The 144,179-nt window shown below is 38.4% G+C and overlaps 4 protein-coding genes across 28 annotated transcripts in view; 3 read left to right on the forward strand and 1 right to left on the reverse strand.

Moving 5' to 3' along the window:
• hpda (4-hydroxyphenylpyruvate dioxygenase a) overlaps positions 1-7,224 on the reverse strand; it is a 9,969-nt gene extending 2,745 nt beyond the window's left edge. The window contains exons 1-12 of the mRNA XM_083531224.1: positions 7,090-7,224; positions 6,865-6,891; positions 6,652-6,714; positions 4,525-4,629; positions 4,277-4,319; positions 4,080-4,162; positions 3,473-3,562; positions 3,276-3,382; positions 3,025-3,102; positions 2,546-2,708; positions 423-494; positions 16-138 (exon numbers count right to left, since the gene is read on the reverse strand). Coding sequence (XP_083387350.1) covers positions 16-138; positions 423-494; positions 2,546-2,708; positions 3,025-3,102; positions 3,276-3,382; positions 3,473-3,562; positions 4,080-4,162; positions 4,277-4,319; positions 4,525-4,629; positions 6,652-6,714; positions 6,865-6,891; positions 7,090-7,092 — 957 coding nt within the window. The 5' untranslated portion in view covers positions 7,093-7,224. The remainder of the gene's footprint in view (positions 1-15; positions 139-422; positions 495-2,545; positions 2,709-3,024; positions 3,103-3,275; positions 3,383-3,472; positions 3,563-4,079; positions 4,163-4,276; positions 4,320-4,524; positions 4,630-6,651; positions 6,715-6,864; positions 6,892-7,089) is intronic.
• Positions 7,225-14,912: 7,688 nt separating this feature from the next.
• Positions 14,913-83,377, forward strand: mtmr4 (myotubularin related protein 4). 24 transcript variants are annotated; one of them, XM_083531736.1, is made up of 22 exons: positions 15,062-15,323; positions 16,383-16,415; positions 23,851-24,010; positions 26,444-26,524; positions 54,776-54,865; positions 61,864-61,980; positions 66,383-66,412; positions 67,488-67,570; positions 69,404-69,570; positions 69,879-69,975; positions 71,925-72,038; positions 72,289-72,473; positions 74,510-74,638; positions 75,726-75,837; positions 76,847-77,042; positions 77,608-77,793; positions 78,141-78,311; positions 78,485-78,639; positions 78,948-80,049; positions 80,152-80,262; positions 81,074-81,162; positions 81,429-83,377. In XM_083531736.1, exons 4-22 carry the CDS (start codon positions 26,522-26,524, stop codon positions 81,604-81,606), a joined length of 3,315 nt encoding a protein of 1,104 aa, XP_083387862.1. In that variant the 5' UTR covers positions 15,062-15,323; positions 16,383-16,415; positions 23,851-24,010; positions 26,444-26,521; the 3' UTR covers positions 81,607-83,377. The 24 variants fall into 24 exon arrangements, with proteins under 24 accessions (XP_083387875.1, XP_083387881.1, XP_083387861.1 ...); XM_083531749.1 differs by lacking the exons at positions 16,383-16,415; positions 23,851-24,010 and adding an exon at positions 42,451-42,549 and having other exon boundaries at positions 14,913-15,064; XM_083531740.1 differs by lacking the exon at positions 23,851-24,010 and having other exon boundaries at positions 15,053-15,356.
• Positions 83,378-87,496: 4,119 nt separating this feature from the next.
• On the forward strand, positions 87,497-94,839 carry LOC310720649 (carbonic anhydrase 4-like; the record flags this gene model as incomplete). The annotated part of the gene is made up of 8 exons (XM_083531429.1): positions 87,497-87,535; positions 88,346-88,496; positions 90,289-90,470; positions 90,542-90,552; positions 90,778-90,853; positions 92,079-92,145; positions 94,080-94,240; positions 94,379-94,839. The coding sequence occupies 8 exons, from the start codon at positions 87,497-87,499 to the stop codon at positions 94,562-94,564; spliced, it is 873 nt and encodes a 290-aa protein (XP_083387555.1). The 3' UTR covers positions 94,565-94,839.
• A 3,185-nt stretch (positions 94,840-98,024) lies between these two features.
• On the forward strand, positions 98,025-113,621 carry LOC310720851 (carbonic anhydrase 4-like). 2 transcript variants are annotated; one of them, XR_014531831.1, is made up of 9 exons: positions 98,025-98,160; positions 102,634-102,681; positions 102,784-102,948; positions 105,020-105,165; positions 105,656-105,748; positions 109,177-109,243; positions 110,033-110,196; positions 110,415-112,354; positions 112,566-113,621. XR_014531831.1 is itself a non-coding variant. In XM_083531975.1 (8 exons), exons 1-8 carry the CDS (start codon positions 98,100-98,102, stop codon positions 110,592-110,594), a joined length of 924 nt encoding a protein of 307 aa, XP_083388101.1. In that variant the 5' UTR covers positions 98,025-98,099; the 3' UTR covers positions 110,595-113,621. The 2 variants fall into 2 exon arrangements, 1 of the variants encoding a protein (XP_083388101.1); XM_083531975.1 differs by having other exon boundaries at positions 110,415-113,621.
• Positions 113,622-144,179: the final 30,558 nt, after the last annotated feature.

Genomic DNA, 144,179 nt, shown 5'->3' on the forward strand with positions numbered 1-144,179 from the left:
TCTCTGTAGTCTCACCTGCAGGGTCTTCAGGTCCTCCTTCACTTTGATCTTGGCCATCTTGAGTTTCTCACGCAGCGTGTCGTAATAACTGTCTGGAGTGGACAGGAACTCCATGCCCCGGGCTTTCAGGTTCACAATCTGATTCCGAGTGAAAATAGAGAACACATTTATCATGGCTACATGACATAATATGAGCCGAGTGTCTGCCACATTGTTTGATATTATAAAAGGCCACACAAGCGTGTAGGGCCCTGTTATCGACTGTTTATTGGCTGTCTGCATGCAAACTGTGATTACAGTATGACAACAGTGTAACACACCCTGCTAGTGCTTGGGAATGAATTTGAGTTGATTATTATTGTATTATTGCAAACATTAAAGAAAATGTATCAACATGACTTGTTGACTTGTCCTGTGCTCACTGATTGGATGATGTTTGAAGTGTTAAGGGCAATATGCTGAACTCCAGGTCCTCCATTGTAATCCACATACTCCTGAACACACACAAACACACAGAAAGAACAAACCACAGTGAACACAGTGTGCATTTATCTATCTATCTATCTATCTATCTATCTATCTATCTATCTATCTATCTATCTATCTATCTATCTATCTATCTATCTATCTGTCTATCTATCTATCTATCTATCTACAGTGGGTACGGAAAGTATTCAGACCCCCTTAAATTTTTCACTCTTTGTTATATTGCAGCCATTTGCTAAAATCATTTAAGTTTATTTTTTTTCCTCATGAATGTACACATAGCACCCCATACTGACAGAAAAACACAGAATTGTTGACCTTTTTGCAGATTTATTAAAAAAGAAAAACTGAAATATCACATGGTCCTAAATATTCAGACCCTTTGCTGTGACACTCATATATTTAACTCAGGTGCTCTTCATTTCTTCTGATCATCCTTGAGATTGTTCTACACCTTCATTTGAGTCCAGAAATTTTTGATTATACTGATTGGACTTGATTAGGAAAGCCACACACCTGTTTATATAAGACCTTACAGATCACAATGCATGTCAGAGCAAATGAAAATCATTAAGGTCAAAGGAACTGCCTGAAGACCTCAGAGACAGAATTGTGGCAAGGCACAGATCTGGCCAAGGTTCCAAAAATTTTTTTGCTGCACTTAAGGTTCCTAAGAGCACAGTGGCCTCCATAATCCTCAAATGGAAGACGTTTGGGACGACCAGAACCATTCCTAGAGCTGGCCGACCGGCCAAACTGAGCTATCGGGGGAGAAGAGCCTTGGTGAGAGAGGTAAAGAAGAACCCAAAGATCACTGTGGCTGAGCTCCAGAGATGCAGTCGGGAGATGGGAGAAAGTTGTAGAAAGTCAACCATCACTGCAGCCCTTCACCAGTGGGGCTTTATAGCAGAGTGGCCCGACGGAAGCCTCTCCTCAGTGCAGGACACATGAAAACCCGCATGGAGTTCTCCAAGATGGTGAGAAATAAGATTCTCTGGTCTGATGAGACCAAGATAGAACTTTTTGGCCTTAATTCTAAGCGGTATGTGTGGAGAAAACCAGGCACTGCTCATCACCTGTCCAGTACAGTCTCAACAGTGAAGCATGGTGGTGGCAGCATCATGCTGTGGGGGTGTTTTTCAGCTGCAGGGACAGGACGACTGGTTGCAATCAAGGGAAAGATGAATGCGGCCAAGCACAGGGATATCCTGGACGAAAACCTTCTCCAGAGTGCTTTGGACCTCAGACTGGGCTGAAGGTTTACCTTCCAACAAGACAATGACCCTAAGCACACAGCTAGAATAACGATGGAGTGGCTTCACAACAACTCTGTGACTGTTCTTGAATGGCCCAGCCAGAGTAATGACTTAAACCCAATTGAGCATCTCTGGAGAGACCTAAAAATAGCTGTCCACCAACGTTTACCGTCCAACCTGACAGAAGTGGAGAGGATCTGCAAGGAGGAATGGCAGAGGATCCCTGAATCCAGATGTGAAAAACTTGTTGCATCCTTCCCAAAAAGACTCATGGCTGTATTAGATCAAAAGGGGGCTTCTACTAAATACTGAGTAAAGGGTCTAAATACTTAGGACCATGTGATATTTTAGTTTTTCTTTTTTAATAAATCTGCAACAGTGTCAACAATTCTGTGTTTTTCTGTCAATATAGGGTGCTATGTGTACATTCATGAGGAAAAGAAATGAACCTAAATGATTTTAGCAAATGGCTGCAAAATAAAAAAGAGTGAACAATTTAAGGGGGTCTGAATACTTTCCGTACCCACTGTATCTATCTATCTATCTATCTATCTATCTATCTATCTATCTATCTATCTATCTATCTATCTATCTATCCACTCATCTGTCGCTCTCTGTCTGCTTTCCTGCCTTTCTATTTATCAGTCTGTTTGTCCATCTGTCTCATATCTGTCTATATGTCTATTTGTTTCTCTGCCTGTCTCTATGCTTGTCTGTCTGTCTTCGTCTTGCAATGTGCAAATTTAAGCCAGTAAGCAATCATTCCAATTGAATTTTGGATGCATGCATTTCTATTTTCATACCTGGATCTGTGATTTCTTCTTCCCAGGTGCTGGCTCATTAATGGGCATTTTGATGGTTTCCTCATAGTTGGTGACGACAATAGACCTGAGAGAGCTGTATTGTGTATGGATCTGTTTATCATCTATGGACCAGAACCGGTGGAACATTAGACATTTCTGGTACCTGAGAGAGAGGAAAGGAGACATATATATATAAAATAAATGGGAGAAATGTTATACAAAGCAGATGCAAGGTTGCTTCATTGTGCTTCGTCCATTTATCATGCCATTACGAAAAAGAATTATGGAAGGTTATAATTATGGAGGTGAAAATCCTGTGCACAGGCCGGTCTGATTTCAAATGTGCATCCTGACAGAACTTGGCCTTCACTTAAAATCAACTTTGCACTTGCTGCCAGGTTATTTCTCTAAAAGAGTTATTATTGATTGCTTGTTCTGGGATTTTGCCAGCAGTACGTGAGCTATGTGCAGACTCGCACCAGTCTGAGATTGGCACCATTTGATCATCTGGCTGGTTTCCAACAATGTGGTCAATGAAGCTCAGGCCGCCTGAAGGCCTAAAAGTGAAATTAGAATAGAAAGAAAGTAGATAAATAACATGAATTGATGATGCATCCCTTTGTGTTTGAGTCATCTTGTTGGTATAAAAAGTTCACTCAGTATAAATATAACACAAAAATATTCCAAATTATTATTAAACTTTTTATGCCTGATCTACATTCACACTTACAGTTTGGGGAGCAGTGGGTCCCTAAAGAGAGGTTCATGGTATCCAGGGAGAAACAGGCCTTTGTAAGGAGTCAGATACTCCACAAACGTGTGCGTGGTATCTCCATACTGAGAGAAAAAGTCAGGCGGAGATCTTAGTGTGTTATTATTAACACATTAATTAAAGCACATACCAGGGTTTTGCTGTTTGTGAATTACCGTTTGTATCACTGCATATTTAATTTTTCCAAAGTTGTCCTGTTCGACCCATGGTTCTTTAACAATCACTGCTCCTCTCTCTTTGGCTTTCTGTTAACAAGCACAAGACACCCAAATTCAGGAAAATTCATCTATCAAACAATATCTTGATGCACATGTGATTCTGGCATTGATCACATGTGATAGACATGAAGTACATTAGAATAGACGACATCTTAATCTGAGATATTACTTATTTTAAGGTCTAAATGTTTACTACATTTTTTATTTGAATTTAATCTTCACTGTCCTCTGTTTCATGATCTTCTTTAGTCAGCATTTACTTTCCCCCTTTTTTGTTTGTTTAATGGGAGGCTGGAGTTCTATGGTGGGCTGGGAGATCTGTGTTTAAAGGTGGTGGTCTAATGGTTATTATAAAAAAAACCCGGTCTCAGGTTCTAGGTTTCTTAAATTCCTGCGATAACCAACACTGAATACAAGGAACTTTCCCTATTCAATTGCAGGAATTTTAAGACCAATCTCAAAACTGTCATCAACATCGATGTAGTTCTGCGTCACATATTTCTTTTGTTATCTGGACACCGTGGGATTTTTTTATAGCATTTACCTTGACTAAAAAGTCACAGTCTTCTACTTGGAATGCGATGTCCTTAACAGCATCTCCATGTTTTATGCAGTACTTGCCTATCTCTAGGAAGAGAGAGAAAAATATATTACACAAAAGTTGAATTACACACAAAAAAAAATTCACCGATTTTATAAAAGTGTAATGAAAATGTATGAAAACCAAAATGAATTGTATACCTTCATTTCCAGGATTCAGAGGAGACACAAATTCAAATAGAATCTGCAGGGAAACGTAATGAGTCAATATGCATTTCAATAAGAATTATCCTCATCTGTTTCTAAAAGTTGCTCAATCCTGCAGGTTACCATTTAATTTATATATTTGTGTTTTTTGTATCAGTGACTGATGCTATTGTCAGGTTTATTTGGAATATATATTTTTTTTGTCCAGTAAATTGTGTTTGTGTTTTTGTCCATACACATACCTTGTCCTGTTTGATGACATGGGACACCTCCTCTCTGTTTCCCGTCTCCAAGCCTTTATAGGCCAAAGGCTCGAAGCCCATCTTATCGCAGTAGAAGGCTGCCGCCTAGAGGAGCACCAAGATAAACCTGGATGTTTCTGCTATTACTGTTTTCATTCATTTTCTGTTCTACCAGTCCCTGATGTCAAATTTTTTAATCAAGCCTGGCCAAAAATTTTACTACAAAAGCTTAATATTTTAAGGGCACAAGCAAAGTTTCTCATGGACACCAATGATTATGCTGTGGGTCAAAAAAACCTGATCAGGTCATAAATTTAATATGTTGTGGGAAGTTAGACTTGTTAATTATTTTTTAGAAAAACTTCTAATCAATTTGATAACCAAATTAAAGCACAATTGGCTGAAGATATATCAAAATATCGGCAATTGTGTCTCCACTGCGTTTGAGTTATGTCCATGTTATGTTTATGTTTCAGTGTCCACATTGTTCAGTTTAAAAATATTTTTTTGGAGTTACACGTCATTGTAAAAAAAATACAAGGATTTAGGCTACAATTGCTCTGTAATATAAAAAATTGTAACCACACTATCAATTTATGGCCATGCTTGATTAAGGAAATAACCTCAGTGTCACCTCATACATTTTTTGGCATTCCGGTTATTATTTATTTATTTGTTTATTATTGTTTGATTAAAAAATTTACAAATATTATATGAATAAAAATTGACAATGTAAATTAATAGTACTTTGTAATTGGGACACTTTTCTAACCATATGTGATTCTTCCCCAAACTGGAGGCACACAATTGTATAGGATGTCTGTTGATATATTACATTTTTCCTTTACTTGAACTAGGAGACCCAAACCCCTGTGCCAGAGCAAGCTACATGAAGATATGCTTTACATGGGTTGAGCGACCTTCAATAGAGCTCTGACTCTAACCCTTTCATTAACTGCATCACTGACCCTGACACTCAGGCCACCTCATCTTACATTAGTTACTGACTTTATTAATGTACTTGTGGTTAAATGAACACAAATCTCCACTTGTCTAGTGGAAGATGTTCCCAGAAGTGTGGAGGTTATTATAACAGCAAATGTTGACTAAATGTGGGATGGTCGATGTTCAATGGATTGTGATATGTAGTTTTCAAAAGAACTAATTATTTAAAAGGTAAATAATCATGACTCTGTAGTACATTTTAATGCTTAAAAGCCCTAGAAGTTTTCTTTTTAGTTACTGTGGACCTGGAAGTCCAACCGGCATGCTGTTCACCAGATAAATTTACTGTGTACTTACTGTGAGTTTCGCAAGTTGCTCATCAATACTTATCTTATTGTAAAATAAAGTTTTCGTAAAGCTAAAATAACCTGGGAAAGTGTGGGGTTGTGGCACATTTAAGTTAGGATTAATGGGCCATAGCTGCATGTGCACAAGCAGGTCCAAACCTGTCAGCTTGTCACCCAGCAACTGTACAATTACAACGATGCCGTGATCCATTTCTTTGTCTAAATTAGCCATTGTGTACATTTTCGTCCAACAAAAAAGAAAAATGTAGCTCAGCTCATATTTTAGCTTACTGTTGTCAGTGCATTTAGCCATCGATTACTGTGTAAACACATGCAAAAAACATCTATCATGACATTTATTGGTAAAACTACTTTCACCCAAAATGGCAAACTGTTAAGCTTTAAATGGTCTCAACAAATACCTGTTCAGAAAATTAGCAAGAATTAGATTTCCCTGCTCTATCCAACCTGGTTCAATTTATGAGCTTGTTATCAGGCCAATGAAGAACTGCTTCAAGTCTAACTAATGACATATTTTAACAGAACTGATATACATCCCAGACATGTGTTGGATTTACATCATTTTAAATCAAACATTTTATTGGTCATCATAAATTGCCTTTCAAGAAATCTATAGATGCAGAGTTTCCCCATTTCTAGTTTTTTTTTTTCTTAGACCCCGAATAGTCCAAGAAAATGAGCAAATGGGGACACACGAGGGTTCAGGAGTGCTTTTTTTTGTTTTTCTGAACAATGAGTGATCATTAAAATAATTTTATTTTTTATTTTTTTGCTTGCACATATGCCACTGAAAGCATCTATATGATATACATACCTGTTTAGCATTGCCCACCCAGAATGTCAAATGGTGGAACCGGACAAATTTGCCTCTTTCTGGCTGTAACAAACACACACAAAAACATCCCGTTTTTTTATAGTTCCAACAGGTCTTTAATATATAACTATCCTTCTGCAATGCTGGATTTTTTTCCCCCAAAGTGTTTATATATAAAGAATCAATATGTGACAGTAAAACTTATTATATTACCTTTTCCCCTTTGTCATTGTAGCTTGTCTGGGAACAAAAACACTATGGTATTAATCATTTAGAATACTTTTCTTTATATTTCATATTTTTTTCTTTAATGACATAAATCTGACGTTGTGTTTCCTCTCATTTCATTTTGACTAAACATGAGTTTTTGAATTTATAATGGAAAATCCAAAATTATATCATATATCAGATGATCTGTTGATTTGGCTTCACACTCACCATGTTGCTGCTCTCGATGGGCACTGCTCACAAGGACGGTCAGTTGCAATTCTCGCAAAATTTCATCTACAGATAAGTACGTGACTGAAATGAAACAGTGATTGCCCTTCAGTTCAACACCCCTTCACCCTCCTCTCTAACCAGTCATGGTTTAAACACACACACACACACACACACACACACACACACACACACACACACACACACACACACACACACACACACACACACACACCTAATCGTTTTTGCTGACCTGGGACCAGGTCTATTCTGATTAATACAAATTATTATGTAACTGAACTGTTTTTCTAAACAAGCTCAAGGGTTGATTCCTTTTTTCATGTGCTATTTGCCCTTTGCCAACTTTCCAAGTCCATATTGATCCTCTGACTTTGATTGGTTGTTAGTCTCTTGAATAACGGCTGTTTATTTAGACTATTTTGTCTGTCCAAGGACAATCTAATGAAGGCATTTACTACAGAACATGTAAAGATAAATTAATGACCTAAAAATAAATCACATGACTAAAATCAATCAAATGGTAAAAATCACATAAAATAAAAAACAAATAATAATAATAATACAAAAATCACATGAAACAAATCACATGAAACTTGTTAGCTAGCTTGTTAAGGTGTGTGTTACATAAAGGCACAAACTGTTGAATCTCATTTGAGTATTCAAGATTTGATATTCTGCACTATTTACATTTGTTAGTTTGAACTTCATTTGACATAGAATCAGATTTTTCTTTAAGCATTATTATTAAAGCATGTATTCAGATGACATACTGAAGCCCAACAATCTCAGAGAATAAAGAAAATGGCTTCTTCCTCCAGGCAATTTGGACCCTCAGCCAGGAGAACATCTGTATTCATATTTTTGCACGTCACCGACCCTCTACCTCAACCTGCTTTTACTACACAACACTCTCTACCGCAACCTGCTCTTACTACACAACACCCTCTACCTCAACCTGCTTTTACTACACAACACCCTCTACCTCAACCTGCTTTTACTACACAACACCCTCTACCTCAACCTGCTTTTATCACACAACACCCTCTACCGCAACCTGCTTTTACTACACAACACTCTCTACCTCAACCTGCTTTTACTACACAACACCCTCTACCTCAACCTGCTTTTACTACACAACACCCTCTACCGCAACCTGCTTTTACTACACAACACCCTCTACCTCAACCTGCTTTTACTACACAACACCCTCTACCTCAACCTGCTTTTACTACACAACACCCTCTACCTCAATCTGCTTTTACTACACAACACCCTCTACCGCAATCTGCTTTTACTACACAACACCCTCTACCGCAACCTGCTTTTACTACACAACACCCTCTACCTCAACCTGCTTTTACTACACAACACCCTCTACCTCAACCTGCTTTTACTACACAACACTCTCTACCTCAACCTGCTTTTACTACACAACACCCTCTTCCTCAACCCGCTTTTACTACACAACACCCTCTACCGCAACCTGCTTTTACTACACAACACCCTCTACCTCAACCTGCTTTTTTCTAAACAACACCCACTACCTCAATCTGCTTTTACTACACAACACCCTCTACCTCAACCTGCTTTTACTACACAACACTCTCTACCTCAATCTGCTTTTACTACACAACACTCTCTACCTCAACCTGCTTTTACTACACAACACCCTCTACCGCAACCTGCTTTTACTACACAACACCTTCTACCTCAACCTGCTTTTTTCTAAACAACACCCACTACCTCAATCTGCTTTTACTACACAACACCCTCTACCTCAACCTGCTTTTACTACACAACACTCTCTACCTCAATCTGCTTTTACTACACAACACTCTCTACCTCAACCTGCTTTTACTACACAACACCCTCTACCGCAACCTGCTTTTTTCTTCACAACACCCACTACCACAACCTGCTTTAACTACACAAATCCCTCTACCTCAACTTGTATTTACTACACAACACCCTCTACCTCAACCTGCTTTCACTACACAACACCCTCTACCTCAACCTGCTTTTACTACACAACACCCTCTACCGCAACTTGCTTTTACCACACAACACCCTCTACCTCAATCTGCTTTTACTACACAACACCCTCTACCTCAACCTGCTTTTACTACACAACACCCTCTACCTCAACCTGCTTTTACTACACAACACCCTCTACCTCAGTCTGCTTTTACTACACAACACCCTCTTCCTCAACCTGCTTTTACTACACAACACCCTCTACCGCAACCTGCTTTTACTACACAACACCTTCTACCTCAACCTGCTTTTTTCTAAACAACACCCACTACCTCAATCTGCTTTTACTACACAACACCCTCTACCTCAACCTGCTTTTACTACACAACACTCTCTAACTCAATCTGCTTTTACTACACAACACTCTCTACCTCAACCTGCTTTTACTACACAACACCCTCTACCTCTACCTGCTTTTAGTACACAACACCCTCTACCTCAACCTGCTTTTACTACACAACACTCTCTACCTCAACCTGCTTTTACTACACAACACCCTCTACCTCAACCTGCTTTTACTGCTTGAATGTACACTGTGAATAAAGCAAAAACGTTAGTTTTCAAATACTATACCCTCTAAAATTAGGGTATAGTACAAAAACAATATTTTCCATTGCAAATATATATATATAAAGAAAGCAAAAAAAAATTTTTAGGTATGCTCTCAGACTGTTGGACCACTGTGTCTTTTGATATTTGAACATTAGAGGGAGCAATCTTACTAGTATTCATTTTAATAAAGTAGTGCCACGTTTGTATCTGAAAGCTTTTCCCTCCCTCTCTCTTTTTGCTAATTTGAAATTGTAATATTACATTTGTTAAAGATATTTCCAAACCATTGCCGCTCTAAAATCCAAAAACTTGTGAAAGCATTTTGTTAATTTCTGCTGAAAAAAAAATACAAAATTACAGCAGAAGTGAGAAAGGTTTCTTCACCCCCACATTCTATTGTTTCCTACTCAACTTTTTACCTTTCCATCTAATCTGTCTTCACTGAACCATATAAAAGCTTGGTGTGGCCATGGTTTTCAAGGTATGAACAGGTTCAACTGGAGGATTAGCTGAGAGCAGTGTCAACAGGTCCCACATAGTAGTACACCTGTCCTTAAAACATGTGGATGTAGTTCCTAGTATGAGCTAAATGCATGCTATTACAATGTCAGGTGAGAGTGAAAAACACACATGACAATAATGACTTTGTTTCTCAAGTCTCAAATGAATGTTTATAGCAGGGGTCACCAATCTTTTTGAAACTGAGAGCTACTTCTTGGGTACCGATTAATGTGAAGGGCTACGAGTTTGATATACACACAGTTGTCACTTTGATCAGAAATAACAAATTTGCTCAATTTACCTTTATTATATGTTATTAATAATAATTAATGATATTCATCTATGTGAAGACTGATCATGGAAATGATTTCTCACAATAATTATCAACAATGATTTAACAAAGTAGGAAACAGCTATTTTTTAGAAAAGGCTTGCGGGCTACTCATGTGGTCCTTGCGCCATGTTGATGACCCCTGGTTTATAGTATATACATACCAGATTAAATATGTTTGTGCTTTTAGCAAATTCTATTTTTTCTAATAATAATTAGCTCTATTTCAGGCCACTCAAGATCTCCCACTCCAAGTAATCTATATCTTCCTGTAGGTTCCTTTGTGCACAGGGGCATTTTCATGCTGGAACAGGGTTGGGTTTCCAATTTGAAGTAAAGAGAAAATCTACATCAACCGCATCCAAAGACATCCTATACAATTGAGTGCATCTAACTTTGTGGTTTATGGAAGAACCACAAATGACTGGAAGGGTCATGTCATGTCCCAATACTTGTACTTATACCGTTTATATACTATCTATTGAAAGATTTCTATTAAAAGATATGAGCAACAATCTTTGAACACCAAACAGATTTTTCATGCAAATGCAGGTGTGTGTGTGTGTGTGTGTGTGTGTGTGTCTAAGAAGGGAGCGAAAGAGACAGATGTGTAGTAATCTTCTACATAGAGGCAACACCCACTAACAACACATACGCACCACTTAATAACCTCTCTGTTTAAGACCATTTCTGTTTGTCTTACGTTAATAATTGCCAAGGATAGAGTTGTGTGGCAATCATGTTACGCCAGATTAAATATTGCAGGCTTGCATGTATCATGAAACAATTCAATTTCCTCAGCTGCTGCTTTGCTTTAATGAAGGACAATATAAAGCAGATAACCTGATAATTAACCTTTAATAGTGTTGTCTGAAAAGTCTTTTGAAGTGTTGGTTGGTGATGCATTCGATGCTTTTTAAATTAATAGCATGCATTCTGACCAAAAGTGGATGAATTAATATAAATGCCACTTAGGACCATGCTAAGTCATGATGAATATTAATGGTTAATGCATTCAACCAACATTTTCTATCACTGACAATGAAAAGGACTGTATAAATGTTTGATAAAATAATCACAGGTTATCTGACCATTGTTATAGCTTTATGACAAAATTACTAACTTCCTTCTAATTTCTAAAAATAATCATGAATGGTAAGAAATTTCCACTTTCCAACCTTTAACATGCACTATAGGACTAAGGTTTTTTTAGATCCCTGTCTATAAGATTGTGTATGTGCTTTTTGAAACTCCTATTCCACATGCTCTTATAATAACGTCGACTTTTCTGGGAAGATTTTCAACTAGATTTTGGAGTGTGCTTGGGGAAATTTGTGATCATTCAGCCATAAGCTTGTAAAGTCAGGTACTGATGTAGGGTGAGGAGGCCTGGGGTGCAGTCAGCTTTTTCAGTTCATCACAACGGTCTTCAAATAAGGTTGAGATCAGAGATCTACAGCAGGCCACTCAAAATCTTCGAATTCAACCATGTCATGTCATGTCAAGTCAAGTCAAGTTTATTTCTTTAGCACTTTTCACAACAGGCATTGTCTCAAAGCAGCTTTACAGAATTTAACAGTCAAGGTGAATGGTGTGTATTTATCCCTGATGAGCAGCCGTGGTGACTGTGGCAAGAAAAAGATGTTATGAGGAAGAAGCCTTGAGAGGAACCAGACTCAAAAGGGGAACCCATCCTCATTTAGGTGACATCAAGAGTGTGATTATAAATCTTTCAACAATTCAAACCACATATGGCTGGAAATGTCAGGTGTCCCCATACAATATTATTTCGGTTTAGATTTATTTTTTGAGATTTGAGAGAAAGCGCATTACAAACATTTCTGAAGCAGAGACAAATTCATAGTTTTCCTGCTGGAAGTTGTAATTATGTTTTAAAACTAATTAAATGACCTTGCAGCCTGCTAGACCATCAAGAACATTATTCACACATGCTTATAAAATAAGTGAAATTTTTCTCTGACAAAATAAAAAATGAGGAAGTGGCATGAGGAAGTTTCCATGAGATAAGATAATGAGTTTGTGAAAAGCTATGAGGCAAAATTTAACTAGTTGATGAACTTATCATATAATTCTCTCTTTTTATTTTTAATTTCTGTTGATTTTTTAAGTACATACATTCGGGTTGACGTAATTATTAATAGAGGAGGAACATCTTACTTGCTTCATATTTTTTAGATGCTTTCCTATTTGACCCAAAATCCACATTATATTGATCAAGAAAATTCAACATCATTATTCATGATGTTTAATTTCATCATCACGTTCACAGTATAAATGTAAGAATAAATCTAATCAAACCTAATTCAAGTAGCTGAAAGCAATAATAATAGTTATACAAAATTTGAAATAATATTTAGAATGTTTATTTTCATTGGGAGGAACGAGATTGGACAGGATTAGAAAAGAAGTTTGTTAGAAGGACAGCACATGTAGGACATTTTGGAGGCAAAGTTGAGATGGTTTGGACATGTGCAGAGGAGGGACCTGGGGGATATCGGTAGGAGAATGCTGAGGATGGAGCCACCAGGAAGGAGGAAAAGAGGAAGACCAAGGAGAAGGTTTATGGATGTGGTAAGGGACATGCAGGTAGTTTGTTTGAAAGTGGCAGATGTAGAGAACAGGGGGGTATGAAGACGGATGATCTGCTGTGACGACCCCTAATGGGATCAGCCAAAAAAAGAAGAAGTGAAAACAGTTTGTAACAGATGTAAAGAGTTATTTTGTTTATGTGTATGCTTTATAGCTTATAATATATGTTGATTGAAAAATGAGGTAAGCCATTAATAAAGAATTAAATATACTCCATCAAGACATTTTAGACTCATTTAAATGATCACTATACCATATAGATGCAATTCATATACATGAGACCTGATATGATTCACAAATAAGTTTCAGTATTAATAGTATGCAAATGTATTCTTTTATTATCACTAGCTCTAAAAAAAGAAGAAAAGAAGAAGTTGTACTTTCCATGAAATTAAATAGTCACAATAAAAATAAATGATCTTGTGTTTCTAGTAAGCTTTTTTATTCATTCTGTGACCATTTTTAATCCTCTACAAATGTTTTTGCACACTTTTGAATACTTCACACTGAACCCCACATCTCACATCCCACACACACAGAATGTGAACATTTCAGTGAATGGTATGATTGCTGCTGTTCTGGTGTTCTCGCCTGTTTACAACCAATATAAAAAGTTAGCATATCTTTGATACATGTTTTTTTATGTATAGAAAAAAGGAATACAAGATAAAATAGTTGCGAAATGGCAAACAACAATAGATAGATTTTTCAGAAAAAACAAACAGAACATTTACGAAAACAAAAGAAAAACATGTATTATAAAATGATCCCCCATAGGATGGTGTTGCCACCACCATGCTTCGTAGCGATAAATTTTTTAGCATTAAGTCCAAGTTTTTTTGTCTAGCCTAGCTTCTCAATAACCCAGACATGTGTAAGGTTATAAGAGATTATTGTTACATACAGAGATTTTGTCAGTATTTGTAACTTCTTCAATGTTGATGGTCCATTACTATTGGTTGCTTGGTAAGTCTTTCTGTCAGTTTTAGAGGGACTTCCTGTTCTTGGTAAAAGTGTTGCCCTATTTTCTCCACTCACGGACAATGGTGTTCCATGGTACATCAGGGTCATTCTGAAATTCCTTTGTAACACTCTTCTGATTAATGCGTTTTGACAATGAGATTCCATACATGCCTTTTGAGCTCTTTGTGAACAATGACTTTAGTAGGCAGATGAAACAAAAAAAGACTGCTGATTTTAATTTGGAGATAATCAGAATCACTTCATTTATGAAGTGTATGATACATTTTTTTAACATGGGTTTATAATTTTGAGCACAGTCATATTTTCCATTGGAAAAAGGCATGTGTACTTATGAAAACAGTTTTTTTTCTTTCTGTTCCCTACAACATGATTTTTTTTTATATCACATTATCTATCTATCTATCTATCTATCTATCTATCTATCTATCTATCTATCCATCCATCCATCCATCCATCCATCCATCCATCCATCCATCCATCCATCCATCCATCCATCCATCCATCCATCCATCCATCCATCCATCCATCCATCCATCCATCCATCCATCCATCCTAATCTACACCCTCTCCATAATATTTCGACTTGCTCAATGCCGTCGCTTTAAATAAACACGCGCCGGGACACGTGACCCGATAGTGCCGCGCTGTGATTTTCTATTGGTCGGTTTTGTGCCGCGGCAATTCGGCGTGATTGGTCGTTGTGTGGGTGTGTTCGCGCCTCAAACGCCGACATTAAGGCGACCGCTTCGCCCACAGTCGTAAACGCAGATTGGTTATGCAGCTCGAGCGGATTACGTCATGTGAGCCAGTCTTCCCCCTGCGATTGGTCGAGCGACCGCGTCAAGTCGACCACGATTGGCTGATGCGTGAGGTCATCGCGAGTGAATGCGGAAGTCGTGTGGGCTGTACTGAGTCACCGTTGGGTCAGCTGATTGTTTCTGAGTGAGTAACTCGTCTCGACCAAATCTTATTTCGTTAAATGCGCGTTTCAACCGTAAACTTTAAAGCATGCTGATGCCGAAACTCGATCTTATTGGGTCGAGCTTTAGAACTTTCCGCTTTCTCTGATTGTACGATTATGTATGAATCTAGCGGCTGGGTCCAAAAAGAATAGCATGCTATCCGAGCCAACTGCAAACACTGATCGGCGTGTTCTGTTGGGGAAAGCCCGAGTGTATGTTAGTCTAGCAGTGGAGCTCAGGTGACTGGAGTTGATCTAGCATCACAGGAACCGGTTTGTGTTTGTCAGAATGTGTACGAGTTGATTTGATCATCACCATAAGATGCTTGATTGTGTCCAGGGGCGTGGCCACAAGGGGTTACACGGGGTGGCCGACAGGCAACATTGTTACCCACCCTGGTTACCCTGGCTGACCTCTGATCTCTGACCAGTTCACTCATCTGAAAGGTCTATTATTACAGGCTCACATATGAAATAGTAATGAAAGTATTGTGGATCTTTACACTCATGTCATCATTCACTTTTCACTAAGGAGCAGAGATTCTGGCTAATTTCTGTACAATATTATGTGAAACCACCTCCTGTGTGTGGTTCTTCTTTATTATTATTCCTTCTCCTGTTCTACAAACCCTGGACACACTACTGATTTTTCAACTTTTGTACTTTAAAAAAAAAAATTTTATTTATCGCAAATAACATCAAAACTGGTGAGTGCAGGAAGTAATCAGGATTTCTTTGTAACCTCTGGTACAGAAGGTAGCAGGACATTCATTCGCAGCTTCTGCGGTTCAGGTCTAAGCTCTTGTTATATTTCCACATGCGGTTCTACCTCCGAAAATAGTGCCAAAATCATTACCCCTATACGTGAACGCATGCTTGTGTATGGATTTTTTGGTAATGGCCTTGCATCGTTTATCGTTCTCTGGATTAAAGGCTACTGATGATACATTTCTGATACAAGTTCCATGTCAAGGTCTGAAGTTTGAGGAAGAAAATCGAAATTGTTTAAATGTTCCTTTGGGGTTTTATTAGAAAGCCTGATTAAATGTAGATTTACTGTTTATAAACAAATAACATAAGTACATAATCATGGATGTATTATATTTAAATTTAAAGAGTTAATAATTTATAAGCTTCCAGTCAACCAATGTTGAGGATTAAAGCAGTTTAAACTGTACATTAATGGGGGAAAAACCCAACCAGGTTAGTGATGAGTTGTAATAGTAATATCTGTTTTTTCTCCAAATTTGGTGACTACGGTGTGCATGAAACGTCTCGTATTTGCTAATACTACACAAGGACCTGTTGGTACACTCTTGCTGGTTGTATTGTGTAAGTATATATTTCTCTCTCTCTCTCTTCTTGCACCCATTTGATTCCCTCGTTTACTCTGCCCCAGCAGCAAGAACCCGCAAAGCTCTACTGCCTGTCCTGAAATACCTAATTGATGTGCCTCGATCATGTTACAGGTCAGGGCTGCACCTTAAATAGCCACATGACTCGCTCTGAATTTGGGCTTGCATGCTCCATGAGGGTATGTTTGTATCTCTCCATAGTAATAACATGTGCTGTGTGCTGCTGTTGTTCTCTTCCCCACGTGTATGACCAATGGTTAGAGGGCTGGGATAAGAAGTGGCTCGTTGTTCAAAGCTTTGGCTGAGTTGCTCTTGGGGCCCTTGTTGAAAAGAATAAGTGCTTGCGACAAAAAGTTAACATTCTGTCTGGAACGCAATAGAAACCCATTAGTCAAAAGATGTTTACTAAGCAGCTGTAATGGGTCCTGTAGTGTGTCTGTGTAAGCGTGTCTGCAATCTCACACTTGGGAAGCAAAAGGTGTCATAACCCGAACATAACTGCCAGCGGTTACATTTGCGAGTTAAAGAGGACCGTGTGTATTAGCTTGCGTATTAGGTTCTCACACTGTTTTCCTTTCCACAGTGAAACGCACAACAATTTGGACCTATCGTTTGTGCGTACCATTCTGAACGATCGTGTGAACAAAGTGATTGGTTGGAGATCTCGTATCAGTCAGGCCAATCTTTAAAGAAAGTTTTGAGATGAAGTGGCAGAATGTTTGTAGACACCTAACTATAAAACTTTTTGAACTTCCCATTCCACATTTAGTCCCCATTTGCTGTTATACTGACCTCCACTCTTCTTGGTAGATATTCCACTAGATTTTGGAGCGTGATTGTGGAGGAGGCCTGGGATGCAGTCAGATTTCCAGTTCATTTCAACTCTTGTGTGAAACATATCTTCATTAAGTTGGCTTTGTGTCCAGGGGGAACATCATGCTGGAGCAAATCTGGGTTTATTAGTTGAAGTTAAGTGAAAATGTATTGTTAATGCATCCAAAGACCTCCTCTACTGTTGTGTGTCTCTATCTAACTTTGGACTTTTGATGGAAAAGTCAGGTGTTCCAAAACTTTTGTCAATATAAGGTTCCTAAGATAAGATGTTTTATATCACAATATATATTTGAAAGAGAAATTTTTTAATTTTTAAAAAAACAGTATGAACAGTACATGGTAGATGAAACGGAATGATATTGAGCTGCATTTTTTTAAATATTCTAAATCGTTGAAATATATACAAAACTATAAATACATGTTTAACTTGACCGATAGACAATTGATTTAACTGATCTTTAAACCATGTTAAGCTCATATTGTGTGGGTCAGATTGACCAACACACTGGTGAAAACAACCAAAAAAAGGTCTAAACATTGGTTAGCTAGATGTGTCATTAACTCAAATAGTGAATGTCAAGCTTTGATCATGTTGTTTTTATAGCGTCGTGTTAAACAGGTATGTCTAATCAATTACTAAAGTACTTCTAGCCTGGTTGTCAAAAATCTGCAATGGTTCTCTGTCATAGTCATCATTAAACGTTTAAATGCATTTTATTCACTCTTTTTCTTTTCCGTGTATATTTATGGTATCTGGCTGATGCCCGTATCCAAAAAGAGTTACTTCCTTATTTATACAACGGAGAAGTTGAGGGTTATGGCCTTTGCTCAGATTCCAAGGAGCAGCAGTTTGGTAGTGCTGGGGTTTAAACGTTTGGCTTTCCAATCGAAAGAAACCACTTTTCAAGTTTTAAAATGTTAAGATTATTATTGGAGTTAAGATACATGCATTTCTCTTATTGGTATTCCTGATGTTTGAACTTTGTAATAAATGAGCTTTTGCAAAAGCATTAAATGTGAGGTTCATATGAACTGGCTTGTATTATGATTTGAGTCTCAGATACTCAAAACAGTGATTAAGTTGTTTTGATGTTCTATTTATTTTGTTCTTCACATTACCACCATAAGCACGTGGTGGCACAGTTCAGAAATAGTGTTTGATTTGTGCAGAAGGAGAATTGTCTTCTAAGGAAGGAGAAACGAGTCGGCGCAAGCAGATTATATCTGTGGCCTAGAAAAACCTGGCAGCTCTCCTTGGAAATGCTATCCTGCACTAATGCACATCTTTGCATGCCAACTTTCGACACCTGATGTCAGAACTTGATGTAAAACCGTAAACGTGCATGGATGCAGGGTCCAGTCGTTCCTCAACCACAATTTTACTCTCAAACACACAGCCCTTGTGTGTTGTGTAATGGTGTTGTGCGCGTTTCAGTCCAGTGTTGTGGAGAATGTGAAGAGGTCTCCTCGTGCATCTCCCTTGAACGATATGCAACACTACTGCTTATGCAATCTTTGCACTTTAGCCTTTTATTGTGGCTCGAACTTTGAAACCCAACCTGTGCTATGCAGAGGGTAAAAATGGTTTGATAGTGAGATTAAGTATTTAAAATCATTGCATGAAGAAATCAGAATTAAAGCTTACTTCTTTTTTTTAGAAATTGAAAGTAGTGCCCAAATATGGTGACGTTTACAATCTGTTTCTACAAATCCTAAAGTTCATGATGTAATCGACTGCTGGGTGAATATAGTTTATATAACTCGGTGCAGTAGTAACATGGTGGGTGTGTATTGAGGCTGTTACACAGTGGCACCATTGAGCATGTTTTTTTTCCACGTAATTTCATTACACATATTAATTAACAAAGTCTTTAAATAAATGGACATGAACTGGTGTGTTTTTTTTTTTTTTTTTTAACATTTATTATTAATTCCTACTCCCAGGATTGTATGGTTGTGCCTGGGATATTAATTTTCTCTTTTATTTCCTTTTTTTTTTGTCTAGGAATTGTCTGGTGAATAAGTGGGCTCACTAAGCCGCAGATATTTGTCCTACCCAAAAATAATCTTTCCATATTTGTAATTATTTCTACCTCCTTTTCGACCTTTCTACCAAGTTATTTTTATTTCTTCCCTTACCATTGTTGCTTAATAAATTTTTTGGGGGAGATACGATTTTTTTTCATTTTTGCAGAATGCCTTCCCCATTTTCCGTTCACTATTCGACACCCAAAGTTTTGAAATAGGGAAAGAAAAGAACTTGATGTTACATGCCTTTTCCATTTATATATGAGTTCTGCTTTGATGCTTTTTTTTTTTTTTTTTTTGATGAGGATGGTGTCTAGAAATTGTGGCATGATCTAAGCGTCAGCGAGTATTTATGCATCAGGAGCTCATGTGGTCAATTTATTGTTGGTACAATACAATCACAAAGCTGCTGTTTATTGTTTTATCATGCGAGAACAAAAACGTAATTCCTGGAAAGTTTCCTGTGCAGTCTACGATGTCTTTTCTGATCAGGGAAGAATCACACGGCACGCAAAATGGCGCATGCGTTCTTCTTCAGTTAATGCACATAACAAAAAAGTGTAGACATTCCGTGTACCTTACATAATCACATCGTAAAGATCATATAGACACTGAACAGACAACATAGAAATGTGTGTTTAGAGAACTAGTGTGATGACCATCTTAACACTAACACCTGCTTTACACCAGAGAGGGTGTGAAAGAGGGAATGTGAATGCTGAGCCAGCATTAAAGGAACACACCTTGTAGAGAAACCTTTCATTAAAGATCCAAGCGTATGCCATGAAAGCATATCGCAGTTGGTGGTTGTGATGGTCCGGGGTTCTGCTCCTGCAAATCCCTCGGTTCATGAAATTCGAAACCCCACCCACTTTGCATTTGTCAAAAAAAAAAAGTACAAAAGTTTGTAAAGCTTTTAGAAAAAAAGTTGCATGAACAAAAATGTCGCACAATTACCCCAAAACTGAAACTCGATGTGGTTTACATTTACTAACTTGATTGGCGATTTCTCGCACAAAAAATGTACAAATTTGTCAAACCTGGTATGCTGAATCCTTGGACATTTTTTTAACTAAGAGTTACACCAAAGTGCATGCAAGTATTCCATGAAACGGGTGCTAAAGCATCCCAATAAAATTTTCTCATAAGATGGACATTGTTTTAAATATAAATTTAAGATTTAAGTAGAGAAAAGTTATTATTGGAGTAAACAAATCCATAACAATGACAAGCTTATTGTGATATTTTATGGGCTTATTTTTCTCTCTCAAAGTTGCTCGTTGAAGAAATGGACGATATTTGCTATAGACCTTCGAAAAACAAATTGCTTTTATTTGGTAAACAATATCCTCTTTTATTACATGTATTATTGCTTGCATGAATAACGTGACCTTTCGAGAATCAGGAACATGCAGGTATATGGAAAAACTGAGTAATATAAAGTACAGTGCTGAGCTGTCCTACAGCTCTCATGCTAGCACAATCTTTTATTTGTGATCTATAGAAAATCATGTGGGTTTTCTATATAGAGGCTACCATTGGCCATGGCTAACTGTTTTCATTGTCATAGAAAAATATTGACTATCAGAAAAAGGCATCTCTCAGAAGGGTGGTTCTGAAAGATTTTTTGGTTTTGAAGAAGATTGTATCTCTTGGGCTTTTCATTTAGTTTAGTTTGTGAAATTTAGTTTATGGTAACCAAAAATGAAACTTCTTGTTGGTAGGTGGAGGGATTAAAAGTTGTCTAAGGCTGGTGGATTAACACTTAATTCTGTGTTATGTTTTCTTATAAACTAACAAACTTGTGCTTGGACCCCAGAGTTGGTTGTATTTGTTGAGATGCTGTGTTATGTTTTTTTTTTTTTTCAAAATTTGTTTTTACTTTTCATATTTTCCTACCTAATGAACTTTAACGTTTTACATTTGGTATGACTGCAGGGGAGGGTGGGCGCAGTTTTTTGTTATCTTTAGCTTGAAAAAGTCTAGAATTGTTTAAAGCATTTGAAGCATGTTCCAATCTTCTGTCAAACAGTAGTGAGAGCAGTGCAGACATGGTGAGGGGCCGGTGGTGAGGAGCTGAAGGGTGGAAAAAGAAATAAACAATGAACAAGTGTGAGAGAGAGAGCGAGAGAGAGAGAGAGAGTGTGTGATTGTCAGTGGGAGTGGACAGGGGAGGAGTGAGTTCTGGCTGTTTGGAAGCCGAGTACTAGAGCAAGTGTATAGAGTTTGCGCAAACTATTCCTTTTGGTAGACTTTCCGGTTGAATTTGAACTCCAGAGACGATCCTTTTTTTTTTTTGTTTGTTTTTTGTTTTTTTTTTGTTTTTGGTTGAGCAGGTAGGAACCAACTCTCAGAGAATGTACTGAATTCGTTCACATTTTGTTTGTTGGTTGAAACAAGTATGGATGTAAAAAAAAAAAAGTAAAACATATTTTTGAACAGAGTAGAAGTTTGAGTGTGGTTGGAGGGGGGTGTGTCAGTGAGGTGGGTGTGTGTGTGTGTGTGTGTGTGTGTGTGTGTGTGTGTGTGCGCGTGTATGCGTGTTTCCTGAGCTCTACTACCGAAGTCAAGAAAATAACACCGACTTCTAGGCTCCTTCTACAGTTTATTATTGTGCATTCATATATTTGAGCATGCGTCTCCTTGTCAGGCCTGTGTATTTTTATATTCTAATATCTTTACCTTTAGGCTTTTGGCGTTTAATCGAGGTAAACCGTGTTTGTATATTGGGTGTAGAGTGATGACAGACTTTTGTCTAGCTGAGGAATCTGTAAGAAAGACGAATCAAATTAATTGACAAATTTGACATCTAAAAGCTCTTAATTTGTGAAGATGTTTTAAGTGAAATATTATCCTGAATGGCCTGGTCTGTAGCTGCTTGTTGATTTATTTGGGTGGTTAAATATTAAGAATCCATGCACTGCATTCCTTTGGTTAACTTGTAAGATTTTAAACTGACCATCTAAATATTTGGATATGTGACAATTTGGCTCTTATTGAGCACTAAGGAGTTAAAATAGCATATTTCACACACTGCATCAGGGGTTGTTAAGTAGGGGGTAAACTTGCAGACGTGGGGTTGGGGGAATTTTTGTTGTGGGGCAGATCAGGTTATGAAAAATATTCTGTGGTAAGCATGAACCTTAGCGGCTTCTGCAGCACATCTTCTACGGCTGTTTTCATTATTTAGCTGAAGGTACGTCATTAGACCAGAGACTAGCCACTGGGCAGGGTACATAATTTTAGAATTACTTCAGAACTGCAAGAGGTTTTATTTTTAGGTGGTGGAGGCGTTACGATTTCTGTGATCTATCAAAGATTATCGTTCGAAAAACGATCTCAAGAACATTCGAAGAACAACTGGTGGGATGTTGTTTTTTTAGGATTGTATAAGGAATGAATTAGATTAAGGAATGAATTTTTGGCTTAAGCATGTGGACAAAACATTTGACACTTTTTTCTCTCTTTTTTTTTTTTTTGTAAATAGACTTTCTACCCAAAATAGGTTTTAATGGTATTTTTTTTTTTTTAAAGCCGTCCAAATTGATGGTGGCGAAGGTTCCTCCATTCCTCCATGTAGCACAGTGTTGACTTCCACTTTTTCAATTTTGTTTTCCTGTCACATGGTTTGTTAAAAAAGAAAAAGAAAACTGATGATAACATCATACATTTGTCTGTATTTCAGTACAAAAATGGTTTGGATATAAAATGAAACGTTATTTAAAGTATTTCTGTTGCTTATCATTTTTTGTAAGGAAGGAAATTGTTAAATGTTTGTACAAAGTGAAGGAAACTGTTGTGTTCAGGGAAATGTGTTTTCATTTCCTTTTTGCATTGTTTTTTTTTTTTTTTTTTTTTTAAAGGTTACAAGCTTTCACAGGTTGTGAAAAGTTCCCCTTAAAAATGTAGCCGTATTCCTGTGTAAAATAGACCCAGGGAACCTATTGATTGGCAGAGTGGCAGGGAAGTTGTCGTTCAGTGGTTATGACTGTGGACTTTGGATTTGAAGGTCATGAGTTTAAAAATCCCAGCATTGTCAAGCTGCCACTGCTGGGCCCTTGAGCAAGGCCCTCAACTGTAAACTGCTTAGAGGTATAAATGGGGTAATTAAAGGTTGCTCTGGATGAGGGCGTCTACCAAATGCCATAAATATAATCTGAAGTAATCTATTTGGTCATGAATGAGATGATCACTGAGTCTCACCATTCTAACTGCATGCTTTTGTGAAATGGTGGGTGTGTGTGTGTGTGGGGAGGAAAGGGAGGGCTGCTGCCCATTGAACCCCATTGTTCCCTCTGAAGATCTCTTGATTTGAGCTGCACCCTGAGGCTGAACGCAGTACAGCGCGCGCGGGGGGACCGTCACGTACTTCACGCAGCCCAACCCCCTGTTTGTGGAAAGCCAAAACAACTCTTTTTAATTGTTTTTTCGACCCTTCTTTGACGGAGAAAATCATTAACGCTTTTCTGAAACACACCAAAAGACCGCCTAAATGATCGCAATTGGCGTTTTGACATTTCTATTAACGTTCTTGTATTTATTTTTAATAGACGGGCGACTCTTTTGGCTATCCACAAACAGTTTAATCGCGCACGTGCTACGCCGAGTACACATTCACACATACCTACATGCAGACGAGGGCGTGCGCTGAGTGGAAGCGCGAGGAATTAATTTTTTTTTTTTTTTTTTGGTCGATGTTTCCGGAAGCAGGTATTTTTTGTTTACATTTCAGTACATGTTTTTAATTGCATTCTTATTTTTGTGGCGTTCGCTTAACTAACAGTCTTAAATTCCTAAAACATACAGGTTAAATACATTAAGTTTAGAATCAAAATGTGAAAGAAGGGCAAATAAAATGTCTTCATATATTTATTTTTTTAGTCATGCCGTGTTTAAAAAGCCATTAACAAGGTTTTGTGTGTTTTGAGGAAGAGAGACTCTTTGGGGAAGTCCTCGCATTCTCTGCAATGATTTGCTCTTCCTCTTAGTCTCTAATGATTTTAGGTATGAAGCTGATTCCAGATCAGTTTTTATTTCTAGTTTAAGTCAGTAAGCAGAAGTGTACAACTTTTCTTATATAAGAAAAACCACCACCACAAGGACTGTAATTGTGTAAGTGTCTCTTGAGACCTGGGCTCTTGTGGAGTTTTCAGTTTCTCTTTCTTGTAAATTAGATCTCATCCCAATAATGTTGTTTAGAGACCAGTGGCATTGAGTAAAAGACAGGAAGTGGAGCTGGAGGCAGCAGAGCTGAAGATGTTGAGATTTTTGTTGGGAGTGACGACGATGGACAGGATTAGAAATGAGTTTATTAGAGGGACAGCGCATGTAGGTCGTTTTAGTGACAAGCTGAGGGAGGTGAGATTGAGACGGTTTGGACATGTGCAGAGGAGGGACATGAGTTATATATTGGTAGAAGAATGATGAGGATGGAGCCACCAGGAAAAAGGGAAAAGAGGAAAACCAAGGAGGAGGTTTATGGATGTGGTGAGGGAAGACATGCAGGTAGTTGGCGTGAAAGAGGCAGATGTAGAGGACAGGGGGGTATAGAGACGGATGATCCGCTGTGGCAAACCCTAATGGGAGCAGCCGAAAGAAAATGAAGATGAAGGTGGAGTTATGTGCAGGTACAGCAGGTGTAGGAAAGGATTCCCCTTCAGTTGTAGTTCCACGCTTCAACGCTAGAGGGAGATTCACAGTTCATGATTAGTGACCTCTGTGACATCACAGTGCATGTTCTCTTTATCAAGAGCATTAAATGCCAGAACATTGAGCATTTACGACATCATGCAACCCACCAGCAGTTAGCAGATTATAGCAAGAATCACATCACACCCAGTACAGTTTGAGTGTTCTGAATCCTGTAACGTTTTTACTGACACGCAGGGGCGAGTACAACCTCCTGATCAGTGCACACCAGATAGTGAAACTTTCCTTACGGTAGGTCCTTCGCACCAGATAGTAAACCTTCCTAACAAGCTGGTATTGCCAAGTGCATGTCTGATCCCATGAGGAACGCTCACACACGCTGACAATCAGCCAGTTCGCTCTAAATAGATTCTGCAAAGTAGAAAAATTGCGCATAGACTATATGGACAAAAAATGTACATTAGATTAAACTTTATTGTCATTGTGCAGGGTACATGTACAGAGCCAATGAAATGCAGTTAGCATCTAACCAGAAGTGCATAGACAGCTTATTTACAGTGGCAGTGTAATAAATAAGGTTATGAGGTTCTACAGAAGGTGTAGTAATATGTACATATAACTGAACATGTGCTGTAACCTCCACTCTTCTGTGAAGATGTTCCACTAGATTTTCGAGTGCGCTCCTCGAGCATTTTTGCGCTCATTCAGCCACAAAGGTGTTTGTAAAGTCAGATACTGATGGGCGAAGATGCCTGCGGTGCAGTCGGTGTGCCAGGTCATCCAAAAGGTGTTCAATAGGGTTGCTCTTTAGCAGGACACCCACAGCAAGATCTTCTACTCCGACCAAAGTTAAACGGTATCTTCGTGAAAGTTTGCTTGCACAGGGTATTGTCATGCTGAAGCAGGTTTGGGCCTGTTAGTTCAAGTGAAGGGAAAGTTTAATGTGTCCGCATCCATAGAAATCCTATACAACTGTGTGCTTCCAACTGCGTGTGGCTGTAAAGGGTCCGGCGTCACAATACTTTTGTCCATCTAATGTATTTTAATAAGCGCATAAAGCGAACAACGCCCAAAGATGTCGTATTCAGGAGGAAATTGAATTAAAATGGTTTTAATGTTCGAATGTAGTTTCAGACAATTTTGCATAACTTGTTTTATGACTTGTTTTTTCCCCTTGAATTGAAAGAATAACAAAATAGTGGATTCCGCCTGTTTATTCATTCGTTAATGTCTTGATGTTCAGGAGTCTGTCATCGGGGGGTTCAGGATTTGCCCGTCAAGTAACTTGGATTTGAAAATTGCAATGGAGACGGTATTCTGTAAATCATATGATTAGTGCTTTTGTTTGTCATCATCCCTAATCTTTTTGTTTGTTTGACTGTTTTGTGCGAACAAAAACATCTCAATGAACAAATCTGCTCAGGGGTGTGTGTGTGTGTGCGCGTGCAGGCGTGTGTGTCGTCTGCGACTGACTTGTGTTTGCTGTTTCAACAGGAGCAGACGTAGAACCACAGGAGGAGCAGGCAGGAGCACTGGAGGAGTCAAACCCCGCTTAACACCTCTGTCGAAAACATGGTAGGAGTATCTTTTGTTTATATGTATTGTGTGTGGGAGGTTTCAAGAAGTCCTGGAACAAGTATCGCATGTCCGTGGTGAAAGTGCGCTCGGGGAGATTGTTAATGTTTGGGTTCGTAACGAGATCGTCCCTGTACGAACGCGTCCACGCGCGCGCACTCGTAGAACACGTGTACACGTGAGGTGTTTTAATTAAGTTTTTTTTTTTTTATGGATATTCATTTAAATGATTGAGTTTTTTAACATTGTTATATTTTGTTAGTTAGATGTATATACAAACCTGCAGTGCAAATTAAACACACGTTCATATGCTTTATATGTGTGTGTGTGTGTGTGTGTGTGTGTGTGTGTGTGTGTGTGTGTGTGTGTGTGTGTGTGTGTGTGTGTGTGTGTGTGTGTGTGAGAGAGAGAATAAGCATTAAGGCACTTTGCATACGGACGCTGTTGCTTATGAGACATGCAGTTATATGTTACACAATACACTACACTACACCTCGAGATATCTCGTACCTGTCCTTTTGAATCCTGGTGTCTCTTTATCTCCAGGTCTATACTGACGCGTACTTTACTTTCTCTGCTTTGGTCCTAATAGCAGTTAGGAAATAATTTATATAGAAAAATAAATAGAAATCTAAGCGCTTTAGTTGCTTGCATAGTATCTGTATGGGGTGAATGCAGAAAGTAGCGATTTGAATGCTTGGTGTATCATGTGACCTGATCAGATTATCTCACTTGAATTACACAAGCAAACAAGCCTGCGATTTATTATTATTTTTCGGTGTGTGTTAAAAGATCTCTGCCCACACTTTTCTGGTCAAAGCACAAGTGAAACTGCAGCTTCTCGCTCATTTTGTTGAGATCATGTGAATGAGGGAGATTCCTGTGTTTTTCTTTTTTTCTAACTTCCCGTCATGTACTGTGACTAGATCTATGACCGAGTCAGTTAATGACACACACACACACACACACACACACACACACACACACACACACACACACACACACACACACAACGAGGTGTAGAAATCCAGTACTGCATTAAGACAATGGCAATTGGTATTTTGTTTAATAAAGGAAAACGCCCCCCCCCCCGGGCTGTTTAACTCTTGCTAGAGAACTTTGTAGTACACTTCCTGTACATTTCTCTTCTGTGTACCTACAAGATCTTTCCCCCTCCCAACAGCTCTTTATTACGATTGAGTAGAATGAAGTGCTACTGTATGACCTGACCTTGCTTCTTGTCAGTGTTGATGTTTTCTCGTGGTTCACTCGCTTTTTGGATGAATGTGATTGGCTCATAAGATCAGCCATAGGGTAGGGTTTTTTTTTTTGTTTTGTTTTGTTTTTTGAGCAAGTTTTGTTTTTAATGTTCGTGTGTGTACAATGAGAGGAAAAGCATTAAAGCAGCTCCACCTCCTTCCCCTTTATCTGGCCACCGCTGCGAAGAATTTAATTACTTTCATTTTCACTTGCATACTTATACACTATAGACATCCATTCAATTTACATACTCTCTGTATTCTGCTGTGGATTTGAATCTTGTAGATTTTAACCACGTTCTATTGTGTTAGTTATGTGCTACTTAAAAATCAAATGGCAGAGTTGGTTAAACACAGTAATGCTGTTTATTATTAGTTCTTCTTGTCTCATATCATGTGTGAAGTGGTCGCTCAGTGGCTAAGACATTGGACTTCTGAGCAGAAGTTCAAATCCCAGCAACACCAAGCTGCACTTTTGCACCTTTGAGCAAGACCCTTAACCCTTAGTTGCCCAGTTGCAGGTTGCTCTGGATAGGGGTGTGATTAACAATTATCCTTACTAATAACTATTAAGATATTTATTCTCTTTGCTCTTCTGGTTCACTTTTCTTGGCACGTGTCTAAGCGTAATGTAACGTTACCTGGACTGGAAGATGTAGATAAGTCCGGTAGATAAGACTGGTAGATAAGTCAGTTGGGTCATAAATGGAAGGTAAATTATAGAAAGATTTTATTTAGTGTATATATGGAAATTTATCTACTCTATCATTATATTTTAATAGTAAAATAATTGGCGTAATTAGTTCTGTACTTGAGTTATGAACCGATTAGAAGGAACAGTGTTGCCTCAATCCATTTTAATCAATATTAACCATTTGAAGTAAAAAACAATTTCTTTTAATCGATTTTATAATCAGAACAGCTGTTTAAAATTCTGTTGCCAAATTGCAACCTGTTATACCTCTGCGCCTCATGACGCATCTATACGCAAAGGTTAATGCCCTCCAGTGGTCTTCGGAAAAATATCTCTTGCTGAATATGTTTGTTTTTTCTAATCTGCCTGCCTGTAGTCTTAATTCCTAATAAGAAGTGTTGGTCTTTTATATATCCATATAAACAGATTCGTTGTGTTCTTTGAGTACTGGAGTCTCTCCTGGACTTGGTTTTATTATACACTTTTTTTATGAATTGCATAGTTTTTATAAATCTGTGTGAACCACTGGAATGATCATTAAACGTTTTGCACGTTCGGTAAACAAAGCAGCCACTGTGTCTCTACTGCATATCAGTGGGTCCTTTTTTTTAATCAAAGCTCAGCTCTAAAATGAACCGAGACGTACCGTGTAAGAGATTCTTGTGCACATCCTCTCAGAGTGCAGTGAGTGGGAGTTGGAATAGGTATGTTGACTCCTGGCTAGATTTCAATGCGAACTAAATAATTAGAGCAACGTTTACCGGGTGTGAACTTAAGAGAAGCTCAGTATGTTATATTGTAGCAGAGATGGACTAATTGGAAACTTGAGCAACCGAGAAAAGCGGATTGCAGAAATATGTATATATGCGTATATACATTTATATTCTGCTGGGAAAGTAGGCTTATACTTATACCAACTAATAAAATGGAAAAAAACCAAAAAACTGCTGTTTAACGAACTTGTTTTCATCAGTAGTTCCACATGCATGATTCTGAAGTTCGGCACCATATAACCGTTCACCTCATTGTGAAATCTGACTGTAATTCTGCAAACCAGATCGAATAATATCTTCAAGGACTTCAAATCATAGTTAAAACGTTTTTTAAGGTACTTAACTAGTGCACAAGCCAATGAACTGTGTAGATTTTAATTAATGTAATTAATATGTTTACATATTAAACAAAGCTGAAGATCTTTGACTATTATATAATGCCAGGATGAGATATGAGTTACGTGTCTTGTGTTTGCATCTTTAGCTTAATCTTTTTTTTTTTTTTTTTTTTTAAATTGTTACAATCTAGATTTACTAGAAAGAAGTAACATGAAAGAACCAGTCATACATACAGTTTTGCGCTGGTTTTGTGCCACTCATATCTTTGCTGATTTTCCGGACGTCTGATCTCAGATTTCTTGCTTAAGTACGAGTTGAGCTAAAGTGGCAGTACAACCTCTTCTTCTTTTCACCTCCTGGTGTATGTCCAAGTCTGTTTGACATTGTGGATGCTGGTCTGATGAGGCTTTGCTGAGGGCAGCTGTGGCAGAACAGAGTGTCCAAAGAGTAGGACTTTCATCATTGAATGAAGAATGGTGTAGAGTACATGGGCCAAGCCAAATACAAAGAGCTACTACAGATATCAGGTAACTGTAATCCATGTGGCTGCTAAAGTGATTCCTTTTGTGTCATTTAAAGAAAGTAAAGACATTACAGAACTTGTTTTCTACAAGCTCACAATTGTTGAATCTTAAACATAGATACTGGGATATTCGGCACTGTTTATATTCCCCGATTTTTATTTTATATTAATAATAATAACTTCATCACATTCATTATTTAACACGGAATTGATTTCTTTATTTTGCCCCTGAATAAATCTTATTAATGATCTTCCACGCCTGGCAGACACAGTAATTCCATTAAAGACATATTTGGTAGGATTAGTCAATAATGAATGATTTATGTAGAACAGGTTATTGTTTGTCAAATTGAATCTCTGCTCAAGGTGAATGTTGAACTTGGTTACACAGGGGGTTTCCATTCAATTCTGTTGATTTGAAATGCCAGCTTCTCGGACGTTGTCGTGCTTTTATACGCAGCAGGTAATTTTCCGCCGGAACTTTTTGGAGAAATTCTCAGTAATGTTAAATTCGTGCCTTAATTCTGATCACGTGTTTTCCAGGCAAAAATCCCAGAACGTATACTTTATTTTTTTTTCTTCGCTGTGCTTTTGGATTTCAATATTTCCAAACTTAAGCTGGAATTTTGAAAATAATTACTCTATATGGGCAAAGGTTCGCGGACACCTGACGTAAGACTGGTGTTTTTTTTTTTTTTTTTTTTTTTTTTTTAAATATATCTTTTATTCCACATTTAGTCCCCATTTGCTTCTTGTAATATTTGTTCTTATGCAGTTACAAGGGTATTAGCAAAGACAGGTACTGATATGTAGGGTGAGGAGGCCTGGTGCGTAGCAAGCGTTCAAGCATCCGAAAGGCGTTCAGTAGGATTGAGGTCCGAGCTCTATAGCAGACCACTCAAGACTTTCTACTCCAACTTGTTTAACCCATATCTTCCAGGAGTTTGCTTTGTGAGCATGGGCATTGTCAGTGTGGATCAGGTCTGGGGCTCCTAGTTTAAGCAAATTGACAATATAATCGTACCTGATCCAAAGACATACTATACAATTGTATAGGCACACATCTTCTTCTTCTTCTTCTTCTTCCGGCCCATTAGGGGTCGTCACAGCGGATCATCCATCTTCATACCGCCCTGTCCTCTACATCTGCCTCTTTCAACCCAACTAAGGAAACCTCCTCCTTGGTCTTTCTTTTTTTTCCTTCCTGGCGGCTCCATCCTCAGCATTCTCCTACCGATATAAAATGTATAGGCACACTAGTCAAGTCAATTCAAGTCAAGAGGCTTTTATTGTCATTTCTACTACACACAGTGGTACACAGTAAAAACATTCCTCCAGAACCCTGGTGCTACAGTAAACAACATAGAGCTACAACACATAACACAAAGCTAAAAAAAAGTGCATCAAGTGCAACCGAGTGCAAACAGTGCAGACATACAACAGTGCAGACATACAACAGTGCAGACATACAACAGTGCAGACATACAACAGTGCAGACATACAACAGTGCAGACAGACAGACAGACAACAGTACAGACAGACAACAGTACAGACAGACAACAGTACAGACAGACAACAGTACAGACAGACAACAGTACAGACAGTACAGACAGTACAGACAGACAACAGTACACAACAGTACAGACAGACAACAGTACACAACAGTACAGACAGACAACAGTACAGACAGACAGACAGACAACAGTACAGACAGACAGACAGACAACAGTACAGACAGACAACAGTACAGACAGACAACAGTACAGACAGACAACAGTACAGACAGACAACAGTACAGACAGACAACAGTACAGACAGACAACAGTACAGACAGACAACAGTACAGACAGACAAACAGTACAGACAGACAAACAGTACAGACAGACAGACAACAGTACGTACAGACAGACAGACAACAGTACGTACAGACAGACAGACAACAGTACGTACAGACAGACAGACAACAGTACGTACAGACAGACAGACAACAGTACGTACAGACAGACAGACAACAGTACAGACAGACAGACAGACAACAGTACAGACAGACAGACAGACAACAATACAGACAGACAACAGTACAGACAACAATACAGACAGACAACAGTACAGACAACAATACAGACAGACAACAGTACAGACAACAATACAGACAGACAACAGTACAGACAGACAGACAACAGTACAGACAGACAGACAACACAAGACAACAGTACAGACAGACAGACAACACAAGACAACCCAAAACAATGCACATAACACAAGATAGCGCCAACCAGTAAACCTATTGTATACTTTAAATATACAGCACTGTGCAAAGAGAACTATAAAAACTATAACCAAGAGTATATGTGAACAAACATTATGCAGTGCAAAAACAGCAGAAGCAGCAGTCAAGAGGTCCAAAAAAACAGCATGTAAACAGTAAAATATGGTTAAGTATAAATAATAATAAATAAATGATGGTGGAATGGATTGAGATGAGTAAGGAGTGTGTTAAGTTCAGGTTGTACAGACATCCTATACAATTATAAAGAACGTTTCCAATTTTGAGGAATTAAAATATGAATGATTATGTATGACTGTCAAATACAGTTAGTGTTGTGTAATAAAAAAAAAAGTATCAGCATCATGATGTAATAAGAGCACCAGCCTGGACAAGACTGGAGCAAACATCCCTCTTTCCATGTTTTCCAAACATCTGCTGTCTCTATTTTATATTGTTTTCACTCAGCCATCCATTTCCGCCCAATGGCACTCGGTGCTCAAGTTGCGACTACAAACATGCTCCTGGCTTGTAATCTCAACATTCTAACAAGATGTAAGCTGCTGTTGTTCTGCACTAAGGAATGAAGGAATGTTAAATCGGCTCAAGAATGAACTGAGAGCTCCACCCCTAAGCTGATGCTTTTTGTCACTGTCATGTGTGTTGTTGCAGTTGAGTTTTAAACACGGCTTTCACTAAGAACAGCTGTTCTACGGATGCGCAGTTGAATAGAAGTGTTTAATATGTATAACCCGGTCCACACATACTGAATGCAGCCAGGAAACTCTGTGTCTGGTGACGTTAATTTTTGACTGATTCCTGTTCATTTGGTTTTTGAGGTTTAAATACAGCTGCCAGGAAACTTCGAGGAACTATTATGATGTGGCCAGCATTGAATAATTGATGTCAGTTATGAAAGTGTGGATTTTTATATTTTGAATAGTCATTATTTACACTATATATCCTATAAACGTCTGTGCTGTATGGACAAAAATGTTTGTGCTTGTACAGTTCTGACTATCAAACCCATACAGTGTGTGTGTTTTTTTTTTAACATTTCATTCCAGATTTAGTCCTCCTTTTGTCGTTATAATAACAGGATACCGGAGCGTGGCTGTCGGGTTTTATCCTCACTCAACCACAAGTACATTATGAGTCAGGCAAGGAGCTCTGGTGCACAGTCAGCATTTTACTTCATTCCAAACATGTTCAGTGGAGTTGAGACAGTGCTCTGTGAGAGATATTTGTGTTCTTCGACAAAATATTGGCAAACTCTGCTGTAATTGAGCGTGCTTTGTGCACAGCATTTTCATGCTGGAGCAGGTTTGGGCCTCTTGGTTGAAGTGGAGGGAAATTGTAATATTACAGCATACAAGGACATTCTAAACGATAGTCTACTTCCAATTTTGTGACTGTTTGGGGAAGAACGATGTAAGGTGTGATGTTCAGGTGCAGGGCTGCAACTATCGAAATTGCAATCTCTGAAAACTAAACCCATTTAATTGCCAAATTTCATCAAAATAAAAATATGTAAATGAATTTTCAGATTATTGTTAAAAAGGTAAACGCACTGTATGGTGTTTTCTTTGTTTGAACATTTTCAAATGATCCCAAACTTTGAAAACTTTGTGTTCTTTGGTCTGAATCTTCTCCTCGCCCTCTCAGCGTTTTCTCTGTTCCCCCATTTTTCATTCTGTATTCTGTGTTTACCTGCCCAAAGGTCTCATTTATAAACATGGTGTACGCACAAAACGAGGCTGGAAACGCGTGTACAATAATCGGTCCAAAGTTAAGCAGGTGGTGCGTCAGTAATGATGGTCCACAGGGAAACGCAGTGCTGTATTCGAATTATTTGAGTTACTCGAGGAATCGTTTCAGCCATAGTCACGTTTCAACCTTTTTTTTAACTGTATATTGTAATGCCACAGCGAGGCCACTAGAGGCAGCAGCACTGACAATTCTGCACCACAGAGTGCTGTGTTTCTGACTCAAGGCTGAGGCAGTTTTAAAGATTGATGCCCCTTTCAACATACAGATGTGAAACAAAATAAACATTAAGTTAGTCATATAGGACAAGATCTGTAAATCAACAAAAATGTTTTGGTTTGCATTACATTAAAATTCCAAATGCAATATGTTAGGCATCGCATTTATGCAGAGTGGGTATTTATTCATTTATTGACTCTTTAAATACAAATTCTTTTGCACTCCTACTCGTTTTAAGCTTTGGGTGTGGTGTATTAGAGCCGTCTCGTGTCTCTTGCCATGTGAAGAAACGTGTTTGTGTTCACTGGAGTAGATTTCAGGGTGTCCTCCTTTCCTAAAATAACCACATACGTGAGTGTGTGAGTGTGTGTGTGTGTGTGAGAGAGAGAAAGAAAGTAACAGAGAGAGATGGAAAAAAACCCATTAACATTAAGTGCTAATTGTTGACATTGACATTTCCTTTGTGTGTAATGAAGCTCCATATACTGTCGCTTCTCCAAATCAATGGTTAAATTTTTCTTAAACGTAAATGTATTTATATTATAGTTTCAGTTATATTTAGCAGTTTGGCAAGTCCCTTTTTTGCAGCAGCAGACAGTGTCTGTGTGCCAACCGGGACTTTTTGCTACCGATGTTTTTGATATTCAGTAAATATAAAATTGTGTTTGTGAGAAGTAGCTTTAACCCATAGTGGGGAATTTCCTATGCATAATGTCCCGTCTAGAACCCATGGCCAAACGAATGCTTTTGTCATTGTTTTTTTTTCGCTGGTGTTCACACTTTTTACTGTGATTTAATGTAAGCGTTTTATACAAAATCCCGGTTCTGGTGTTTGCTCTACCCTGCATATTATCTTTTGTTTCTTGGGGTTAACACACCTGATCCTAACAGTAACTAGTCAGTGAACTGACTGTATTTTAGTGTGTGAATGCATGCGTGCGTGTGCTCCTCCTATTCGGGAACAAACACTTCAACACATGGAATCCTATAAGCAGAAGACGGGCATTTTGGCTTTGGAGTTGAATGTGTTGCTTTTAATTTACAGACCGATTTGAACCGAATTAGAATTGAAATGCCCTCTGCTGTTTCTAAAGCAAAATGCAACTAAAAACAGGGAATGTTTGGAATTCAGTTAATCACTTATTTGAATCGCTTTGGAACCTCGCTTGCAGAATCAGGACCTCGTTACTTCACGACTCGTATTTCCGGAGATTAAGATGTGACCCCTGGTTGATTTTCGAAGGAAAAATAGAAGCCGTGTGTGTGTGTGTGTGTGTAAGATTTATGTCACTGCGAGGATGGCTGCTGATGCGTAGGTACAGCGTTCCAGGTCACGATCAGCACGGGCAGATGCTTAGGGTTTATGGGGGGCATTTGACTGGTACAGCGTGTTCCCAGAGATGAACGTGAGTGGCAGCGCGTTCGAGCGCCGTAAACGCTGCAGAGTGCTGCTGAGAGAGAGAGAGGGAGAGAGAGATTGCTGTGTCATTGGTGCATTCTGCATGCTCATTGGCGCCCTCTTTCACTTCCGCTCCCTCGCCGCCTGTTTTCTTCTTGTTTCTCTACCTCTCTCGACCATCGTGACTATACGCTGATGCGTTGCCCCTCCTCCTTTAGCCATGCAGCATTGACAACTCTCCTCCAGTTTGTGTGTGTAAAGAGCAATTATGAAAGAGGATAATTAGTATTGTTAGTTGTTGTTGAAACTGAAAGTGAGCGTCACGCGTTTAAGCTGCGTTAAGTTTTGTGTTTAAGATAAAAGGGGGGTGGGGGTTGTGCGTGTGTGTGTGTGTGTGTGTGTGTGTGTGTGTGTGTGTGTGTGTGTGTGTGTGTGTGTGTGTGTGTGGCTGCTGTTGCTGAGGTAGCAGACTAGCGCAGATGAAATCTCGGTGAAGGGTGAACGGGGAGGGGGGGGTGAACGGGGAGGGGGGGGTGCACGCGAGTAAAGAGGATGCGATTGTCAAGAGGTGGAGCTTAGCATCAGGCAATACCCTGCTTCTTTCGCCTTCTGCCTCTCTGTCGCTCTCCATCTTCAGGGCACCTGCCGCCGCTTCTCTCCTCTCCACTCCGGCGCATGTACCGCTCCCAACCTTTGCCCGCTGACTGTGTTGTCAAATGTCTGAACAACAGTGTGGACAGGATTAAGGTGTGCGTGCGTGTGGTCGCATTTTCTTTCCTTTTCAACGTCACCATACCTACTAGCAGTGTGTGCGCGTGCGCGTGTGTGTGTGTGTAGAAAAAGCGAAGGGTGGCTGGGGTGTGTCTGCACTTCGTGTGTATGAAAGAGCGAGGAGAAAGGCACCAGAGCAGCGGGAGAAGGAAGGATGGTTTTACCGATAGCGCTGCTCCTGCGAATGTATTTTTCCGGGGTGACCGAGCCCTTCCCCCTCTCGCCATGAGCCGGGTCAACCGCGTCTCCTGCTCCATGCTCAACTGCTTCGTAAGTGCTCTCTGCACTCTCTTGCGTTTGTGTGTGTGTGTGTGTGTGTGTGTGTGTGTGTGTGTGTGTGTGTGTGTGTGTGTGTGTTTGTTATAGTGGTGTACACTAAAAGATGGCACGCCACGTGAACCTCAGAGACTCAGAATGAGACATGGGGAGACATGGATAGAGACACACTGGCGTGCGGATGTGATCATTTGATTTTATTGTGTTGGTGTTTGTGTATCCAGCAATGAGCACTGGGGACTGAAGGACTTGGACATCACAGATCCTTTTACAGAACCAGGAAAGTTCTGAGGATTTTTCTTTTTTTGTTTGTCAACTTTCAATTCTTTTTTTTTTTTTTCTTTTTTTTGTTTCCCTGTTCCTTTGTGTTTGCTTCTTTCTTTCATTGCTATCATTTTGTCTCTTTTTTTTCTGCCGTTCTCTCCGTCTCTTTTCTGTTTATTTGTAATTTTGTGTCTTCTGTGACTGTATATTCTTTCTTTCTTTTCCTTTCTCTCTCTGTGTTCGTCTGCACTTTCTCTTGCGTTCTGTTTTGCCTTTTTTTTTTTTCTGTCTCTTTTTCTTTTTTGTCATTTGGTCTCTCTTTCATTATTTATCTTCTTTTTTGCTTTTCTTTTTTAACATGGCTTCCAGTTTTGTTCCACCACACCAGATTCTTTTTTCTTTCCATCATTGCTACTAAGACCACTTTTTCAATAGTTTTTTCCCCTCCCATCAAAATACTTCATCTTCACTCCATCTGAGCATTTGAAGTCACTGTAGGTCTCATTATTCCTGTCTTGCTAGAGGATATAATGATGATTTAGGGGCTGGTAACTGGAGGAAAAAGCAGCTCTTGGATCCAGTGGCACAGTTGACCATTGACAGGTGATCTTTTGATCTATTGACACAACGTTTCAATGATTCTGATTGGCTTATCAGGTCTTGGAAGTGTATTAGACTCTGAGAATTAAAAGTGATCAGAGATGCAGTCTTAATGAAAGCAGCACGGCATGTGGAAGGTTTGAACTCCATCACTGGATGTGTGTAGACCTAAATTACGTGAGTAGTACCTTTTAGATTCTTGAAATAGTCACCATGTTGATAAAGAGAGTGAACTGAGGATGTTTAATAAATAATAAGGAACACTTCTGACTTTTGGAAATGGAGAGGTTTGTGTTCATTGCTGTCTGGGAGGAGATCAGGCTGTACCTTTTTTAGACTCGGTTGAGAAGGCTGCGAGTTTAGATTTATCCATGAAGAGCCTTTTAATCCAGTTTCTGTCTTTTGTCTGGGTGGATGGTGATGGATGTCTGAGATGCATTTGAAAGCGATCCAGATCAGAATAGCAATCAAATTTCATGAACAGAAACAAAAATAGTATAACCCTGGTGAAGTGCAAAAAAAAGAGGCTACAAATAAAGTGCTTACTCACTCTTTCGCTCTCTCTCTCTCTCTCTCTCTTTCTCTCTCTCTCATACAAACAAGAATCTTCCTTTCTAGTTTGTTTTTCCCACTTTCCTATTTATTAGCTTTCTTTTATATATATATATATATATATATATATATATATATATATATATATATATATATATATATATATATATATATATATATATATATATATATAATAAATATATATACACACACACATATACATACACATTATATATATATATATATATGTGTGTGTGTGTATATATATATATATATATATATATATATATATATATATATATATATATATATATACAGGTGTTCAAATAAGTATTTGAACACCTGTCTATCAGCTAGAAGTCTGACCCTCAAAGACCTGTTAGTCTGCCTTTAAAATGTCCACCTCCACTACATTTATTATCCTAAATTAGATGCACCTGTTTGAGGTCGATAGCTGCATAAAGACACCTGTCCACCCCATACAATCAGTAAGAATCCAACTACTAACATGGCCAAGACCAAAGAGCTGTCCAAAGACACTAGAGACAAAATTGTACACCTCCACAAGGCTGGAAAGGGCTACGGGGAAATTGCCAAGCAGCTTGGTGAAAAAAGGTCCACTGTTGGAGCAATCATTAGAAAATGGAAAAAGCTAAACATGACTGTCAATCTCCCTCAGACTAGGGCTCCATGCAAGATCTCACCTCGTGGGGTCTCAATGATCCTAAGGAAGGTGAGAAATCAGCCCAGAACTACACGGGAGGAGCTGGATAATGACCTGAAAAGAGCTGGGACCACCGCTTCCAAGGTTACTGTTGGTAATACACTAAGACGTCATGGTTTGAAATCATGGATGGCACGGAAGGTTCCCCTGCTTAAACCAGCACATGTCCAGGCACGTCTTAAGTTTGCCAATGACCATTTGGATGATCCAGAGGAGTCATGGGAGAAAGTCATGTGGTCAGATGAGACCAAAATAGAACTTTTGGGTCATAATTCCACTAAACTTGTTTGGAGGAAGAAGAATGATGAGTACCATCCCAAGAACACCATCACTACTGTGAAGCATGGGGGTGGTAGCATCATGCTTTGGGGGTGTTTTACTGCACATGGGACAGGGCAACTGCACTGTATTAAGGAGAGGATGACCGGGGCGATGTATTGTGACATTTTGGGAAACAACCTCCTTCCCTCAGTTAGATCATTGAAGATGGGTCGAGGCTGGGTCTTCCAACATGACAATGACCCGAAGCACACAGCCAGGATAACCAAGGAGTGGCTCTGTAAGAAGCATATCAAGGTTCTGGCGTGGCCTAGCCAGTCTTCAGACCTAAACCCAATAGAGAATCTTTGGAGGGAGCTCAAACTTCGTGTTTCTCAGCGACAGGCCAGAAACCTGACTGATCTAGAGAAGATCTGTGTGGAGGAGTGGGCCAAAATCCCTCCTGCAGTGTGTACAAACCTGGTGAAAAACTACAGGAAACGTTTGACCTCTGTTATTGCAAACAAAGGCTACTGTACCAAATATTAACATTGACTTTCTCACGTGTTCAAATACTTATTTGCAGCTGTATCATACAAATAAATAGTTTAAAAATCATACATTGTGATTTCTGGATTTTTTTTTTAGATTATGTCTCTCACAGTGGACATGCACCTACGATGACAATTTCAGACCCCTCCATGATTTCTAAGTGGGAGAACTTGCAAAATAGCAGGGTGTTCAAATACTTATTTTTCTCACTTTGTATATATATATATATATATATATATATATATATATATATATATGTATGTATATGTATGTATATATATATATATATATATGTATATATGTATGTGTGTGTGTGTGTGTGTGTGTATATATGTATTGAATCTCCAAGCCTTGTACATTGTTTCTTTACTGTCTGTGTTAACACCCCCCCCCCCCATACACACACACACACACCTCTCCTACCCATTAAAAAAAGAAAAGAAAACACGGCTAATAGGCATCTAACGATGAAGTGTTGCTGTTTTTAGATGATAAGTAATGAGTGTTAGATTCAGAGGGAGCACTAAATGGCTCTGATTGAACAACAAGCCTTTTTTTTCCATCTCCGATGCTCTTACACAGTTCAGCTAAACCAATCAGAGCAGCAACACCATCCTTATCCAGTATCTGCTTTCTTCCATATGCAGGATTGTGTGTGTGTGTGTGTGTGTGTGTGTGTGTGTGTGTGTGTGTGTGTGTGTGTGTGTGTGTGTGTGTGTGTGTGTGTGTGTGTGAGATAACTCCTATTGCGTTTCTTATGAGCTGGCACAGTGTCCAGCGCTGCCCATTGAGTAAGAATCACTAAACAGCAGACGGGTCTCTACGATGCTGCGACTCGTCGACACTACTGACGTTACTACTGCGTTTATACGAGATTATTAAAACGTATTTCTCCCAGAAAAAAATCACTGGATTTAGTTTCAGTGCTAAAAGTTTTTAACATTCAGCCAAAGATCTATATTGGTTCTTATTAAAGCAGGGAGGTTCTGGTTTCCTTAAACACCGTGATGTACGCCTTTTTATTTCACAATAGTGACGTGACTTTGAAGAGCAAAAGCGTGAATTAGTGCGGATTTTCTGAGGCACACGTGAAGGTGCGCCTTTTTTTTTTTTTTGCTATTTTTGTAACTCTCCATACACACCTTCGTTCACACCAAAAGGGAGATTTGGAGAAATTAAAACCCTCCATCTGCCTGTTACTGTGAAGAAACCTAGGGAAAACCAAGCAGACTCGATGAGAGCTCAGGATCAAGCCCAGGACTCTGGAGCTGTGAGCAGGGGCGTGTCTAAAGGGGGGGCACAAGGTGGTGGCACCGCCCTCCCAAAAAAATATGCTTTGCCCCACTTGTGGCCCCCCAACTTTATGGACTGATCAGAGTAGAACATTTATTTACAGTGCGGGTGCAAATTCGGATGCATTTAAAATCTCGTGCGCTGATGTCATAAGCTCATCGGCAGCGTAGCTCCGCCTTGAAGTAGAACACGCACTACTCACTGTCTGGTTTACTGCCAATGATTGAAATATTGAAATACGTTAATGTTGAAAGCTCTTTAGAGTTTGTGCTTAGTTGTGTTATTTAGCTGCGATGGTTATGGTACGTTTCTTCCTGTTTTAAACATTAAAGGCAAAATCACCAGGTGGGAAATACTTCGTTGTACTTAAATAGATTTTTCTGGTATCAGTACTTCATGTCATCAATTATATTTCGGGCAACTTTTCACAACTTTACAATTTATAATGAAATTTATGACACAAATCTGTACTTTCTACTTCTTACATTTTCAAAACAGGTTCGTTACTTTGTTTTAATTTCGCCTCTTTGATATTTCTTTTTTTTATTAAGGATAAAAATAAATATAAAAGAGGCGAAATCAAAACATTCAGTGCAACACGTTTATTCACGGCGTCCGTTCATTACTCACGTATTTAGAAAAAAGAAAAAAAAACGGATGAAAGTTAAGAGGTACAGTTTTTTTCCGGTCTCACCTCATTAACCTTCCGTGTGGAAACATGGCAAAAGTCCCGTTAGGTGTCCTGGTGATTTACTTCAATTCAAAATCATCATTAAAACATTTACAAGAATAGTTTGTCTTCATGCTCTATGTTGAGTTTGGTTTCGCAATGAATAAACATACATTTGCCTAAAGCATCCATATTTGTCCACGCTAATGTTGATTAGAGTATTAAAAACTTAAAGTATTAATTTAAGGTACATTTAGAACAGAGAAAAATGTGCAGGGAAATATTTTAACCGATGGACAACTTTTATTTTGAATTATTATTATTTAATTATTATGTGAGGTTCAGTTACCAGCGTGACACTAAAACAGGGAGTAGTAAAAGCTACTTTTTACTTAAGTTCATCTCAGAGCCCAAACATTTTTATTTTACTTGAGTAAAAAGTGTAGTCAGAACTTCAACTTTTACCAGAGTCTTTAAAACATGAGTATCTGCACTTCTACTGAGTAAAGGGGATGTACTTTTGCCATCTCCGGCCATCACGTTCCCAAATAGTCTGCAGTAACGTGGTAAACACTAAAATGTGGACTTATAATAATGTTAGCGTTCTGACACAATTTTAAGATGTAGAATAGTAAATGCCTGTTTGTATTGAATAAACTTAAAATTGAATAAAAAAATAAATAAATATGGCAATTAAATATACAGTTTATGTATGTTTATTTTTTAGACTGAATTTTGTGGGAAGAAAAAGGAAAGGAGACAAAGTTCGGCACAGCAGCAGCAATGCATTCAAGGTTTCTTAAAGAAGAAACCATGTCAGACACAGGTAGATGCAGTACAGTGTATTTGAGAACAATTTTTTTCATTATTATTATTTTATGGTTTTTATTTATGAAAAGAGGGATGCGTTGTCCAGACACTTGTGGAGTGCCATTTTTATGTCGTCCCACTTGTGTTGGGGCACATGACTTTAACCATGGGCCCCCCCTATGACTGGTTTTTGCCCCCCCCTGTTCCACCCCGTAAAAGAAAAAAACCTGAAATCGCCCCTGGCTGTGAGGTGGCAACACTACACACTGTGTTGTTCCTGCGTGTGGATTAACGTGTCACACAAGACATGTAGCATGTAGCAATGCCCCCCCCCCAAACCCTGGTCATTTGTTATGGAGCAGAAAAAATGCCCTCCTTTTCAAACATGACCATAATCCTGTGGTTTGATTGAGCTCAAGATTGATTGATTAAATACTCAGATGGTATTGCTGGTGAGTTAGAGCTCTGCCGTGACCACCCAAACCTATAACACGCAACTTTTTATGGGTCTGTATACTTAATTTTTTTTCTCATAGATGATTAATTGTTCATTTTGTTTTACGGAAAAGTCAATACACGTGTCTTCAATCAAGCATCGGCCTTATTTCACTGTCTGTCCGTGAAGGTCATGAGGCCTTTAATTGCATTTGCACTTCAGTCTACTTTTATCACCAGTCTTTCTCTCTCTCTCTCTCTCTCTCTCTCTCTCTCTCTGTCTCTCTCTCTCAGTCTCTCTCTCTCTCGCTCTTTTTTAAAACAAATATGGCACTCTATTCTCACACGTGTCTGTTTGATCAATTACATCTGCATGATCATATTTAGGTCAGAAGCTGAGCCGGTGCCTTTCGGCGATTCTCCGGGAAGAGCACATTTATCTTTTGTTTCTCATTTAAAGGCTACCTGTACTTTTAATATACAGACACAAAGAACTACAACACAAACCAGCGAAGACCCTTGAGGCGCTTAGCGACTGCAGTGCTTCTAAAAGTTTTGTTTTCGTCGGAATTCATGGTGAAGATCGATCCGGGAATGTGATCACTGAGACTGCGATCGACTCGTGCACTTGGAGTGAAAGGCATTGGTAGTTGTTCAGTTGATTAGGACAGATCGATAAATCAGCAGCTGCTTTGAGAAGGCGTTCTTTTTTTTTTTCTTTTTTTCTTTGCCCTTAAGATCGGACAGAACGTTCCCTGTGAGCTCATGCACGTCCTTCCGATTAAAAAAAAAAAAAAATCTACTCAGTAAAATTTTAATGTGTCAAAAAAAAAAATTTATATAAAAAAAAAAAAAAGGCGAGATGGCAGGGAGCACCAGTTTGTTATGGTGGCTCTTCTTTCTCTTTTACACATCACTTTTTTCCCCTCCTCTGACTAAAAGGGCTTTTCCCTGGGAGGGAAAAAAGAACACGTGGAAGTGATGAGCAGTTAAAAATTTTGATTTCATTTTATTAGAATGGCCTCCAAATATCTGAAGCTGTTTTCGAGTCTGGAAATGATATTGTTATTTTTCAATTATGGATTATTAAAATCGAATCAGTTTTCGTGAGCTTGGACCTAGTGGGTTAAATGAAGAGCGTCTGGACCAAGATGCAGCAAGATAATATAATGTGTGATTGTACAATAACGTGTGTGTGTGTGTGTGTGTGTGTGTGTGTGTGTGTGTGAAAGAGCGAAACATGGGCTGACTGTAACGTCCCAATCCATGAGAGATAATCTAATCCAAAGAAAAGCCTCTGATCAGATTAGGTTCCTCAGGCAGCTCCACGTGGCAGCGTGATGTTTATAGAGAAGGAAGCGACAGCAGACTGGAGTACATGTGAGGAGGCCGAGACGAGGGTGAAATCCAGTTCTGAAAGAAAAAGGGTCCGGGAAAACATGGGCCGTTGCCATGGAAACAGGGCTGCAGAGAGTGTGTGTGTCTGCACATGTCTGGTGGTCTGAACTCTCTACATTTCATATTTATTCATCTTTTATCATCTTGGTCATTCATTTTTTTCTATTTTAATCTCTCTCTCGGGTTCTCTCTCGACATGTACTCCATCACTTTCTCTGTCTTTCTCGCTTTCTCTCTCTTCCTTTCATCTTTTTTTTTTCTCGTCACTTGTTGTCTTTGTCACTTTGTGTCTATTTTTGTGCGTGTCTCTCTGTCGTACCCGTTCACTTCCTGTAGTAATTTGTAAAACTGGACATGTTTTTGGGTTTTAATGCATGAAAAACTCAGTGCTCTTGATGCATGCTCAGTTTTTAGATATTACCCTGTGCCTATAGTGTACTATATGCCTGTAGTATACGATATGCTCAGGAGAACAGCAATCGGGATTCATCCTTTGTCATGTTAAAGCGTGAAAAACATGGAACGTGCATCCACAGATGCCGACTGAAGCTATTTCCTATAGACTTATAAGAATAATGCTGTTCTGTACCATCGGGCTGTAAAGTACACTGAGAAGTGATCACTTCATAGCTTTTATTAAGACAGGACCTACTCGAGGGAATGGCTCTTTTGGAAACAGTGAGGGGAGGACGGAGAGGAGGAAAGTGACTGTGCAAAACAGCGTGGCCTCCATCTTTGTATCATGAGAGCAGCGTCTCCTCGGGAGTGGATGGAAAGAATAGAGGGGAAAGAAAGTGAAATTGAATGCAGAGCGAGGAAGGAGGAGAACTGTGTTGATCCTCTCGAAAGTGTAGACCTTATTTTTGTACGCCATGATTTTGTACTGATTTAAACAGCGAGAAATTGCAGCTTCCAGCTGAAGATTTGAATCGCTCCTTCAGGTTTCACTGTAGTAAAGTGATTTAGTATTTATTTAATCTATTTATTTAAAATAGTTGTCTAAAAACAGTGCAGTACGCAGTTAAAAGTTCCTTCCCTGTTTAGGTTTTCAAGCAGGTTTGCAGCCTGCTTTCACACGCGCGCACACTTTCACACGTTCAACAGAGGAAAATCTGCGAAACATCCAGCACGTGGGGAAAAAAAAAACGCCTGCGAAGTTTATTAAGAAAACGGAATGCGCGTTTTTCCCGTCTCTGCTCTGTTTACACGGTGGAAATTCCTGGTAAAGCTAATATCACTCCTACCTGGCTGCAGTTGTGCTCCATTACCATACCATCTAATGAACCACCAAGCCCTTTATTTCACTAAACAGGCTGTTTATGGTGCGAACAAGTAGAAACACTTTAGGTGTCTTATCATCACCTGCGACTTCACACAAGCTTTCATGTTCCTGAAAAATCTATGAAGATTCATATCTTCCCATAATAAAACTAGACCGTGGTTTTGGAGACAAGCTGAGGGAGGCGTGATTGAGATGGTTTGGACATGTGCAGGGGAGGGACATAGATTATATTGGTAGGAGGAAAAGAGGAATGGTTTATGGATATGGTGAGGAAAGACATGCAGGTAGTTGGTTTGAACGGGGCAGATGTGGGGGGTATGGTGATGGATGATCCACTGTGGCGACCCCTAATGGTAGAAGCCGGAAGAAGAAAAAGATTTTATTTTTATTTGTATGGCGGTTTTAAAAATGAACATTGTTTCAAAGCAGATTTACACAGATAATGCAGTGATAAAGAATAAATAAGATGTTCTGTATGTGTAAGTTTATCCCTGATTAGTGAGCCGGTAGTGACTGTGGCAAGGAAAAGCTCCCTGAGATGGCATAAGGAAGAAACCTTGAGAGGAACCAGAATCAAGAGGGAACCCATCCTCATCTGGGTGGCACAGAATGTCCATTTATGACAGCTAAACGATGTTGAGGTGTGCAGTGATGGTGATCAGATGCAAACTGTAGTCCTGAGTCAATGTAGCAGACTGTTGACATTAAGCACAGTCCAAATCCAAATCCTCAAAGCTAAAAATCTAGATGCAGTAAATAGAGTTAGTTTCTGCACAATGGTGTTTGTGATCTGAGAGAACGTCCTTTCGAGCGGAGTGAACAGATTATGACCCGAGAAATCTCGACAAGATTTGGCCACAAGGGTGTTCAGAAAGTTCGGTATTGACGTTTGGTGAGGAGGCCTGGGGTGCAGTCAGCATTCCAATTAATCCCAAAAGTGTTTAGTAGGGTTATAGCAGGCCTCTCAAGATCATCCAGTCCAAACCATGTAAACCCTATCTTTATAAGCTCACTTTATGTTCATCTTCATGTGCCTCCGATTTCGGGGTAATAGTTTGGGGGAAGAACCATATGGCTGGGAAAGTCAGGTGTCCCAATACTAACTGTCGTACTCTATAGGAATGGGTACACGACAAATAAAATTTCATTTGATTAGGATTTTGCGAATATTTCTGTCCACACGGTGAATCTAAACTGGTACAGGAGTGTGTCTGGATCAGTTTTAGACTTTTATACTGTCATTTTGTCTCCAGGCATAATTTGGTCCTTTCTTATTTAAAGTGAAAAATCACCTCTCATTTTGCTCTCATTTTGTCTCAGAGGTCATACATAATCACACAGAGCGGTTATAAACGAAACTTCGGTAATACGACACTTGCGCTTTCCCGAAACACGGCACGGTACACAGAGAACGCGTTTAGAACGCTCGATGGACGCATAGTGGGAGGACACAATGGTGATTGATGGCGTGTCTGACGGAGAAACATGCTGAATATCCATGGTGGACTTCCGAGAGGCTGGTTTTAAATCTCACACGCTCACACTTGGATATTTATTACTTCTGTCTGGGGCAAGAGAGTCTTCCAGAATACCAGATGAGAGCTGCAGGTGTTGTTTCCATCCTTCTTGTTGTTGTTTTTTTTCCCCCTTTATTCCCATCATGAGTCAGTAAGACACACTATAGCACCATAGTCATTTCAGCTGCACATGACTTGTTAAACATGTACCAATTTATGATTGCTCCATTTCATAATTTAAGGTAATTGGCTGCAGTTGATTTTTCTTCCTCTAACTTCACTGCTTGCTTGTTTGGTGCTCGTGCCAGATAACCCCCCCCCCCCCCCCTTTTTTCCCCTTCAAAGCACGGTTATCTCTCATTATTTGAGCAATGTCGTTGACGTAAACATTCGCATATCTACAAGCCCTGTATGTCCAACTACCGATATAGGTTTTATGCAGTCCAACGTCAAGTGGTCCAAACAAAAAAAGATCTATTTAATAGATCAATAGCTCATTGCCGTCTCTTTTTAATCGATCTAAAAAAGAACATTCTGTATCTTGACTATTATGATTGAGCATATTGCTTGTGAGATCGAGATTTTCGTTGGGAGTGATGAGAAAAGGACAGGATTCGAAACAAGTCTATTAGAGGGACTGTGAATGTAGGATGTTTTGGGGACAAAGTGAGAGAAGCCTGATTGAGATGGTTTGGACATGTGCAGAGGAGGGACATGGGGTATATCAGTGGGAGAATGCTGAAGATGGAGCTGCCAGGAAGGAGGAAAAGAGGAAGACCAAAGAGAAGGTTTATGGATGTGGTGAGGGAAGACATGCAGGTAGTTGGTTTGAAAGAGGCAGATGTAGAGGACAGGGGGTATGGAGACGGATGATCCGCTGTGGCGACCACTAATGGGAGAAGCCGAAAAAAGTATTTTTTGCTTGTGAGATGAACAGACTAAGGATTCTTACCAAAAAATTTCCAATAAGTATTTCTTTCCCTTTTAAACCTTTTCACATTCTGCAGTATTCCAGCTGGAAACTAAAGTGAACTTTATTTAATAACTTTAATTGACATGTCAAAATGTAATTCCAGTCCATGAGACCAGACCTTAACAGATTTAATCTAATTGGGTGAAGTAAGTGCTGAGTCAATCTGGTGTGAATGTCAGAGTGCATAAAATGACCAAATTGGCCTGAATTTCTGACTCAACATATTGCAGGTTCACTTAAATTTCAAATGCTGAATTAAACAGAGTGGAACAGAAAAAAACCAATTGGACGGAGGGACAGACAATTAAAAGGCACACATGCGAATTACGTGTGGGAGGTGGAACATGGTTGATAGATTTAATACATGCAGCCAGGTTTACACAATACTTTATCAGACAAAAATCATACAGTGTAAAGGAATTCTTTGTTAAAACTGAAATTGGTGGTATTAGAATACGCAATTTTGATGGCTGACATACGGTGTAGGAAAAGCTTGATTTTTTTTTTTTATTTGGTTTAAATGTTTAAACACCAACATTCAATGGAGAAATGTAAAGAAAAAACATGGTACAGCCAAGAAATAACTTTACTACACGAAGAACCCTTTAAAAGTGTCCCTCTTTTATATCTGTATCCAAATTATCCTACTTGACACCATAAGCAGAATGAAATTGTCTTTAATCACAGGTCTTCCTTGTATAATTGGACACGGAGAGCACGTTACGATGCTGATCTGACTTTGACTTCAGCCAGGGGATTATTGGGATTATCTACCGTTTTATTCATTATCTGATTCTGAACGATGTTTTATTTTGGAAAATTACCGGATTCCATCCTCCACATCTGTCTATGACTCACTCTTGGTGCATGTCATGATGCCTCGGCCTCATGTCTTACCTCCATCCACTACCTTCTTAAAGGGGCTGCTCCGGCCGCTAACACATAATACATTACCACTAAATTGAAACCCTCAAGCGAGCAAAATGAACACAGTAGATTCACGTTTATTATTATATTTAGAAAATACCATTTTTGTGACGGGCGTATCGTTTTATTTTGTTGCATTTATTCACCACACCTTAAAGGCCGGTCGTGAAAAGTAATTACCTTAAGATACTGCTCAGGTCCACTCAGGAGCACCACTCAGAAGCACACCGTTTTTAAAGAAACGTTTCCGTACGCGTGCGTGCGTAACGATCCATTTGCTAATTGAGCCCTTGAGTTTCTGCCATGTATCCCCCCCATGGCATCATGCCCAGTGAAAATGGAAAGATTGGAATTCCGTTTATCAGTGTAATTGATCCTTTTGGAAAGAGGTGCAGTGATTATCAAAGAGAGGAAGAGAGAGAGAAAGGGGAAGAAATGGAGGAAGCCCATGTTACGTCAGTACTGTGAGAAATGGAGAAAATGTCTGCCTTAAGGCTTTACAGCAGAAGACGTGAACCAAAATTGTCCCTCGTGTCGTCGGACTAATCGAGTCAATTTGGCATTTACGGGAATCTAACAGGGCTATTGGCCTCGTCTCAGAGCGTTAGTCTCGGGTGATTTAGTTTTTCCAGGTTGCTTCTGTTCTGTTAGTGTCTGATTCGAGTGCGTTTGGCAAGTGTAATTGGTCCTTCACTCTAAATTCGATTTTCTTTTCTTCTTCTCCATTTAACATGGAGTCTCCCTCAGAGTCTTCTTTCGAGGACCAGACTAATAAGGATTTATAGCGAACAATTAACACACCAATGGGCTCGTGCGGAGTGGCTAATCACGTTAGCCGCACACGCTAACTTGGAGTGCTTATTGATGCCCCTAAATGGCACCAGTGGTGTTTCCGTGTGGTTTCTTGAATCCGAAACCGAAGCTTGTGTTCAGCATTGTAATTGCCTCATGTTGACATCTTTTCTTCTTTATAATCATGAGCTAATTCACTAGTTCAGTCTACTTTCTACTTATTCCACACAATTGATGGTGTAGCAATAAATTATCCGGCATGCCAATGCACAAAGCCAGCTCTATGAAGATATGGTTTACATGGGACTTAAGATCTTGAGTAGACTGCAATAGAGCTCTAACCTCAACCTTACTGAGCACCTTTGGGATGAATTTGTTGAATAAACACAAATCTCCATGAGCGCACGCCAAAATGGAGTGGACCGTCTTCCCAGAAGAATGGAGGTTTTTATTACAATTAAATGGGAAAATATGTAGAAGGGATGTTCAGAAAGCACATACCAATATCTCTATATTGTTTGTCAAATGCTATCATGGGTTACAATTAACACAGTACAAAATAAACCTGCAGAATAAACCCATACATTTGAAATCAACAGTTTTTAGACGGTGTTTGTTTTTGGATGGTATTTTGAAAGTTAGGAATGTATGTGTAAGGACATTAGATTCTCTCATTAATCTAAGAGAGATGAATATAAAAGGCTTACTTTTATATATTTTTATTCGATTAACCTGTAGAAAAAAACACTGCAATCTGGAGACAATTATAACGATTACTCTTTGATGCCTTCACTGCTTACAGTGTTGTGCTGAAAGGCCAGTATTGATTCTAACTTCGAATGTGCAGTGTTGAGATTATGTGACCCTCAGAAGTAATGTCTGCTTGACTCCTACCAAGAGCTCAGCAGGTAATGTCTGGCTCGTCTGGCTACACAGAGGGCTGGGTATTGCCCTGCCATCTCCAGCCTGTCGGTACACTGGCGCTGATGGATGATGGGAGCTCAGGACCTGCTTTGGAGATGGTGTTAATGATGGCTAAGATTTGTGAGGGAATAAGGGAAGGAGACAATTTCGCATCTGGGTTAACTCATAGCTCGGCGATATAGACGTTATTTCTGGAAAAAGCGTGATTCCGTTCATAGCCAATCAGCAAGCCTCTGGTGGCAACAATTACAGTCATGCAGATACAAATGCAAGAAAAAAAACAAGCAACAATTGGAAATAGGAAAACAGTCTTATCTGCTTTAGGGTTCGGTGTATTTTGCTTTCTGAACTGTTTTGATGTGGTGAGCAGGAAAACATTTCAGAAAGCAAAATACACTGAACCCTAAAGCCTAAAGACTGTTTTCCTATTTCCAATTGTTGTTTTTTTTTTTTTTTTCTTGCTGGATGTGTTATTATTTTTTTGGCACAATTCGGCATGTTCTGAAATACTCAAATCGCCCCATCTGGGACAAAGTGTGAATGTCTAATTCACCCAGATAAATATAATCTCTCTGAAAGTTCGATGTAAACATCAATGGGAGCATTTCTCCTGCATATATTGGATTTTCAGCATTGCGCTACCGCCACATCCGTATAACGGATATGGTCACATTTCCCCCAGCAGCCACAGTTTCACTGTAGATTTTTTTTTTTCACATCTTCGGCGTCTAGGTTAACTCGGGCCACTGTGTTGATGAGGTGAGGACCTGCGTTTGGCAATGCAGGGAATGTTGAGTCATTGTTTGTCCTCATTTCGAATGGCAGAGTAGCCCTGGGTTGTTCTGCAGTATTACGCACTAAAGCAGCGGAAGTCATGAAAAGCAGTTTATTATTCAATAATCTTGAAAGAATAAGACCACAATATTGATGCTCCATACCTCATTTGCAGTGTAGCTAGAACTTAATGGAATGACTGGACTGGGAGAATTACACTGGGTTTAATTAGAGTTGTAGTTGTAGAGGTTATCAGAGGCCTCTGGATGGTCAATCTTTCCTCTACTCTCCCCTCGGCTTCAGTTTGTCCTCTGTCCTGCCATCTGGATTGTGCTCGCTGGCTCTCTCTCTTTCTCTCTGTCTGTCTTTGGTCAGTCTGTCACTCTTACATCTGTTGTTTGGGTGAGCTTGATGAAGAAGGGTGTGGATTGTGGTGGCTATATATACATCCTTAAGATGCTTCTAATGTTCTAGGATTGTTCATTTCCTGCCAGATGTGAAGTGATATAGAGCAGAAAATGTTTGGGAAATCATTGTCTCCACCTTTTTGTCTCCACCTTTTCTTGAACCAATGAATGCAAATGCATAAGTTGACTCAAAATCAGGAAGCGATTTTTTTTAGACATTATATCACGTAGGCAATTGTGTTTATTGAACTGCAGGATGTTGCAGGATGCTGGGCAACTACTGGCTTACTGGATTTTAACTCCAATATCCCTCATTAAATCTAAATTTTTTTCAAGCAATTTTTTATATACAGCAAAGAATCACAGTGGGAACTCCTCCTCTGGGGCTAGTCCCAAGAACAGCGATGAGCAACAGCCAGCGAGGGTCTGCGAGGGAGTCAAATTTATCTGCCGTTATTCCTGAATCCCGTTCTATTGTTCGTGTTTGTGTGAGAGGATAAAGGCTACATTTACACCCAATAATAACGTTTTTATGAGATCTGTAAGGAAGTGTAAAAGTAACACAAACGTGAAATTGTTCTGGTTCTTAGAGTAACTTTATGTTCGTCAACCAACAACTAGTGAATAAACTAGTGATTTTTTTTAACTTTTTTTTTTTTTTTTTTTGCATGAACTGTTCAACAGATAATTGTTTAACTTGTTCCTCGGTTGAGTGTCTCTGTTTTTCTGTTCCCAAAATGACCCATGCATCATTGCTCCTGCATATTAGCTTCTAAACACTTGCACATTCTGACCTTTAGGCGGTGCATGATGTGAACTCTGATCAGGTGCATACTCTGGGCACGTCTTGCCAGCAAGTCCAGACTAATGCTATGTATGTGTCAGAGTGCATCTTTAGGTTTGCAATGTAGAGGTTCTTATCACACCAGTATTTAGACTTTGGCATGTGTCTTCATTTATTCTTAGAAATGCTGGTTTAGCAAGTTGCATGGGAATACTTGCATGCCTGCACATAGCAAACTGGAACAGACGTGTTTAACACCATCGAGCTATTTTGTTTAGAATAAAATCATAATGACACTGGAGAGTGTTTTGGGGTGTAGTCGGTTACAGAGGCTTTTATTGGACCATTGCAAATTTAGTAGTCTGTCTTACTGATGCTAGACATCTGGCACATCTTTCAGTTGCTTCTCAGTGAGGAGATCACAAGGCTCCGAATACAAGTTCTTCAAACAAGCACATTATTTGTGTCTTAGAGAAAGTAAACTGGAAAGCACTGTCTGGGTTACAGCGGAGTTATTTCCAGTGCCCTGCTGAGGGCTTTCACCTCACCCTGCGATCACTCAAGGTCTTTCTCAGTCAATGTTTAATCCGCTACGTGATGGTTGAGACCTCGTTGGTTGCAAAATCACAGATTAAAACTTGGCTTGAAATGTCATTTTACATTAGGCCAGATTGAAACATTCTAGAAATCTGTAATCGTAAACTCCTGATTTTGAACGTGCATGAGTGTGCAAAGCACGCAACCTGCTGTTCAATTGTAAACAATTCTTTGTTTGCACTTGTCATGTCAACCTCCAGGGCAGAGATATTGCTCCGAAGCTACTGGGGCTTTAATTTGATGTGAGCACGATATGATCAAAAGTTAATATCGCCATCATGAAATATTAGTGTCTGCTTCTTAATAGTGAACTGGAGGTACAAGGGTTATGCATGAAACGGAATGAAAATGTACATTCTAGAACAGGGGGGTCAAACTCAATTGCACAGGGGGCCAATACTCAAAGCACATTTTAGGTCGTGGGCCGAACAGGAAAATCATTTATTGAACACACTAAAACTAGATGTGGTTTTTTTAAGCATAAATATGAAAAACAAGAGACAGGAATATTATTCCAGAATAAATCAATTAAAATTGAAATAACTTAAAAATATTTTGCTCTCCATAAAATTATCTCCTGTCAAAATTATATAAATTCAAAATACGAACATGCTGCAAAAAAAAAAAACCCAAACAAATATGGAAAATAAATATCATTTGTGCTTTTCAGCAAATTTTGCGCTGGTGAAAAACGGAAATCAGTCATTCTTCTTTAAATCTTCTACTTTCTGGATCTTCTGCTCTGCATTCAGGTTTTTCAGCTTCTCCTGATGTTTTGTCTCGTAGTGTGTCTTAGATTCAATTCCTTAATTACAGCCACATTCGTTTCACAAATAACACACACGTGGTTACCGGCAGTGTCAGTAAACATACTGTATACTCCGAATCCCATCGGTTTTGAAAGGCTCTGTTTTCAGAATCCACTTTTCTTTCCACCACTGTGGGGCGCTGCTTCGCAATAACTTTACAATAGGGTTAAAAACATCAACAGAAGCTCGACTTGATTGACGCTGGAATGTTCCCAGGTAGTCTAGAGATCTGCAAGGCAGCTGAAGCGCTGCATTATGGGATCTGTAGTGTGTGTGTGTGTGTGTGTGTGTGTGTGTTATCAGCGCTTCATATCAGTGGGTCATTAATAACAATAATAATAGATCTATATAAAAAGATCTCGCGGGCCGGATATAATTGTACATCGGGCCAGATGTGGCCAGCGGGCCTTGAGTTTGACACAAATGTTCTAAAATGATTATGCTCATAACTTTTAAGCAATTATCCAACCATAAACATTTTGCATGAAGAATGAAATGTTCAGTGAAACTGAGCTGTTTTGCTCACGTTTAAATTTTTAGGCACGTTTCTGACGCTCAGCTGTAGCATTCTGTGTATGCTTTTGCTTTCTGTAATACAGTTTGTGCTTATCGTTGTGTTGCAGGGTGAGGAGGGGCCTCCCAGTCTGGAGTACATCCAGGCCAAGGACCTGTTTCCCCAGAAAGAGCTGGTCAAAGAGGACGAAAGTCTGCAGGTTGGTTCTTTATGTTACAATTTAATGCACCAAAATTAAAATTTTTGATGCTCAGGTTACACTGGGCTGAAAACCGGAAACCAAAAAAAAGACCCTGATAGACATTGTGTTAGTGTTAGCAGGGACTTTATTGTTTCTGGATTCATTTTTTTTTTCCTGTTGAGTTTGTTGCCATGTTTTCAAGTGGTATTTTAGATCCTCAGTGGAGAGGTCCTTGGGTGTCTGTGCATGAACAGCGATTACTAATTACTTATCCCTTATAGAAAGCACGTCTTTGTACGCCTATGTCATAATCTTATCTGACAGAATTTTCACCTAATAAACGGGTCAAGCACCTGACTGTCAATAGTCCATAGATAAACATTCTTGCTTGTTCTAGGCGATGTGAAGGGACTGGCCATTGAGGATGCTTTAATTGAAAGAAGTTTAACCACTTGTACGGCATTTTCTCTTTTTCTTTCCTTCAGAGGCATGGCTTTAAGAGAACACTAAACTAGGGGTTGTATTTAGTCTCTCTTGCTTCCACCTAAATTGCCGAGTCTGCCTTTGATAGCATGGAAGAGAACCACTTAGTTTATTAGTCTCCACACAGTACCACAATATAGTAGTTTAGCCAGCATTCATGAACACACATTTCAGTGACTGCCACTTCACTATTAGCCCTCAGCCCCCACTGCTGAAGGTTTACTGCTACAGCTCAAGCAGTTACATGTCCCGGATTAGACATCCAGCCAGCCAGCCAGTCATCCAGAGGGAAAGAGGGAGAGAGAGATGCCGAATGGAAGTGGTTGATTGGACTGAGGCTAAAAAGAGTGTGTGTGTGTGTGTGTGTGTTGAGTAACAAAAAGAGCGAAAGATAAAGTGAGAGATAGAAAAACGTCATTAGAAAGAGAATCCTGGATTTTATCCAAATGGTGATCTCATGACTTAGCTGGGGAATTGCAGGACTTTACATTCCACAGCAGCTCCATGGAGAACAGCTCACATCTAATGACTTGCACTGATTTCATCAGGGCTGCAGCTATTGATTATTTTAGCAATCGAATATTCCCCCGATTATTAATTCGATTGAGCGAAAAGAGCAACACCAAATATACTATATTTATAAGTGAAAATAAGACGGGTCTCTTAGAACAAACAAGTCACTTGTTTCCTTTTTAGAAAAATTTACATTTTATTGCTAAAATTGCGTACAAGAATATCTGTGAAAACTTAATCCGTTTCAAATAAATATAAAAATCAATTTCAAATGACTTTAATAACAGGAACTGCACCGTACAGTGTTTTCTTTGTTTTCTTTCGAAATGATAGCAAACTTTTTCTCGTCTTCTTTCGCCTGAATCGTCTCCTCCTGTTTTCTCCCCGTTTCTTAGTTCTGCAGCATCTTCTGTGTTGTATGGAAGCCTGTTTCAGCCACATTAAATAACAATTTATTATGAATAATAATATTCTAATTATTATAAAAAAAAAAAAAAATTTCCAAGGCTGGTTTTTATGAATGGACTTGATAAAAACTGCAGTCTGCGATTCCTAGAGTAAACGACCTCTACGTACAGGACTGATATATTAATTAAAGCAAAGAAAAGGCTTAAAGCGGAGTGATTACAGTATGTCTCTGAAATGCTGAGGATTTTTGTCTAAAACGTTGAGAGCGGCTTCACCTGAATTACTGATCCGTCACCAGCAAAAGTACAGCATGAATTATTGAACCTGATCGGTAAAGTGCTGTACCCATCAGGCCGTGTGACGATTTCATGCTCTTTTAAAATTTGTCTTTTTGTAAAATCAAAGCGGCCCAAAGTGAATCAATATTTCTGGCTCGAGTATTTGGTTCAGATGTCAAAGCGCGCATGCGGAAATATCTTTCATATTAGTTCCACTCTCTCCGGCTGTGTTGATGAGAGCTGTAAAGCTCTGGGATGTCTGAATCAGCAAATTATATAAATTGCCAGTTTAAAAATCGTGCATTTTGTCTAGAATGTGGCTCTGACTTTTGATTTGTGCTTCATGGCTCACTTTAGAAGCTTGCATAGTTGAGACTTGAAAATACTTAAAAATTCAAAGTTTATTCGCATTTGGTTTGTTTTGGTCAGCATTCGCGTGTGATTACACCAGGATTCCGTTCACTAGGCTTAAGCCCATTTTTACATGTATCGACCCCGGACACTGTGTGTGGTATTCGAGGGAAGGATGAGAAATGCAGTTTCACAGAGGATATCAGTACAAATACGGTTTTAGTTTGGTCCCGGAACTGGTTGTACGTGTGGCAGATGCTTTCATTATTTTTGACTTTTTTTCCTACCAAATAGCATCATCTCTGTCACACTGCCAGTGTTAGGAGCAGTAGGAGCTTTCTTACCCTGTGTACTCTTATCCAAGCTTCCCTGCCCATTTTTACTCAGCAGTAGCCGTCTGTCTATCAGGCTTATCGTCTCTCCTGCTGTCTAATTAGACACTACTAGTCTTTGATGCTTGCAGCGATGAGGAGCCAGTAGCTACAGGGGAAACCTGAATAAAAGCGTAAGGTTTATTCCGAATCTAATTAAGATTTATGCCTTTATCATTGTTCCTCTGGTGCGTTCTCGATTCCGAATGTTCAACAGAGCATTAAATAGTACTTTGAAAATAGGTTTTATTCTTGCAAATTTTTCGAAATTCAGCCAGATGTTTTTGAGCACTTTGATGGACACGTCGATCTTCTGCGGCATGCGTGTCTCCAAAGCCATATTTCTGCCTCTGGGTCTCACCCGATCGCTTTTCTGCTTTTCGAGGCTTGTTCCCTGCCCCGGCTGCAGCTCCATGAAAAATGAATGCGCTTTTCCGCAGATCGCTCAGGCCGTCAGGGACGGCGCAGCAGCTCCGTAAACATGATGACAGAAGAGATGCGAACGTCATCTCCGTTCTCATTTTGCTTTATAAGAAGACCTTGAGAGAATTTTCCTAATACTTCCTTGTCGTTCTTATGAGGTGGAACAAGGTTGCTCCAGCTTTTGTTTACACCTGTGTGCCTGCTAGATTTATTATTATTTTTATTATTATTTTTTTGTGCACTAACAATTTGTGGTGTAAAACGAGCCATGAAATTCCTGTTCAGAGCATAAATCTCTGCAGTTCAGCTCTCACAGTTCCGCTCAGGAGGCTATTCGTGAGACTTCGGTTTTCCCATTAAGCCGCGTACGTGGGTCCATTTTCAGATTTAATTCTTCTGATAAATTGGCCAGTAATTGCATTGTTGTTGTTGATCATTCTGGTCTATTAAAACAGAACATCGTTCTACTTCTTCATAGAAAATGACACTTGAATATTTTGCGCATTTTCTGACAATAAATGTCCTGACAATAAATGTGTGACCGTTGTTCAGGACAGAAATGTTACTTTGTGGTGTTTTCACTCTCGCTTGGTTTGTGTATGTGTGTCCTGAGTATGTGAGTTTGTCCTTGTGTGAGCCTTGTGTCCTTGTTCATCTCAGTGTGTGTGTGTGTGTGTGTGTGTGTGTGTGTGTGTGTGTGTCTTTGTTGCCGTCTATCCCTATAAGTGTTCAAGTGATTGAGTGTACGTCTTTCCTTGTATCTGTCTGGCTATTTCTGTATGTCTTTCTTGTTGTGCCTCTCTCTCGCTCTCTCGCCCTGTCCATCCTCATGTTTCTATGCAACTATGCGTGTGTGTGTGTGTGTGAGAGAGAGAGAGAGAGAGAGAGAGAGAGAGAGAGAGACCTTATCAGCTTGATGAATATGCTGAATCTTTATGGCGATTAGTCATAATTTGTTCCTCTCGAATATTAAGGTTGTGCTCATCCAGTGCCTTTTTTTTGGCATCTTTGCATCCATCTGTCTCTTACAGCCGCACACACACTTTAGGGCAGGTGTTTAGGGAGGGAGTTGAACATGGAGGAGCTGATGAATAACAGATGGGGTAGAGGAGCTGCTTTTGGCTGTGTGGCACTAAAGCCTGAGTCACTGATGGAAATCTTTCTGTTTTTATTTTCAGTAGTCACAATTATCAAATAATCACTGACTTCGCCATCACCCACTTCCTTCGACCAACATAGTCATTGTGCATACGGTCCGTCAACTTCTTTTTATGTCGTCGTCTTGTCTGTGTTTTTCTCATTGGCAGTGAGGCGCACGTAGAAGCGTGGAAATCGTTTAGCATGTAGGGACGGCTCAATATCATAATTTTGACTTCAGTCCGATACCAGAATGTTTTGGTTTTAAATCGATACCATAAGTGACAAATAACCAACCTCAAAATATAAGTGAAAATATATTTAAATCTTTTCAAATATCTATTTAAATTTCTTTGGTGCAAACAAAATGTGACAAAACAACTACCAGGAAGACAGAATACATTTTGACTTTGAAAGAATTTAAAGAGATAAAAATGCAACTGAATGAACACAAATAATGCATGTCCATATCTTTGTAGTCTTTTAACAGTTTTGCAGCAATTTGGGAAGCACTGCCACCTACAGCTGGATTTTGGAACAGCAGTGTATGAAATACGGAATTCGGCAAAATTATATCGTACCATTTGAAATATAATATATACCGGTATTTTTTCCAGTACTGGTATACCACGCATCCCTATAACCACGGTTGCCAGATCTTACACTTTTTTTTCCATTTCATAATCCTTTGCCAATGAATCTTTGCAAAATATCGCACAACATAAACGTTTCTGTACATCCTTCACACTGTCAGCACTTATATTTGCCCTTTGCTTGCAGATTGTTTTCTGAACCAGATTGCAATGCGCCCAAATCGATTTTAAAACCTTGTCATTCACAGTCCCGTCTGCTGAAACTTATAAGGGTTTTGTGTATTCTGAGTTATTTTATTCTCTAAACACTGACTCATCCTAAAGCTATTTTGGGTTTAAAGTAAAGAAAAGGAGTGAAATCATGTTTTTTCAATGTACAGACTTTCCTGGTTTTCTCTCAATTTAAATGGCTTTTGCTTCGAGCATCTACGTGTGTGTGTGTGTGTGTGTGTGTGTGTGTGTGTGTGTGTGTGTGTGTGTGTGTGTGTGTGTGTGTGTGTGTGTGTGTGTGTGTGTGTGAGAAAAACTGAGTTAGTGTTTCCTTTTTGTGTCTAAAGTAAAACACAGCCTACAATTGCTAAAATCTTGGCATAGTCACAGTTTGGCTGTTATGTTAGAAAATCTCCTGGGCATTTTTGTTGCTGTCCAATTAGAAGGTGAGTAAAATGAACGTCACTGAACAGCAATGACATCGTTGGCAAACATTTTCCCATCGTTATATTTAAAATTGCGTTTAGGGATAATAATAATTAAAAAAAATGTAGACCTCAAATACACAGACTGCCTGAGGGTTTGCCCCATTTTGTTTTTCTTTCTTTAGTAAAATATAACACATCTAATAGCTATTGGAGCATTCTGGGGAAAAAAATCATTGTACACAATAAGAGCAACAGAAGAATTCTACCTCAAGGTTTCATGCTGAGTGAATCATAAATACGTTTGGGAGGCTGGATGACATTTTGTAGAGGTTGAGATGAAGCAGATTTTGTGATGCAGCACCATAGGGGTGGAGATGGAAGTATTATAGATTGGAGAAACATAAACCTTTTGTACCCAAACATATTGTGCAGAATCACATTTCCACAGCATGAAAAACCCTGAAAGTTGTCTTTGGTTGGCTTCTGCACACAAAGCTTGTTGTTGGAACGTATCACAGCTACTTGACTGGGTGGCCAACTTGAGTGTGGACCACAATATCAGTGGCGGTCTTGTCAATTCTGAGCACAATTTGCTCGAACGTAGAGCGAAAATGAACACACTGAAGGAAGGAAGGACACGTGCTCATGTTTTCTTCAGGAAACTCAAAACAAGGTTTCTACCACTACAGGTATTGCTGCATCGTTTAGTATGAACTAATTGAAAAGTTCTTTCGGAAAGCTGGAGGGTCGTGTACAGCACTTTCCACTCGCGTTGCATGTTTCCACTGTTGTGCGGCTTCACGTTAAATCTGTCAGGAGGTGGTTAAAATAAATTAATTTAAATCGATCCAAACCGAATGTTTCGCAGACTCAATAAGCTCTGTCGCAAACGCCCAGAAGCCCCTGTTTACGGAGCCAGACGCCCCACACAAGCGCGTCTTTGTTCGGTCCGCCTTCTGCTTCTGAGGTAACCCGTTCTGCACACACAGTTCTGAAGCACTCCACTGTTCAGGGGGGTTTAAAAGCAGGCCTGGTTTCTTAAGACCATGCCAACAGGCCCCCATGGGCAAAGCTTTGGGATCCTGTTACTCACAGTCTGTGGATTGACCATGCCATCGGGGCACCAGCCTCATAAACCGCTGACGGTAAGGATGACATCGGGTCGCGACGGGTAATGAAGCACCAGATTCACTAGACTGAAAGAGAAATGTGTCCAAACAGCAAGGATGTAAATGTTTGCTTTGTAGTGTGTATGGAATGTGTTTTGATGAGTTTCGCAACTTGGGCTTGTTGGCTATTAAAAGTTGTTTTTGTCCCTTCGAAACTGGCTGTTGAGCCTCTTTTTTTTTTTTTTTTTACTCAGGTTGTCGGATTTGTGTTCGAATTCGTGTTTTTTTGTGGAAATGCAGTAGGCGTTCTTTTCCTGAAACGCACCCTTTTTCTTCGTGATTTATAAATGTGAAAATCTGGCAGGGTTCTGCATGGTGTACAGTGCAAGAGTGACTTCAACCACACACTTGTGTAGGCTTTTTAGGTTTAAGGATGAATAAGTGATTTGTCATATTTCTTTTGAGACTTTTCCACTTAGGAAAGCAGATGTACTACACTGCATTGTAGTGAGTACAACTCTAGTTTCTTATATAGTTTCTATTTTGAAGCCATTTGAAGCAGCTCTTCAGTCCCTTTTATTAAAGAAAAAAAGAAACTTGAAGGCCTGTGTTATTTAAAGACAAGAGGTTTGGTTGGACATTCAAACCGAATTGCATTTAACACTGAAACGTTACAGACTGCCAATTAAATTTTTGTGTATGTGTTTTGCAGGTGCCTTTCCCGGCTCTTCAAGGTGAAGGGGTGGAGTTTCTCGGTCATGCTGATGATGCCATCATTGCCATTTCTAACTACAGACTGCACATTAAGTTCAAAGACTCCATTATCAGTGTAAGAGCTTCCTACTTACACACACATACACACACACACACACACACACACACGCATACAAACATCAAACAAAATTATAGATTGTTCCTCTGATGTATTTGCTACTTGTGGAGCAGATCGGAGCTTTTCGTTTGAGAAGAGAAAAAGAAAGGTTTTTGTACATTTAAACACGACACACACTGACCTATGAACATACATTTTCAACTTTGAAGTGAAATTTCACTGTTAAGAACATTTCATTATGTAGTTACAGGTCTCAGTTCATATACATTCATATACATTATACAAAATGCTAGTGTATGTATGTATGTATGTGTATGTATATATATATATATATATATACACATACACAGTACAGACCAAACGTTTGGTAACACAAGGTGTGATTCACAATATATGATTTTTAAACTATTTATTTGTATGATACAGCTGCAAATAAGTATTTGAACACCTGTTTATCAGCTAGAATTCTGACCCTCAAAGACCTGTTAGTCTGCCTTTAAAATGTCCACCTCCACTACATTTATTATCCTAAATTAGATTTGATTATGTTTGAGGTCATTAGCTGCATAAAGACACCTGTCCACCCCATACAATCAGTAAGAATCCAACTACTAACATGGCCAAGACCAAAGAGCTGTCCAAAGACACTAGAGACAAAATTGTACACCTCCACAAGGCTGGAAAGGGCTACGGGGAAATTGCCAAGCAGCTTGGTGAAAAAAGGTCCACTGTTGGAGCAATCATTAAAAAATGGAAAAAGCTAAACATGACTGTCAATCTCCCTCGGACTGGGGGCTCCATGCAAGATCTCACCTCGTGGGGTCCCAATGATCCTAAGGAAGGTGAGAAATCAGCCCAGAACTACACGGGAGGAGCTGGTCAATGACCTGAAAAGAGCTGGGACCACCGTTTCCAAGGTTACTGTTGGTAATACACTAAGACGTCATGGTTTGAAATCATGCATGGCATGGAAGGTTCCCCTGCTTAAACCAGCACATGTCCAGGCACGTCTTAAGTTTGCCAATGACCATTTGGATGATCCAGAGGAGTCATGGGAGAAAGTCATGTGGTCAGATGAGACCAAAGTAGAACTTTTGGGTCATAATTTCCACTAAACGTGTTTGGAGGAAGAAGAATGATGAGTACCATCCCAAGAACACCATCCCTACTGTGAAGCATGGGGGTGGTAGCATCATGCTTTGGGGGGTGTTTTTCTGCACATGGGACAGGGCAACTGCACTGTATTAAGGAGAGGATGACCGGGGCCATGTATTGCGAGATTTTGGGGAACAACCTCCTTCCCTCAGTTAGAGCATTGAAGATGGGTCGAGGCTGGGTCTTCCAACATGACAATGACCCGAAGCACACAGCCAGGATAACCAAGGAGTGGCTCTGTAAGAAGCATATCAAGGTTCTGGCGTGGCCTAGCCAGTCTCCAGACCTAAACCCAATAGAGAATCTTTGGAGGGAGCTCAAACTCTGTGTTTCTCAGCGACAGGCCAGAAACCTGACTGATCTAGAGAAGATCTGTGTGGAGGAGTGGGCCAAAATCCCCCCTGCAGTGTGTGCAAACCTGGTGAAAAACTACAGGAAACGTTTGACCTTTGTAATTGCAAACAAACAAATATTAACATTGACTTTCTCAGGTGTTCAAATACTTATTTGCAGCTGTATCATACAAATAAATAATAAAAAAAAATCATACATTGTGATTTCTGGATTTTTTTTTTTAGATTATGTCTCTCACAGTGGACATGCACCTACGATGACAATTTCAGACCCCTGCATGATTTTTAAGTGGGAGAACTTGCAAAATAGCAGGGTGTTCAAATACTTATTTTCCTCACTGTATATATATATATATATATATATATAAATTCTTTTTTTTTTTTTTTTTTTTTTTTACTTAAGTACTTGAATTCTAAACCCCAATTGTTATTATCAGATACCAAGTTCTCTCTGTTTTCCTGCAAAAACAATAGCCATAATTGACTAAATTGGCTTAGGGAGAGCTCTGCTCTTTTTGCCTCATTAAAAATGACAGGATCCATGAATATACTTGGAATTTGGAAACTGTTTGCACTTAGATTGGTAGGTGGCTGGTTAACTGCTGGCAAGCATCAATTATTGAGGCAAGAAGGATTTCAGTATCAGAGGTTTGGTTTGCATCATATATTCAACCTCTAAAAAACAGGACAACCGAATCTATTGTAAATAATGCGCTGTTATGTCACAGTTTAGTTAGCTAGCTTAAAAAAAAAAACCCACGAAGAAATGTCTTCAAGCAGATGTTGAATTAATTCATTACCATTTTCTACTGTACACAAACATTAAAATAGGGACTTACATTTAAGAAGTAATAATAATATATGTAATTAATAAGTTATTTTTTTTTATGTTATTCAAAATATTACACCTCACTTAAAGATACCTGTAGACACTTTCATCTAAAGCAGCGTCGATCGCATTCTAGCGGTCGATCGCAAAGGTAGTGTGGATAGATCGCACGACATAAAAAAAATAGATATTTATTTCTGCATTTGTTTATAGTCGGTAGATCATTTTATAAGTAGCTGAAGATGTGTGTGTGTGTGTACCCCTGATCTAAAGGCAGTTAAAGGGAAGAATTTTACCGATTTTGCTTCGCCTTAGATCTTAAAGTTTGTTTATGGCTCTCCAGAGGGTAAATGAGGTCATGCTGAGCTCACCAGCTCCGAAACGAATAAACAATCCAATTTATCAAGTTGCTGATGGAAATGGCTATGCAGACCATACTTGTTGCTTCGTGACTATTTTGACATGACACACAAGCATATTTATCATTTTGATATGTGACGTATTACCATCACCCAGACTGTTCTAGACATAGCAGGTTTCTCAAATGTGCTTGTTTTTTTTCTTCCTTTTTTCCTGCTCATCACTGTGACTTCCGGGGGCTGACAGTCAGTTCGATAATCATTAAGTGGCACCAGACCAGTCTGTTCAATGTCAACCTAGACAGCACCCCCCGCTTTTATTTATTTATTTTTTTAGACATTTTAAAAACCAGAGTCCGCTTGGCCTAAAATGATCCTGCAGGCAGGTTCTGTCTGATAGACCTCCTCTGTGTGACAGCATCCTGTTTTGACCCAGTTAGCATCACTGGACTCTGGGTGCGTTTGGCATTGTGTATACTATTCCATCGTCCTGTCACGTCTATACACTTTTGCCTTTCGACGCCTGTAATGCCGAGGGAACAAAAGAAGTAGGCATGGCCAGATGGACCTAGTTCATGCCACATACGTTGTTCCGAAATGCTTTTTAAAAATGAATCAATAAATAAACAAGCCGTTAACAAGGTCGGGACTTTAAATAAACACGTTATTACCTGCAACTAATTATGTACGTAATAAAAAAAAACTATACAAACTGTGCATGTAGACTGTGTTGAACAGCAGCAGGGACACTAATTGCATTCTTGTACAGTGAAGGAGCCCTGATAAACACCAAACACACTCATTTACTCATTCAGTCACCTAAACAAGATTGGGAAAGGTGACCATCGTAACACTGCCGACACCAGAGCACGCGAATCAGTTTGATAGTGATGGTGCGTTTTCAGACATTATCATCAATCATACCACAATCTCCTGGGTGCACAATTTACTGAATGACCGCATAGATCAGGTCTTACCTAAGTAATTAGTCAATTGTTTGATTAAACAAGACAGGACGTTCCGTTGTAGGGAAATTAGCACTGAAAGGGTGGGGAGTGAAAGGGTGTGTGCGGCCTGACTCAAAGCAGTGTCACAATAAACACCACAAAGGTGATCATTTTCTTCGAATAGCATGTACAGTGTTTCATTAATCTTGAAAGCAAACAATTCAGTTTTGTTTTTTATATAATTGTTGTTGGTCTAAAGGGGAACTTAATGCATTATTTTCCTCCCATCCTGGAAAACGTAAAGAAACAGCATCGCTTCTGCCTGTTGCAAAACACTGACAGTGGAGTGTTTTACTAAATACTAGGCAAAATAAACATCTCCAAGAAATGCCCTCTTCACACTAGCCAGTTCTTCTATTAGTAATACGTGGTCCATCTTCTAATTAAACTCCAATTGCTGTTCTTGTGAGGTTCTGTTGTTCTAGAAAATGACTTGACATCTGAGTTTTGAGGGAACCACAGGAGTGGAATAAACTCTTCTCTCTTAGTTCTTTGTTCATACTGGTTTTATACTCATTCACACCACTGCATGGGTTTTTTTTTTTTTCCCTTGGCTTAGCCATTTCTTTATTTTTCCCTCTTTTTTTTTTATCAACTCTTGTCTTCCATTTTTCTTTTATTTTCTCACCTGCCTTCTTTCTTTTTCTTCCTCCCTTTTTCCCTCCCTCTCTTTGTCTGTGTCCTGCTGTGTGGTAGATCTACCCAGGCGTGGACACTGAGATCTCTGTGAGTACTTTGCGCTCATCTCCCCATTTTCATTTATTCTTTCGTTCCAATTCTGTCCATCTTCTCTCCCACTTTTTTTTTTTTTTTATTCAGAGGCTGTATGAAATAAGAGGCAGCGTGCTGATTTTGTATTTTTTTTTTTTCATAGCCTTGTTTATTAGTTTTAAAAAGTGTAGCCTCTTCCTAGATTAGCACATTCTGTTCACCACCATTTGTTTACGTGTTGACAAGAAGATAATATTCTTGTAATTATAATCGTTTGTTCTCAAAGTTCTTTTGGTGTTAAACGCCAAGGTTCTGTTTGTGTGAAATCGATCAGAACCCCCACATTCTTGTTGGAGTAAAATTAGTGGGAACCTTAATTTTAGTCTGTAGTAGTAAATGTAGTAACTGTCTAGAACTCGCAGGTTTTTGTTTGTGTGTGTTGACTGAATTTGGTTTAGTGTGCAGGCAGATACACTTTTGAAGTTTAGTGTGTGGGGAAAAAAACAAATTCTCGCACATTTTATCGCACATTTGAAGAACACAGGTATTTATTGAACGGCTGTACATAAAATTCATTTGATACAGCATTGAAATCAATTAAATTGAATCTATAAATGAATAATTCACAACCTTTTGCTTTGAAAATAAGATTTTAAGGGTTTTGTTTTTATTTATTTATTTATTTAAACTTTGCTATTTGCCCCATATCTAACAATATATTCCACATTGATGTCTGGATCCAGTGTAATTTCAGCAGGAAGCTAAGTGGACCGAGGCTGCTTGGTGCCATTTAGGCTTTCACTGACCACAGGAAATCCCAGCTCATAACTCTTTCTACATTAATCACTTGATTTTGAAACGCACTCAAAAACAACCAAAATAGAAGACTTTCAGTAGTTCAGTGGACCAGTGTTTCTAGCTGATGTCTGGAAACCAAGGCCAGGACACAGGACAGGATTTGATCAACATCTTTCTTTCATTCAAAAGCAGCCTCTGTACATTTCCTCTAAAAGTTGTTGTTATAGAAAGTTTTTTTTTTTTCTCGCCCTGTCTGCTTATTTCATTAACATTCTGCTTTGTTTTGTTGTAGGTGCCTCTCAGGCTGATTGAAGGTGTGGAAAGCAGAGATATGTTCCAGCTGCATATCATCTGTAAGGACTCCAAAGTAGTGAGGTATGCACCCACACACACACACACACACACACACACACACACACACACACACACACACACACACACACACACACACACACACACAGAGTTTTGTGTTTGAAATCTCATTTATGCAGAATTCTGTTTAAACTCATGTGTACCACACACGCAACCAAATATAAGCACAAATCTCCAAACTTAAAATGTACTAAAACCATGTCAGTTATAGGTTTTGAAGTTTCTCACATAACTAGCCGCATGCTGCACTTCCTGTACACTGCTTACGTAGGAATTACAAATCATTGGTTTAGAGATGGGTGTGACTTTGCATACGTTTGCAAAGTTGCAGTCAGGATCATTGTGCACATTAAAACTCTCTTCACTGTTAAGTTGAAAAATAGATTTTACATTACTTTAACATTTAACATCATTTGGTAGACACCCTCATCCAGCGCAACTTACATTTATCTAATTCATACAACTGAGCAGCTATGGGGTCATGCCCAATCTTTGGTTTTTCAAGTCCAATGCCAATTCTATACTATGTTTGTTTATCCGTTTTTTTGTTTGTTTTTTTGTTTTTTTTAAACATGGGGACGTGGTAGCTCAGTGTTTAAAGCTCTGGCTTACTGATCGGAAGGTCAGGGGTTTTATCTTGGGTTCTTGAACAATGCCGTAAACCCTCTGTGCTCCAGGGGGCGCTGTATGATGGCTGACTCCAGCTTCCTAACATGGCTGGGATATGCGAAGGAAAAATTTCACTGTGTTTTAATGTACATGTGACAAGTAAAAAGCCCCTTTAACCTTTAAATGCAGTTTTCACGTGTCAAACCTAGCGCTCAAACCAGGAGTAGATATTTAAAGGTATTATGTGGTTTTTTTTTTTTGGTTTTTTTTTATCTATCTATCTAGCAGTGCACACTTGGCAACAAGTAATACCAGTCAGTCACATGATATAGTCGTTTATGATCATTGGAAAATCTTTAAACAAAAGGTGCCAAGTTATTTACAACATCTGATTTTTCACTTTCAGGAAATGAAAGTCTTATGTTTTTGGAGGTTGACCTTTGCCAAGAAGGTACATTGAGAAAACATGTGGTGTGGCTGTCCTACAGCCGCACAACCTCTGGTAGCTGTTTTGTAAACTATTTTGTAGCGAAACATATGACTTGTCTAAAATAAGCAGTCTGAGATGCAGCTGTAGTTTGTTGTGTCTGATTCTAATATCACGTCACATCTTCCTACACGGCTCCTACTCTTTATATTAGAATTACCAAACAACTGCAGGACACGTGGCAGCCATTTTGTCCGATAATCTTAGATCATTAGGATTTATAATGAATCCAAGGGTTTCAGAACACGATTTGTTTGTCGAAATATTTATAACTGTGCAGTATGAAAGCAGGCACTGGATAAAAGAGAACAGGGGGGAAAAACTACCTCTAATCAACCGTAGTGTTCACATTCTGTATCTTAACTAAGCCTTAATCCAAATCCTAACTCATGTTCTAGATTAGAGCACTGTATCCTCTGCTGTGCTGTTCAGTTATTACACATCACTTGAAACAAAATCGTACAAAACGAAATATGTAGATTATTATTTATATATTAGAGATGATTAGAGTAATTGAACTACTTAAGGGAATTCGAATTTCTGATTCTCCTGAATGAGATTTATCCAGGCGGTTTTGGACTATGTAATGTATTAAGTTTAGATTGTTTGTTTGTTTGTTTGTTTGTTTGTTTGTTTGTGTGTGTGTGTGTGTGTGTGTGTGTGTGTGTGTGTGTGTGTGTGTGTGTGTGTGTGTGTGTGTGTGTGTGTGTGTGTGTGTGTGTGTGTGTGTGTTTTGTCAGGTGTCACTTCTCCACGTTTAAACAGTGTCAAGAGTGGCTGAAGAGGCTAAATCGAGCTATAGCTCACCCATCTCGCCTGGAGGATCTGTTTGCTCTGGCCTACCACGCATGGAGCCTTGGGGGTTGTGCCGATGATGAAGACCAGCACTTAAGTCTCTGCAGACCAGGTACACACACACACACACACACACACACAAAACGTTCACACAATATATAGCCCATCCCTTAATTCTACATGTGATTAGACTATAGACAAATTCATGGTTGAACTGCTTTACATTCATTTTTTTCTTTCATTTTGTCTATTATTCTTGCTCATATTATTTTTGTCTTTATTTTGCTTTTTTTGCTTTTCTTTTATGCCTTACTTTTTCCTGACTGTATATTTCCTTCCTTTCTTGTGTTTTCTCTTCTTTTTTTTTTTTTTTTCCTTTTTCTTTGCGTCCATCTTTACTTTTGTCTTTTTTCGTGTCAGGTGATCATGTCCGTCACAGGATGGAGATGGAGGTGAGGAGAATGGACTTTGACACGCAGAACGCCTGGAGAATTTCCGAAATCAACAGCAACTACAAGTAAGATCCGCCGGCTTCAGTCGGGGGGCACAGCATGACGACAGAAAATGTCGATATTGCGATAATGTATCTCACGATACACGATTCTGAAATATCACGGATAATTTTTACTTTGATTTTTAAATTGCTGGAAGTGAATTCAATTACATTTTTTGAACTTAAAAAAAGAAAACTCTGGATTGTGGTAAATGAGTGAACGAGCTTATATATTGTAAAATCCACCTCAACCCATAAGGCAATGTTTCCTCCTTTTTCCTTTTTTCCTCCTCTTTTTTTCCTTTTAATCTGTCAGTGTCTGTGAACATATTGGCTTTCAGTCGAGAGTAAACTGGAGATGCGCGCGCGCGCTCGTGTGTGTGTGTGTGTGTGTCATAATAAGATAATTGTGCTTGGAATACATTTTCTGACTCTTTCAGGCATTTGAAGGACACACTCCTATTATGCAAAAGTATACACAAACAGTATGGAGGAGAGCCACACGGAGCCTAGACTTCTAGCAGCTCACGTGGTGTGTGTGTGTGTGTGTGTGTGTGTGTGTGTGTGTGTGTATCAGCTGGGGGTGTGTGTGTGTGTGTGTGTATCAGCTGGGGGTGCATATAGCGAAGGCGTGAAATAAAAGATAATCATTCAGAATGGAATGAACAGTCAGGGTGTGTGTGGTGTGTGTGTGTGTGTGTGTGTGTGTGTGTGTGTGTGTGTGTGTGTGTGTGTGTGTGTGTGTGTGTGTGTGTGTGTGTGTGTGTGTGTGTGTGTGTGTGTGTGTGTGTGTGTGTGTGTGTGTGTGTGTGTGTGTGTGTGATTTCTGTAGTGAAGCACCATAGCGATGGATAATTAAAGCAGGCCAGGACCTGCTGAGATCAGTGAGTCAGCAGCACACCACAACCAGAGGAGACTGCGTGTGGGTGTGTTTGTGTGCACTGTGGGTGTTGTTTTTCTCAGATGTTAACCTCTTCCATGTCTGGGAAGATGTGTGTGCATTTCTACGTTTTTGAACCCCCTTGTGGGAATTAGCAAATCAACCTGATCGTAGACCGAATACTTTTCTGTTAGTTTTGGAGAGTGAAGTAACTGTTGGCATCAATCTAAATGAATTGAATTGGTGCTGTTCCTGTAAACTCTCCAGCACTTTGTACCACAAGCCCAACCTACGTCAGCGAGAGCGAACACACAACCACAAGTTTCTCTCTGTCAGTGGTCAAGTACAGAATTTGACATTCACCCAGAAACGTTGTATTTGAGTTTTCATGTGATGTTCTGAAAGGAAACATTGTGGCCTTTAGCAGTTGCTCATAAGCTACATGTAAAGGAAGGAGATGCTCGAATACTGCCAGTAATATACAACACATAATAAATCTAAATCAGTATGATTTCGGGGCTCTTGAGTGCCACTGCAGAAAAAACCCTGTATTTAAACCTCAATAAAGCCACAGCCATCCTTATCCAAGAACAAAGTGAAATTGGTTTTGCTTTCTGAATAGATGTCATATTCTCTCTCATTCTCTCCTGTCAGTTTATATTGTAAAGCTCATGCATGCGGCTGTGTGATGCAGCAGTTATAAATGATGTGGAGGTTTGGCTCTTATAAGAGGAAGCACATCTTACAGGCACCAATCACGTTTATGATGTGCATCTTATGATGATCAGCTTGTTGTATTCCTCGACTGTAAATCACTTCGGTCAAAAGCGTCACAAATAAATAAATGAAAATATAAATCGTTGTTTTGCTCTCAACATCTGATATGTGCAGGGGTAGAGGTAGAATTGGACAAATAGAGGAAAAAAAATAAAAATTATATATATATATATATATATATATATATATATATATATATATATATATATATATATATATATATATATATATATGAGGGCTATGAATATGTGATTGCTTCAGGATTTTCCTTCTCAAATATCTCCTTATTTCTCGTTTCCTTTCTTGACCCATTCAGACTGTGCTCCAGTTATCCTCAGAAGCTACTCGTGCCAGTGTGGATCACAGATAAAGAACTGGAAAGTGTGGCCTCTTTCAGGTCCTGGAAGAGAATTCCTGTAGTGGTGTACCGGTGAGACACATGGCAATAGTATACATTGTGCCATTAGCGCATCATTATAATGAACCTATTCTTTTTCTGACCTATTTGTTTTTAATACATTAAATTAATAATAGTCCAGTTAAATAAATAACACATATTTTGTACCACTTGCTTTGGAGAAAATAGTGCTTCCTGTAGTCTCTTTTACGTAAAGCTTGGAGACGATTGTTGGTAAATTTGGTGTCATTTCTAAACTTAATTCTGGCTGTTTCTTTCTCAGGCACCAGAAGAATGGTGCAGTTATAGCACGCTGCAGTCAGCCTGAGATCAGCTGGTGGGGATGGAGGAACACTGAGGACGAATACCTGGTCACATCCATCGCCAAAGCATGCGGGTTGGATTCAGGACCCAGAGCATCCTGCAGGACACGGGTGGACGGGGCGGACTCTTCTGACTGTGACTTCGGTAGCGCGTTCCTCTACTCACATCAGGAATAATTTGATACATGTATCCCTACAGACATTATGTAGTCTAAGCAGGGTGCAATTTCCCTACATAGAGAGGCATTTGTGTTCATTAGAACAAGCAAATGACGTGGTTTCTTTGAAATATTTCCGACTTTCACGTTTGGTTTGTTTTAGAAATGTCGGGTTTTTCTTGTTTGTCGGTGTAACTTTAAATAGAAATGAGTCAAATCTTTTTTATGATTGAGGAAAACATTGTATGAAGCACAAATTGGCCATCAATCAAACATTATAAAGCCAAAAAAAAAAATCCTGGTGTATAAAAAATTTATTGATAATCACATTGTGGCACCTGGAATAGAAATTTTACTAAATTGATTACCTGGAGTTGCCTTGAGATTCGTATCCATAAAGTACCATGCATTATCCATTATCCTTGTCTCAAAAATAACAGGCAGGTCTGGGTCAATATAAGTTACTGTGAGGTGAGCCAGAATTTGATTATATTATAGACCTTGGGTCTTCAACCGCGGGTTTGCGACCCCTAGGGGCTCCAGGGCGGTACTGCAGGGTTCCGCTAAGTAATGTCGAATCACAATTTATTATTTTTTCTTTTTTACATTGGTAAAAACATCAAAAATAAAAAAAATTAATTTATAAAGTATTAAAATTATTAAAATTAAAAAGTTCTATTAAAATTAAAGTTGAAGTTCATGTAAATGTATAATTGTCCACCTAATAGTAAAAGGAAAATGTTTGAAACTGCAAATCTATTAAAAAGAAAGACAGCTGTGAACAGCTTAATAAATAATAAGTTATTAATAACTTAAGTTGATAAATAACGCATAAATCATTTTGAAAGATGGGAAAATATATGAAAATGTACAGACATGATGCACGTTCAATAACAACACGGTTCTAATCATCTTACCATAATATAACCAGCATAATTATGATTGGTTCTTATGAATTTCAGTGGTTAAATTTGACACGTTTTTTTATTTTTTTTTTATTAGGGGGTCCCTGCCCCATGTGTCTTTTACTAAAAAACGTTGAAGACCATTGCTATGGACCTTTTGTGATTATTCTATAGATAAAATACTACAGTTGCTCCCTTCATTCAACCCCCCATTTCAGATGGAAATTTTCCACATTTAAATAAATGTGTTCTGTCATTTTTTTTGTTCATTGTTCTTTCACTGATTGTAAATTAATTGGTGATGAAAGCCAAGGATCATTTTTTTTTTTTTTAAAGTGCAACCAATTCTGCATTTGAACTGCAATTAAACTGCAGCGCCCGTGCCAATTAATTTATTTAATGGTTCCAGTTCCCTCAGATAACGATAGAATATAGATTATTCAGGAAAGAATAGCTGTTTGGTGAGGAGCCATTTGTAATTAGTTACACAAGAATGCACACACAAGGTTTTTATTGGGGGAACTGAAGACAAATGAGTTCCAGTTGGAGCGGATGCTAGTGAGCGAAATTTAAACGGCTCTTTTGTTTCTGACCCTGTTGAGAAAGTGGTGGCCGGGAAATTTGGGGAGTCTCATTGGAAGGGTCATCTTTGTTGTTTTTGACACACAAACACACACACACACACACTAGAGTTTCTTTCCTCTTCCACACTTAGACTTCATTAAATAAAAGCGTATCGGTATTCCTTTCCAATTAATTTTTTATTAAAATATTTAATATTCGGCTACTTATAGACCTTAAGGTTATGTAATTTTTCAATCAATCCTTAGTGCGTGTTTATTTAATAACAAACTCCTTGTTATAAAATGATGCCTTAAAACATGAATATCTTAGTCCTTAGTGGTTGTAAAGCTCTTTCTCTTTTTTTATTATTAATTTTTTTTATTATGTGTGCAGACCAGCTGCAGACTCTGGTTTGCTAGTTGATGTGACTACCCGAGGCTTTTCCAGAGTCTCTTACTATACATTAAAATGTTTTATCACCCAGTGAGGTCACAGCACAAATCAGGTCTTCTGCAGCAGCTCACTTATTTCTTTCCTGTGTCTGTGTCTTTCAGACTCCTCCCTGGCGGTGGGTTCAGGTCCTGATTCTAGCACTGCACCACAGAAGCTGCTGATCCTGGATGCGCGATCTTACACTGCCGCAGTGGCCAATCGTGCCAAGGGGGGTGGCTGTGAGTGTGAAGGTAAGCAGAAGTCTACACACACACACACAAAATCACGCACACACACACACGTGTGTGAAGTCCACACAGGGGACACCTCCTGGGTGGAGACATGTTGGTGCACAGCTGTGCTGTGAGTTATTAGCGGTCATGCTGTGAAAACATGGTATATGACAAATCCAGTTATTTTTTTTAGCTTGACTAATTTTAGCACAAGAAGAACATGTCAGGCAGGTCGCTTCGAAAGTTTAGTCTAAAGATACTACAAGAGTGGCTACCAATTGTTTTTTTGCTCTGCCTCTCTCAGCATTACCATAGGGAAACATTTGGGCTACTGAATTACTGAGTTAAACCTGCCGCCTCACCACCTACTGCTGCTCTGCCCCATGTTGCTTCACCTGTTCATCTGCTTCCCATTAAATATAAATGTAGAAATATAAATAATCTCTTATTGAAAAGCCCTAAATTCAAGTCCTCTCTGCCGAGTTTCAGCTGACTTGCATTTCTAGCTCAACTGCCTCAAACATCTACTGATCGGAAACGGAGTGCGATTTCACTGATTACTGATTGGGGCAGTAATTGTTCAGTCCTGACACCAGAGATTGGGTTGTTGTGTCTCTGCTCACTACCACAACCAGAACATACATTCATTTTCTCCCGCTTATCCGTAATTCGGGTCGCGGGGGCAGCAGTCTAAGCAGGCCCCCGCCTTCGACTGCTGCCCAATCCTCACAGCACCGTCCCTTACGGTCCCTCCTGCAGGTGGTGAGCCCACAGGAAGGCAGCCCCACGTCACTCGATGTCACGGACCTTGATATTTCCCTCGTAAGGGACCCCCGGAGCATAATGGGTTAAGGGCCTTGCTCAAGGGCCCAAGAGTGGCAGCTTGGCGATACCGGGGCTTGAACCCCAGACCGTCCGATCGGAAACCCAGCGCCTTAACCGCTGGAGCCACCACTCCCCCAACAACCAGAACATTTTATCATTTGTACATGAAGTGATTTACAAATCGAAATTGTTTTCAGAAAGGTGTTTAGTCAAATGTTTTCTCCCCATTCAAGCAATTTGTTTCCTCATGTCTATTTAAATGTTGTGTGTGTGTCTGTAGAGTACTACCCAAACTGTGAGGTGATGTTTATGGGCATGGCTAATATCCACTCCATCAGGAACAGTTTCCAGTCTCTGAGAGCTGTGTGCAGTCAAATCCCTGATCCTGGCAAGTGAGTACACAGTGCTGATCATACTAGCTTTCCTTTCACCACTTACCGGTATGTTAAAAATCGAAACTTTCCATCACAGCCAATAGATTATTTTCTTAGATTTTTCTAATGGTTGGCAAATGAGACAAATATTAAAGAATTCAACCTTAAGCTGTTTGTACACCATATTTATCTTTATTGCGGTTTTCTAATAAACATTTGACACAAAGGAAACCCATAAACATTTAGGCACAGATGTATTTTGATCTCCTTTCTGTGTATTATGACTAAAATTACAGTTTCCATGTCCTTTTTAAACAGTATTGATAGACTGAAAACATGGTATCTGTGGTTCAGAGCAAATAAGAAGATATTATATTCTTAACAGGCAATATTTAGATTTGATTCCAGCTTTTGTTCAGTGTGTTTTCCATCAGTGGAATGGTTCAGATTAAATGGGTCAAGTCTAAATTGAGAGATGCTGATGCGCTCATATTAGACAGCAAACTCATGCAGCATATTCTGCAGCTAGTAACATTTTAACAAAAGGTTACAGTTCGGTCACATATTTCTATTTCTATCATATTCGCTCAAATAATATGCATATTATTAGATACAGGATTATGATACAAGATTTTTCTTTTATTTATTTATAGAAGACTCAACAGTAAGAAGAATAACAACACACAGTTCAATGTAATCATTTATTTTAGTTTCCGACGGTGGCCATTTAGAGATGAACATTTATTAAATAATACACATGCACATTCATAATAATAAAAATATACAATCATGTATTGCACTCACTGACTGGTCTTGAATTGACTAGTTTAGATTTTCTGGATATTCACATTCATTTGCATCCGAATTTCAGTAATAGGAACTGGTCCCAATCAGTTGTTCATAATGTTTATTGCTTTTCTGAATTCAGTAAGAACTGGATAGATTGACTGTTTGCGCACTCATACATTTGACCCCTGTTTTAATATGAACGAATGCTAATGATCGGTGTGCTACTTCCTGTCCCCAGTTGGCTCTCTGCCCTAGAGAGCACACGCTGGTTGCAGCACCTGTCCGTCATGCTGAAGGCAGCTACTCTGGTGAGTTCTGCCGTGGAAAGGGATGGACGTCCAGTGCTGGTACACTGCTCTGACGGCTGGGACCGCACACCTCAAATTGTGGCTCTTGCCAAGGTTCTGCTTGACCCCTACTACAGAACCATTGAGGTATGAAATAATGTTATATATTTAAATACCGAGGAATAAGAACCTGAGTGCAGGATACTTCCTAAAGCACTTAAATCGCAAATTCGACGAGGATAAAAACGAGTGCAGCACAATACAGTAAACTATATAATATGCGCTAAGCTCACAGTACATGAGGATAAACAAAAATGTTTTCAAATGAAGATATGCAATGCTGCCTTCAAATTTGGACGAAATCAGGCACCCGAGAAGAGACTTTCTTTTACTCTCCTCTCTTATGTTGCCTTCCAGTGGTTGAGACGGCATGTTGTGGATAAACATGATGAGAAATCTTAGAGAAAATTAGTTTAAAGTCTCAAATCTATATATAAAGTTTAACGATTCAAAATACAATGTTCTAACACAAGTTTAAAACAGGAATGAACAATGTTCTATTTTTTCTCTCTTAGAGAATGCAAATTCGAGATATTTCTGGTCACCGTGTTTCTGCGTTTTTGTCCTTTTCGCCGCATGGTTCAATAACAGTAATGCTATTAAGGAATAAAATAAATATTATTAAATGACCGTGTTTCTCTAATCTTGACAGGGTTTCCAGGTGCTGGTGGAAACCGAGTGGCTAGATTTCGGCCATAAGTTTGCAGACCGCTGCGGTCATGGCGAGAACGCCGAGGATGTGAACGAGCAGTGCCCGGTCTTCCTGCAGTGGCTTGACTGTGTCCATCAGCTCTTAAAACAGTTTCCCTGCCTGTTTGAGTTCACAGAGGCCTTTCTGGTGCGTGTTCCGTGCAGCCATGCAATCATTTTAGCCATTTTGTTCCCTCACTGTATTCCAATCGATCCTTGGCTGCTTTTTATGCTTTTTATACCAAAAGGTATGCGCTGGCCATTTATTTACATGTTAGTTATTTTTCCCCATCCCTAATCCTAGTATTTTATTATTTACCCATCTGTTTTTTTTTTAGTTTTCTTCCTTTTTCTTCCATTCACCAAATGAAAATCAGATCACATTAATATCACTGTGTTGTGCAAATGATGATCTCAACCGATCAAACGAAAAAATGTTTCGATGCAAAAAGTGAAACCCTTAACCAGGATTAATGATGTTTTTGTGCATTTCAGGTCAAGCTGGTGCAGCACACGTACTCGTGTCTATATGGAACATTCCTGTGCAATAACGCCCGAGAACGAGAATCGCGAAACGTCTACAAACGGACGTGCTCTGTCTGGTCGCTGCTCCGTGCCGGCAACAAGAACTTTCAAAACTTCCTCTACATCCCCTGCCATGATATGGTAATCATGAAAGAAGCATTTAACAAGAACATTCAGTGTTGTGTTGATTTATTGGCCACTTTTTTTTTTTTTTTTTTTTTTTATCAAGCATGTGTGGGTCTGGACATGTCTGCAAAAAAACGTCTCTGGGCTATAGATTAATCTTTTTTTCATACCTCTTACCGCTACACCAGGTCTTGCAGCCAGTGTGCCACACGCGGGCATTGCAGTTATGGACTGCTGTGTACCTGCCCACCTCGTCCCCATGCACTGCCGCTGAGGACACTATGGAAATCTTCCTGAGCCCCTCGTCCCAGGGCGAGGAGCTCACCTCGCGCTCACTCGACAGGTCAGTAGAACAGTCACTCGTGGTGTTTTATGCTGATCAATGAGCTGAAACAGAATACAGATTTTGAGATGATGATGCCCTCTTCTGGAAAGCTAGGGTAGCATAGCAAAAGAAATTGTCACGAGCTAGGCAAGTAAAACAGAATGTGCATTTTTGTTAAAGTAAACCTTAAATTACTTGATAATTATTTGATTGATTAAATTCACGATTGTAAATATAATACGCCGGATAAGGATCGATTGAACACAGTGTTTTTACGTTACATCAGCACTTCACATTCGGTTTAACTTAATGCTATTTTAATACAGGCTTCCTAAGACACGTTCCATGGACAACCTGATGTGCCCTTTCGAAAACGGCGTCGCTCTCACGCGCACCTCCAGCGATCCCAACCTCAACAAGCACTGCCAAGAGGGACGGCCTCCTTTGGAGCCAATGATTGGCCAAGGTGGCAGTTTCACCGAAAACCTAGAGTTTGCCTCTGAAACCAAATTGTGTAGTGCAGATGAGGAAGTAGGTACATGTGAAGAGACACCTTCCTCACCCTCTCCAAAGTCTGATCAGGACAGCTGTGTAAATATCATGCCAGAACCCTGTCTCACTACACAGCCTTTGCCATCCTTGAACCATCCCTTAACCTTGGATTCAGTTTCACCCCTGTCACAAGGCGCACCCATTTTGCACCAAACTTTGCATCAAATTGCCAGCCCTACCCTCCCACCATTACCACAGGAAGTGCAGGCTAGGACTGTTAATGCTACCTGCACACTCACTACTACTGAAGATCCTCCTAATGCTCCGCTTTCAAATGGCACAGAGAAGGAAGAGAGCACCACTGAGACACTTGGCTTCCCTTCACCTTCTGCTGCAGAGCTTTTAGAGATCAAAAAACTCACTACTCTTGTCCAGTTGGAGGAGTCTACAGAAACCATTAAGGATGAGTATGGCACCACGGCCGAGTTGCATTCTGTTCAGAAGGTCAACAATGGAAAAGTCTCAGTCCTGGCCACAAGTGATGAAAAGTGGGCTCAGAGTGTTAAGAAACTTCTTCGTGTCGGGTCTGGTTGCACAGGCGGAGGGTACAGAGAGACTCCGCGAAATCTGAGCAGTCCAGTCCAACCCGGCTGGATGTCAGCAGTGAAAAACACCACACTCTGCACTTCTTCGGCCTTTTCCTCAGCTCTGGGGCCATCGTTACGGCAGATTCCGGCAGCGGCACACTGCGTTGACGACGACGGCCTGCCGGTGCCGCTGGATGCCGTGCAACAACGTCTGCGCCAGATCGAGGCAAGCTACAAGCAGGAGGTGGAGGTGCTGCGGCGGCAGGTTAAGCAGCTGCAGATGAAACTGGAGAGCAGACCACACAGCTCGCCACCATCCGAGCCAGACATCTACTATGAGGATGATATTGTGAGTGTGATTGCCCCAGTGACTTGCGAGAAGAAGGAATTTCGCTAATGATGTTTAAATCACTAATGCGCTAACGTCTCCCATCTTCTTGTTTCATTGCAGACATGTCTCCGAGAGTCAGATGATGGCGATGAAGAGGACTCTCTATCGGCCCACAGCGAGGACCGCCTCAGTGAAGGCAGCTGGGATCGTGTAGAGAGAAAAGATACAGAGGTGAAAATATATGGGGGGAAGGGGGGAAATAACAATCACTGATATTTCCTAATACCAGTTTATTCGGTGACTGGCGGTGCATGTTCTCTAGCATTGGGCAGAGCACACATTTTGGGAGGAATCGGAATGTGATTAGTGCTTGGAAATGGTGGAAAAGAAGCAAAGAAACAAATCTTATGATCGCAGAGCATTAGTGAGATCAAGAAAGAATACGAGGTGGTATCAACGAGTTTCGAGACTATCCCTGTTTACAAGACAGTACTTCAATTATCTACATTTACGCACTATCACCTAAAAAAAAAGTCCCATTGCACAGCAATACAGTGTTCCTGCCACTTCTGGAATATGTCCCGAAGCGTGTCAAGCCGGATCTTCATGTTCGAATCTGGCTGGGTGCGGAAATGAGATTGTGTTGTTTTCGTCGAGAAACTCACGTGCGAGGGGAGCTCAGCGACAGGGTGGGCACGTGCTCAGAATTGCACCAGTTGCACAGCTTCCTATTTACACAGGACGATGAGTTTTAGCACGCTGAATTATGAAGGTCGATGCTTCCTGTGACAATGCGTGCAGCCTTGTGTTGCCACCTGTTGGTGTGTTACAAAACTAGTCTCAAAACTTTATGATACCAACTCATAGGGTAAAAGGTTGTTCATGAAAATGATGGATAATGGCTGTGTTGTATGGGCACATATGTCAGATTCAAAGAGTGTCATTTTAGTTATACAAACCTGTTATTGCGCACGTTCAGCAGTTCAAATATTTTATTAGGATGTGAAATCTGAGCCCCAATCTCTTCCTAAACCTTACACAGGTTACTAGATGGGTTCCTGACCATATGGCCTCACATTGCTTCAACTGTGATAGCGAGTTCTGGATAGCTAAGAGACGCCATCACTGCAGGTATGAACGTCTAAACCGAAATGCACCACGCCGTTTTTAATTGACGTGCGACAGTGGAACAGCATGAGAATAATGGTGATAATTACATCTTAAATACACACCTAAAGTTTGGACACACCTAAATAAACCTTGGAATGGAGAGGGGGAAAAAAAGGGTTGTGATTTTGGTGTACAGCATCGTTTTATTATATATTTTTGAGGACTTTTAGTTGATTGTAATAAAGGTAAAGTTTAAATTAACAGTAACTGTGCATCTGTTTCCTCAGAAACTGTGGAAACGTGTTCTGTAAAGACTGCTGCCACCTGAAGCTGCCCATCCCCGATCAGCAGCTTTACGATCCAGAGCTGGTGTGTAACTCGTGCTACGACCTGCTGCTGGAGAGCCGAACGCGGGAATTGCGCTCACAGCAGCTGAAAAAGCCCATCGCCACAGCCTCGAGCTGAGCGCGCTAATCAGTTTCCCACCCCGTGGGCTTCCCAGGCCCCCTTATGTAGGTGCCATGAGAGTCACCTGCTGTTTTTGGCAGAGATGCAACACCCACGCTGGTTAGTGAGGATTCAAGGGTTGGTGTGAGCTGAAGCGCTTCGTTCGCAAGCAAAAACTGGACTGGAGTCAGGGAACGAATTGATGACTGAATAAAGCTTGAATGAGATTAAGAGTTGGAAGTTTTTCTTCTTATCACACCGAGGAGTCGGAACTAATTTATCTCCTTTCTAGTCGAGGGAGAAAAGCTGATGGCTACCACCAGGGGACACTGTGGCTAAAGTGACCCTAATGTGAAAAACCGTTTTTTTTTTTTTTCATCTCAAAAAGAATTCACATTATATCCATAACTGTAGAAATGTGTGACATGGTATGGACGCACAGATTTAACCCTCTTGAACTCCATAACAAATACATCCACAAATATAAACGTACATTAGAGGACAATCTCCCGTCTGCCCTTGAAGCCAGTTACTCCAAAGTTTTTGTGCTAAACACAGAGGCTCGCCGTTTAAATGATGATGCTGCTGCTACAGTATTTAAAAGAAAATCTTATTTTGGATCATTATTTTGTGCACTCTAAGCTGTTGTAAATCTGAGGGAAATCCAAGACCAAACCGAGGGTGAAAGGGAGAAAAGATGCGGTTTGTTTACTCTGTGGTTTGAACTTGAATGTAGTGTTTGTCTTTTTTCTTTTTTCTTTATCTTTTTATTTTGTGTGTGTATTTCTGAGGGAAGTTACTGAAGAGATGTTGCTGGATGTTGCCATTTGAATATGATACGAGGCCAGTTATAAATGCGTGAATGAGCTTCTCTACTGAAGAGGGAGACAAATGAACACGATCCATGCGACGGGTCATGTGCTCGCTTGTTTCTGCTTTTTAATGGAGGAACAGTCTGGATGCTAAAGGATGCTGTAGCAATGTTGTACTTTTTCTCTCGTTGCAATACTGTTCTCAACATGCTCCTGGCCATGTGAGGGGAATCCAGATTTCAATTGCAATTTGATATAAAACAATTTAATGTAATAAATTAATTTGAGTTTGCAGTCTGTAAGCCCTCTGCATTGTTGCCTGTGGCGTGAATTACAATTCTGTTGAAACTACCTATAACCTTACACCTTAAAAACAGTGTTGAACGCAGGGAGAGAATGATTTTGGGGTGTTAAGAAGGATTCGAGCGAATATCCAAACCTGTGAATTGTTCAGACCCGAGTACAGTTTCATTTTATGTATAAATTGGAACGTGCAGATTAACATTACATAAACCCTCAAATGAAAAAAAAAAAAAAAAGCAAACCTTTTTTTTTTTCTTTTTCATTTTTCTATCAGAAATGGTTCCTAGCTGTACATATTGTTTTATTGTGTTCCTTGAAATACTAGTGCCATTTATTTTCATTTGGGTTTTTTTTTTTTTTCTGTTCCTTCTCTCTTGGAATGCACCATGTCACTTATCAGTAACGACTAAACACGTGTAATAGTACGAACACTTAGCAAGTGAGTATTTTCTAAGGTTCTGCTAAGCCTAACGATTTAGGTCTTTTCTTTCAAATGGCAAGATGATGAAGGAACACTGTTGATTTAGATAAAAAAAAAAGAAAAAAACCAAACCCACTGTAATATATATAGTTATCCGTACTAGTGGCTGAAAATCGTCACTTAGTAAATGTTGTAAAGAATTGCACTGTACAAGTCAAATCCCATTGGACAAATAAAAAGAATGTCTTTGGGATCAGCTGACTCTTTCTTTTTCCTGGATGAAAAACAAGGTAAAGTGTTTATATATAGTGTTTGAATTGCAGTATGTGTCTATAAAATGTTTATTTATTTATTTTTCATTCACCACAGTGATGTGTATAATGCTAATTTAGATTTTTTTTTTAAATTTGATTAATTTTAGATACTTTTAGATATAGCTACATTGTTGAACAATATTAGCTGTGAACAATCGTTCCTTTTTTTTTTCATTCATTTTCTCCCGCTTATCCGTAATTCGGGTCGCGGGGGCAGCAGTCTAAGCAGGCCCCCGCCTTCGACTGCTGCCCAATCCTCACAGCACCGTCCCTTACGGTCCCTCCTGCAGGTGGTGAGCCCACGGGAAGGCGGCCCTACGTCACTCCGACGTCACGGACCTTGATATTTCCCTCGTAAGGGACCCCCGGAGCATAGAGGGTTAAGGGCCTTGCTCAAGGGCCCAAGAGTGGCAGCTTGGCGATACCGGGGCTTGAACCCCAGACCTTCCGATCGGCAACCCAGCGCCTTAACCGCTGGAGCCACCACTCCCCCCTGAACAACACTCCCCCCCGAACAACACTCCCCCCTGAACAACATTTCTGAACAATCATTCCAATAGTTATTATTTTTTGTGTGTAAAAGGAGTAAAGCCTGGCACATCTTGAAATATTTGACAGACTGACAGAAAACTGAGAACCCCAGCCACTCTTAGTGCCATTCCCAAGCCCGGATAAATGGGAAGGGTTGCGTTGGGAAGGGTTGCGTTAGGAAGGGCATCCGGCGTAAAAAACATGCCAAATTAAACATGTGGATGATCCGCTGTGGCGACCCCTAATGGGGGAAGCCGAAAGAAAGTTACTTCAGTTATATTATTTCATTATCCCAAATAACATTTTAAGAAAAAATTAAGTATACACATATTTACATGCATCAATATGCACAATATTTACTGTGTTTAATGTGGAACATTTATAAAACAAGTTCCTGTTTTTATTTATACTGTAACAGCTATAAACAGTTCCCTCACAATGGCTCATTTTTAATCCCTCATTCTGGAAGTCAAAAGGAGACAAAAATGCCTGCAACCAAGAAATCACAGTGCACATAATAAATTAACATCATCTCAGAAAACATCACTGCATCTGCACTTACATGTTTGTTTATTTTAATTAAGAGTGGCAGCCGTTTAAGTTGATGAAAAAACTGTCCTGGTTCCTGTCCTGGTGTCTCAAAGGTTGTATTACCCAGTTGCTTGTAAGTTTACTCAACGGATTTAATGTAGAAGGTTGTAAGGGTTGCTGCTGATGAAAAAGCAAATAAGCAGAAGTATGAGCAGTTAATGGATTACTAACCTCAACCTGAGAGACTCTTATTGTTGGCACCCCTCAGAGTATGGGTGTGTGTGTGTATATATATATATATATTTATATATGTATGTATGTGTATGTATATATATATATATATATATGTGTGTGTGTGTGTGTATATATATAAATATACAATATAAATCTAAATATCAAATATAATTTCCAGCCTATGTGGTTCTTCCCCAAACTGTTACCACAAAGTTGAAGGCACCCAGGTGTATGTGGGAGCATTTAAATTGTATTTAACCTAAATTTGAAGACCTAACCCTGTGCCAGCATGACAATGTTCCTGTACACAAATCGAGCTCCATGATTAGGTTGGAGTGGAAGAGCTTGAGTGGCCTGCTATAGAGCTCTCACCTCATCTCTATTTAACCGCTTTGGGATAAATTGGGATGCTGACTGCACCCCAGGCCTCCTCACCTATTTGTGTGTGTGTTTGTGCATGTTTTATTATATATTATTTATACAGTATCACAAAAGTCGGTAGTGCTAAATAATAATGGTGCTCAGACAAAATATTGACACTTTGGGCACAGTTTTGATATGTTCAATTAGTGTACTCACTTTTGTTGCCAGCTATTTAGAAAATAATGGCTGTATGTTTCGTTATCTTCATAGGACAGTGTATATATGTACACATGTCCTATGGGGGACATGTGTATGTATATGGTCATGGTCATTTCTTTTCAGATATTAAAAAAAACTCCATGAAAAATTATTTTTAAACATTTGTTTTACTGATGCGTTTCAATCATGTTTAAGTCTCAAATCAAGCACCCAAATTTGCCATGATGCTCACATCCGGCATTTAAAACCGTCCATCCTTGTGAAAACACTATAGTTACTTTTTAAACATTTACAAGAATATTTTGTCCTCATGCTATATGTTGCGTATGGTTTTACTAAAATAAACATGCATTTGTATAAGGCATCCATAAGTTGTCCATGACAATCATGAGATTATTCACGATTAAATATTTTAATCGTTTGACAGCCCTAATATATAAATATATTATATAGGTTTTTTTTCCAATTATTATTTTGTATAACTGATAAGCAGCAATAATAAAATACCAGACCAAACTGTTGTACAGAATGTTATTTACAATTCGAAGAGTTTAGAGGAGGATAAAATGATTATTGAACACACAACAATAACAATGCCTTTAAATAAATTACATATTAGTCAGAAAAACGAAGCTGTTGATCACAGTCTGTGATAGAGGGATGAGAGATTCAGTGAGTCATATAATCTGATTCAGCTAACCAATAAGATCCGACTCATTCACAGAAATACATGTTTTTCCATTTTCCTGGCTAAACTATGAGTAAAATCGATTCATAAATCATCTTTCGCAACATTTTGACATTATAATTGAAAAATGTTTTAAAAGAAATCGAGGAAACAGCAAAACCTCTCAAACGACTCATTTAAGAGTCGGGTCTCTTAACGAGCCGACACACTGTAAAGAGTTACTTTAAAACACTGCTGATCTGCCGGTTGCTGATCCGTGTGTTATAGCTGTAATGTGCCAAATTTTGGATATTATCCAACATGACTCGTCTGTTTTTGTATTATTTTCTGGCATTAGTATTAAAGTGCTGCGTTTCTGAGGGTGAGTGAATGAAAAGTGTGCAATCTGCATTTTGTTCTTGACTAGCTCCATTAGTTCACCCATTCACCGAGTGTTAGCTAATTCTAAATATTCAAAACTACACCGTAGCACAATAAAATTGAATTGTGGAGTTAAATATTATAGATAGTTAAATATTATAGATATTTAGAATATTTTCGTATATTCTGGTATTAACTCTGGTGCTTGAACCCGAGCCTGAGGTAAATTAGCATTTCTAGGCTAATTTACCTCAGGCTCGGGTTCAAGCACCAGAGTTAATACCAGAATATACTTACTCTTTTAGGACTAAAAAGTATTTTCCCTTAGTTTTGGATTAAATATTATGTTTCATTTAAAATTAGGACTTAAGCTTATTTTTCACTTATTTAAAATGAAGACAATATTATTTTCACCTAGTTAAATATAGGACTAAATATAATTTATTTTACTTAGTTAAAATTAGGACTAAAGCTTATTTTTCACTTATTTATAATTAATACGATATTATTTTCACCTAGTTAAATATAGGACTAAGTATGATTTTGAAATTTTTCACTCAGTTTTAATTAAAATATTGCAGCCGGTTACGGAGCATTGAGTCGGATCATTTGACTCAGCTCACAATAAGAGTCGACTCTTTTGGCTGCAGATTTGAGAGATCAATGTTTTTGCCAGGAAATGTTTTCATGGTTTCAATGTTTTGTTTTTTTTTCTTTTTTTTTTTTCTTTTCTTTTTTTTTTCTTTTTTTTTATGACTGTTAGAATAAAATCCTACAATAAACCCCTACAAAATAATAAACAGGGAATTCAAAGAATTGATATTGATCTTTTTTCCTAGTTTCAAATATTATATTTTAGTATAAACACCGAATGAATGTTTGCCGATCCAACAGAAATCACTTCCGTTGAAAGAAATTGGAAAGCACTAATTGACTCTTGGACAACATTTGAATAGATTTTTATAGGCCATCAAAACTGGACTGCTTGTTTATACTTGAATTCGGAGTTTGTTTAATGTACGTTGGGTAGGGATCACTTTTGTGCCCTTCAGAATTTCAAAGCACAATTGATGTATAAACAGCCAATAGGAGAGTTGACTGTGGACCAAAGAACAAACTCTCAATGTGGTTAATGATATGCCAACTTATATCACCCATCAGGGACGACAAGGTTCACCGCATAGGGGTGTACGTTCCACATGAGTGCCCTTTATGTACACAAAAGAGTATATCTTTCAAGTGCCATTGAAAAAAATTTGTATTGCCACTATAGGCACACAGTCAGTTTTGTAAACATATGACTGAGAAGGTTTATTAGAGCTCAGCAAGCATTGAAATACAAAAGAGTTTCATGCATGTTTGTATATTTAAGCTGAAAAAAAAGAGGGTTCAATATCGGGTAAAAGAGTCGCACTTGTGTGAAAATTAGTATGTTTTTACATAGTATCTCTGACTTGCCCTAAATTATCGTGCCATCTCACAAATGACCTGAACAAGTGAGGGCCATTGCTCTCTTAAATATACTATTGTACCACCTGTGCACTTTTTATATCTAATGATGTGCACATATATAAACATTTGATTTTCTAAATGTAAGTAAGACACCTGCCTCAATCATGAATACATGGATTTATGTGCAGAATTTAAAACGTGACCTGTGGTGGGTTTTAGAAGTTTAGCAGCCCTTTTCGAAATATTTTCAAAATAATGTACACAGTGTGAAACCAATGGCAACTTAAATATGAAATTCTTAATTATTGTTATAACAATTAAAATATTTTAGCAAATCAAAATCTGCCTGTTGATACTGACATTTTGTTTATGCAGATTGGTGTTATCAGTCCCAGATGTCTTGTGATCAACCGTGCAAAGGTAATAATTTACATATAATAGGTTTATTTTAACCCTCTTAAAAGTCATACAAATTAAAGGTGCATCTAATCCTGTAAAATCTCTGTTGTGTGCAGGTCCAGTAGTATAGAACGAGGTGAATGAGTCATGTGGTGGTAACAGACAATCTCCAATCAACATAGTGTCCAAGAAAACAACGCAGTCATCAAGTCTCACTGAATTCAGATTCACTGGTTACAACGAGATCTTTACCAGCAGGCTGAAGAATACCGGGCAAACTGGTAATCTTGGACATTCTGTATACTTCATGTACTTTAGACCAGTGGTCCCCAACCCCCGGGCCGCGAACCGGCACCGGTCCGTTTGTCAATTGGTACCGGGCCGCACGGAAGAATACATAACTTACATTATTTCTGTTTTATTTATTATTTGGAAAAAATTTTATATGGAAAATTACCGAATTCTTTCTGCCACATCTGTCCATGACTCACTCTTGAGGCATGTCAAGATATTTCCTATATTTAGAAAATACCAGTTTTTATGGTTGTATCATTTTATTTTGTTGCATTTATCCGCCACACTTTGAAAGCGGGTCCGTGAAAATATTGTCTGACATTAATCCGGTCCATGGCGCAAAAAAGGTTGGGGACCGTTGCTTTAGAGTGATTAAAGTGGAAATAGTGACCCTATGGAAAGCCAGTGTGCTCTCTTGTGATTGAGAGGTGTGTTGGAACACCTGAAAGGGAATCCGAGTGGGCCGTGTCACGTCTTCTGTACATCTGCATGTTTTTTTTTCTTTCTAAGATCTTTATTTTCTCCATTTCAAGTGGTACACTATATACACAAAAGTAATATGACTTTGGATTTTTTTTCAGCCATATGTGGTTCTACCCCAAACTGAAGGCACACAATTGTATATAAAGTTTTTGGAATAAGTTTTCCCTACTCTTAATGTAGGAGAATCAAACCTGTTCCTGCATTACAATGCCCCTGTGCACAAAGCCGGCTCTATTAAGATATTGTTTACCTGGATAGGAGTAGAACATTTTGAGAAGAGTTTGACCGATTATAACCGATTAATTAGCCGATAGTTTTAAAAAATGAAAAAACACTTCATGTCAAATAGTACAGAACATTATTACAAGCATAAAAAAGGTGCTGAATACTGAAAATGCGCTAAATAAAATAAATATGAATAAACAAATTAATAAATACAATTATATAACGAATCAATTAAAAATTAAAATAAAATATAGCGCTCTTCGTGCAGCGTGTTGTCTCATGTGCAAAAAACAAACAGCATGTGGTGTCAGTGATTCACCTCTAGGGTGAATTTCGTAATGACAGCGAACCGGAAGCAAGAAAAACTATCGATATGGATTTTTTCAGATAGCTGATAACTCCAGCAATCAATTATCGACGCCGATTGATCGTTTTTGACGACATCTAATTTTATGTGGCTAACTATATTGAACCTCAAACAGATTTGGGTTGAAACAGTGCATTTAATCAGCAGTCCTTCATCAGTTCTGTGAGCAAATTGCCTGCAGGGGTTTTGTTACATTGCACTCTTTTAGGACACATACTGTACATTTGCCTAGCAGTCTATAATTGTGTATTCTTAAAGTTCAGTTAGGGTGCTATGTCTTCTGGAGCAAACAGAACAACAAAACTCCTTGTAAACCAGCAAGCTTCTGGACAACAAGGCATTTTTTTCTCACAAGTGAGATACCAGGCTTGTCTAGTCTCTTTCATGTTAAAATAAACTTATGAATATGCAGCATAATTCAATAAAAATAAGGTATATGTATATTTTATAGTTCAAAATCTGTTTATCTTTTCTTTTATCTGATCATATCTCAGTGCTACATGAGCAATCATGGATGTCTCACATAAAAAAAGCCTGGTTTTATTCCTGTATAGTTTTTCCAGTTTTCTTTCTGTCCCCTTTTTACTGTCACAACTCTTTAGAAAATATTTGCATAATGCTTCTTTTTAGCACATTTCATAGACAGCAGTTCCTAGACAGAAAATGCATGTCTGGTTTTAAAACCTTTATTTCTTCCCAGTCAGTTTCTCTGGACATACCTCTTGGGGCCAGTGTGTCTGGGGGAAATCTCTCACAGACCTATAATGCTGTCCAACTGCAGTTCCACTGGGGCAACAGTGGCAGTCCTGGGTCCGAACACACCATTGATGGAGAGCAATATCCCATGGAGGTACAGATGATTCTCAGTAGTCCAATGATTATCAATGTTTTTTTTAAACAAATAAAAGGTTTATTGAGTAAGAGGAAAACCACATATACTGTGTATTTTCACTTCAGGGAAAAATATTGTAGGTTTGATAGTTGAAGGATGATCTACGATAATATATCTGAAATTTGTCATTATATCTGGTGTCACTCACATTTGCTTTATTGGTGAACATACACAATAACACCAATATAGGCATATGCTAGTATAATTATATTCTTATTTATCTAATCATTAAGTAGTTTTATGCACCCTCTCTCTGTCTCTCTCTCTTTCTCCCTTTAAGTTGCACATTGTACGTATAAAGGACACATACATACATTTCTGTGGAAGATGCACTGAGTGACCCAAAGGGCCAAGCGAGTTTGGGATTCTTCTTCGAGGTTTGCTTTTCACTGTCTACTGTAATTTCAAGTCAGTTTACTGGAATGATTTATTTGTCATTGATATGTCTTTATAGTCATCAGTTAAACCATAATACAGATGGGTGACAATGGAATAAACAACACAACTTGTTCTATAAATATTCAGTGCTCCCATTCTACAAACCTCTTAAACTGCACTGAAGGAATAGGAACTATTTTTTTGTGAAGATGTTCCCCCAATCTATGTTTTAATGACGGTTTGATAGACCGTGTGATTTAGGATGATGCTCCAAAATATATCATAGCTGTTCAGCTTGGTTGAGGTCTGGTGATTGTGATGATTGTAGATAATTATTTTAATCATTTTCATACTCAAAATGTTTATCAAGGCTTGTGGATGGTGGCATACTGGAATCGTGCTACGTGCCTGCCAACACGAGGTTGCAGCTATCGATTATTTTAGTAAACACTTATTCTAAGGATTATTTAATCAATTAATCGAGGAATAGAATGAAAAGTACTTTTCTTCATTAAAGAGAAATACTAAATATACAAGAGAAAATAAAATGGGCATCTTAAAATAAAAAAGTAATTTGTTTTTCTTTTAACATTTTGTTGCTAAAATTGCATAAAAGAATATCTGTGAAAACTCAATATATTTAGTGCATTTAATTGCCATATTACATCAAAATGCAAATACAAATATATTAATAAAAGAAATGATAAATAAATGTATGGGGTTTTCTTTATGTTTTTGTTTGAAATTATCCAAAACTTTGCCATTTTCTTTGGCCTGAATCTTCTCCTCACCCCTCGATTTCTTTCTCCCTGTCCAGAGAGCTCCAGAGTTTAGTGGCCGGTGCATCAGTAATAATGGTCGGTGGTGAAACACAGTGCTCCATGTTTTGTTAAATGGTCTAAACAAAGCAAATAATTTGGCTTGATGCTTTTCTGTATTCAAATTACTTGAGTTACTCAAGGAATCGTTTCAGCCCTAATCACAATCATTTAACTCTTGCAGTGTGAGCACTTGCATTATGAGGTATCATACACTGTGACATATCTCCTGCATCAACATATTGCTTGGTTCAGTGTGAGCTGTTCTGAGATGGCAAAATTCATTTAGTGGCCTGGCTTAATTGGACATTTAGGCCTAAAAGCCCCCATGTCATAGCCACTCATCTATATTTCCCTTTTTGTTTTCATATTCATAAATGTTCATTATTGGAATTTTTTGTGGCAGGAGTCAAAAACTGAAAACAAGGACTATCATGCTTTCATTGAAGCTCTGGCTCAGGTGCAAGATGCAGGTAGGCACTTTTCAATATGATATGTTTTTTTAAACTTACAGAATACTTGTCTATATGCACTTTCTTTGTTGTAAATAATATCAGAGTTATAATGACACGATATAGCTATTTTATCTGGCCAAGAGTATGAGGTAGCTTTATTATCTACAAATTGATTACCTAACAAAAAAGTCATTGTCAAACTGATATATGACCGTAAGCACATATACACCAACCAGTGGGTATATTGTACTCCTGTTTATTCCTGCATTCATTCAATCAGCCAATCATGTGACTGCTGCACCATGCAATGACAGTTCTGGGGTTAGAAATGACTTATTTCTGAGAGAGATCAGAGAAGAATGGACAGATTGGTTTAAGCTGACAGGAAGTCTGCAGTCATTCAAATAATCACTCTTTACATTTGTGGCATTTAGCGGACGCCCTTGTCCAGAGCGACGTAAAAAATTGCTTTGAGTCTTTAGTAATGACAAGATCTAAACTGGTACCCTAGATTACAAACTTAAGATAAATCAGCCTACAACTGTGTTGAGAGGATTTTTATATATATATATATATAAACAAAGCAAACCTGGAAAGTGTTAGTTAAAGTGTTTCAGGAAGAAGAAGGTCTTCACCTGTCACTTGAAGATAGCCAGGGACATTTAGGGGTAGTTTATTTCACAACCTTGGTGTCAGAACAGAGAAGAGCCTTGAAGTATACTTACCTCTTCCCCTGAGAGAAGGTGCTGGAGGATCTCAGGCAGCATGGTGCAGTGAGTGTTGAGGTCTCTGGGGTAAGAAGGTGCTAGTCCATTTTTAGCAAACATCAGTGTTTTGAATCTGATGCCTGCAGCTACTGGAAGCCAGTGGAGGGAAAGCAGCAGTGGGGTGGTGTGAAAGAAATTGGGCAGGTTGAACACAAGTCGCACAGCTACGTTTTGGATAATTTGCAGTGGACGAATTGCGTTCAGAGGTGGACGTGCCAGCAGAGAGTTACAGTAGTCCAGTCTCGAAATGACAAGAGACTGAACAAGCACCTGAGCAGCCTGTGTGGACAGATATGGTCGAATCTTTCGGATGTTGTAGAGAAGGAACAGACAAGAACGAGCGACATTAGCAACATGTGAGCAGAAGGACAGTTGATTGTCGATAGTTGCCCCAAGGTTGCGAGCAGTGCTTAAGGGGAGAGTACAGAGTTATGAAGAGTTATTCTGAGATCCTGACTTGGAGATGAATCACCTGGGATGACCAGCAGTTCGGTTTTGCTGGGGTTTAATTTTTAGTTAATGAGCACACAACCAGGACGATACCTCCTCCGCCAAGCGTACCGAGATCCAGAGATCTGCTCAAGGAGAAGCTATTTAGAAGAGTCAGAAGGCAGGATGACTGAAGTTTGTCCGATGGGAGGTTGGACTCATGGTTAGATGAGACAAAGCAAGAGGTGTTAAACACACAATTCTGTGGCAACAGTAAACCCGTACTACCACATCTACCTGTTTCTCTTGGTGAGTGAGGTAAAACTCTAGAATCAACTGAATTAAGTAGATATACAAAAGTCAGAATCCTACTTTTCCAGAAGAGAATAGATTCAAAATAGAGCTAAAGCACACAGGCTTTACAGTCATAGTAGGCAGAAAAGCATAAAGCATCTAAGAAAAGCATAACATGAAACTGGAATCTGAGGGTACAGTGAAGATAAAGATGGAAAAAATACCAGGTGGTTGGCCAACAAGCATGCCACTGTAAGAGTCAGTGAGATTAGAATTTTTATATAATTAATGCTTTGCACTGCTGCCACATGATTGGTTAATTGGATAATTTCATGTACAGTGGTTCTGGTCAGAAGATCATTCGATTTGATTTCATTGGCTGAAAGGATTGAAACTTGAATTGGATAAAATGTAACTTCATGTGCAAGTAAATGTATTATTATTATTTTTTTCATTGTGTAGAAAGCCAGGCAGATGTACTCATCTCCCTGAACAACCTGATCCTGCAACAGAGTAAGCTGAGGGCCTACTATCATTATGAAGGCTCTCAGACCACACCAGGCTGCTCTGAGTCCGTGATCTGGACTGTATTTATGCAGCCTATTGCACTTAGCAAAGATCAGGTGACACTGGTTTTTGACATAACACCACATTTTAAAAAGTAAACCTCAATGCTTGTAGGAGTGATGGTGTGTCTGAAGGCATTGGGTGAAGTTGGGAAATATCCATATGCATTTCTCTATTTCTGTGTTCTTGTACAGCTTGCAGTCTTCTCCAGCCTGAAATTTAAAGACGGCAACCCCATGGTGGACAATTTCAGACCAGTGCAGCCTCGTAAAGGGCGGGTAGTGTATCGTTCTAACGCTGGTACAACTGTTGCAGTGATCAACTTTACTCTCGTCTGGCTGTGTGTGAGTACAGCTCTGAGCTCTTACCAGCTCTACTAGAGCCAGACATTACCACACAAATGAGTTCTCATTTCATTCAAACAAATTAGCCTAAATGTCAAAATATGAGAATATGTTTTAATGTCTTTGTTCTTATGACTGAAACCAGTTGGTTTGTGTTTTCTGTCTTTGTGTACAATTAATTCTGTTCCTGTTATTAATCTTTGCTTCTTTTTTGTTTGTTTGTTTGCTGAGAGAGCTTAGGTTTGAAGCTTTTTGGAAATCAAATGTTATACACATATTAGTAATTGTTACATTAAATGATAATTATATTTATCTAAAATTTTATCATTCATTCATTCATCCTCATTCATTCATTTTCTCCCGCTTATCCGTAATTCGGGTCGCGGGGGCAGCAGCCTAAGCAGGCCCCCGCCTTCGACTGCTGCCCAATCCTCACAGCACCGTCCCTCACGGTCCCTCATGCAGGTGGTGAGCCCATGGGAAGGCGGCCCCACGTCACTCCGACGTCACGGACCTTGATATTTCCCTCGTAAGGGACCCCCGGAGCATAGAGGGTTAAGGGCCTTGCTCAAGGGCCCAAGAGTGGCAGCCTGGCGATACCGGGGCTCTAAAATTTTATTTATATATAATTATTCCAATACTTCCAGGTGAATAAACATGCATCAACATTGGAGCATACATTTACAAGCGCTTTAGCAAGATTTAGATTCGATTCCTATAAAGAAGTGTGCAGTTCTTCAGTGGTGTGGTTGAGTTTAAAAGCAAAACCTGAAAAGTCTTTAGAAAACATGGTCATTAGATTGCAGACTGCAGTTTTGCAGCTTTTGAATAAGTTTGAGGTTCTGAGAATTACAGGTCACATGGGCAGACAATAGTGGAACTAGGCATTGACTGATCAGCACTAAGTTTCCTTATAATTGGTTATAATTTGTGATTTGTGTAAGTTTATATGTGTAAACAATTATTAAACCAAAATGCAAAATCAAAAGGCTTTTTGTGTTGTTAATGCACTTAAATAACTAATTCGCTCATGCTTGATTGCGTAGCTACAGTTGTTTACTGGGCAGCACACTAATTTATGTGCAGTTGTTTATGTTGATTTCTTTTATAGTGCTATTATTTGTACACCGACTACTTATTAGGTTTTTTTTTTGTTCTAACACATCAGTCTCAGCCAGGGTTATTTTGAATGATTAGCTCATGAGTTAGGTTGAATTCTAAAGCCTGTAAACGCAGTAACTTTCCTGTAGATGTCAGTAAAACTGCGCTAAACATTCTCCTGAGCTGTGATTTGTATGCCGCTGCGTGACAGCTGCCACAGGATCACAACGTCAATTAACCTTTCAAACCATCTTCAACAGACACTTATAAATACTACAAGCTGTAGTAGAGAGGAATCCTACACACAGAAACATTGTGTAGTGATACTTTATGCTAGAGAATGTTTCAGTGTAACATTAAAGCCTTAAAGCATAGTTTAAAACCATTATTATATATTTTTTAATCTAAAGATTTTTGTAACTTTAATACAAATAAGCATTTTGTTAAATAGTGTTTAAGAATGAACACTATACATATGGCACAGGGAGATCTTTCCTTGTGTTTTAAAAGAACGAAAGAGCGAAGCTGTGAGACAAACAACTTTGGACTTTATTGTATTTTATTAGTTTATTTATTGTTGACTGCATTTATTCTAGACAGTAAAATCAATACTGCTCATAAAAACCACACTAGTGATAAATTGAGAGTTATTAAATTTGTTATAAAATATGAAATTTGAGAGTTAATTAAAGATTCCAGTCTCAGGAAGCATTTAAAAGGGATGACAGTAATGACATTCGATACTGGGTGTGTTGAATGTACTCTGATTCTTTAGTAATATAAACAAAAAGATTAGAACAATTTCCTTTTGCAACAGCTCAAAACAGTATTTACCCTATATAGCAACGTTTCAGTTGAACCAACAGTTCAAGAAACAGGTTAGGATGAATACACACAGTGTACACAGCGGATTTCTCTGTTATAACATCTCACAGGATTGCCATGGATCTGGACTGATTGGCACACATGAGGCCCCACCTGAGTTTTGTCTATGTACTGATTATGGGGAATGGCATGGGATTTCCTTTTATGAAAGTTTTTGTTCATTTTTCTCATGCAATCATTTAGAAATCTATCTCTTTTAGTCTCATTTAGTCTTTGTGCACTTTATAATATTTGATAGTGATGAGTGGTGTTATTTTGAAATCAGTGTGAAAGTATTGGTCTACTAAAGGCACCACAGTCAGTAGTGGGACAATACTAGTATTCTATTGCACCAAAACCTCTACAATAAAATATATGCTTATGGAATTATGGGAATTAGTAGTCTGAATTGTGCTTGTCTAAAAGGTTTTGAATCTTAAATATGGGAAAAAATATGAAAGTGCACTGAGCCGCACAGATAGAGCTTTAAGGGACAGTTATTCTTAGGTAAACAGTAGCTGAGGGAAGAGACTCAGACAGGCGGAAATTGCATTGTCTATTAATTTCCTTATAGCTTATTCAATTTGCATTATTAAAAATGTTATTTAACATGAGAAATTTAAATGCACAGCGCTTTTTCCCCTCAGAGGTTATTAAAGTACACGGCTCTGTGTCTGTAAATATGTTTTTCCCTCTGTTCCCTCCAGCGTGCTCTCTAAAATAATGTAGTGCATTCTTTGTATATCCTCAACTGTGCTTTTAAACATGACTACAGATCTGTTTGCACTATAAAGTGAATAGGGTGTATTTTCACAATCAGGTCATATTATTATTACAAAAATCAGAATACAGTGCTAACACTTTTTTTTTTTTTGCATTGCTACAGGTGAAAGCGGAGCATTTTTTTTTTTATATCTGTGTGCATCAGAATGGTGTTCCACATTTCCACAGTTTTTTTCAGTAAGAAGCTTAGAAAACTAGTGGAACATCTCAGTGTGTAGTTCTGGTTTTTGGTTAGTTTTCTAGGTTAACAAAATAATAGTTTCTGTCAGAAAAACAGAAACACACACGCAGTGCTGCAGAGACTAGCTGAAAATGATTAGATATTTCATGCACTTTAACATTTGGGCAGTGTAATCGGAGCGCGCGAGAAAAGTGTGCGTGTGCGCGCGTATCGCTTGACGCGCTCCACTGAAGCGTCACGCTGTGCAGGTGCGCATTCCCACACAGGTCGTGCGCGCGCGCGTCTCCGTTGACCCTATAGGTATAACTTACCTGTAAGGGCCCGTTAGCCGAAACCACCTTCATTTTTATTCTTCACCTTCATTCCACCCCTCTCCATCACGGAGCGCACGCACACACAATGTGAGGAACGTGCGTGACACGAGCGCATCGATCAGCAGCCATGTTCTTCGCCCGCGTGTTTATTAAAAGGGAGGCGCCACGGGAAACGCGCTAACAGCTCATAAATAAAAGCGACGCTCCTGAAAGCTGATCGCCATCAAATAGTAAAGAGAGAGAAAAAAAAACGCACACACACACACACAAGAACAATTTTTTCCCCACAGGTCCTGTTGTGTGTCGGTGCGGCTGCTGAAGGTCCACAATGCGCGCGCACGTTACGCGTCTTCTCCTCGTATCGGTTTGGATCGTGTGCACCGGTGCAGGTGAGTGTGTTCATGAATCCACGATATATTCAGTGTTCAAAGGGTTTTTTTAAGAGCAGAAGTTGCACTTTAGGATACCGCTCACATTGTAGTCAGATGACCTGGGGACAGGTAGATCTACAAATATTTGATGATGATGATGATGATGATGCCATCGGTGCTATTATTATTTTGATGATTATTATTGTTATATATATTTTTGCCTTGTATTATGCTGAAGATAATAATCAAATAATTCATTATTACCTTTATTAAATTATTATTATTAATATAATAACAAATTATTATTTTCATGCAGATGTAGCGCGGGTTGTTGCCCCTTACTGATGTGATTATTGTGTACTGAAAATATAAGATCCATAATTACAGGTTATTAAATCTAACTGCAGTCACACAGGTTTAACTCTAAAGCTCTCCTTGACTCTTGAACCTGTTCCCGCTTCATAGCGTTATTACGCTCTTATGAGCGCGCATAAAGGATCAGACACATGGTACCGTCCAGCAAGAAACATCTTCCGTTAATCAGACGAACTCCTCACACACACACACACACACACACACACACACACACACACACACACACACACACACACACACACGGCGGGTAACGGATTTACGCTCAAACCGAAAAATCTCTTAAATATGTAACGCACGGTCTTACAGCATCCAGCGACTACACTGCTCGCGCTTCTCCAGACTCAGTGGAAAGCCAAGAAGCCCATATTTTTTCATTTATACAAGACTAAAGGTAGTGGTGCATTTCAGTTTGATACAATTTATTGATCAGCTCAATTCATAATAATTTCAAACGCTATTGCGTGTTTTAAGGACGTCGTACCGATTGCGCAATTCGCATCTCTGCTTAAGACATGCGCATAATCCATTTGAGTTTTGTGGAGCGTTTGGCTTTCTATAAAGCGAGCTTCATGTTGGCCAGGGCGTGTCTGCACACCCGTTAATTGCTCATCTAATTAATTTTTTATTTTATTTTTTTGCAATCAGCGACGGTCTGTGTCCTCATAATGTAACTGAGCTCATATCCGAGTCATTCTAAGCTGGCATGTTAAAGAAACAGGTGACGTGGTGATGATCCAGAAGCACCTGTCCTATACCTCTATACAGCTGTTAAGTTTATTTCTATTTAGCTTTTCACAACAGACATTGTCTTAAAGCAGCTTTACAGAATTTAACAGTTAAGGTGAATGGTGTGCATTTATCCCTGATAAACAGCCGTGGCGACTGTGGCAAGGAAAAACTCCCTTAGATGTTATGAGGAAGAAACCTTGAGAGGAACCAGACTCAAAAGAGGGGGAACCCATCCTCATTTGGGTGACATCAAGAGTGTGATAAAATCATAAATCTTTAAACAATACTGGAGAGTGGAGAGTGAGTGGAGAGTGAGAACTAACATGAGCACTGGAATGTAAGATTGTTCTTTCTACAGTCTTAAATAGCTTATTCAGCTGTGCAATGACTTCTAGAAGGTTCACTGATGTGAGGTCATCCAAGAAACAAAATGTAACCAAGGAAGTAAGGAGACAAAGAGTGATCAAACTGTACCATTTACAGAAATCAAAGACCACCTTCACCATAGCCACTAAAAGTTTAGGGACACCTGACTTTTCCAACCAAATGTAATTCCTCCTCAACCAGCATATTTGGAGGCACACAATTGTATAAGATGCCTTTGGATGTGGTAGCATTGCATTTTCCCTTCACTAGAATTAGGAGATGCAAAACTGTTCCAGCATGAGAAAGCCCCTGTGTGTGTGTACACCGCCGGCACCATGAAGATATCGGTTACATGGGTTGGAGTGGAAGATCATGAGAAGCCTGCTGTACAGTTCTTAACCCAATGAAACACCTTTGGGATGAATTGGAATACTGACTCCCCCAAAAGCCTCCTCATCCTACATCAGGACCTGACTTTACTAAAGCCCTTGTGGCAGAATAAACACAAATCTCCACAAGCACACTCCAAAATCTTACCAGAATAGTGGAGGTTATTACACCAGCAAATGGGGAATAAATGTGGAATGGGATGTTCAAAATGCACATGGTCAGGGGTCCACAAACATTTGTCTAGAGTGTAGTTTAATAATGTATTAGGAATTAATATTGGTGTTTGGTCCCCAGAGGAGGAACATATTCTGTAAATACGCAATTGTTTTTGCAGTTGAGTTGAGAAGTTCAAGTTCAAGTTTATCTGAATTATAATCGTATGACAGCGTCTAATGAAGAAACCTGCGTAGGACGATAAGAATATTTGTGCAGTACAGTGTAGCAGTATTGCAACATGAGATGTACAGCTGTGTGGAAACCAGGTTCTATAAGTAATGAGAGTTTACTGACAATGAGGTCATTTATTTTAATATTTAGGTGCCATGGATGTACTTTTAAAGCTTCACTAGAAAAGCTGATTAAAGAGAACACAACATACATCTTTCTAAAAAAAAAAAAAAAAAAAAAAAAAAAAGTACATGTAATAACCAAACTGATTGTATTTTCAGTAAGAAGTCATGTACAAAACCAGGATTTGAATTCGTGGTTCAGGTGTACTGACAATTTAGAATTAAGATGCTAATGTATTTTTTTTTATTATCAGGGGAAAACACTAGCTATTTGTATTGTGCCCCAAAAGAATGCTAGTAATTTCTAGAGTGCGGCACAGACAGCATGAACGGTCGACGTGCAGAACGTCGCATAGTTTTTAGATCTTTGGAATTTGGTTTATTTACCCAGACAGCAGGGATTTGGCTAAGCGGTCGGCTGTATTGTTGGCCTTCTCTTTTGTTCTGAAAGACTCAAAAGATCAAAATGATCATGGGGCTTTGCACGAACTCAATACCGAATGTCTGCTTATTAACACATCAGTGCATTTGTCTGGAACAGACTTTGGATGATTTATAAGATAACATAAACCTATAATAAATATTAAACAATAATTAAAAAAAAATGAATTTCATAGGCAGGGATTGCTTTAACTTAAAAAACAAAAATTCTGCAGAGCTCTTAGTAGAGGTTTGTTTAATTAACGTTATATAAATCAACGAAATAATATTTTGTGTAATTATTAGGACGACAGAACGTTATTTTCTTCAAATTACCACACTAGGTCCAAGCTTACATGATTTAAAGGCTAATTTGTTTTCTTAGTTATTGGGGAATGTCAGTTGTATCAAAATTATAAAACCATTGAACCTCTACCTCTGCTTCACACAATCCACCTGTGTAATGAGGTAATCAGAGTAACAAGGCAAAACATCATAGCTGTTGTGGTTGCTGTTTTATTACATCTTATGCTGAAATATTTCACATGCTTAGCGGCTTAAGAGTTATCCATAGATTTTAAAGCTATTTATATGATATAGGGGTAATAAATCTTCGAAGAGCATGACCGACACATGGGCTACTAACTGAGCAAAGTGTAGTTACAGCAAAACAGAAAAAGGGGTTTAGCTACTTATCAGCACTGCCTGTCATGTATGTTGAAGTTTGTGACAAAAATGTTTGAGAGCTTTCTGTTGTTAGTTGTTCTGGGTTCATTGCAAGAGAGATTAGAAATTAGGATGAACCTGTTAGCAAAGTAAGCTAGTTAAACACACATGATTGTGAGGAATTGTGTGAACAGGACACTGAGACTGGAACACTGCATGTCTAAATATATTCATATCATACACAGCCAGATCTGTAACTCTTACATAGAAAGTACATTTCTGCACAAATATATATCGCATGTCCTCAATTCTTTTCTAAAGGTGACGTCCGAAATAAAGAATGAAACTTCAGAGATGTTTGTTTTTTTGTATAACATCCAGTTCTGTGGCACATGAATAAACATTACATGAGAAACTTCTTAAATCTTAAATATTCATAAAATATATATTTTAAAAAATTGGATAGCTACAAGATGAACTGATAGATTGCATATTAATTTTATGGCTAATAAGTGCAATATGAAACACTGAGAATTTGACAGAAACATGTTATTGCTGTGTATGCATTCATATGCTACTAAAACAGTCCATCAGATAAAATCCATGAACATTATAGATATAACTGATGCCTGCTGGGGGAAAAAAGCTATAATTCTGGTGCTGAATATTAAAAAAGTCTCACTTGACCACATAATTTACGTTCTTGTTGACTTTTTAGTGTTCCCAAATAAAATATATATATATATTTTTAATTATTATTATTGTATCCAAGTAAAAAAAAAGACTGATGTTAACAAAAAATATTTTATTATTCAGTATACAGTATAATGTGTATAATATGTGCATGAAGAATGGATCTAAAGCATATATTATTAGTACCATGAGAAGAATGAATATACAACTATACATCTAAACAACTAGATTGTCTAAAACAGTTGTTTATAAACTGTACTTTTATGCAAATTATTTCCATGACAATCGTCAATCATCCATCTCGATTCAAAGTGCCAATCAGAGTTGTGTCTTTCTTTTGCAGCTGAGTGGTGCTATCAGACCCAGGTGACCTGTGATTCACAATGCAAAGGTAAAATGATGTACCTTACGCATAACTAAACTTTGAGTTTATATAAGCTATTATTTGGACAACACTAATGTTGATAATATCTTATATCCTTTGTGTCCACAGGACCAGATTCCTGGCACGAGTTGAATGGAGACTGCAAGAAAAACAGACAGTCGCCCATTAACATAGTGACCAGGAAAACCATTCTGGACGACAAGCTCACGCCGTTCATTTTCAATGGCTACCAAGAGGCTTTCAGTAGCACCATGAAAAACAATGGACACACTGGTAAGGGTTTCAGTCCAGCACATGGCTGGAATTTGTGCAAATTATTGCATAGGATTCTGAGAAATACAGAACAGCAAAGATGGCTGCTATACACTGTATAAGCTTTGTGGGGGTAAACCTGTCTTTTTCCCCAAAAAATACCTTTGAAAGGGAAAGCTAAAAATAAAAGACTAAGCATACGTCAAATCAGCCTTTTTTTTTTTTTCTTTTCATGTCTTTAGTCTTACACTAACACACTGTTTTTTGTGACCTTATGGTCCCTGGTTGTCTAGTGGTTAGGATGCGGCGCTCTCACTGCTGTGGCCCAGGTTCGATCCCCGGTCAGGGAACCAACCCCAGCCACTCTCAGTGCCGGTCCCAAGCCCAGATAAATGGGGAGGGTTGCGTTAGGAAGGGCATCCAGCGTAAAAACATGCCAAATCAAACATGGGGATGATCCGCTGTGGCGACCCCTAACGGGAGAAGCCGAAAGAAAGTTTTTAATGATGTGATGCATTGGACATAAAATTCTAATATTCTTAATTTTTCTATTGACATATTTGCAAGAGGAAAGCTATTTTTGATATTCCTTGTACATCTGTTTGGAAAACACAAAGTGTATTAGATGTTGTAGAAGGTTGTCCTCATCAGGCTTATCAGGCCCTCTTGGTTGTCCTTAATAACTTCACCATGTGCTGTTCACTTTAAACAGACTTGTAGGGGGGTGTTTTGATTTGAAGGGCCATGTTGGTTGGAAAAAGATTATGTAAGATCTACAGTTTACTCCAAAGCTCTGAGTTAGTTCATAATAAATGGAGGATTTAAAATGGGCAGATTTAAAACAGCCTCGTCGGGTTTATTAAAAAAGTGTTCTCATGAGTTATGGCGTGTTCTGTTTAAAGGCTTGATTAGATTAGATGAGATAAGATTGGATTAGATTCAACTTTATTGTCATTGTGCAAGGTACATGTACAGAGCATGTGGGAGTGAATAATGTACAGGAGCTGCAGTAGGTAACAATATATGGTATATATAGTAATATAATGTATAACTGTGAAAAGATTGTGGATAGACATGTCAGAAGATATCCTCAAATAACATGATATGGACATGTACATGTATGAATGTATGCATGATACAGTATATACAGAATTAATATGGGTTGAATATACAGCAATGCATCAGAAAGCACCCTTATAAATAAACTGTGCATCTGCTAAAAAGATAGGCTGGCAGCTGTCCAGAAAAAAGGTCAAACCATGTGCAAAGTGACACCGAGTTGAGGCTTGCTGCTGTGGTATGTGTTAAGCTCTTCTTCCTGACCGCTCTCCTACCCCCTCACATCTTCTTCACACAATCAACCCAGGAATAAAAACACCTTTTGCTGATGCCCCATGGCTTTCAGATTAGTGAGAATAACATGGTGCTTATTTTCTCTACTTTCTCTCAAATCCTCAAGACCAGTTAGGTTTCATTTGATGACTGAAACGAGGACTCAGATCATCTTGATTAGCCTCGTTTGTAACACATTTTGTTGCACATTGCTGAGACACAGGGATGCATCTGTGAGGTTGTTGTGCAGAGGAATGCTCCCGATAGACAAAAGCCCTTACAGAAATCTCAATGAATGAAGCACACAGTAGTTTACAGCTATTAAATCATTAAATTAAATTTTTACCTGTTAAAACAGGTTATTTAGGAACAGCTATACATTATTTAGTAATTGCAGTAAAACTAATACTTCAGGAGGTACAATTAAAAAACCCTGACTTGAATCTGCAAACTTTGAAAGACATATTACGGTTTTTCCAAAGTTATTTCCTCTGATATGTGAATAAAATGCCATAGCATTCAATATGCAGGTCACAGCACACAGCAGGCTTTATGGGCTGTCTAGCTGTAGCACACTGAGGTCGATTTGTCCTTTAACTTAACTGATGACTGCGGCTGATGCATAATTCAATTCCCAAAAAAGCTTTAGTAACATTATTCAACACCATCCACATTAGCTGCATTGGATCTCTGAATGAAAGAACTAAGAGACAGTGATCAGAGACGGATGCTGTTTCAGTTTTACCCTTTTCTTCTTTAGTGACTGCAACTGTGCCACAATCACTCACTGTGAGGGGTGGAAATCTCGAAAGCACCTACAAAGCTGTGCAGTTTCACTTCCACTGGGGAGAAAATGGAAGTGCTGGGTCTGAACACACTATCGATGGAGAGCAGTACCCCATGGAGGTAAAATCCTCTTATATGCACACTAATTAAGAGGCATAAAAAATACACTTCAAATGCATTGTGTTAAAAAGCACAGTTTACACGTTTTTGTAATTTTTACATAGCTTACGTGTATACAAGGGGTGTTAACATAAATACCAGAAGTCCTATGATTCCTATCATTGTAACAAGCAGTGAGTGTTATTTCAGTAAAAAAAAAAAAAAGACGTCACCTGTTGTGTGGTAAAAAAAAAAAAATACGTAGATGACCATGAAAATAGGATTTTAAAGAAAAAGTTTGAATACACAGTTTGCTTACATGTTGGTATGTATAAATTTAATACACACATAATACTTAATATCTACATATAAATTTTGTATGATGTATAATTTATTAAAAAAAAAACATATGTACATAAAATTACTAAATCATTAAAAAACCATAATGCTCTCATTTTTCTCTCTCTCTCTCTCTCTCTCTCTCTCTCGCTCTCTCTCTCTCTCTCATTAGATTCATATAGTTCACATGAAAGAAGAGTTTGACTCTTTAAAAAATGCTCTAATGGTCAAACATGGAGTGGCAGTGCTCGGATTCTTTTATGAGGTAACATTGTTTAACAAACCAAGAAAAACATTTATAGGTTACGTATGTAACCCTGGTTCCCTGAGGGAACAAGGCGGTTCATCAACAACGCTTTGGGAATGCTTCCACATGTCCACACTTGTCATTGGGCAATTACCTGGTTCTAGGTGGTGACCTACACACCATGTATTGAACAGGCGCCACTTTGCGGCATACGACCTCCTCATGGAGGGAGCTCTGGATTGGAGAATGGTCTCTACAGTGTCAGCCGAAATACCAGTAGCTAAGAGCTGTGCCCCCTTAGGGGTCACAGCCACAGCCTCCACAGCTCGGTGCAGAGGTCAAGCAAAGCCTCCCCTGCCTGAGAGAGAAGTTCCCAGAGAGAGTGTTTAAGAAGGTGTCAGCAAACCATGGCATGGGCCTACCAGGAGGAGACAGACTCCATCCCGGCGGAGCAGCGCTACAGGGGAAAAAACATGTAAAAAAAAAAAAAAAAAAAAAAAAAAAAGTTATGTAAAATCTTGATGTAAGAGACCACCGATGTGTTGTCCATATGGACCAGCACACGATGGTCCCTTAGGTCTGAGAAGAAATGGTTCAACTCTAGAGGCATGGCCAGCATCTTCAGGCTGTAAAAGTGCCACAAGAGATTGGGTCCTTTCTATAGACCAACCCTTGCGGGAGGCGTCTGTTGTTAACATTGCGCGACGGCACGAAGTCCCCAACACGGAGCTCTGTAACAGGAACCCAGGATCTCGCCACATGTCTAAGGCCTGTAAGGCTTGCCACGTGACCTTGATTGTGTGGATTGGGTTGCCCTTTTGAGAGAACCCTCTGTCCCTGAGCCACCACTGTAGGGGTCACATGTGTAGCAGGCCAAAGGGCATCACATTGGATGCAGCTGCCATCAGACCCAGCAGTCTTTGAAACTGCTTCACAGTGAGTAGATAGCCTTATCTCACTCTATCAACGGCAATTAGGATAGACTTGACTCGTGCAGCTGCGCCCACATAATGGTTAAATCCCACACTACGCCAAGATAGGTGGTACTCTTTACCAGCGAAAGTACACTTCCCTTGGCGTTCAGTCTTAACACCAATTCCTGAATGACATCTCGATGCCAGGTCGCCAGGTGCTCTGAACGAGCTAATATCAACCAGTCGTCAATATAGTTCAGAGTCTTCACTTTGTGAAGGTGAGAGTGACCCAATTTTGGTAAGCTTCGGCCCTGAAAGGAAATGATAGATAATTTCATGACAAACCAGTCCTCAAACCTGATTTTGGACTCAATCTGTTTTAGGGTTATTTTGATAATAAATGTTTAATAAATTATTTTGACCACTTAATAAAGAACTGTTTGAGGGCTGATGGGACTTAGCCCCCCATCCTTCTTGGTTGATGGGACCACCTCGATTGCCTTCATCCCTAAGAGAGTGTTCCATGACCAGAGCCTTCTTGGGTCCCCACCAGAGTGGGACATGCCCCGTTGAACAAGGGAGGATGAGACTCAGCCTGAATCAAGTAACCTCTTTTTACAGTGCGCAGGACCCATTGAGATATGTCCTGCAGGTGTTTTCAGGCTGCCAGATAATTCCTTGAGAGGGGACCAGTCTCTCAAGACTCCTCTCTGGTACGCCTAGCGCCGCTAGAGAGGTGCCCTGTGCCTGCCCTATGGGCCATCTGAGAGGCAACGAGTCCCCCAATCCAAAATGTTTCCGGGTGGAAATTGAGGGAGGCACTCGCTGGAGATCTCTGTGCCCTGGAACACCACATGTGGCAGGGTTAACAAACAATGTACTGATGTGCATGCCCAGCTCCCATAGCAAGTTAGCCTGATAAGACTGCAGCACTGCCATGGTGTGCATGGCACACTCATCTGGCCAAGCAATATCTAGCTTGGGGACAGCAGGAGTAACTACCTCCAGGGGCCCCCTGAAAAGGACTGACTGAGAAGGGGTGTCAGCAGATTTACCAACATCCATCCCCTTCCACTCCTCGGAGGAAGAGAGGTGGAGCGCGGCGCTCTCTTCACAGGGGGAAGAAACCACCAAAAGGCCGTGGGAGAGAGCACTGGATCAACTGCATGCCTGATGGCCTCAGTCAGAACCCAGAACCACGAGGAGAGCGGGGCGTCCGCATGGGCATGTGGCAGCAATAAGAGCAGAGGGCTCCCTCGAGAGATGACTGAGCATGCTCCGCTCCCAATGCAAGTGACACACAAACTGTGCATATCTCCCCCCGTCATAAAGCAGTCAGTTCTGGGTTTTGACTAAAGTCATCGGGCTCGCAGTTGATCCACAGCCGGAAGCATTGTTTGCTGTCCACCTTTAAAAAAGTTTACCGCACCTTATCTTTCATAGAACAGACACACACAGAGCGCTTCCTGAACAAACATGAGTTTTTCTAGCTTCCTGGCCGTGCCGTTTTGTTGGACAGATTGCACATGTGATTTAGAGTGTGGTCAATGCGAAAGCGCTTCGAAAGCGTTGTTGATGCAGCTCGACTTCCTGAAAGGGAACATATTTTATTTGTTAAGTTGCTTGAAGTTGATGTGTTGCAGACATTATTTTCATCAAGTCATCTGGGAAACATATACCGTAATTTATATAACGCGCACCCATATATAAACCGCACCCACTGAATTTTACAAATATTTTTATTTTTAACATAAATAAGCCGCACCTGTCTATAAGCCGCAGTGTCTACACTAATGTACTTTACACATTCTTCCGGTATTACTGCGTGTGTGTAAGACTGAGGATTATGTGTTTATTATTTTCTGATGCTCACAAGTTTCTTTGACTAACCCGTAATGCTGTTGCCAAGAAAAAAAAAAAAAAAGCACAAGTTTTGGAAAGCTGTCTGTGCTTATATGATTTCTGTTGCAACTGCCGTTAGCGAGCTCTCCCTTCACCCAGACTCAACGCGTTACAACGGCTTGTATCTAAACAGTAGCCTACCAAGAAAGTCATTGTTCACTGTCTTCCTCCTTCCTTTTACAACTATTTCTCTCGGGAGTTTATCTTTTGGCATTGTCGTGCGTTTATAAATCACCCGCTGGAAGTTTTTTCTCCCGATGCCGTGCAGCTCAGAACACAGGTGAGGTGCGTTTTTTCGTTTCCGTTCGGAAGTTTTATTGGTCTAATGTTATAGGGGTTAAGCTTGTGAAACCGGGAAAAACCCAGGAAAAATCCATAAATTAGCCGCTTCGTTGTTTAAGCTGCGGGGTTCAAAACCTGGGAAAAAAGTAGCGGCTTATAATCCGAAAAATACGGTAGTACTGAAACTGATTTGGATTTTTTATTTTTTTATTTTAATTTTTTTATATTTTGCCTTTTTGGTAAATATAAAGTATTTCACAATTATGTGTCTATCATTGTACAATTTTTTATTTAATTGTGCAGCCTTGTGAAAATATATACTGTACAGTATATATTTTTCTCTTACAGAAATCAAATAGTGCGAACAGCAAATATGGCAAACTCATAGAAGCCTTGACAAAATTGGAAAGTACTGGTGAGTAATGTATACTTATATATATTCTGGGAATTTATGCATGTCAGTGTGAGTATGCATATATAATATTGTACAAATTATACAATGAAGTATTATATCATATATCTCTGCTATGTAGTCATAAACCGTCTATACTAAATACAAACATATATAATAAACATTACATTTAGAAATGGCATTCAGAATAAGTGTCTATTATATAATATCAAATATCAATCAAGAAAATTATAATATGCATATATTCTTAATTTGTTTGCGATGTTTATTGGTAATAATGCAAATCAGGATATTTAAACGACTAAAATAAGTTGTCAAGACTTAATTTTACATTTAATTTTAGATTTTAAAAAGTAATTTTTAGTTGATCATTATTAAAGGCTATTTATACATTGCTGCAATGCTGTTAATAAAGAGAATTTGCTACATTAATTCCTGATGTGCTAAAAATGGTTTGTCTGGACTCTAGCTTGTCACATTTGAGCAAAAAAAGAGGGACAAAAACGTTTCTATGAATGCCTTTGTTTTGCTAGAAAGAACTGCCCATCTAGCATTTCTTATCACTAGTTTATTAATTTCTTTTTACAGAACAGTGAACTGTGTTTATTATTACTATTAAAAATTGAAAGTAGTAATTTATTATATGCTGAGTAAACTACATGACTGAGTAATTCTAATCACAGTAAGGTGGGGGTGCATTTACTTTTTTTCTTCACTTCAGAATAGCACATAATTCAGAAAAATCTTGTATTTTTATATAAATATAAGAGCTGACACTTTTTCTCATCCTAGACGCAACCACAACGCTCAGTGGTCTCTCCCTGAGCAATCTCCTACCCAGTGAGGAGAACATGACCAATTATTATCGTTATGAAGGCTCTCTGACCACCCCAAACTGCACCGAGGGGGTGGTATGGACTGTGTTTGAACACCCCATTCCGCTGAGCAATGAGCAGGTGGGACGCTTAGAATTAAAGTACACACTAGTTAGAGCTGAAAAAAAGGTTATGCAGTATATGCAGTGCATAGGGGCACCACTTGAGGGGGGGTCACCAACCATGATCTTGCATACCTCTAAGCAATTGTGCCATTACCTTCCTTTCACTAACAGTAATGAAATATCCAACTTCATAGTGATTTTAACATGCCATGTATGTATTTTCTCACTGCACAGCTCGTTGCATTCACGTCCCTGAAGTTCAAGGATGGTAAGCCCATGATCAAAACCTTCAGACCAGTGCAGCCAAACCATGGCTATGCAGTGTACCGCTCCGGCTGCACTGTCATTCTGCTCAGCTACACTGTCCTCCTGGCATGTGCATGTTCAGCTCTGGGCCTTTCCCGGCTTTACTAGAGGACGAACCGAGCCCCAGTCCAGCAGCACCATGCACAGATTTAAAAGCCAAATGGATTAACAGACCAATGTCTGTGTGTGCACATCACAATCTACCGGTACTGTGGATAGCTTATCTCGAAAACAGAACTGTGTTCATTGCTATCAATAGAAACCTGCTAAGTACTCTAGAGAGTGACAGAGAGGTTATGAATGCCTGACCTTTATCTGACGGAGGCACAGCCAAACTAGAACGTCATGCACATACAAACACATACAACCCACACATACATGCACGAGCAGTCAGCATGGCCATTTGTCTGTCAGCATAGTGTAATTATATTTATTAACATAGTGTAATTTATATTTATCATTATATTTATTTACAGGTAAGATTTGTTCACACAAACACACACACATACACACACACACAATCACACACATATACACACAGATGCACACACGCAAAAGAAAAATGAACATTTTAGCAAGATGTTCTAGTTAGTTAGTTTTATTTCTAAACCAAGCAACAGGAATACAGCTCACAGGTCAAATCTGAGCTCAATCTGCTCGTCCCCTCTCTTCTGAAATTACATTATAGCAGTGAAGGTGAAAGCTGCTACAGTCATGTAGGCATGCTATAAATAGACAAGCGTGATAATTTAAAGTGCACTGTTGCTTATTTTAAACTGCATGTTCATTATTTTTTTTTGTGCAAGACTTCCACCTGCCTTTGTTCGTGAACGTAGAAATGCAAGGTTTAATTAGTATTCTGACAAAAACAAATCTTGTGGTGGCACTTACAGTCTTAAAAGATGTTTTATGTGAAGCGTGGTTTCTTTAGCATATCATATTTTAGTATTTTCAGGATGGTGAACGACAGCAAACCCTCCTAAACTGTAGAATCTAAAACACAAGACATTTGCTTTCTTATAGACACTGCACCAGCTAGCAGAGAAACTCTGGACTCAACTGTTTTTTTATAAAACCTCTATGTGTTGTAACTAAATCAGCTCAGTAACCTCAGATTATGTAGTCAGCAAATATATTTAACTTTTATAGCACGCTAGTTGGCTACCAGTCTTGTTGGATAATAGTTACATAATAAACCTACAAACACTTTGAAATATTACAAGTACAACCTCAACTCACATTTACTAACACCATCACAGACCCTAATTCAAATCTAATGATCTAATGTTTTTCTAATGTTTTTAGCAAATAAATTGATATTGATTCAGTCCAGTCCTAACAAATAATCAGTGGCTTTTTATATATATATATATATATATATATATATATATATATATATATATATATATATATATATATATATATATATATATATATATATATTAGGGCCGTCAACTGATTCTAATATTTAATCACAATTATTTGCATGATGGTTAACTCGTGATTAATCGCAACTTAATTACACATTTCTATTTGTTTTCTAAAATTCATACAAGTTCAACATTGGCATGGACAAATATGGATGCTTTATGCAAATGTATGTTTATTATTAGTAAAACCAAACTTTGAAGTAATTATGGTGTTTTAATCTACGTAAATCATCAGGACACCAAAAATAACTTTTTCTCTGTTTCCACACGGACGGTTTTAATTGCCGGATGTGTGCATCATTGCTGATTTCAGTGCTGAATTTAAAACTTGGCACATCAGTAAAACAAATGTTTAGTGATTAAAAAAATACAATTTTGGAGAAGTAAATTTTTTTTCATATCTGAGTAATGAAAGGACGTCATAAATAAATGTGTTGCGTTGAAGGTTTTAATTTCGCCGCTTTTATATTTATTTTTATATTTATAATAAAAATGGTCAAACAAAAATGCACACTGATTTGAATTTTTTTAATTTTGACAGCCCTAATATATAAATATATATTTATATATCAAAAATGTTTGTCAAAAATGTCACAGTTGGTGTTAAATTTTTATAGATGGTGTTAGTTTCTTATTTTCAGCAGGTCAGCTAAAAAGAACCTAAAGCGGTGGAAATCTTACAGCAAAAAAAGCTGGTGTGTAACTTATAAAGATTATATGGAAAGAGACTGGATTTTTTTTTTTTTTATAATAATACAAATTACAACATGTGTAACCATGCTTATTAGTTTATTGTCTTTTTTTTTTTTTTTTTTTTTTTACTTTTTAGAAGCATCAACATAAATTGAGATCATTCTTTCGTGACTCCTAACAGGTAGAAATGTTTTGAGTATTACTGTGTAATGTTTTGAGCATCACCCACTGTGCCAGGTAAAGATAACTGTTTAGCACTGATCTGATTCAAGCACCAACTTTCTGAATCTGTACACATTTATCCACATTACTGATCTCATCACCTATTAATACACACTGCACTAATCTCTCTAATAGAATGAAGTGGCTTATATATTAGTTTTTTTCCTCACATGACTACATGAAAGTATCACATGAGCAGTATTTATGTTAAAGTTCAGTTTTCTGTAAGTCTCAGAAGATCTGACTGTGAATCTTTTTAAAAAAGATTTAACTGCAGGATTTTGCATAGAAGAACACAGATGAACAAAGCAGGAATAAGAAAAGAGGCACATCAAGAAAAAACCTCTATTGTGTTATTTGTACACATTTGATGTATTTATTTTGGTGTTTGTAAATATGTAGAGCACTGTTCTAATTGGTGATGTTGTTTGTACTAATGTCTGAGCGTTTTGGATGAAGTTTATATAATATATATAATATATAATGTTGATTATATATGATGCTGATTGCTAGGGAGATAAATCTAAAAGTGATTGCAAATGATATAAAGATTCTAATTCAATAATTAACTATAGAATTGCCTTTTATGCATTAATATATTTTTTACAGAAGCATATCCAGATCCTTTAGATGTTATTTTTTGTTTATTCAAATTGCACGGCCTTTTATAAATTATACATTAACATTGAATGGATTGTTTATGTGTAGGAATACCAAAAACATTAAATGTCGTGCTGTGAAATGAAAAAAAAAATCAACAAAAAATGAATAAAAAATACAATATTCTGGATGTACATAATTCATGCAGTTATTGTTGTCGCACGGTGCAGCTGATTTCCAAGGTTAAATAAAACAGTGTTTTTTTTAATATGTTTTTTAGAACAATGTTGTTTTAATTGATTTACTTTGGGATTTTGCTTTGAAAGTTTGAAACAGAATCAGATATATTCCACACTTAAATGGTTCTTTTAGTATATTTTTTGCCACAATCACAAAGGATTTTAAAGACAACTTTGAAATAACTATCTATTAATGTGGACCTGTGCATTAAGGTGGTATTTGGCCATATGCTAAAATATACAACAAAATACTTTGCAATTTGTAGTAGAATATTTTATTACAAAGGTCCATGACAATCTATCATATATACAGTGCATTCAGTAATGGTCTGAATAACTGAAAATGTAAAAAGTTTGGAACAACCAGGACAACACTTCCAATATATCACCTTCTATATCCCACACCTTAACAGCCATTGTTAATGTCATGGCTGATTATTATGAAGCTTGGCTTAAATCTGTTCATTATTTTTCTTAACCATATTTCCTCAAAACTAATATTCTCACAAGGATCACATCTGTTTTTCTGCTTGTTCATTGTTTTATCAGGTGCCTTGGGGGAGAAATGACGAATTCTAAGTGTTATATTCCAGTCTAAACAGCAGGGAAATGGGAGATTAGAGCGGACTTCATATATTATAATTTCATTAAACAGAAAAGACAACTTTTTTACTTATTTGCACTAATAAAAACAGGGTTGCAATTTGATCATATGTCATTATTGGTTAGTTCTTTTATCATTTTCTATTCTATTGTGTCACACATGACTCATTCACCCATTCTGTGCAACACAATATCCTCCTGAGGCACTCTGCACTGCACTTGTCTTTTTATGGCTCCAAAGGCTCTGACCTTTTCCAGATCCCTTTCTGAAGCATCTAGAACCTTCTTCCACTTTGGGATTACCTTATAAGAAGCAGGTCACAGTCTCTCCAGGGAACATTTTTATCTACCCCCCCTCCTCAAGCAGAAGTTATGCAGGTCTCTAAAGTATTTTTGTGGTTGGAGAGCAGCAAAAGCAGGTGATAAATATGACACCTTTTTTCCCTTTCCCCTTTTTCTCTAGGATTGTAGCATTATCACATTTTCAACACATAAAATTCAGATAACAGATGTAGGGGAGACGTGTAAAAGGCCTAGGTCATTATCTTAAGGATTTCCTCGTAACCTCTTAGTCGTCAGGGTATCCCATTGTTCTCTTAATATTATATATAAAAAATATATATAAATTCAATTCAGGAATTTTTTTTTTTTTAAGTAATATCAACTTTGAATAATGGACAGTAAAGCTCAAAGTGTCTTTAAAAAAAAATAAAAATTGTAACTGTGTATGTAGCACATTTTTATCAGGAACGGTTCACATTTAAAGTTAGGTAGGGCATTTTCAGCTGTGAGTCCCAAAATCTGTGCCGAAGCCTAACAGTTTAAAGACTGTCTAAAAGTCTATCTCTGGGGCTTTATCCACAATAAAAGAAGTGGTGTGGGTGGTTTATGGCAGCTCTAAGAAGGTCAACTTAATAAATGGACTACAGACTTCTATTATCTCTACTTTTATGGCGCATCAAAATGTGTCTGTTGATACGAATACAGTTGGTGTATTATTACAAGAATGTATTGTATGCAGAGTTCAGGGGATTGGCCTCTAACCAGTGAAGTGAAATAACCTGGAACCCGAAACTCAACTTGTCTGTAAATGTCTGTTATGACATTAAACTGTGGCGAATGAGCTAATAGTCGAAGCAATAGCAGAGAAGATTACTGTAGCAAATCATAACTACTAACAGTGTCCAGTAAACTATTAATGTTATACCATCTACTACTAGTATTGCTACTAATATTACTACTGCAAATGCTCCTACAAATACTTTTACAAATATTCCTCTTCCTCCTCCTCCTGGTTCTACCACAGCTGCTACTGTTGCTGCTTTTCTCTGTGCAACTTCTTCGCATCCTAATACTACTAACATTACAGCTCCTCTTCTTATTCCTCTTCCTCCTACCACTAATACTACTACTACAGCTGCTACTGCTCCTTCTCCTCCTTCCCTCTTTCTTCTCCTCATAGTACTACTACAGCTGCTCCTATCCTGCTTCTCTTCCTCCTTGTCTTCCTTCCACTACTAAAACAGCTGCTGCCAATTCTGCTCTTTTACTACCAACACCTCAAATAATGCACATACAGGAAATTAAAAAACTATTTTAAAAAATGTCACAAGAACGAGTGCATGAGGAAGAGATACTGTTGTATCAGTATGAACTAACCTGGCAAATATTACGTAGCAAAAAAAGGCTACGTATTTTATTATGTGCATTAGCTGTTTTTCTTTTCCTGTAATTCTTTCTCTCCAAAGCAGCATCCACAATTATGGGCTGCAAGAGAAACCTTTTTTGATTTTTGTTTCTTGGTTCTAATTAGTTCTTTCTCTTTGTTTATTCTGACTTGTCATCATTTAATGTTCTGAAAGTTTTTTTTCCATTAAGGTTTTAAAAGTCTTGGGATTTTTTTCTGCACTTCAGCCCGTTTTCACAGAAGTTCAGCGATTCATGAAACATTGTCTTGATCTTGATTATGACTTAAATACACACATTTAGGTTAAATTATTTGGATCAGACTCTGTGTTTAGTTTCATATCTGAAATCGGCCCAGACTGGCTTTAAAGAGGCCTGGTTTAGTTCCCCGCTCCACAGGGAGATGAATCTAAACTTCAGACAGAAAAGAATCTAGTGCACATTCCATAATTATACGGAAAACATTGTTTCATAGCCATATTGTGACCTGAGATAAGAGCAGGGTATTTGGGAATGTGTGAAAAAAGAGCAAGTGAGTCACCAGCAGTATGAAAACCAAGTAAGGAAAACCATCAAAAAGAAGCCTTGGAAAGAAAGCACATGTTCTTGTGCCATTTCTGGGGAGAAAAGAAGATGGAATACCAGCAGGGGTCAGTAATGGAAGTAAGCTGAAGCACCGGGAGCGTCATAGCTAGGTCAGCACTCCGAAACAATTCACACTATTTCCCACCCGGCTCGTATCAAATGCATCACCTCTTCAAAGTAATCGCTGTCAGCACCACACTGGTACACACAAGCGCACACACTGCTGATACGCAGAAGGTGACTTGAAACACAGATAATGTCTCCTATGACCGAGTTAAACTTGGTATAAATAAGTCAGAATGCAGCGGAAAGCAAACAGAGATCAGAAGCTGACTTTGTACCATTATAGCATTTGTTGAAGAAAAGATGGTCCAAATCTGGCAAGGACTGTAAACCTGGATACCGCTTAAGGAATCCCGAGTCCACAAACAACACCACAAGCATAACAGGATGCTGCCAGTCTCTGGGGCTGAACGAGGGAGACACACAAGGCCATTCACCATACATGTGCTATTTAAGGCGATATCTCTATTGTCTAGGGGAGGTGAAGGGTTGTCTGTATTTATTGGGGCCAAAAAATTGATAAGTCCATCTGCTCCATTATCTGTAGTACAGTTAATAAAGAAAAGGAGGTCATATATTAAGTTTCAGAAGTTTAAATGGATTGAACAGTGTAGAAAAAAATAAACAATTAATGCTGAAGTTCAAGGTTAACCTGGATTATGTAGGACAACACTAAACCTAGGGTATTTCTGTCTCGCAGCCGATGTTCATGTCTCTCAATCCATGCACTTCACACATTTATACCACAATTATTGTGAATCCTTGTGTAATGGTAGAGCACTTGTGCTTTTAAAAAGGAACAGTTAACCAGGTTAGACATGACAATTAAGTATATAAAATTTATATAAAATATATTTGAGTAACTTTCATAGTAAAATACAAGCTTTTCAGATAATATCTTACTATTAATATTTTAACATACACAGAATTACACAGAACCTCAGTGAGAGCCATTATTACATTACACATGGCAAAAACATGGAACAGTGGAGAACCTTCCCAGGAGTGGCAGTTTTCACATTTTTTGTGTTTAAATCTTCGTATACCAAAGCATGTAGCAACAAATAAATTGTTTAGATTTTACAAAATAAATTTACGGTTATGTTTAATACGGACTCACGTATTAACAGCTAGAAATGTGTTCTCCAACTAGCCACTTCTCTCTTAACAAAACTGCCACACTTCTCCCCACCACACATGCAAAGTGTGTGCCATGAAATTTCCAGTGTCATTTGTTAAATAAATTCAATTCAGTTTTACTGAATTTCTACAGCACTTTTAACAATAGACATTGTCTATAAAGCAGATTTACAGAACATAAGAATGAATCCAAGGTGTAATGTAGGTGTAGACATATACTTCAAGTCCAAATATTTGTGTGTTGTCCCAGGATATTAGCTTCTTCTTTGTTATAATAACATGCTTCTGAGTAAGCTTTCCAATTATATTGGCCCTCAGCCACGATCATCTGCTCAGGAAGGCAGCAGTTTCTCAAGTGTGTACACTTTGATGGAAACTGAAGCTTCCTTCCCTGAGTCTGACCTGGTGAATTGAATGCATGGATCTCGTGTTCCTTATTCCTCCCTTCAGTGTAGGATGTTGCTGTAATGCATTAATGAGTCAGCCGATCATTTTAGACAACACGTGAAAATAACAATGTGATGCCAGTATAGTATTTGCATACACATGCAGGTTTACTAATTAAATAAATCTACAGTGATTAATACAATCAAAACACAACCATACCCTATAAATATACACATTCTTAATTTTTTTTTTTTAAATTAGCATTTGATGGAAAACAGCCGTTTCATTAGAAGTCAAGTCAAGTCAAGTCAAGTTTATTTGTATAGCGCTTTTCACAACAGACATTGTCTCAAAGCAGCTTTACAGAAAACAACAGTGAAGGTGAATGGTGTGTGTTTGTCCCTGATGAGCAAGCCAGTGGCAAGTAAAAACTCCCTTAGATGATATGAGGAAGAAACCTTGAGAGGAACCAGACTCAAAGGGGAACCCATCCTCATATGGGTGACATCAAGAGTTTGATCATAAATCTTTCAACAATACAGAACAATTTGTGATCATCATAGATCCAGCATCAGCTTCTCCATGCCAGGGCCTTTAAACACTCGCCATTTACTTCTCCATGATCATCCATAGGTCCATAATCTTCACGAGGTGGGACGTGACTGGAGCTGGCCAAAACTCAGGATGCCTCGGGATGGGGAGAGAAAGAGAAGCAGTGGAGAGGAATTAGCGTAGCTGCTGTTCATGATATTAACAGCACAAGTTGATAATGTGCATGTGATCATATATTCTGGAGCACAAGGTTGTGATGTGATGTGTGTGATGTGTGTTATGTGTAGGCTTTGCTAAAAAGATATGTTTTTAATCTACACTTAAACTGGGAGAGTGTATCTGAACCCCGAACACTGTCAGGAAGACTATTCCAGATTTTAGGAGCTAAATGTGAAAATGCTCTACCGCCTTTAGTGGACTTTGCTATTCTAGGAACTACTAGAAGCCCAGAGTTTTGAGATCTCAGGGAGCGTGACGGATTGTAGCGTGTTAAAAGACTGGAGAGATACATGGGAGCCAAACCATTTAGTGCTTTATAAGTGAGTAGCAGTAGTTTGTAGTCTATTCGAAACTTAACAGGAAGCCAATGTAGGGACGATAAGATTGGGGTTATATGATCGTATTTTCTTGACCTTGTGAGAACTCTTGCTGCCGCATTCTGAACTACCTGAAGCTTGTTTATTAATGATGCAGGACATCCACCTAGTAAAGCATTTCAGTAGTCTATTCTAGAGGTCATAAACGCATGGACAAGCTTCTCTGCATCAGATATAGATAACATATTTCTTAGCTTAGAAATATTTCTAAGGTGAAAGAAGGCTGTTTTTGTAACTTGATTTATGTGATTTTTAAAAGATAAGTTGCTGTCTAAAATAACTCCCAGGTCTTTTACCGTTGAACTAGTAGTTACAGAACAACCGTCTAAATGCAGGCTGAGATGCTGGAGCTTCTGTGTACTATTTTTGGGGCCGATGAGCAAAATCTCTGTTTTATCAGAATTTAATAGCAGAAAGTTATGGGTCATCCAATCTCTTATTTCTTCAACACACTCAGTTATGCGAGCTAATTGAGCTGTATCGCCTGGTTTGGATGAAATATATAGCTGGGTATCATCAGCATAACAATGGAAGCTAATTCCATGCCTTCTAATAATATTTCCTAACGGAAGCATGTATATTGTGAAAAGCAGGGGTCCTAGAACTGACCCTTGTGGCACGCCATAATTTACTAGCATTATCCTGGATAGCTCTCCATTTAAATCTACGAAATGACAGGTAGGATTTAAACCAGCTTAATGCCTGTCCCTGAATACCGATGTAATTCTGTAAGCGATCGAGGAGAAGATCATGATCTATAGTGTCGAATGCAGCACTAAGATCTAGTAAAACTGGGTAAGAGTAATCAAACTTTGTTTCCAAGAGGAATTGTTTGCTTCCAAATAAAGAAATGGTAGTGACTAAGTAGCGGACATTGTGTTTAGAAATATTCAAGGAAACATTGAATATTTTAGTTTAAAAAATAATATTAAAAAAAAAGTCATAATTACATTTCGTATTTGCTATAAACTTCACTTCACTGTATGGGCGATCTCATTTTAAAAAGTGAGAGTGTAACTGAAAACAGCCCACCGAAGCATGCAATACCCTATAGAAGTACAAAAGGAAAAAGAAAGAGCTTATAGTGGGTGGAGAGAAAAGAAAAACCTCTACAGATGGTTTAAATAATTCAGGTTGTGGAGTCAAGTGTGCATCGGCCACACTCAATAGAATGTTATTGTTCTGTTTTCTTAAAGTACAGATAGGGTCAAATGTGTGCTAAGTAAGGTCAAGGGTACAATATCTGGGTATAGCCTAACTAACACGTGTAACTGACAGGAGGTTTGTGGGTGGAGACAGCAGGACAACCAAAGTCTTGATTTTTACAGCACATTTAGTCACTATACAAGGCTGTGGGTGGAATAAATGTTTTTATGCGGAGGTTGGCTAGGTGTGCTCCACAGCCATCAAGATCTTATTATAACAAATCATTTAAAGTAAATCAAATCAATTTGCACAAACATAAGCTGAGAAAACAAACAAGTGCTATGTGCAGGATATACATTTTTTTTTTAATTTAAATTGGAAGATTTTTTTACATCGACTAATTTTAAATGTATTCGCCAAATAAACAGACAGACAATATTGTCACTGTTTTGTTATATTTTTCATTCGGGACATTTGCACTCGGAAAAACTGATTTTGTCCATATAAAAAAAAAAACATTTGCAGAAATTCTCAACATTTTGTCATCTCCAGAGACCACGATGTAGCTATTATAATTGCACTGAACAATACAAAACAAGGTGCAGTATAAATATTCATTGATATTAATAGTTACATTCATGCTTACTTAAACCAGATTTATTTGTATAGTGGTTTAACAATGAACATTGTCACAAAGCAGCTATTCAGTAATCCAGATGTCATTTTTGATCCTAAATGTGTCGGATGTGTCAGTGGTAAGGAAAAACTCCCTAAGATTATTTTAAGAAGAACCAGATTCAAAAGGGAAGACATCCTTTTCTGGGTGATCCTAGGAATCATAAATCAATAAACTCCCATACACCTGTCTACTGTACAGTCAAACAATACCAAGTGTTTAACAAATGGATACTTAGTATAAACAAATTGATAATAAGCACTGTGTCAAAGAATTAGAAATATGAGTGTTTCCTGTGACTACACACCAAATAATAGGGTAAAGTCTATAATAAGACGTCTTTCCTGTTATATGGTTTGGAGAAAGCAGTGTGTGATAACAGCCGGGTGATGCTGAAAGTTGTGTACAAGTGAGCAGGAGTGTGAGTTTAGTATAGCCGGTATTACAGCTAAGGGGATTCAGAAGCTGTACAGTGTATGTATTAAAAGCTGTTATAAAGGCTAAAGGTGAGATTTTAGAAGCTTTACAACCTGAGACTGAGAGGAACTTAATTGGGATTATGTGATTATAGCTTCATAAAATCAGCCATCATTTTTTTATATTTACCTCATGTAATTTTTGACTACTTTTTAGTTTTATTGACTATCAAAGGTATATTAAAATTACTTAAATTTTTTACATTAAATTATTTAAATTTTTTTATTCTCAACTACATTTATGATTAATATATGTACTTTTTACTCCACTATGTTTTAATTGACAAAGACACTGCTGTGGCTTACTTATTCTGCTCAACACTCCTTTACCAGCATCTGCTGCCTGTGAGCGAGGTTTTAACACTGTTTTAAAAAGAGCTAGAATAAAATCCCAAAACTTGGCAGCTTTTGTTGAAATTGAATAAAAATACTGCTCCACTCTGAGACAGAGCTCTGAACATTTACTTTATTGAAAATAGTTTACTATAATTCTATTTGTCCATTGAATACTAATGGTTCTTCTGCTTTGTCGCATTATACTGTAATTGTATTTGTTAATTGAAGATACCTTTTTGAAAGATTGCATAATTACTTTGTCTTTTTTTTTATCAACTTGATTGATCCTTGTTTCATTCTGGAATGTTGAAGATATACAAATTAATTTTGTATTTTAGGAAATAAAACCTCACAAATAAACTATTTTTGTTTTTCATTAACATGTGTCTTAGTGTTGAGGATGATGTATTTTTGAACCTATGTTCAATATGAGTCAAATACTCAAGTATTGCTCAAATCAGATACTCAAACTTTACTCAAGTCATAATGGAATTGGTGACTTTCAGCTTGTATTCGAATAAGTTTTGCAGTAATGTATTGACTATTACACAATATTTTTAAGGTACTCTTTACACATCTGACATTTATTAAAATTATGTGAGCATTTAAGGGTTAAGGCCTTAGTGGTACTGGAATGCGAACCCATTAACTCATGACCTTCAGATCTGGAGTCTAACTTTTTTAACCAACCAGCTACATCTTGCTAATAATAGCAATGTGACTGAGGGAAATATTAATACAGTTAGCAAAATTATTAACAAATGAAAAAGTAAAAGCATACAGTATATATACAGTATACTGTATATATATATATATATATATATATATATATATATATATATATATATATATATATATATATATGCTGTATCTGGGAAACTAGTTTCCCTCCAGGGCACAGCAACAGCACACATTAAACCCGGGGTATCTTTTTAATTCTGTCACACCACTGACCTTTATCGGAACAAGGGCAAAAGTCATTCACAGTTTCATTTGTTCTTCTAGTAAACTTTCTCCTTAAGCACAGAGGAGCAGAAGAGCTGCAGAGCTTATCCAGAGGACATACAAAAAGCACACTGGAAGGGGAAGTGAAGGAGAAATTACTTGCCATTTTACTTTAACAGGAAATGAGCAGGAGTAGGGAATATATTTTTATGAAATAAAAGTGAATCAGGGCATACAGTTGTAATCAAGCTCATTTTAAATCCTATAAGGATTCGGGAAAATTTAATCCACTTAATATCTTCCCCCTCCTCTTCTCCTACACATACAATATGTTGCTGATAGTTAAGATTGAGCTGGGAACATTTTGTTTAGCATGCACTGTGTGCTGTGGAGATGTTATATCCTCCTCCTCCCTAGTGATTAGATTTGAGTTCTGGTACACTTCCATATATTTGGCACTGCAATGGAGCAGTGGAACACTAATAAGCTAGAGCTGTGATTTAAAATACACATGTAAACACACACATATTTACTGAGCATTATACACCCACCTACAGACCCCCAGCACATTGTTCCTTAAGGCTAAAGTAATGGTGACTTGAACACATTAAATGCATTCAAAAGCTCGTTTTGGGAAATATTTAAACCCCTTTAATTTATTTAAATTTTTTTGTGCTTGTGCAATTTGTGCTTGTTTGATTTGATTTGATCATCCGTGGCAAATTCAGTTGACTGGACATAATTCATAAAGGTACAGACCAGTGCATTTAAGGTTTACAGTGCATGTCAGACCAAACAACAAAAATTCACAACATAGATTTGGGCAAGGGTTATAACCATTTTAAATGTTTTGAAGCAGCACAGTGTAGTCCATCTTAGTGAAATTGTAGTTTTAAACCAAACCACCAGGACTCTTTTTAGACCTGGCCATCCACCCAAAATCAGTAACCACGCTAGAACGGTCTTGATCTGGAAGGTGACCAGTGTCCACTCTAACAGAGCTTCAGAGGTGTGTGCGATCTGCACCAATTGGATCCACTTAACTGCCCGGTTGGTTCAGTGCTGGAATTCCTTCAAGAACAGTTCGTCAAAGGGTTGGCTCCTCCCACCCTAAAAGTCTACATGTCTGCCATTGCTGCATACCATGTCCCCCTTGTGAGGCAGTCGCTGGATAGAACCTTTTGGTGACACAATTTTTCCACAGTACCTGGAGGCCTAGAGTGACTGCGTGGGACCTGGCTGTCATCTTGGAGTCCTTATTGGAGCCTCCCTTTGAGCAGTTGGCCAAGGTGCCTTGGAGGTTCCTCACAGTCAAGACTGTGTTCCTCCTGGCCATTTCCTTTCTCAAGAGAGTGGGAGACCTTCAGGCCCTCTTTGTGGCCCTCTCTTTCCTTGACCCTAGAACAGGGTATGTTCCCAAGGTACCCTCGGTTCTCCCACGATCTGTTATGCTCCAGGCATTCTTCCTCCTCCTTTCCAGGTTCCAGACCAGTAAAAGCTGAACGGTGCGAGCACAGGACATATACATCCACAGAACAAGTCTGTGGAAAAAGTCAGAGCGACTGTCTAAAGAGGGGCCTCCCTGCGAACCAGCAAATGCTCAGCAGATTGATTGTGGATGCTATTTTATCCTCCTTCGATTCCTCTGGTTGCCCGCTTCTTTATGAGTGTGGCAGCTTCTAAGACTTTGTCCTTTGGAGTCTCTCTCCAAGACCTCTGCAATGCTGCGGGCTGGTCCACCCTGCCTACCTTGTCAGGTTTTAGGCACAGTAATTTAACCCACTCATGACTTATTCAGTATCCGCCTCTAAGCTTATCCAAAGGGACATGATCTCACATCTTTGTTTGTTACCTGAAGTTTGTATTTGGCAGAGTTGCATGTTGGCATGTCAGCAGTGTGGCACACAGACTCACAATGACCAGTGACTGAAACAGAGCCAAACTTGTTTCTTATCACACCAATCATTGTTAAGCTGTACACGATACAGAGTCAGTCATGCACATGAACTTCAGCTTATTATAACTTGATCAGAACTCAGTAGGTCATTTAAAAGCCAAGGTAAGATAAAACAACCTTTATTGATCCTTCTCGGGGAAATTACAGCTTAACATCAGAATGGTAATAAGAATACAATGTGTGAGAAGAATGAGAAAAAATCTATACACTATGTGGGCAAACTTATTGGGACACCTGACTTTTCTAGCCATATACACCGACCGGGTATAACTTTATTTACATTTACATTTACATTTGCGGCATTTAGCAGACTCCCTTATCCAGAGCGACGTACAAAAGTGCTTTGAGTCTTTAGCAATGAATAAATCTACACTGGTACGCCAGATTACAAACTTAATATAAATATAAATCTTGAATTCTACAAGGCAAACTTGGAAAGTGCTAAATTAAGTGTTTCAGGAAGAGGTAGGTCTTCAATCATCGCTTGAAGATAGTCAGGGACTCCGCTGTGCGGACATCTATGGGAAGTTCATTCCACCACCTCGGTGCCAGAACAGAGAAGAGCCTCGAAGTATACTTACCTCTCATTCTAAAAATAGGTGGTACCAGTTGAGCATTGGTGGAGGATCTCAGCCAGCGTGGTGCAGTGCGAGGTGTGATGAGGTCTCTGAGGTAGGATGGTCCATTTTTGGCCTTGTAGGTAAGCATTAGTGTTTTGAATCTGATATGTGCAGCTACTGGAAACCATTGAAGGGAGCGCAGCCTTGAGGTGGTGTGGGAGAACTTGGGCTGATTGAACACAAGCCGTGCAGCTGCGTTTTGGATAATTTGCAGTGGACGAATAGCGTTCAGGGGAAGACCTGCCAGCAGAGAGTTGCAGTAGTTGAGTCTTGAAATGACAAGAGACTGAACAAGCACCTGGGCAGCCTGTGTAGACAGAAATGGTCGAATCCTTCGGATGTTGTAGAGAAGAAATTGACAAGAACGAGCCACATTAGCGGCATGTTGGAAGAAGGACAGTTTATTGTCCATAGTTACCCCAAGGTTACGAGCAGTGCTTAAGGGTTGAGCAGAGAGTCATGAAGTGTTATTTGAAGATCTTGAGATGAAATGAATCACCTGGGATGACCAGCAGTTCTGTTTTGCTGGGGTTGAGTTTTAGTTGGTGAGCACTTATCCATGAAGATATGTCTGTCAAGCATGCAGAGATGTAAGCGGAAGCTGTGGTATCTGATGGAGGGAAAGAAAAGATTAGTTGAGTGTCATCTGCATAGCAGTGATAAGAAAACCCTTGTGAGGAAATGACTTCACCAATGGAGTGATTATAGAGGGAGAAAAGAAGGGGACCAAGTACTGAGCCTTGTGGGACACCAGTGGTGAGTCTGCACAGGGCTGATGTGGATCCCCTCCATGTTACCTGGTATGAGCAACCTTCCAGGTAGGAAGCAAACCATTCCCATGCTGTTCCGCGGATACCGAGGCTCTTGGATCATGGAGTTTGTTCTGACACTTTATGACACTGATAGGCATAATATTGTGTTGGTAATATTGTGTTGGTCCCCTTTTCCTGCCAAAACAGTTCTGACTTATCGAGCATTAACTTCTTCAGCAATTTGAGCTACCGGAGCTCGTTTGTTGGATCAGACCACATATACCAGCCTTCACTCCCTACGTGCATCAATTAGCCTCGGCTGCCCACAACTATGTCGCCGGTTCACCACTATTCCTTTATTGGACCACTATTAATAGATACTGACGACTGCAGACCTGGAACAGCCTTCAAAAAAAATTCTTAGGATGCATATCTTCCTTTCTCATTTAGCATTATTTATTTTCGCTCTTTGTTTTTTCTTTCTCTTGCTCATACATTTTCTTCAATTTGTGCACTTTTTTTCCTATTTATGTCTCACATTATTTCTTTTTTTTTTTAACTTCATTTCTTTTCCTTATTTTTTTTTATTTATTTCTTTATTCCTGTCAGGGATCCACCAGCCTCGCCTCTCCTCAACACCCCGCCCGCACGGAGTGAGTCTCCCTCATACTAAATACTGGCACCTGCCGCTCATCAACCCAGGGCCTACATAAGGCCCCTCTCCCTTCCTTCTGTGTCCATTCTCTCAGATTATACTGGCAGAACTCCCAAGGACTCAGTGCTACCTTCCTACAGGACTTCCTGGTTTCTAGTGACTCTCCAAATTCGGAATCTAACTCCTGCCTTCCCAATCACCATACAGATATTCACCTCTAACTTTACCCTGGTTTGGTTTTGTGTTGTTCTACTTCATTAAACTCTTAAAATAGACTTTGGTTTCCGCCTGTGTTTTTCAGCCTGACAATTCCTTAGTTCATGTAATATTTTTTTCTTTTTTTTAGGAAATGCAAAGCTGCTGCTATAAGTAACTATTGTATTAGATTTTTACTCAAAGTCCACTGAATGGCCTACTCCCTTCTTCTTCCTCAGAACTCAGAACTTACAAACTGGGTGACCTGGCATCCTATTTAGCAGGGATGTAGTAGATGCTCTATTTTCTTTTTAACTTTTTTTTGCATCTCGTGTTTATGTTTGTTGAACTTTACTCACTATATCAGATTTTCAATAAGCTTATGTGCTTTTTTTTCTAATTTTGTTTTGTAATAATTGATGTGTGAACAAAAATTTCTAATGGAATTCATTATATTTTGAATATGTTAAGGTCAGTAAGCAAGTGCATGACTTTTTTAATAAAGGCAGAACTATTAGCATCAATAGCAGCTTCATGTTGAATGTTGGGGACAATATTACTTTTTTATTTAATATATATTTATTTAACCATTATGGCTGATGGCATAAAAATAGATACAATGAGCTAGACATAACAGTTTTGTGTTTTAAAGGAAATGCTAGAATATACTTTCTTACTGTCTTTTGGCTGCTCCCGTTAGGGGTCACCACAGCGGATCAACCATCTCTCTACCTCCTCTGTCCTCTACATCTGCCTTTTTCAAACCAACTACCTGCATGTCTTCCCTCACCACATCCATAAACCTCCTCCTTGGTCTTTCTCTTTTCCTCCAAATGTACTATAAACATACAAATGAAGGAACAAGGCAAATTTAGTGCCAAACATTGTCAGTCCTGTATCTTTAAAAAAAAAAAATAATGTATATCTTTATTAAAAAAAGCCTAAATGTAAACTGCAGTATAAAGTTTACACGAAGTGCACTTTTACAGTTTCTTTTAAATTTGTTATATTATATACTGTGTCCCCTTTGGCTTCCTGAACCTTTCTACACTCTATTCAGGCAGTTAAAAGCAATCTGGGAGTGAACGCAACCTTGACGATGGAGAAAGGTGCTTTTTACACTGCATGTTTTATTTAGGTTGGGAACTTTTAAAAGGGGGGCACTTTGCTAGACTGAGAGAAGTAGGCTGATGGAGCACTTTAGTCAATAAAGCTGAGAAAAAAAAGTTGGTGCCAGACACAAAAAAAATAAATAAATACAATGAGCCAGACATAACCAATTTTGTGTTTTAAAGGAAACACTATTATGTACTATAAACAAATAGTTGAAGGAACAAAGCAAATGTAGTGCCAAACATTGTGTCAGTCATGTTATCTTTTTTTCTTTACACAGGAAATGTGCAACTTTTTAAATGTGCAACTGCTGCCTACAGTGTACTGACCATTACCACCAATGTGATCAGCAGTTTTAACTTCTTAGCAACTTAAAGATCAGAGCATTTTTGTGTGCTGTTCAAACATGCATATAAAACAGATCAAGTGGTGTCTCAGTGAATCCCGCTACATGTGTGGAGTTTTGACATTGGACCTCCTGAAGTGTTTAAAGGCTCTGGCATTTGCTGGATCTGTGATGATCACAAATGTTCAGTAGCTCCTACTTTTATACCAAAGACTGTAGAAAGAACATTACTTATAATCTTATATTCCAGTGCTCATGTTAGTTCTTTCTCTCCAGTGTTCTGTATTGTTGAAAGATTTATAATCAGACTCTTGATGTCACCCAAATGAGGATGGGTTCCACTTTTGAGTCTGGTTCCTCTCAAGGTTTCTTCCTCATAACATCTAAGGGAGTTTTTCCTTACCACAGTCGCCATGGCTGCTCATCAGGGATAAATGCACACCATTCACCTTGACTGTTGATTTCTGTAAAGCTGTTTTGAGACAATGTCTGTTGTGAAAAGCGCTATAGAAATAAACTTGATTTGACTTGACTTGACTTGACTTGGTTAAGACATTGGACTACTGATCATATCCCCTTATATACCCCTGAGCAAGGCCCTTAATTCTCAATTGCTTAGTTGAATAAATAAGATACATAAGTCGCTCTGGATAAGGACATTTACCAATTTCCATAAATGTACATTTAAAATCTGATAAGAAAACAAAAATCAGTTGGGACAGCAGAAAGACACAGAAATGTTTTTGGATATTTATGCATTCTTTATAAGGGATAAATATATTTTTGAGGTTGCTAGTTCCTTGGGCATTGGGGGCCACTGAACCCTGCTCGTAGTGAATAAGGCATTGAGCTTCTGATCGGAGGGTTAGAGTTCTCACTTTCGGGACCTTGAGAATGGCCCTTTACCTTCAACTGCTCAATTGTATAAATGAAATAAATGTAAGTCACCTGTGATATGAGCGTCTGCACAAAGCTAAAAACAATTCACCTAGTTAAAATGATCACATCATATTCGAATCCTTAGTACTCGATAACTCACATTACAAAAACGTATGTATGTAAAATAGAGCTTTCAATCGATTAAAATATGAATCGCATATTTTTTATCTGTTCTTATTTTCCTTCAATTAACACTTTTCACGTTTTTAATATGGATGCTTTATGCAAATGTATGTTTGTTATTAGTGAAACCATACTCAACATAGCGCATTAAGACAAAATATTCTTGTCAAAGTTTTAAAGTAATTATGGTGTTTAAAATTACGTAAATCATCAGGACACCTATCCTCAACCTTAACCTTAACCCTGGAACTTTTGCTATGTTTCCATTAATTGCCAGATTTGTGCATTATTGCAGATTTGGTGCTTGATTTGAGCCTTGGTGTATCAGTAAAATAAATGTTTAGTGAATGAAAAGAAATTTTTGGAGTTTGCTTTATATCTGAGTAAAGAAAGAACGTTCTGAATAAATGTGTGTTGCGTTCAAGCTGTTAGTTTCGCCTCTTTTATATTTATGTAGTTTTTTTTTTTTATACAAATGGTCAACAAAAAGGCTGCAATTGTTTGTTAAAAAAATGAGTGCAGTTAAAATGAATTTGCTTCAACTCGTTATTAAGTTATTAGTTGATTTTCACATCCCTAATGTGAACCCTAATTAGCTTTTAAAATATTTCCTGCAAGTGAGGTCTGGTAAATCAGCATGATGAATGTTAAACACAAAATAGTGTTATTTTCTTAGTTTAGTTGCTCACTAAGCTCAGCCCTCTGATTATTAATAGTTTTTAGCTGCACATCTATACTCACTCAAGAACTGACTGTGAGTGTGGGTGTGAAAACATAAACCACATGGTGCAGAGTGTTTTTGAGTGAAAAATTAGCCTAGACTTTTTTGTTATCTAGATCACTGCTAGGTGTCCTGACAGCATGCCATCAAGCTGAAATGCATCAACAACGTTCAATGTCAAACTTTTGTCCAGAATATGTTGCTGATCAAGTGAACAAGTGCTTCAGTTTGCATTCACATTCGCCACCAGAATGGGAGGAGGGGTATGATCTCAGTGACAATGATTGTAGTCAGTGGTGCTTAATTATTGGTATAGTTATACACATAGTTTCTTCAGTTTTTATAAAAGGTGTAAAAAAGAAAAACAGCCAGTAATGGCCAATTTTGTGGGTGAAATACTTTTTTGTGACCTAAAAAGCATCTCCCATTAATAACATATTAAACTACAGCAGCAGGAGATCATATCAGATTTCACCCCATAACAGGAATTTAGAGCTATGGGCACCCAAACATGTCTGCTGAAGACTGAAAAAAAATTTGCTTAGTCTACTCTGCAATTTCATCACAAATTACAATAAAAATTTCAGGATCAAGGTTTGGTAATTACTATTTTGGTTGATCAGTGCAATGTATATTTCAGCTGTAGCCTAAATAAAGACCCTCACAGGTAGTGTGTGTCATTAAATAAAATGGATGCAACAAAGAGATTGAAGAGAAAGATTATAGAGGTTATGTTAAGTTTAATTGAAAGCTTGTTGATGTGAAGCAGACCAAGTTGGAGATGCTAGTGTTAGATGTTAATGTTGATTTTTCCTAATACGATGGGGAAATGGCTTCAACAAAGGTTGAGTTCTAGCAATTAGCAGCTGTGAAATCGAACAATCTCTGTTGTTCGATTCAAATAAGGTGGTTTGTTAGTGTATTGCTGTTCTTAGGTCTGTTTAGGTACCTGCATTGTACAGTTTTCCTTCACTTAATACATTTGACTTTTATATAATATAATAAATTAATCCAGGGATTACTTTTGGCAGGTACTAACGATGCATTCTGAGAACACCCCACAAGACCTATCATTATGAAGAAGCTCTGTCACAATTTATTCTGCACCCAACACATGAACTTTGAGAGTTGACTGTTCACCGCTGTATATGTAGATGTGTGTACTCGTATGTGTGTGTGGTCACCGAACCACACACACATAAGTAAAGCAGGACTGTAGTTTTAAAGTGCCCCTTTGTCTGTCTGGAGAAGGGCAAAAATGTGAATAAAGCTGCAGCAGAAACTGATACCTTTGTCTTAGTCTTTTAAGAGTTTACACAACCTTCACATTTGCTTTCTAGCTTCACAAATGTGCTAATTGTGGTCAGGGTGGAGAGGTTTTGGTAAACTACAAAAATGTGACCTATTTTGACACCATTGTCTATGATCCCCACAGCAGGTGGCATCTGATCTTCCTTTTCCCCAGCCAACTATACAAGAAGAATAATGTCATTTGCAGGAATATAAACTTCTTCTGTTCACCTGATGTTCTATTTTTTGCAAAGCATAATATTTATCATACAATGATAGTAACCAACATAAATATACACACAGAGATGCATATTTACAAACTTCCCACAGCTGTAGGAGACTAATGGCAGACACCTTGTCTCCTTCCCAACAAGTCACGGCATTCCAGGAACACTTTATCGTGCTCAAGGAAGTGATGGAGAACCTGGTGGAAAGTTTTGAACAAATGACTAATAAGATCACTCTAAAGTGCCAAATAAAACAGTAAAACAGTCTACGCCAGTTCGGTGATTATGGTCGAAACAATAGAACGTGTGTGTGTTCAGATATTAAAGCAGAGGTCAGGGCTGAAGTACAAAGGCGGTGTAGTAAGACACTTTCTCCGTCTTTTATTGTGTACTGTTCCCTGTGGAGTTAAAAAGTGACTGTTGTTCTAATGGACTTCCTGTTTGGACTTTCATTCACCCAGGCCTTGAAACAAAATAAATCCAAACATGTAATCAAATCTTTGTTCTTCTTGATTACTAAGAAATAAAGGACAAAACAAGTTCAGTTAAATGCTGAAAGCTATTCAAATGTTCACCCCTGCCTAAATAAACAACAGCCTGGTTTTTAATTAGCTGCCAGAACACACGCTGAGCTGGTCAGACTGGCAGACCATCATTACCAGCTGGTCATTTATGTCCCAGATGAAATATTGCATGACTAAATTGATTAATAAATTGTATTATTTTCCTAAATGCCTTATTTAAAAAAAAAACACATAAAATGGATACATTTAGTATTTATAATTATATACACAATGTTTTAGCTCTTATTTCAATTGCTCTGTGTACCAGTTAATGCTGTTATTCACTTGGCCAAATGTTCAATTGTTCTTTGTTTTGTTTTTTTGTTCTTATTGATTAATGATTAATTATTGTACCTTCTAACATTGTTGTCACACAATTGTATTTGAGGTCCTGTGTGCAGGTCCTATATTTGTTCATTTTACTATGTTCTGTAAAAACTGTATATGGTCAAAATGACAAGAAAGTCACTTGACCCCTGCCATAACACTGCCTCCATGTTTGAAAGATGATGTGCTATTCTTTTTTTAGACTATTTTATCCTATAATTCAGGTTTAAGTTAATATTGGTTTCACTAGTCCTAAAAAATAATGTTATAAAGTTAAGCTAACTTTTTAGGTGCTATCTCTGAAACCTTCTGTTTTTACATTCATAAAGATGCCACTACAGGCTATAGTTTGACAATGATACTGTATGCCTACCTCATTGATTGTGTTCTTTACTTGTCTAAATGCTGCTTTTCTTCTTTATGTAATAAGTGACATTTTAGCTTCAATCTAAATGTCTAATGTGGTACAGAGAGGTAAAATTACAAAAAGGCATGTCACTGTCTAAATACTAAAGAGCCTGTCTGATATCAGTTAAGTCACATGCTATTGTTTTCTCAAGTGTAACAGCAATCTCGTATTAACTGCATGCTCTTACCTGACATGCCTTAATCAAAAACGCCTCTAAAACCAGCAACCTAACAATAGACTTCCAGCTTTCTTCTAGATTTTTGGCTCCTTTACAAACAAGACAAGATATAATCTGCAGAGTAAATTCCAATGAACAACAATGTCCGCAAACAAATAGTATTTTATGGGACATGACGTGCAATTTCCTATGTGTATGATAAAATTTTTCCTTGTACATTATCTTTTGTTTTTAAGTGTACTGGACTATTATTTCCAAATTAGGGATTAAACATGTCACATTGTTAACTAATCACAACAGCCATTTGGCTTTTTGGTCTTTGTCTGGTATTTAGACTCTTGTATGTGAATGCTTACAGTATAGATCATTTGCCTTTATAGCTGTCCTAGAAATCAACATATCTGAAGCTTTTCTGTGGAACTTTGGGAATCAGCACCATGGACAGGGACTTTGTCCTTGATCTGTGCCATTTTATTTTACCAGGGTGGTACCAACATACATTGTGTAGCGTTATTTAGCCTTAAGAATAAGTAAAAAATAATAATAATAAAGATACAAAAATTATTAATACAAATAAAACATAATAATAATAATAATAATACAAAAATAATTTTACCACACCAGTAATCCAGTAAAAATTATGAATTATTGATTAGTAGTAATTTTTTACCCTCAATTATTTTTACAGGTGATATATACAGTACATAAAGATGACATAATGGTAACAACTGAGAGAGTATATTTTACCATTTCCCAAAAAAAGTTTTCTCATTTTGTGAATCAAGCAGACAAAGTAGTGCAGCTCTATATGGCATTTATTCTATAAACTTACTCCAGGACAGGTTTTATTTGGTTGTAGGGCTGTAAGCTAACAATAACATATAGAGCATCAAATGAGACAGGTTGGAATCCAATTGATCAGATAGTTATACTAATGTTAAACAGTTTGTATTTCACATAACCGTCACATGTACATTGCAGGAAACACCTTGAAGTCTCCATGAAAACATATCCTCATCCTAATACAAAGAGGTCATTGTCTTAGAATATTATCAAGATATAACTCTGTTAACAGGGGCAACAATTTGTGGGCAAAATTTATCTTCAAAATAAGCTAAATAGATAGAAGGTCTAAACTCTTATTTTGGTTATATAACCTTGAATCCAAAAATCTAGCAATGATTTCATCCCAAAGTAATTTTTTTTTTTTTCTCACAAGCAAACTGTTCATAAGTATCAAAGTTAGAAGTTCAACGAGCAGAGGTGGGTTTTTTTGCAGTGTTTATTCCCTTCAGGCATGGTGTGCTTTAACAGCAGGAGTGCCTGCTGCCTCATACTGAACCTGAGCAAGCAAAATCTGTTAGAATGGCAGTTTGATGCAATTATTTAATATGGTGGCTAATTTTAGCAGCAGCAGCAGTACCAGTGAGTTGCAGTGTACAGAGAAAGTATGAGTCAAAAAAGCTATGTATGCACCTGTGTAAATACGCTTAACTTCTTCCGTTTAATATACACGGAACATTCTACTACGTGAGTCTGAGGTTTACTGTCCTATTGTTTAAGAATATGGTCATGTAAACTTTGCTTAGAGAAAACTGGGAACTCTGCATACAATATAAAACAATAAAAATAAATATCTACATAAGAGCTATGCAGCATGTGGATAGATACAGTAGATTTACGTAATATCAGTCCATAATATCATAGTCATGATAATCCATAACTTAATAAACATTAGCCTGGTGTTTTTTGCTTAAGGAAGAAACTGCTCAGCCTTATCTGTAAACAATCTCACACAGTAATTTCCTAATGCCCACTTTACCGCCCACCTCACTCATTTCACATTTCATTACAGCAAGAGGAAGTCATGACCTGACTGTGCTGATAAAGCTCGGGTTATCCAGCGGTAAAGAAAGTGAGGAAACAGATATGTTGTTCAGAGGTCATTAAGTGAAACGTGGCCTTCATTTTTACATGAGAGAAATCTGTTAAGGTGATTGAATTCAAAACTTCAAAGAGGAATCTATCTCTCTATTTCTCTCTAAATATTATATATTTACTATTAAAGTTTTATATACTTGATTTTTGGTCTCCTGAGGTGCAGTCAATGGATAAAAGATTTTTATAAGCTCATATTATGCATTTTGGTTGAGTTCAGAGTACACACCACTAAATTACTAAATGTATTCATTCTTATTATAATCACTTACCCATTTAAAAAAAATGGCTTGTATTAATGACAAGCTTTTAACATTACAAGTTTAAAAACTATTTCCAAATGTAATACAAAGGCTAATGGCCCTACCACTTTATGATATGGTTCTAAAATAGGTGTCCAGGAGATCAGGACATAAAGCCCACAAGAGGTCCACAATATTTAACTTTGTTGCAGTTGTGTAAAAATAACAACCGATCAATATCACAGTTCGATTTACAGTTTGATACAGTTACAGATGCCCTCTGTCTCATTATAGGTGTAGTAAGTCATTTGTTTTTTCACAAAAACAGTGTTGTCTGATGACATCATAATGATTTTATTGAAAGTATTTCTCTCTTTTACTACATTCAATTTGTGGAGACAAGCAAGTTGCTGTTGAAAAATCACAGTTCACTGGGAAAAAAATAATTATTTATTATTCATTATTAGTAGTAGTAGTAGTAGTAGTATTTAAATTATTATCCACTGTGCTTGAATTAACCACGGAACTGAAAACTTTAGAATAAGAATTACAATACTAATTACTAATAAATAGAATTGTAAAATAAACAATAAATCTTCTATTAGCAGGTGCAAAGAATACATAGTTAAATACAGAGTGAATAGTTTATCAAGAGGATTTAAATAAGTCATTCTGAGGCTTGAAACTAATTTAGTCAATCGCATGACTAAGTGCAAAATAATAAAGAGGAAGGAAGAAAGGAGAAATGCAGAGATACAAGAAGAATGGATAGACAAAGAAGGTCAAAAGTGTTAAGTGTTTTCTCGTAAATTAGGCAGACAGATAATCAAGAGTGACTTCACCTTAATATTAAATTAGATTATAGATTATTAGCAAGTGGTGCAACAAAAAAAAGGAAGCGCAGCAGCTACCATTCTGGAAGGAGAATGCTATTATGCTGCACAGCAGGAATCTAAAGGTCCTGGAAATGGAAGTGTGGGGTGTTTGTGCAGCTGATCAGGCCTGTGGAGTTTAGATCAAAAGAGCAGAACTCATGTCTGTGCAACATGAAAGCAAACACTCAGATAAAGTGGCCTTTGAATGTACCATCTCATCTAGTTAGAGAAAACCACTTTAGATTCCCCAACAGACAAAAAAAGGAAAAGAAAGATTTCTCTTAAATTAAGACTAATGAAGCAAATAATTTAGAACACAGAAAGTCCCTGATCGTGTAAACCAAATCTATATTCATATTTTATAAGAATTTAAACATTAATATATCAATTTTGCATGTTTTTCATCTCCATCTTTTAATAACTTGTATACATTTATTGAAAAAGGAGCTTCCAGTTTGCTCCCTACAGGCTTATTTTTGTCCTACCAGAGGGTTTCTTTCCTAAAGGTGTTTCCAATGAGAGCTATAAACTATCCACAGATGCCTTCAGGAGCCCATTTTTTAAGAGGGAATTCAATTAAAAGATCTGTTTGAGCAGATGGTGGTAAGAGTTTAGATATAAAGGCAAGTAGTGACCTTATGTTGGTCCTTATGTTGTTGACTCACAACCTTCTAGTTCAGAAGAATATTTGAACTCGATTTGGATTTTAAACATTTTTATACATATATTAAGTGCAAACATGCTTCATATACTTTGTATCTATTCTCATGGTTGCTTGTAGCCAATATTCAAAGCAATTGTTTTTATTCTATGGAAGATAGTTTGAAAGTCAGTATGTTAAGAGGGAATATAAGAAGCTCCTACATGAGTGCAAAAGGGCAAATGCTAATACACTCAGATGCCCATTCTGGCCTTCTATTTTCTGCATACACTTTTTTGAAAGTAACATCAGCAACCCCACACATTCAAATCACACAAATACAGTAAACATACTCTTATAGAAGAAATAAAAAAGATTTAAGAGATAAATGTCTGCATTTTCATTAATGTTAACCAATCTTATAAAAACTTGTTGTCCTCCTTTTTTATCTTGCTTTGCCTATTTAGTTGTTTAGCACCTGACCTGTGGGCTTTTTAAACATGTTTTCTGATTTGTATTTATTTGTAAGTATTCAATAAGATGCACGTTTCTATAACTGCATTTGTCTGAGAATGATTATTTGACACAGGGTTCTATGTGGAACCATTTCTGAAGAGCAAACCACCTGTATGGTTCTCTTTAAAAATCTAGTTCAGATCTTTAGTGTATGACTCCATTAGACTTTCCATTAAAATTCTATATATAACCCCACAGCAGAGTGAGCCCCACTCAGCAAAGGTTCAGTCAAGGTATTTTATGGGTTTTATGGGAATCCTCCAGTGACTCCAGTGAAAATAGAGAGGAACAGATAAGATACATTTACAATGCCTACACTCTCTTTCTCTCTCTCTCTCTCTCTCTCTCTCTCTCTCTCTCTGTCTCTCTCTCTCTCTCTCTCTCTCTCTCTCTCTCTGTCTCTCTCTTTCTCACTGTCTCTCTCTTTCTCTTCTACAAGTGTTGTATTTTTTTTTTTTTCGATTTATTATGCTGCGGTTTGTGTGTGTTCCAACTGCTCATTAGCATTATTTCACTTCTACCACATTCCCCAGTTTTGATGAAGGGTTTTTTAATTGCAGCATGTGGAGGCAGTATATCTTCATGCACATTCTTATCAGCAGTCATACACAATCATCATGTCAATACAAAAACTCACTGCACAATTCATTATATCCTGCACACTGTAGTGTACAGAATTTCCACTTGATCACAAACACTGCAAACCAAAAATGGAGTAAATGGTTTTAGGCATGTACACACCCCAGTGCAAAGCAGAGCTTCTTCTTCCATGTCAAAGTTGTTAATTGTTACAGCACAGCAATTCATTTAATTTATTTATAAAAGGTTGAAGCATTTATAATTATATGTAACATTGTGGAATATCAGCCAGGACTATGCCTCACCAGCATATGTTTGTCCTCTCTCTAGAAATTAATTAAAAAAAAAAAAGAAAGCTTGTTATAATACTGAGAAACCTGTAAAGCATAGACACCTCTGTCCTAAAGATTAACCCGAAGTATAAATGTATTATCACTACGTCTACAATAAATATACTTCCATAAAGGTCCCCATTTACACAAAACTTTCCCATATCAACTGTTATATGTTTTCCCTTTTTAAATAAAAGCATTGTTGAAAAATTTGTTATGATTATCCATAGTTTATTTATATGAATAGAAATTTAAGCCTGCAGAACTGTCAGAGATGCTGTGATAAAAAATACATCAGCCAATCGGATTCAAGAATTCAAAAATACATTATCATATGCAGTATTATAAGTGACTTTAGCTTAACATTAAGAAAATGAAAATGCAGGTTTTAGCACGTTAACTCGGTTCTTTCAATAAATAAAGAAATTTCAATGAAATCTGCCAGTAATATTTAGATCGTTAGACACCCTCAAAAAACAAAAGAATTCATATAGATGTCTGGAACAGATTTATAGTAAAACTATAAGCATAGAATTGAACTGACATGTTGACCCATATTGATTTTTTATAATTTCATACATCTCTGATACATACACTAAATCCTGACCACTATATACACTTTACACACACTACACCCCCCAACACACACACACACACACACACACACACCCTCGCTGCTGCAGCTTTTTACATAACATATCCCGTATGAGCACTAAGCAGGAAGGGGATATGGCATCTCAGGAAAACAATATCCCAATTTTTCTGCATCAGCTTCCAAAGTGAAACTCAGCAGAACATTTAAGCTCAGGGTTTCACTCAGGCCTCACACAGATGACCTTTTAATCAAGAGAAAGTATCGAATTATGATGACATTTGAGTTGCAATCAAGTGTAATATATATTTTCACTATCTGTGCACTGTTTATCATAAGGACAGAGAAGTGTGTCTTCTATCTCTTTTTTGCATGGTTTTTTTTCCCCAATACTTGCAGATGAAGGCTCCCTGAGATGCCTTCGGTGGCAATTCCATACACTAATCAGCAACACTCCTTATCACACTCAATTCATTATTCATCGCCAAGACACCGTGAATTATTCATCATCTGCCATTCCATATGGGAAGAGAGAAAGAGTGCGAAGAGAGAGGTTTGTTTCCCTCCTACTACATTTCACAGAATCTCTCTCTCTCTCTCTCTCTCTCTCTCTCTCTCTCTCTCTCTCTCTTAGTTCTCTTCTGATTACTGTATATATTTTTTGTTAGAGTACTTTATCAATCCAAAAGGGAAATTGAAATCTTTTTATATCCCAGTTTGGCAGAAAACTATGAGTCAGCCATGGTACAGCACCCATGGAGCAGATAGGGTTAAGTGCCATGCTTAAGAACCTAACAGTGGCAGCTTGACACTGTAAAATGAAAAAATGTTCCTCCAGGACCAAGGTGCTACATAAAACGACACACATTAACACAAGATAAAAAAAAATGTGTGATGAGTCGTAGGTAATATTATGAATTGTCTCAGGTATGCTACACAAACTTAAACCTCAACAAAATACTTAAAATTTTAAACCATGTAAATCGTGAGGTAAAAAAACATTTTTCAGCAGGTTTATTTGCTGCTACCTGTATCTTTTTACATTTGCTTTTATTGAAGCAGTTTTAATTATTAATTTTTCCTCACGGCACAGTTTACAGTTTAGTGTGTAGCGCAGTAACTAATAAGTACTTAATAATTTAAATGCATAAATCATTCAAGTAGCTAAATTTAGGCCTTTACTTTGACATCATAAAAATTGCTGAGAGGAACAGTTTTCCGGTGATACTCCTCCTGCGGGGTTGAGAATAATAATAAAGTCTGACTAATGAAGGGAGAAATTAATAGTAATGGTGCTTGGGGTAATGGAAATCGTTATGCACATTGCTCTGTAACGCAGTTGACCTTTTTGCATCTTTTCTTACACCAGCTGCATCTGATTTTATTTTATATAACTCTAAATTATGCTTTAATTAGCTCCTGAAGTCTCAAAAGAAATCATAGACCGCTCAGGTAATAATGTGATTGAGTGCGCTTCATCTTCCTCCTACACTTTCACTGTTCCTCTGCGTTTTTTAGGAGCAGAGGGAAGGCTGCACATCTCTTACTCGAACAAACATGGTGCAAAGCTCACGAGTGAAAATCAGGATTGAGATCACGACTTTGACTGGGTCACTGTAGGACATCTAACATTTTAATGCTGGACCAGTCAAATATTGCTTTGATGTGGGAGCTAAGGGTTAATGTGTTAAGTTGCTGATCAGAAGGTCGGTGTTGCACCGGTATTGCCAATCTGCAGTACCACTCTTGGACCCTTGAGCAAGGCCCTTAACACTTTATAACATTGCTGACCCAAGCTTCCCATTGCTGGGAAATACAAGGAAAGAAATTCACTGTCTTTTAAAGTACACGTGACAAGTATAAGGCCTTTCTTTATTTTTACATTTATTGTTTTGATTGATCATTGTCTTGCTTAAAGGTGAATATTTTCTTAAGCTTGAGTTTTTTTGACAGATTGAAGTAGGTTATACGGTGGTGTTTCCATGTATTATTCATTCATCTTTAATTTCTAACAAGATGCCTGGTCCCTGCTGATGAAAAGCATTCCACAATATGATGCTGCAAACCGTAGGGATCAAGTGTTAAGTTGATGCATGGGAAGATTCATGTTTGCTTCACACATGATTCTTAAGTTGTGGCCCAATAGTTCTATCTTTGTCTTCTCTGACCACAAAACTTCTTCCCACATTGCAGCTGGGTCACTCTCATGCTTTCAAATGGCACGCTTTAAATAACGGTTTATTTTTTGCATCTCTTCTATACAAGACAGTGTTATGCAGTGATCTCCATATAGTTGACTGGTACACCATTGCTTACTGAACTCTCTAGTTCCTTCAAAATGATTGTCACACTTGCTGTGGCTTCTTTCAAAAGTCTACTTCTTGTTTGAGTATTAAGGGGTGGTCTTTTCTTGGCAGTGTCTGTGTAGTGTGATACAGCTTACACTACCTGTTTATTGATCGAACTGTGCTCACTGGAATATCCAAACACTTTGGTACTTTGTTATAACTTTTCCTGATTGATACATTTGTATAAATCTTTCTTTAACGTCTTTACTTCAGCCTTTATTTTACTTCATTAACACAGCCTGACCAATGAGCAACAATTCCAAATAATATTTGGATGCTTGTGGTAAGGCAATTGTGTCCTCATTAGAGCAAGTTATTTTACATGTGTAAAATGGGTACTGGGTAAGGCCACCTTACAATAGCTGGTTTTGGATTTCATTGTTTGGGTTAGGGTTAGGGTTAGGTCTACGGTACAATTTAAATGTACTATATGTAATTGAAAAATATTAGAGAATTGGTAAGACGTTGAAAAGCTTTGCAAGGCGCTGTTTGTAGCATATGTATGAATTAACATGTGCTAGCTAGCTAACCGCTACTGAAACCACAAGTGCTAGCTAGCTATCAGTAGATTTCTTTATATATTGTTAATATCTAATTGTGTAACGACAACTAATTTTTTCTCACTTGACTCATTTACTTCATCACTTTTACTCAAGTTAATGATTATTACACAAATTTTATTATAACCTTATTTTTATTGGTGTGTGTGTGTGTGTGTGTGTGTGTGTGTGTGTGTGTGTGTGTGTGTGTGTGTGTGTGTGCGTGTGTGTTTGTACACTTTCCACCATTGATATTTCAAATGTCAAATCATTGTGCATTTGAACTTTCCTTGTTTTCAGTCTACTTCTATGAAAAGTCTCTTAAAACTACCGAACTCCATGAATGGAGTACTTTCCTTGTTTGTACTGCACTGTTAAAGCTGAACAACTCAGTGACTGATTGTGTTTGCATGGAAATGCCAAAACTTACATGACTGACACACAGGAAGAAGTTTTAACGTTATCGCTGTAAGATGTTTCTCTAAAGTGCTGTGTTTGTGTTTGCAGGTGAGCATTGTCTATAAGAGAGGTTATAAAAATTGACTGTAGAAAACATGAATGGGGAAAACATCCAGAGGAAGTACTAACTCAGTGGATAAACTGTTGGAATTCTGATTGAAAGATCATGAATTCAAAGCTCCACAGCATTAAGCTGCAGCTCCATGACCCTTAAGCTTAACTTTCAGCCGTATATAGTTGCAATCATTATAGGTCACTCTGTGTAAGTGCATCTGCCAAATGGTATGATTTATAGTGTCTTCCATTACAATTGGCTAATTTCAGGTAACAGCTATACTGAACTGTATTCTGGAAAGTCTTATGGAAGAATAGAGTGTAAGAATCCAAGATGAATCCTAACCTAAAGTATATATCAGTTCAGAAAAATTGTAAAATCTTAACAAAACCATGCATTAATGAATGTGTGAATCTGTTTGTATGTTACAGTGTTTAATATACAGTACTTCCGATGCATATGTCTTTTTATTCTGCTATAGAAAAAGTATTCAAATACAACAAATGACCAATGTTAGTATTTTGTCACAAAGCTCCAAAATCATTACAATGGAATTTTTATAGTTTGATGAATTCAGATTCTTGCATATCAATGAGTACTGTAGTTCCCAGAATCCACTGCAGCCTACAATTAAGACTGACACAAACTCCAAATCCCAGAGTACACATACGTTCCCATTATGACTCCTCTGTTACTGATTTAGCACAGGTGTACACACACAAACACACACACACACTTTTTTTTACTAGAGTATTTAAAGGACTCTCATTCATTTAAACAATGCTCAACTGACTGTGACACTGTTCTCTGACTATTTTAAGCTTTCTATGAAAGATGCTCTATTTTCAACCTATTTTGCTTTTGATTTTTCATCAATATTCCCTACTATATATTCAGTTTATACATACCATGTACATTTTTCAGTTTTTTTAAAGATTCTCTTGTCTCTCGTTATGGCTTTGTTTGCTTTAGATATTTTATTAAAACTACTGAACTGCACTTGCAGTTGTTCCTCCTCATATTACATGACATAAAAATCAGGAAGCAAGCATCTTCACCTTCTTTATTAAAAACCAGTATTGATGTATTTTTTGCTGTAAATGTGTACATCTTCACATTTTTATCCTTCTAGAAAGTCCTAGTACATCACTCTATTCATATTTACTTCGATACCACAGTACTGTTTTCTGCTAATTAACCCCCTTGTCAATACACTATATGTACAGATGTATTAGGACACCTGACTTTTCCAGCAATACGTGGTTCTTGCCCAGACTGTTACCCTAAAGTTTGTGGCACACAATTGTTTAGAATGTCTCTGGATATCATAGCATTAATTTTTCCCTTCACACGAACAAGGAGACCCAAACCTGTTCCAGCATGACAATGCCCCTGTGCACAAAGCCAGCTCCATGACTATAGGGCTCTGACCTCACCCTCTCTGAACACCTCTGGAATGAATTGGAAAGCTGACTACACCCCAGGTCTAATCGCCCCGAATTAATGCTTGACTTTACTGATGTTCTTTTTGCTGAATGACCACAAGTCTCCAAAAACACAGTCTAAAAATTTAGTGAAACATCTTCCCAGAAGATTGGAGGTTATTATAACAGCAAATGGAGACACGATGTAGAATTGGATGCAAAATTGTATGGTCAAACGTCTACAAACCTTTGTCCATATAGTGTAGTAAACTAGAGATTCTGCTTGAATATTGATTAGTCACTTTTTTCTATCAATTTTTTTATATTTTTTTATATCCGGGTATAAATCTAAAAGAAAACTGCA

This window comes from Silurus aristotelis (genome assembly GCF_946808225.1).
Source record: "Silurus aristotelis genome assembly, chromosome: 26".
Classification (NCBI taxonomy): Eukaryota; Metazoa; Chordata; class Actinopteri; order Siluriformes; family Siluridae; genus Silurus; species Silurus aristotelis.

What these genes read in the sequence shown, in the direction of transcription:
- LOC310720851 (XM_083531975.1), top strand. Translation starts at nt 98,100, where the DNA reads ATGCGCGCGCACGTTACGCGTCTTCTCCTCGTATCGGTTTGGATCGTG. An exon ending in CTGTGATTCACAATGCAAAG is followed by an intron (nt 102,682 to 102,783) that starts GTAAAATGATGT and finishes TTGTGTCCACAG; the next exon opens with GACCAGATTCCTGGCACGAG. An exon ending in GACAAAATTGGAAAGTACTG is followed by an intron (nt 109,244 to 110,032) that starts GTGAGTAATGTA and finishes TTCTCATCCTAG; the next exon opens with ACGCAACCACAACGCTCAGT.
- mtmr4 (XM_083531732.1), top strand. Translation starts at nt 36,643, where the DNA reads ATGAAAGAGCGAGGAGAAAGGCACCAGAGCAGCGGGAGAAGGAAGGAT. An exon ending in GAAATCAACAGCAACTACAA is followed by an intron (nt 69,976 to 71,924) that starts GTAAGATCCGCC and finishes TGACCCATTCAG; the next exon opens with ACTGTGCTCCAGTTATCCTC. An exon ending in GGGTGGCTGTGAGTGTGAAG is followed by an intron (nt 74,639 to 75,725) that starts GTAAGCAGAAGT and finishes GTGTGTCTGTAG; the next exon opens with AGTACTACCCAAACTGTGAG.